At 39.7% G+C, this 128506-nt stretch overlaps 3 protein-coding genes, 3 long non-coding RNA genes and 1 other non-coding gene across 18 annotated transcripts in view; 4 read left to right on the top strand and 3 right to left on the bottom strand.

The window, feature by feature from the left end:
• Positions 1–7340: 7340 nt before the first annotated feature.
• On the bottom strand, positions 7341–15535 carry BFAR (bifunctional apoptosis regulator). 4 transcript variants are annotated; one of them, XM_027885468.1, is made up of 9 exons: positions 15280–15535; positions 14097–14164; positions 12776–13103; positions 11746–11947; positions 11238–11407; positions 10480–10624; positions 10059–10229; positions 9355–9557; positions 7341–8512 (listed from the first exon to the last, which is right to left on the bottom strand). In XM_027885468.1, the coding sequence occupies exons 3-9, from the start codon at positions 13051–13053 to the stop codon at positions 8320–8322; spliced, it is 1362 nt and encodes a 453-aa protein (XP_027741269.1). In that variant the 5' UTR covers positions 13054–13103; positions 14097–14164; positions 15280–15535; the 3' UTR covers positions 7341–8319. The 4 variants fall into 4 exon arrangements, with proteins under 4 accessions (XP_027741269.1, XP_027741268.1, XP_027741271.1 ...); XM_027885467.1 differs by having other exon boundaries at positions 12776–13118; positions 14105–14164; XM_027885470.1 differs by lacking the exon at positions 15280–15535 and having other exon boundaries at positions 7341–8351; positions 14097–14345.
• Positions 15536–15725: 190 nt separating this feature from the next.
• Positions 15726–66553, top strand: PARN (poly(A)-specific ribonuclease). 4 transcript variants are annotated; one of them, XR_003571398.1, is made up of 26 exons: positions 15726–15786; positions 16030–16107; positions 16984–17063; positions 17812–17879; positions 17974–18055; positions 18663–18723; positions 19074–19239; positions 19451–19516; positions 20284–20322; positions 22204–22246; positions 22819–22899; positions 24640–24696; positions 25542–25619; positions 26768–26811; positions 27272–27314; positions 28953–29028; positions 29392–29502; positions 29588–29657; positions 32437–32492; positions 35175–35261; positions 40504–40578; positions 48800–48989; positions 53634–53827; positions 54933–54981; positions 55954–56265; positions 66542–66553. XR_003571398.1 is itself a non-coding variant. In XM_027885425.1 (25 exons), coding segments are annotated over exons 1-25 (1914 nt in total). In that variant the 5' UTR covers positions 15726–15767; the 3' UTR covers positions 55955–57111. The 4 variants fall into 4 exon arrangements, 3 of the variants coding, with proteins under 3 accessions (XP_027741226.1, XP_027741224.1, XP_027741227.1); XM_027885425.1 differs by lacking the exon at positions 66542–66553 and having other exon boundaries at positions 55954–57111; XM_027885423.1 differs by lacking the exons at positions 55954–56265; positions 66542–66553 and having other exon boundaries at positions 54933–55883.
• A 12575-nt stretch (positions 66554–79128) lies between these two features.
• Positions 79129–99876, top strand: LOC114058281. 3 transcript variants are annotated; one of them, XR_003571407.1, is made up of 5 exons: positions 79129–79678; positions 81927–81992; positions 90455–90524; positions 93782–93907; positions 99375–99876. It is a non-coding gene; the product is annotated as an uncharacterized LOC114058281 (long non-coding RNA). The 3 variants fall into 3 exon arrangements; XR_003571408.1 differs by lacking the exon at positions 99375–99876 and adding an exon at positions 94503–95247; XR_003571409.1 differs by lacking the exons at positions 79129–79678; positions 81927–81992 and adding an exon at positions 89436–89589.
• A 9978-nt stretch (positions 99877–109854) lies between these two features.
• LOC114058283 lies at positions 109855–114824 on the top strand. The gene is made up of 3 exons (XR_003571410.1): positions 109855–109923; positions 112888–112952; positions 114380–114824. It is a non-coding gene; the product is annotated as an uncharacterized LOC114058283 (long non-coding RNA).
• Positions 114825–121035: 6211 nt separating this feature from the next.
• TRNAT-CGU lies at positions 121036–121107 on the bottom strand. Its single transcript has one exon. It is a non-coding gene; the product is annotated as a tRNA-Thr (tRNA).
• Positions 121108–121132: 25 nt separating this feature from the next.
• The window catches only part of LOC114058284, a 33849-nt gene continuing 26475 nt past the window's right edge, over positions 121133–128506 (top strand). Inside the window, exons 1-2 of the long non-coding RNA XR_003571411.1 lie at positions 121133–121555; positions 123606–123698. This is a non-coding gene — a long non-coding RNA (uncharacterized LOC114058284). The remainder of the gene's footprint in view (positions 121556–123605; positions 123699–128506) is intronic.
• Positions 127526–128506, bottom strand: part of MRTFB (myocardin related transcription factor B) — a 66439-nt gene continuing 65458 nt past the window's right edge. For all 4 annotated transcript variants that reach the window (XM_027885477.1, XM_027885478.1, XM_027885480.1 and 1 more), the window contains one exon: positions 127526–128506. This exon is cut by the window's right edge and continues 2143 nt beyond it. The gene's annotated coding sequence lies outside the window, so the exon portion shown is untranslated.

The following is a 128506-nucleotide window of genomic DNA, read 5'->3' as shown; positions in this document are numbered from 1 at the left end:
GCCACCCTAACTCTCCAGATCTGGATTAAATTACCAAGGAAGTGCTGTAATTCAAAAAGAAAACATAGCTACCGAAGCAGGAGGGTCCTGGAGGAGCGGAGTCCCCTCCTCAGAGACTCCAGGGCTCCTTCCCGCTGTGCCCGCACCGCGCTCCGCTGCCGAGTGACAGGTCCCATCTCTCCCCGGCTCTTCCAGCGGCAGCTCCTCCCTTCTGGCCAGATGGACAGCACGGCTTGGTCCGGGGCTCGGGGGGACCTGGCTCGGGGCAGAAAGCAGCCTCTTATAGCCGGCCCGCCGCCGCTCCGCTCACACCTGCCCGCTCCGCTCCCGAGCGCGCCGTCACCGCCGGACCCGCAGCCCTCAGCCCATGGCACCGCTGCCCCCGCTCCTGCTGCTGCTGCTGCTGCCGCCGGCCCGTGAGTACAGCCCGACACCGTCCCCACCGCCGGGGAAGCGGCCCCGGTCCCGCCGCTCCCCGGCCCGGGCGCTCCGCACCGCAGGGAGGGGGCTCGGCCGCGTCGGGGGGCAGGTGGGAGAAGGGGGAGAGGAAGGAGCGCCGGGAGAAGCGATCACGGGACGTGCCTGTCTTCCCACGCGGGACGGCGCAGTCCCCGTGACAGGTGTCCCCGCGCTCGGGCACGGCGGGGTGGGACTCGCCCAAAGGCAGAGCCCGCTGACAGCGGCGCTGCCCCGGCGCTCTCAGCCCAGCCGGGCTGGGCTCTCGCAGCGCTGCTGGAAGCTCCTCAGCGATGCGAGCTGTGCCAGCAAAGGTCGGGTATTGAAACCAGACTGCAGCTCGCACGTGCAGGAACTATCTTTCTACAAAGCCAATACCTTCACCCCTGCTCCTCTGCGGGTGCTGGAGCGAGCTATCCCAGAGCACTCGAGTTCCAGAGCCGCTCAGGGGCAGGAACTGGGAGAACTGGGATTGCCTACAAAACTGAGTTCTCCTGAAAAAATGAGTCAGTCTTTATAAATTATGATGTGAGAAGTAATTAAAGGACCCCTGCCTCATACCTGAGCACAGCCAATTACTCACTTTGCAAATATTTAATTATTTTTTTTTGTCTCCTATGTCCTATTTATAAAGCAGCATTAAAGACCAGTTGTAGTAATTTACAGTCCATTTCCTCATAGGTTTTCTGGGGTGTTCATCACTGCTGTATCTGAATGTACTTATTTCGTTCCCATAGTGACATGGTAGATCCCAGTTTTAACTGCCTAAAATTATGTGGAACTTCAACTACTCAAAGCCTGGCTCTCAACTGAGTATTGCAGCAGCTTGGTACTCAAAGTTCAGGACATCCAGCAGGCAGGGAGCAAACTATTAGTAAACATCAACAGGCATTGTTTTAAAGTGATTAAATTAACCTCATGCTGAACCTTTGTGACAGCTGGAAGGACAAAATCCACTTTTCCAGAATAGCATTCTGCTGCCTTAATTAAGAGATTCTCTTTTGTCTTCTTGCACTTCTCTTTTTATATATTCCTACACACCTAGAAAATTCAGCACACCAAATCTTGCAAATACCAGCATGACAAGGACAAGGGCCCCAGTTCATTCCTAGAGCAGATTCTGGGCATGGAATGAAGCAGGGGCTGGGGGAAGGCACTGGCACGATTACAGCCCAGAAGGTGAGGTGCTTGCATAATGGGGCTAACTTAAGGCTCCACCAAGCTCCCCGTCCCAGTTCTAATTCCTGACCTTAGCACAGCCCTGTGATTCCTCCAGCATTTTGATCACCCTGCAGACCTCATCCTTTGCACGGCACGAACCTGAGCGAGAGCAGTAAGAGAAGCCATGGAAGCACTGCCGTGCCAGCTCAGGGCGAGCCTGAGCTGCGCTCCGAGGGCTCTGAGTCAGGCCTGCAGTCACCACTCCGTGGGCAGTGGGCAGGATGGGAGATGCAACTCACCTGTTTCCCAATGCTTGGGCCACGGGAGCAAAACAGGCAAATTTATCCTTTCAAAAAATTCCCATGTGACCCCAGTTTGTGGAGATAGCACATGAGCAGTCTGGGCAATGAGGTGAGGGGAAAAAAGCCACTCCTGATGGCTTATGAAACAAGAGGTAAAAATCTAAACAAACACCAAGAAGCCTGGCTGTTCTTTCTCAAAGGGTTTTTTACCATTCTCACACACAAATCAATTGTATTTCTTAATGAGATTTCATGAGGTGTTTAAATTCCATTGTTTTCATGACATTACACGTGCTGGAGGCCACGAGCATCCCACACATTTCAAGTTACTCAAATGTGTTTTTTCTGGCAGATTTTCCAATAACTGATTATAGATAATCATATAATCTATTATAATATAACCTATTATAGTAGATTACTCTATTATAATAGATTATGTGTTATACAGATTATATAAGAACTGCATAATCATCATAGTTATTTTGTAAGAAAATAAATATCAAAGCCTTCAGCAAGAAAGTCTAAATATTTTTTCTGCTGTCTGTCTCCCTCACAGGTATTATCAGTTATTAATTCTTTATGTCTTTTGCAATCTGTATCCAGTTTAGTTTTAGAAACTGTTCTCCTCATATCAAAATAAATAATTAGTTTAATTACTAAGAAACTCTAATCAGAAACCTCCCACTAATTTGTTTTGTACTCATTCACCTTCTTAAAGCTATAAATAGCTTGGAGCCAGCACTGCAAGGAGATGCTGCCCATTACCATTAAGGATCTTTGATGCATTAGCTCAACCTGCAGGAGGACACAAGGCCCCAAAAAATGTTACCCAGTGTCTCAACATTGTTCTGTTGCTCAGGATCTATTGCTTTAGTATTGACATGGGACAGTTAAAATATAATTCCTAAATACAGTTTGTTCTGGGGAAATACTGGTGAGAAACCCTTTAACAACAACAAAACCCAACAAAATGAAAAAGAAAAAACCCCTCCCAACCCCACCTTTCTAATTTCCATGGAGATGACTCCAAGCACCCACCTATTTCCCTGCTCTACATCTACCACACCATCCCCACCAGTTATTTGTCTGCTTTGTCTAAAAATGAGGAAAACCAGAACCCTATCATAGAAGACACATTTGTTCCAATGTAAAGCTTACATTCTACAAAATAACCATGTGGGCAAAATTGCATGTTATAAGGAGAAAACACTGCAACCCTTGGGGCAGCCAGTCCCAAAAACCTGTGGCCTGGGCCATGGAACAGATGATGCCCTTACCAGTTTTCAGACTGAAGTCTGCCACTGTTTGCTGCCTGGAAGGGAGGAATCCCCTGCAGCTCTTCTGACTGGACTGGGGTAAATGAGAGGGGGTCAAGCAGTGTGGCCTCCAAGTGTCAAAAACCAAAACTGCATTATTTCCAAATACTGCCATTTATTACCAATGCTTAAACACCTCCCCCAGCAACCCCCCAAACACTTTATATTCTCCCGTTTGATTCACTAAAAACTCGTGTTTTGTTTTTTCTCCCCAGTTTCCAGCGGTACTGTCGGGGCCGGCCGGTCCAGGCGGCCCCGGGGGATCCTGGAGCTGGCCGGGGCCATCCGCTGCACCACCGGCCGCTCGCCCTTCGCCTACCTGCGCTACGGCTGCTACTGCGGGCTGGGCGGCAGAGGATGGCCCAAGGACAGGGTGGACTGGTGAGAGCAACTCCCTAAAGTGCAGAGGAAAAGGACTGAAATATCAGTCAGGCCTATCTCACAGCACAGGGGCTGAGTTCAAACACACCTCAGGAGCGCTGTGTTTCTGCAGATCTGCACCAGCCCTGCTTGCCTTCAGCTCACACTTCCCTTGCGTGAATGTTGGATTCACAGGGCAACTGAGTTTCTTTGCTGGTGCTGTTTGACTAAGAGATGAATAACTGAGGTCTTGTTGGAGACAGTTTAAAGTTCAAACATCCAAAAAAATCTATAGAAGTAAAAATTAAAAAGGCAATTGAAAAATCTTGTGATTTTACTACCATATCCTTTTATTAGTATTCAAAAAATACATAAAAACTATGCAAAATCCAACCTGTTGAAAAATAAAAATAATTCTAAAATCAAACCTTTCTAGTTACTATGAAATCTCAGCCTAGTGACTATCATCAATTTAATTTGTAATTGAACATTAGCTGACAAGAAGATGATTTTCTGTTTTTTTTCAGAGCTTTTTTGCCTTTTTTAAAGTTTCTATGCATGAACTGGAGTTATTGATCTACTTCCTGGGCATGTGCTGTTCAACTGTTACGTTCCACAGGATCTTTACAGAGCTATTCATATGGAATTACCAAGTAATTACTTAATAAGCATAGGAAAAAAGAGTAATTGCAAAGTGAGAGCTCACAGCATTAACTTTTCCTGTTGCAGACACAAATTCCTCAGGCAACCTAAACACCATGTGCTTACTGTAATATGATGGTTTTAGGCTCCCAGGAGGAAGCAGAATGAATGCAGAGGTTGTGGATACACCCTGTTCTTCCACAAGTCAAAAAAGAAAGAGTGTCATTAGTTTGCAGCAAAAACTTACAAGCTCCCTAATTGCAGGTCCTTGTTACCTCCCCTGCTTGCTCTTCTGGGCTTCCAATAACTACACCAGACTCTGCACCAGCAGATTTTAATGTTTTAGGCATTAAAATATGTCATTAATGCTCATCTATACTGCTCAGTTTCACAATGTCATAGAGTCTATGAATTCATTGTGCGAGTTCTGACAAGAACTTTGGAATCATAATTTTGAGCAATTTTCTGTATTTTTTCATGATACTGAGCTAACACCTCAGGTAACACTTCAGGTGCACGTTCTGTTATTTCCCATCTGTAGTAACATGCTGCTAAAACCCACTGACTGTGTGACCATAAATCACCAGTTCTGTCCCTCTCAGGTGCTGCTTTAACCATGACTGCTGCTATGGCAAGGCAGAACAGGCAGGTTGTCAGCCAAAGACTGAGAGTTATCACTGGGAATGCAGAGACAACTCTGCTGTGTGTGGTGAGTGAGCCCTTGAGGGGTTTTGGTGTTAGTTGTTTGGTTTTTTTTTCGGTGGGGGGGGTGTTATTGGTTTGGGTGCTACTGATTATCTCATTGACTTCACAGAATAAAGGCATTTTCTCAATTAACTGTGAAATTCTGACTTTACCATCCTTCCTTTCGTGACCTTTTTGGCAGGATGCACTGTGCCTGCAGAGAGCACAGCTGTGCCACCCAACTGAACACAGCTTCTTATTCTCAGTCCCCACCTACTGACACACATGAGCAAACAAAATCCTGATCTACAAGCTCCTATTACCCTTTCAGAAAACATGGCCAAAACCCTCCTCCTTTTCCTCAGCATTGCTATTTGTTGAGGTCAGTTACTCTACGTGTAATTTTATGCTTCTACCCAGAGGGAGTTGCAGCATCGACATATATACACGAAGAACACTTCCATTTCGTGGCAGAAATTGAGTTCAAACACAAAACTGAACACTTGTTCTGCTCCTGGACAAATCTCAGGCAGAGATTTGGCTAAACTTTTAAAATGTTAAATACTCAGACAAAATGTAATCAAGGATTCCTCAGTTTACAGACAGTTACAGAGAGAAAAAACACACATTTCTGGCTTGGCACACTAAACCCAAAATACAGTGCTGTAGAAGAAAGTGTTCATGCCAAGAAAAAAATCCCATGCCAAGAAACCTGTTAAGCTGCAACACTACAATTATTAAACAAATATGACAAGACATGGATTTGATCACACTTAAACACACTTTACCTAACTTCTTACTGAATGCCTTGATAAAAAAGAGGTGGGCAATTGAAGCTGGACATGGAACATCTTTGCACCATGTATCTATTTTTAGTGCTATATCCTTGAGTAGATTAAAGGATGTGATGGAAACTGTCTTCCCAACCTCAAGCTTCACTAGAGCAGGAGGGCAAGCAGGGAAGGCCACACACCACTTTCTAAAGAGGAATCAGAGTTGCTTTATTGAAGAACATGAAGAATATTTAAGTCTTTATGTGACTGTTGTATTTTCACCTGCCCAGATCAGTGATCACTGGTTGATCCATGGATCAATTGTTGCTAAACCAAACCATGCCTGTACATTCTCTGTTGGCCTTCCATTTGTTATATTTTATTACTTCAGACTAACATCAAACTTCCTGTGTTTTCTTTCAGATTCACTAGAAGACAAATGTCAAAAAATGGCCTGTGAGTGTGACCGTGAAGCTGCCAAATGTTTTTCTAAAGCTCCATATCACAGGAGATACCTTTTGTGGCCAGACTTCATGTGTGGGGAGATCCAGCCTCTGTGCAGAAATTAGACACCCACCATCAGTCTTCATGGAACCTCTGTATGTATTTAAATCTGAAATGACTTTTTTGTGTCACAGTAATAACAACAAGTGATGTTCCTCTTTGTTGATGCTCCTTCTTGCCACCTCAGCCTCTCTACCCAAGAATGGCCAAAGTAAACATTTATCCTCTAATTTACCTTGTGCAGCGCCCTTTTCTTGACTAAACAGGAATCTGAGTTTATCACATTAAGACCTGACAACATTAATTTTGTTTATATTGAGATGCACAGATTTTTCAGATTCATAATAGCACCTGTATGAACTTTTCATCCTCCCTCCACTGGCTATAAGATACAAATCAAACTCCTCAACTAATATTTATCTTAACATCTGTTAACTCTGAACTGACTGGAAAAAATGCATGAAGTGACAGTGTCAGCACAACTGCATTGAACACAACTACATTAAACACTTACTATAAAAGCCCAGTGTAACTGTTGCATCTCATTCACCTTAAGCAATCCTACCTGTATTAAAGAAGGCCTAATTAATTCTATTTTTCTAGGTTTTAAATACAGTTTTCCAAAAAGCTGCTATTTGGTACGGCTCAAGCTCATTACTCTATGTACACCTTGAACTTCCTGTGAGCACATGGAGAAATTCCGCCCTTAAAACTTCAGAGCCACATTTAAAAGTGCAAATGCAAACCATCAGCAAAACAGAGACATGAAAATGCAGCAGTTGTTGGGACCAACTTCCTTTTCCACAAGGGTTTGATCTTGGACAGCAGGAGTTTACCAAGTTGAGAATTGTACACACCTCACCGGGATGGAAAGATGGTTCTAACTGGGGTCACTTCATAGGCTTTTCTAACTTTTTAGGAAGAGAAATCAATACCAAGAACTGCTGAATAATACACTTCTTCCTAACTGCTAATTTTAACAGTCATAGAATGAGGAGTGTTTTATGTCCAGCTTTCACCCACCTCAACTTACTCAGACACAGGGCTACAGAACAGTCTGCACAGGGCAAAACTTTATTACAAGTACTTTAATATAAAAAAAGCCAAACCCAAACAAAATAACCCACTCCTGTAATAGTGAAGATTTCAAAAGAGATCTTTAATCTTTCAAAATATTCACAGGCAAATTTAAAGTTCATATCAATGATACAAATGAAAAAACCAAAACAAACCAGTGTAGAATGCAAGGGGACAAAGCTCTTGAAAAATCTGACTTTTTCTTCAGTCAAAAAAAACATACATTAACAAATGTCCATCCTGTTTACACAAAATAACTTTTCAGTCAATATTTGCTCACAGATGTAGACACACATTATATTGCAGTAAGATGTAATTACAGTGTCAGGTCACTTTCCCAAAATAATAATTTTTAAGAGATAACCCTGAATTTAAGAATTAGCAACAGAATTCGAGAGGAAAGCATTAAAGGAGCTTTACTGATGAAGTGTGGCTGGTCTAAATAAAAGATTTTCTATGGCAATCACCACATTTTCTGAAAGATGAGAAAACTCAAGTCTTTGCCCTCAAGAGCAGGAATTTTAGAGCAAACTCTGCTGTGAGACTGTGCAGAGACAGTCACAGCCTCACATGGAGAGAAGACTGAAATAACTGATGGACTTTCAATATCAAGCCTACCCAGGAAGGGCATTCCTTTGGAAAATTGAAGTTGAGGAACACATCACTGGGATGAAAGGCTAAGTTTAAAAGAAAAAGGAAGAATTCTCTAGAGCAGCTCCAAAGACTTTAAGGCAGGCTGGAAAATACACAGAATGCTCAGAACAGAATAGAGAAGTTTGATCTGATCAAAGATAGGGCAAAATGACTGTATGAGTCTTACATGGCTAAAACAGGAATGTCTATTTTTTTTCCCAATGGAAAATTCCTTTTGGATACCAGAGCCCATCCTCATCAGCTGGTTTAAGAGTAACTTACCTTAAGGCTTTTTTGGATGCTTAAATTAACACAATCCACCACTTCTGCTGCCACATACATACAGAAAAGCAAAGCTTATTTCAAATGTCCATTTTTGGAAGCTAAACAGCCCCAAAGTTCCCAAGCCAATCACTGCACTTGTGTGTCCAGACGCCTCAGCTCTGTAACCACGAGATCAATGTTTATGATGGGGTTAAAATACAAGGCCCAGTAAAACAAACAATTGCAGACAAACTGAGGAATAAAAGGCCAAAAAATGGCAACGAAAAGACCCTGGGATGAGACTTTCCAAAAATGTCTCCACATTCTGTGAGGAATAGTCCTGTGGAAAAGGAAAGGGAGAGGCTTAGAGGGACTTCCTGGTTTGTTTTTACCCACTCTAAGAAAAGCTAAGAGGTGTTGCAGCCTTCAATTATTCAGCCCTTACGTGGGCTTACCCTTTACCTGTAAAACATTATCTTGCACTCCAGGAGAAGCGTTTTTAAAGGGGAAGCATTAAGTCAGTGTACTTAGACCCCAAAGCCCAGCAGGCTCCAGGGTCACATTCCAGCCCTGCCACGGGTTATTCCATTGCTGTGCTCCTCTGTCCCCTGGCGGCTGGCAAAGGGAAAACTCACTACACCCCACAACAGGAAGGGCTAAGACTGGAAATGAGACCACAGCAACTACGAAGTAGTATCAATATGCTTGAATTAGGATTAAAGTAAGAACAGAAATTCTGGTAACTGATCAGAAATAATACCAGCATACCTGAACTTATTGCTGCTTCTGAGGACTCATCCTTTAATAACTACACTAGAAGCCTATCATGACAAAATTGTGATGCATTTAGGCTCAGCTGGCAACTAACAGCAGTTACCACAAAAGGCAGTTCTCACAGTAAGGGTTAGTGTTTCCCAGTGGTTAAGGACATAGTTATTGCTGTTTCTGCATTTGCTACATCTGGTAAGTTAAAACCAGCTGTAAGAAACCCTATCAAATATTCACAGAAATAAAGACATTCAGAAGTAGCGGCATATGCAGGAATTCAGATTCACATGTTCTTATTAACCTCACTATGGTCAGACACTGTCATTTCAGTGAGCAACTGTGAAATCATAAGACTGTTACTATTTATAAGGCCATGTACTTCCTACCCTCTTCAAAAAGCTCAATAAGACTTACTTCAATTCTCTCCTTGACCAGAGCCTCCAAAGGGAGAATAATTCCAGAACAGAGAGCAACATGGCATTCACAATTATAAATCTTGATGTCCAGTAGTGCACATCCAGCCAATCCCAAGCAAATTCAGCTATCAACTGGTATGGCAAAAATAAATATTTTACAATGAATTCTCTCCATTGTTTCCAAGAAGGATCTTTAAAGTCCTGTAAATCAGGATAAAAAGACTGTTAAACAATTTTCTATTAAATAAATACAATACTGGCTTATTTCCACTGGTCTTTTGTTAAAAAGCTGTTTTTTCATCCATTGAAAGCAGCAATTTGTCTTTACTATAGTTGCTGATAGATAATACTACAACACAGTAATTTGCATTAGATTAGAACATCACAGACTGCCAGACCTTACAATACCCTTTCTTAAAATACAGGTAATTTGAGTGAAGAGCTTTTCTGTAGTCTTGTGAACTTCAGAAGGACGACAGTCACACATCCAAAGTCTTAAAAGCCTTAAATCAATCTTATTAAAGGTAATGGTTCCAACTCTGGTGATCACATAAAATCAAGGAACTCTGTAGGTTTGTTGTTTTTAAAGTCACAGTGTAAAGAGATGAAACAGGAAATAATTACTTTATGTCTTTTTATGCTGCTAGTCTTAAAATGCTTGTAACTAAAGCAAGTAGCCCAGTTAATGGTTTGAACACTTACCAGCAGCTTTGTGAAAACATCTTCATGCTTGTCTTCTTGCATAGGACAGATTGTGTGGATGAAAGGCAGGAAAGCTTCTGCATAATCAAACAAATACAGGTACAACATACTGAGTCTTGGAGAGCTCTTCAGTGCATACAGAAGAAAGAGGGATTTTCCTGGATTTACAGCCTGAAAGAGATCAAATTACCAAGTTCCAATCAGTGAAAAAATAAAATGAAAGGATACTCCAGTTCTTAGATTTTCTGACAAGTATTTTTCAAAGCATCATTTTTCAAACACAGCACTTTAATTGAGCAGTTTTTACAAGTGCAATTCCACTACCTTAACACTCCTCCTGCCTTTAAAAAAAAAAATCTTCTTTTAAAGATACTATTTTAAAAATACTGAATATTCGTGACACACTTAATATAAAATTTACCTTATATTCCCAAAGGTTCTGTGGTGGTTTAACACCTAAAGCTTTCACATATTCCAGTTCTGCCATGATGGCTTTCCTGTGGTTGCTGTTCTCTATACTGTAAGGCTCTTTGGTGAAATCCTCCTCTGTCAGTGTGAGCAGCAGCCTACAAAAGCAGAGTTCAGAAGGTAAACAGTGTCTCTTCACCAAAAAGAGATGACTCATAAATAAGCAACCAAACACTGAAACAATAAGGTACTGATAGAAGGCAACACCTTTTGGATTACAGGATGAATCCCAGCATGCTTTGGGTTGGAAGACCTTAAAGATCATTGTTAAATTACATTCCACAGCAAGTGTTCACACCAACTGCATCTCAGAGCCTGGGTTTTAAAAACCCTTCTTTTCCAGTTTCCTCTTGCCTGCTTTCAGCAGAGCTCTCAGGTGGAATGCAACAATGCACGTGGCACATGCATACTTCCAAAACAAAGGGAAGGTGGGAGGGGTGGGTAACACACAAGTAGAATTTTACTCTCAGTATCATTTCAGTCTGCATGGTCAGCAGTTTAAAAAGTTCTCGGAACATTTTCAAGGAGCTTGCTTAGTACCTGCTACTCATGTTTTCACCGACAATTGTTGTAACTCCCCCTGCAATTCATTCTGGTACATTACAGAACATTCCCACAATCCACGGAACACATTTCACAACAATCCATCCCTAATGAATGTGTCAATAATCCCATCACACAACAGTTGTTCTCGGCCATCAGGCCCCTCACCTTCCATTCACTTTCTCCAGTAAAAACCTTTCCTTGTAATGTGAAGCCCAGGGGCCCAGCTGCTCTAGCCAGAGGATCACCTCCTCAGCACTCCATTTAGAAACAGGCTTGTGGACAAGATGATCTTCCTCAAATTCTCTGCTACTCCAGTGATAGCCAAGTAGAACTACCTATGGGTGGATTAAAAAGATAAACTCCCCTATATTCTACCTGCAAAGCAAATACATTAATGATAAACACACAACAAGAGTTTTGGCACTTGGAATTTTCCAGTTCATGGGCCATAGAATATTCAGGTTACAAGAAAGTATCTTGAGGTTTTCCCCACTTTGTGTAACTTTCATCTAAACTGCACTGCAGTTGCAGTTCCTGACAGACCCCTGCAGGCCACTCTGCTCAGCTGAAGGCTCTTCTGTGCTGACAATCCTTTTCATGTGCACGTGTTTTAAGCATATTTGATTGCATGCTAAAGGAAGTAAATACAGAAAACCAAGCAGATGAAACTTACTGCTACACAAGTTAAAGCTGTCAGAACGCCTGAGAAAAACCCTCCTCCTCGAGGATTAAATCTTGCTGTGTTCGGGACTGCAGGGATCTGGTCATTCCCATATTTTTGGAAGGTTGCTAAGCTGCGTGCTACATCACTGTTTTGTTGAATATCTTCTTTTCTTTGTTCAATGGCATCAGAAAAAAGCTTTTCAATGACATCCCTAATGGGAAAAATATTTGTCATCGTACCAAAACCATTCAGGCTTCATATTCAGAAAAGGGACTAATTTTGGGATTTTTGTTTTCCAGTCTAAACTGAAGATTATCATCTTTGAAAGCAAGAAAAAATTAGTTATTAATACTCAGTAAATTTATCAATTACTTGCAAACAACATTTTCCTTAGCTTCTAAAATTACAATACCACACAACTCCCCCCATATATATATACATATATATATAAAATTAGAATTCTGTGTGCTACTGGCAAGTCTTGATTATTAAAAAATAGTAAAAGACAACATAAGAGCCTACCCCCAATCCTACCATCTAATTATTAAAATATTATTAACCCAGGATAGAATATTATTAACAAAAGAAGTTGTGGGTAATTCAAAACATCAAACGTATTTCTAGCTTTGTTCTGCAATACAATCACATTTCTTCCTATAAATAATTCCTATTACAGAAATAAGTACACAGCTATCAAAGAACAATCTAACTTACAATTATTAGAAAACAACCAGCTCTATTAAAAGATTCAAGGCTCTTAATACCAAAAATGGATCCCTCCTCTCTGTCTCCCAAAAAAATTCAGGAGAAATTTTTCCCACCCAGCTCCCCCCCAAAAAACCAATCAACCCACCCCTCAGTTCTCTGCAGAAAAATGTGCTTGAACAGTTCAGCGCAGGACATGAAAGCCTTTGGGGATTTAAATGTGACACTTCAGATTACCAAGAAGCTAAAAAAATCTGAGAAACTCAAGAAACCAGACAGCTAATTTCAGTGTCTGATTTATCCAAAAACAGCCTTCCCAGAAGAGTCCACTCACCTGAGCAGGATGTTGACCTTGGGGAACCCTTCCCACTTTTCTCTGCACTCGGGGCACTCGTTCTTCTTGGATGACACCCACCACAAGGCCAGGCAGTGCCTGCAGAAGCTGTGTCCACAGTTCAGGGTGGTGGGATTGACCAGGATGTCGTAACAACAGTGGCACAGGAACTCACTGACTGAGATCTGCCGCCCCACGGCAGCAGCAGCAGCACCACCACCACCTGTTTCAACTTCTGCCCTCTCCCTTTCCCCTCGTAAAGTCTCATCCTCTTCCATTTTCTTTTATGCCTCAGGCAAACAGAAGGCCCTCTCAGATCTTCAAACCAGGCAAGGCATCGCTTCTGCAAAGCAACAAAATAAACCTCATCAAGAAAAATGTTCTGACAGAAGTTTAGCATGGTAAGCAGTGTAATTTATCATGGCTCTGCTTTTGCTGCTGGGATGGTTTTAAACCTTCCAAGCAACTCAGCCCGCCCCCAAAATGAAACATGATCTGCTCTTTCAATAACGTATTCACTGCAAACTACAATCAAACCCAGTTTGTGGATGTAAACAGATGAGATCACTCATCTCCCTCTACTCTCTTCTCCTGGGTTACGAAACACATGAAAGTGAAACAAAGTAACTCACTGACCCACATGACCTTTGACAGTATCTTTAATCAAGGTTTTAGTAAAAGACAGCAATCAAAAGGAATATTAGAACATACTGCCAGAGAACACAAAGGAAAAACACCAGTATAACATAATGCTCTAGCCCTCTTCTTTCCAAGCATACAGAATAAAACATTACTCACAAAGGTCAATATTAGGCATTGCTGGGCAATGTTAAAAAGCAAAGTGTGATCCACAAAGCCACACGCTTTGGAACTACAAGGGATAGACCTTCAGTGAAGGTCTGAGCCCTGCATTAACTTTACTGACAGTTACACTTTGTTAGTATTTCAAAAAACACACAGATGAGTCTAAGACTGTTCCAAGTTTACCAAAGATGTAAATCTATTTGTTTGATGTTCCTACTCCATTCTCTTAGATGGTAGTATCTAGTTTCTTAAGAAAAACAGTGATCCAGATCACTCACTCATCACTTGTGATATGTCAGAAGACACCAAAAATGGCACAATTTTTTCCTCAGGCCCTACCAAAACAGAATATGACTACACTCTCCACCATGTGGCTCCTGCTTACTACCAAATTATCTATTTGCCATCCAGATCCAGCACAGAGGTAAGCACGCAAGCTGATAAAGAAATTAAAAAACCCAACAAAACAAAAACCAACTACAGGAACACAATAGTGAAACTAGAATCCTCAGACTGCTTACAAACCTGTATTTCCCGGCAAAGCACGGACCGCTGGCTTTCTAAAACACAAACCTGAAACAGCACCTACAAGGCGAGAAATAAACACAAGGTTTTTCACTTAAAAGCATTCTTCTAGTTTCCCCGGAAGGCAGAGCCAACAGGATTTCCGTGGGTGGAAAAATATTTCGCCGCCCGGCCTCCACCAAACGAAGAGCCGGCAGCAGGACGATTCCGGGCTCCTCTCCTGCCTCCCCTTCCCAGCTCCGCCTTCCTGCTGCCCGCGCCGCTTCCTCCCCGCCTTTCCTGCGCTGGGCAGGGCAGGGCCAGCCCGACCCCAGCCCCGGGGGCGGTGACAGCCCCGCCGGGACCCGTTCCCGGCCCCGGTACTTCCCCCCCTACCGAGCCGTCTGTGCCGGCACAGACACGTGAGAGTGTATCTACACTGACACACGTCCGCTATTATTTCTATATCAACCTCTGCTCCCTCACTGCAGTTCTTTTTGACTGAGTCCAAAGAAAACGGAGTGATTCATTCTCTACAAACACCTGAAAGGAGCTTGTAGTCCGATTGGACTCTGCGGTCAGTTCTACTCGCTGTTTATTTTATAGGTGAATGAAGCAGAGAATTCCTGGATCCGGGGGGAAATGTCAGGTTTATAAACAGCCATCAACCACTTTAAAGTGCCATGAGCGCTTCAACGAGAAACCGCAGGAACATATGTTAAAAAACTGAGAAGTAACATGAAAATTTTAGGCTTCGGCCAATTTACTGTGAAACAGAAACATCTCTATTATTATTTTAACTAATGCCTTACTGGGCACGATTTAATCATCCCGGATGATTTGCTGGGACCGCTTGTAGAATAAATTGCTTACACTGAAAAGGCAAAACTTGATCTTGAAGAATCTTTAAGAGCTCTCTCCACTAAGCCTGGTGTAATTCTTTATCTCCTTCTCTACACAGAAACTGCCTCTCAATTTATGGTGATTTTTCCATTAGTTTTCATTCAGTTGGGATTCTGGAAAAGATGCTTCCTGTGCTGTGTGAACTTTAACCCTGCAGCCCATTCACTGAGCTCTCACAGTGTCTGTGCCCACAGCTCCTGCCCTGGCCCCCGGGCAGCTCCTCCTCCCACAGCGCTGCTGCGGGGACACAAAGTTTGTTATTATACAATTAAATGTGAAAGTGCTGGTTTTACCAGGAAGGCGAACGCTTCTTCTGTAACACGCCAAGCCTTCCAGCTCCTCCGGACTTGTCATCGTTAAGGCACCACCACCAGCAGCTTTCCTGGTGTCTCCTCAGCAGATTCCCATCCCTTCTCCCTTGCTGGTGCTAGTCACGCATATCTGGGCTGTAAGGCGAGGGCTCTGCGGGCCGTGACATCTCACAGCGCCCCACGGGAGAGCGGCGGCGTGGGACTGCTCGCCTCCCCGGGCAGCGCCGCTACAGCGGCCCTCACTCGGCAGCTGAGGGCACCGAGCAGCGATGGCAGCACCCCGCGGGCAGCGCCGAGCTCTCCGTGCCCCGCAGAGCGCCCCGCGGGCAGCGCCGAGCTCTCCGTGCCCCGCGGGCGCCGCCCCGGCAGGAAATGGCGGCCGGGCGCGCTCACGTGCGCGCTCACGTGCGGCGCGCGGGGCGGCCCCGGAAGCGCGCGGCGGGGCCGGGCCGGGTTGCGGCGGGCGCGGGATGGAGGTGACCAGGAGCAGTGAGTGACCGCCCCGACCCGCGCCCCGCGGCACCCCGCCCCTGAGCCCGGCCCCGCCGGCTTCCCTGCCCCGCGCTCGGCCTCTCCTTCGCGGCGGAGGGGCGTCCCCGCACCTCCCCTGGCCCGTGCGGGGCGGCCCTGGGGCGGGAGGCGCGGCCCCGGGGCTGAGGGGGCCCGAGGGGCGCGAGGATGCCCCGCGGTGTGGGGCGTGACCTCAGGTGCGTTTTACCCCTTTCCCCGCAGATTTTAAGGATAACCTAAACAAAGTCTATGAAGCCATTGAAGAGTCGGACTTCCTGGCCATCGATGGGGAGTTTTCAGGTACGGCCGCTCTGGTTTTGTGATTTGGGGATGTTGGCAGTGTCGGGGGGGGTCCCCGTGTCCCAGTTCGCTGTCTCAGTGTTGGCTTGAAAAAGCTAAAGCTGAGGCTGAGAGTGATTAAACCACTCGTTATGTGTACGATAGCAAGGTTTGGGTCAAAGATACATGTCATGGTGATACTGCCTCTACTCCCTTCATGCAGTAATCTTTCAATGTGTTAATTGTTTTTCAGTTAAGGGGGGAAAAAAAGAAGGTATTATATGTGTCACGAAAGGGAGAGATTCAGATAAATGAGAAGCGCCCTGCAAGTATTTGGACAGGGAAGGGCAGCAATAAGAACTTGTATGTTTGTAAAATCCAGAGGGGGGGTGTGTCACAGAGATGCTTTAATAGGTACTTGGCTTTGGGATATAGAGTTCAGTCATCCATCAAACATGATCCTTATGGATCTTGAGCCATAAATGTGATCAAGACCAGGTTTTGTTAGATGTGGTGCTTATGGAAATAGTTTTTGTTATGTATTGCTTAAAGTGACTAAGTCATTCAGTAAATCCCTAGGCAGCACTCTTCTCATTTTTTGCTTGGTTTGATCCTGCACTGTGCTCTAAAGCCCATCTACATTATGTTGTGGAAAGTCTTTGCATGTTACTGGCACATTGAATAGGAACTAGAATGGCAGAACTTGTGCAGAAGAGCTTTGCTGCTGGAACACTACTGTTAAAATGGGGGGCTTTTATGCGGTAGAAAATCTTTCTCAACTGGAATAATTGTAGCATTAAGTGAAAACATTTTTCTTAAATTATCAGTTGTTGTGTTTCTTTATTGTGGCCAATTTTGAAAAGCTCACCCGAAGCAAAATATGTTCTACTTTTTCAGGGATCAGTGATGGACCTTCTGTTAGTGCATTAACAAATGGCTTTGACACCCCAGAAGAAAGGTATCAGAAACTTAAAAAGGTAAAGTGTTTACACTGACTGAAAGGAAGATTCTGGAAAAAGGGTAGAATGCCTTAATTCACAGTGGGAACAACACAGGGAGGGAAATGCGTCACAGGTCTAAAACTGAGTTGCAGCAGACGGGGTTTTGTTTTCTGCTAACACGAGAATTCAATGTTGCATTAAACCTGCAGAAGTCACGGTCAGAACAGACAGAGACCCAAAATCTTTGTTGTCACCTTCGTAAAACTTTACTTTCAACATCTAATGACTCGATTAATTGATAGTTTTGATCTTTATACTCAAGAGGACTAATTTTGAATGCCTTGTACCCAGTGTAACTCACATGGATTAGAAGAATATTAAATGTATTATTACATGTATCTGAAAGCTGTGTACACCACTGTCCCTCACAGCCTCCTCTCACACTGGGGAGAATGTGAATGAACACTGAGAAGCTGCTTTAGCTGCAGCATCTCCTGTGTGTGAGCAACAGGTGGAGAGAGAAGATGGGACTTCCCTCTGTTTATGGAGTAGAAGTGCATACTACAAATCACCTTTTGGCAATAGTAAGATGATTAAATGCAGATGAGAACCAGTTGGTAAACTCTGGTGTGCTTACTTAAGAATTACCAGCAAAACAAATGTTGGTTAAGAAGATTCAGTTTACCTAATTTTGAAACGGAGAGAAATCATATGTGGATGCACCCTGGTAATCTTTAAATGTGTACATGTTTTATTCTCATGCAAGTTTTCCTTTCCTTTCCAGCATTCCATGGATTTTTTGCTCTTTCAGTTTGGCCTTTGCACTTTTAAATATGATGACACAGAAGAAAAGTATGTCATTCTCTTATTTCTTGTTTTCTTAATTGAGGATTTTCTAAAGTGGTACTGATAAGCTCTATTGACATGCAACTCATCTTCTCCACAGGTATATAATGAAGTCATTTAATTTCTATATTTTTCCAAAACCCTTTAACAGAAATTCACCAGATGTCAAGTTTGTCTGTCAGGTTAGTAGAAAAACAAGTTTGTTTTGTTTGATTAAGGTATACCTGCAGCAAACTTCAGCTTTTCAGTAGAAAAATAGAAGTCTCTGGGGTTTGGTTTTTTTTTAATAAGAGAAATAAACATCAGTTAAGAGCAATCTTGACTTCAGTTTTTAAATCTTGTTATGTATTACATTGTGTGGTTTCTGGAGTTGGAGATAATGTTCCAAACCTGGCAAGATGATTCTATTTTTTCCCTTTTCTCATTGGACTTCATGTTTCCTTTTCCTGTTTTATCCCATATTCTCATCTGCTTGTCTTACTTTTACTTCTTCCCAGGCTATTACCAGCATTTTTCCAGTCTCAGATTTGTTCTCCTGAACATTCTTTGGTTTCCTGTCTCCACATAGCTCATTCTTTCATCTCTATCCCTTAGGATATTTATTGTTCTGTGGAAGTTCGAAGTAAATAACAAAAGTAGCATTGCCTAAATTCTTGTTTAGGGTCACAGATGTTGTTGCTCTTGACTTTGGACTTTGTGTAATTTCTTAAAAAATGTGAAAATAACTGAATGGATCTTTTATGCCACAGCTTCTTTTGCCAAATGTAAAGTCCTTTTCTTTTGTTGCAGAGTTCAAGCATAGATTTTTTAGCAAACCAAGGATTTGATTTTAATAAAGTTTTTCGCAACGGTGAGTTTTGGTTGGTTTTTTATTATTATTATTTCTTTCGATGTCTGCAATATTTATGATGACATCTTTTATTGTTTTCTGCAAGAAGAAAAAAGCTGCTATTCCTGATACTCCCTTAACACACAATGAAGTTCTTGAATTATTGTTTTCTGATTTCCTGTTGTGCTGGTAGTAACTCCCTTTTCAAGAATTCATTGTGTAGGTTCAACAGAATGGAGTTCCTGCTTGCAGGAGCGTTTGGTTGTTTATTGTTGCCCAGTGGCAAAGCATTGGTTAGTAATACATCTTTGCTGACACATCCTTACGGTGTCTGTAATTGTGATGAGCTTTTATGTTTTTCTTTCTGTTAGGAATTCCATATTTAAATCAGGAAGAAGAAAGACAGCTAAGGGAACAGTATGATGAGAAGCGTTCTCAAGCCAATGGGGCAGGATCTCTGTCATACATTTCTCCTAATTCCACAAAGTGTCCTGTAACAGTTCCTGAAGATCAGAAAAAATTCGTCGAGAAAGTTGTGTAAGTGAAATAGTTTCGTATCCTCTGATGCTGTTGGAGCTAAAGAGCGAACAATAGTGATATTTTTGTATGTTGAAGCCATTTTTATTAGTTCACTGCTTTTAAAATGCTGCTCTTTTTGTTATGAAGTGATTTCTTGTCTTATGGGGAGATCTGCAAACTTCCAAAAACTGAAATAGTAGATATAGAAGCAAATAATTATTTCTTCCAGGGAACAGATAGAAGACTTACTAAAGAATGAAGAAAGTGAAAGTTTGGAACTGGAGCCATGTACAGGGTGAGTTTCTGAAATTGCATATCTCCTAAAAGTATTTTTTGTTTGGGTCCTACAGAATTAGGGGAGTGGCAAGGAAGACTGTCTTTATTTGGGTTGACTGTAGCAAAATTTACATTTGACTGATGTTTGTATGTTGAGGAAATGTGCTTCTGTACATGGGTGTCGTGGTTTGCTCTATGAGCTGTAACTTCTGCATGTAGTGGCAACATATTTAAATACGGCCAAAAAATGTCTTGTAAATATGAGTCTCCTCTTGCTGTTGCTTAAGTTTTCCATAAGCCTTGGTTATGCATTTTGAAAACAAACTTTTCAAATCTATTGGGCTGTTGGTTAGTTGTAGTTGGGAGTGTGTGACTGTTTTTATTAGGTCTCCTTCCCAAAAATCTATTTACCTTTGGGGGTTGGATGTTTGGAGGGTATGGTTGTTTAAAACATTTTTTAAAAATTGAATTTAGAAATAGCAGAACTCTGTGAGATAAGGCTAAGGTGTCATCACTGTGTCTGTTTTGAGTAATCATGACTACAGGATATTTTCCTATGAGAAGATCTGTGGGTAACTGTACAAAATGGTATAAATGCCCTTGCAGCGTGGGGCCTGAAGATCAGAATTCAGTAAAACCCAAGTGAGCCTCTAGGTTCTGGTAGCAGGGACTTTTGCTTTAAAAATCTTTCTGCAAATGAATGTGGAGTCAGCTTTAACTGAACATCATTACTTGGAAACACTCTGTAAGAGGATTATTAGTAACAAAATTGTCTTTTGGTTTTAGATTTCAAAGGAAATTAATTTATCAGACCTTGAGCTGGAAGTAAGTTGCTGGTAATACTGCCTTGCTGTATATTTTTAGTATTTTTGATAAGAAATCTGGGTAAGATCCAATCTACTTAATCTTGGGGTGATTCATTTAGACACTTTTTTGTCCTTTAAAAGAACGCTTTTATAATGTTCTGAAGAACTTATTTGTGATGATTCACTTGAATATTTTAAGCTTAGTATTTATTTTATTATTCCTATCCAAAATGTCTGAATAGAACAGCACATAGAATTATGTAACAAATGCAACTTGCCAGGTTTTTAGTGAACAGAAAGTGCATGTGCTTATACAGATTGTGAGCTGTACCTGAAAAACTAGGAGTTCTACAGGAGGTACTGGTGTGGGTATAGTTTTCTGTTAGATGCCAAACATAAATATTTGTGATAACTTATTATATTGCTTAAAAATATCCCTTAAGGCCTTGGGAGAAGCACTATGGCTGTAGAGTAAGATTGTCATTTTTCTGACTGCACTGGTAAAATGTGGGAAATACAGTAGAAGTCATTTTTTGTACATTTACCTAATTCCGTGTTGCAGCACTGAATCTGATCCTCTGGAATCAGAGTTTACGCTGGAAGTGGATAAAATAAAGCTCCTATCTATAAAATGGGTTCTCAAGAAGTGATACTGAGAACTAATCTGAGAGGTGCTTTCCTGAACTTTTCAGTGTGAGTGTTTTAATCCGTGGATAGAATATGTGTAGCTTCCAGCAGCACAGTGTTATGTTTGTGTGACGCTGAGCTTTGCATCTCCTCTCCGTGGATGGAAGGGTGGGTTCTCAGGTGGTAGTTTGGATCATGCAGCAGTTGTTGCTTTCCATGAACACAGCTGTGCTCCTGTGTGTCCTGGCGAGACAAGGCCAAGCTGGGAAGTGCACATGGAGATAATTAAAGCAGCAGACACTGAGGTTATCGACTGCTCTTGTCCCCTGAACTCTTCACAGGTCATTTTCTCTGCTAAGTGTTCTCTTGTGCATCAGTGTTGTGATGCATCCAGGTTTGTGATGTGAGGCAGCTTGGGAGTGAGGTGTGGGCTCCAAACTGTGTGAGCAGCCAGGGGGGAGAGGACACAGCAGTGCTTGGGTGTGTGTTCTCCAGGATTTCAGAAGGGCCAATTTTAGGAGTAGCCAGAGGACAAGGAAACATGCAGGTTCTGCAGTGGTTGTACAGTTGTGGTTAGTTTATTGTGATGGGAAAATGAGAGTAATTGCTGGTTAAGCAGTAAAATGATTGGTTAAGAGGTAAAAGATGTTATTCTCTTACTTTGCTATCAGCTGGATTCTGTGGCTCTGGGTATGGGAGTACTTTAGAAATGAAATGTGATTGTGGTGGAGTGATGCAACCCAGTAGCAGAGGTAGTGACATCTGAGTTAATAATTCCCATTGAAGTCTGCTGTTAGCAGAAAGTTCAGGGTTGTTTATAAATCCTAAAATGAGTGACATATTAAAGGCAGTGCAGTCTCCAGAGAAGCTGTCCTGTGTGACTGTAAATAAATGACAGCATTCTCACCAGTATTTTTGGTTTGGATTTCTTGAAAGCAGACATTGTAGATTGTGATGAGATATCTACACAACGTTTACTTAATATTACTGAAGTAAGAACGTAGAGGTCCCACAGCAGTAGGATGGGAAATTGCATAAGATAATATATTCTAGTGCTGGTTACTGTTAGGTAATGTAAGGAGGCCAATCAAACTAGCTCGTTGCTTCAATTTTTCCACTATTTTAAATTAAAAAGAAACTTTTAGTACTCCCTTTTGTTTTAAGACTTATAGTAGTAATGAAACATGAAATTAGGAATCACTGTTGTGGTTTCAGTTTGCTAAATGCCAAATTAATAGCTACTTATATTTACTTTTCATTTCTTTTGATGTAGATATCCAAAAGGTATCCATGTTGAAACTCTGGAGTCAGATAAGGTAACCAGGCCTCTAACATTTGTTCTCTTTGAAGGAAGTTGTATTTCTCAATTTTACCAAATCTCCTCACTTTTAGATATAACTTGAGCCTTGTTATACAAATGCAAAGGATTTTAAATGGAATACAGTGAACTAGTTTCTAAACATTAACTCTGACCAACATATGGAGTATCAGCATGTATTTGTGGGGCTTAATATTATTCCTTTAAAAGGATACTGAAAGGTATTTTAAGATATAGTGATCTGATGCTCAGTGTTGCTGAAATGTAGATTGTGATCTTAGAGGAAAAACAATGGTATCACATACTGTGTCCTCACCTCCCAGCAAAAATCCCTGCTCCAAAAGATATTTGAAAGAAACTATTTACAAGGACATGCTGGTAACCTTTCCTGAGAATGAAAACATGGGGTTAGTGAAAGTTGGGTTTGGTGGATGAGTGCCTACAATGGAAACAGTTGTGTTGCCAAGTAACTGCTGCTGAGATGACAGTTTTCTTTACCATGTAAATTTACAGAAACTTAAATAAGAACTTCTCAGAGTCATTCCTCAAACTATACATTTTCTGTTTTAGAAGGAGAGATATATTGTTATTAGTAAGGTAGATGAAGAGGAACGAAAAAGAAGAGAACAGCAGAAACAAGCAAAAGAACAGGTAAATAAGTTCCATTTCATTAATTTACATGAAAGAGAGGAGGGAGAATCTCTGACTTCAGTCAGCAATGCAAAGTTGTGTGCTAGGATTTGGTAATGTTTCTGAAAGTCCTCTTCCAAATTCTGCCAGATAACTTAGGCTTTGCAACAGAGCACGAAGAGTTGCAAGGCACTCTGAAAAATGAAATGAGGAATTGTGGAATACTGAGCCAATATTTTGAAGCAGTGAATGCCTCCTTCTGTGAATCTGCTCTGTCACAGAAGAATGGCCTAGGAACAGGAAACATCAGTTCCTTGCAGAATTCTTGAGCAGGTTGTCACATTGTTTGGATTCCCTGTCTGTCCTAGGAGCGGTCACAAAGCTTGACTGCTCTTGGTTGTCAGTACAATGTCAGTACAATTCTTGTGTCATTTCTCCAGAGACACGTGTGCTGCAGGCACTGCTGTGCTAACAAGCTGACCACAAGGTCATACCTAGTGGATTCAGCCCTCTCATTGTTTATGGGACTTTGTATTTTGCTTACTGGGCCTGATGCAGGTTTCAGGAGGTCACAGGACTTGAACTGGGGGAATTCTTGATCAAACTCCTGTGATTTGTCCTTATATATTTCAAGATACATAAGTTTGGGTGGAGAAAGCAATATTTGCATGCAGAAGGCCTTTTAGGAGAGAAGAAGATATCCAACGGAGACATTAACTAATGTGACTTCTGTTTTTCCAGAAGGCAAGTTAGGGACAATTTACTACCAGAGTAGGTTTTTCTGAGGCATTCTTAATGGGGGTATTACTCTGACCAGAGGCACTCAGAGCTGAACTGAAATAACAGTGAATGTTTTTATTACATTCCCTTCTGGTTGGATAAAAATGGATAAAGCAATGGTCTACTTCTCTAGACCTGAAAAAGAAAAATCTGTTTTAAAGAAATTCCTTAAGTGAAACTAAAATAGGTGCTGCAGTCAGATTTCCCCCAAAACCAGTTTAAAATGTGTAATTCACATTATGTAATAGTGTGTTTGTATAATCTTGTATAATGTTTCTTCTTGGTTTTGTTTATGTAAATAGTGAAGAATGTTTCTTCCCCAACCTCAGTGTGGGCATAAAAGTACAATCTGATTGAATGGAAATAACAATCAGGATCCAAGCTGTTGCAAACATATCTATATCTGTTAAAAATGTGGCTGAAGACCTACAGCTTAATTTTCATATCTTGTTGAGCTGTTTGCAGTCTCGGAGCAGTTGAGCACTGCTGGAGATCTGCACTGACAGTAAGCTGACTGCAGCTGTTCCTGCTCTGGGGAGGATGAAGTTACCCTTTGCAGCAGCTGGATCTTGCTGTGCTCTGCACTTGTGGCTAAAACAGCAGTGATACCACACTCATGTTTTGTCTGTGCTGGGCACAGACTTTCTTCCACTCTCCCCCAAAAGCAAGGAGGCTGGGGCGGGGGGGTGGGCTCTCATTGTCTTTATCCTCAAGTCTTAAAGCCTGTCTTGGAATTCTGAGTGAGGGGAGGGAGCAAAAGGCAGAGTGGCTTTTGCCCCTGGCCAGGGGCAACCACTGCAACAGCTTGTGAGTTGTCCTACCCACCAGTGAACTGGAGCTGCACATCAGCTGTCAGCAGCATCCTGCTTGTGGTGTTTCCTCTCTGGTCTCTCCTTGGTTATGTCTGAGAAACAGTTTGCAGGTACAGTTTTGGCAATACTTGTATTTATGTTTCATTAATGTCAGACTCTTTGCTTACAGGAAGAATTGAATGATGCAGTAGGATTTTCCAGAGTTGTTCATGCCATTGCTAATTCTGTGAGTTAACATGATTTTTAATGTATCTTTGTTTGCAAGAAAAAATAAATAATTTAAAGAGAGAATTCTTTTACTGTTACATTTTGGGAGATAAGGTGAAATACAAGTTAAAGGGACTTAGTAAGTTGATGTTGCTTCATGTTTTATAATGATTGAGTGTGATAGGTGAAGTAAGCTTTTAAAATAATAAATGACATGAACAATCTCATTACCTGTCAGAGTCAACAGTACCAACTTCTTAGGGCTCTTCAGTAAATTGGCTTTGAGAGCTTTTATTCTCTGTTCTGAAAAGATTGTTGGGAGATGTTTTTCCTTGTCTTTTTTTTCTGGCAGTTAAAGGCTAATCAGAGGAGGACGGTTGTGTCAAAGGTATCAAAGTTAACATTAAAAAAACTTCTTGTACTTCTTTAAGAAGGAGCTTGCTTGTACAGCATCTGGCATGAAAGGTTCTGCACTGTGAGAAGCCCCTAATAACTCTCAGATATTATAACCATAAGGAATATACTGTGAGTTGTTGTAAATAAAAAGGTAATGGTCTGAGAAATTACTTGACTTCAACCTTAAATAGATTACATTTGGAAACCAAATTGTAAGTATCTGTTCTAGTGCATCTTCTCAACCTTTGGAGCTGCTGCTGAGGGCTGTGATAAATGGTTGGGAGAAGAGGAAGAAAGGAGTGGCTGCTCTGAGAGAATGTGTGGGGCAGGCAGAGAGCAAATGGGAGGTTTGATTTGTGTTTGTTCCCAGCTGCCCTGGGCAAACACCTGGGATAGGTGCTTGTCACAGATTGCCTTTGCCATGGCCATGGCTGGAAGTGCAACCAACATTTAATGTTCTTTTCACAGGGCAAGCTGGTTATTGGGCACAATATGCTGCTGGATGTCATGCATACCATACATCAGTTCTATTGTCCCCTGCCTGATGTAAGTTATCTTTTGAGTGTGCAGATGATGAAACAGGTCCCTTAATGTATTTTAGTCTTATCTCCGCACTTTCTTGTGAGTGGAAGCATTAATCAGTCTGTTAAGAAGTACAGGAAAGTATTTTTAAAAAGCCCATTTGTTACTTCTCTGCCTTATTTTCTTAAATCTTTATACAGAAAGCTTAGTTGGGTTGAATTCTTCTCCTTTACATTTTTAAAAGGTTCAAATTAAACATTGAAATTGTGGTTTTTGCTTGCATCTGTTAGTCCTTCACAAAACTGCTTGGATAGTGGCAGGTGTGTTCAATTGGCAGACACGTTAAAGAACTGGTTTGGAGCTTCAGCATAACCATGGGGCATTTCCCCTGTGGTTCAATAAATTGGAATTTCCATACAGGAGAACTTAAGAGAGTGATAAGAAACCCTGCAGCAGAGTGACTTCACTGGGGTGAGGAGGTGCAGTGTCAGAATAACTGGAGGGAACACACTTTGCTGACTGAGTAGGGGCAGTCTGACAGTCCCTCACTGCAATAGTCCAACAGTGAAGGTAAACTAAGCAGTTTATTGGCACCAGGGACATTCAAGAAGCCAAAGGTCTCGTTGGAAGGATGGCCCACGGGATTTACATTACTTGCTATCTTCAAGGGCTTGTGGGTGTTTTGGGAAAGACTTGATCATGAGATGGGAGAAGGAAATCTGGGACCTGTTTGGATGTTGTTGGAACATCAGCAACTGTCAGTTGTTCCTGTACTTTTTACATCTGGCAGATCTAAACCTGTAGGCATCAACTGTGTACCTGGAGTGACTGCTTATATTCCATTGAAATCCTAAATGCTGGGAACATTTGAAGTAGAGCTGTTAACAGAGCTGGAATTAGAGGTACTCTAGGTTTACAATAGGATAGGGTGCTGGCAATGATAGAACATTTTATTGCTAATCACAGACAGATCAGAAATAATGAGTCTGTAGCTCTGTGTAATTGCAGGTGGTATCTGTGGTAATGCAAATACATCTCTGAGGTGGTGAGAATTCATTTACTGTATCTCACTGTTAGAAGCTGTTTGGATAATTGTAGCTACTGCTGTCATTCCAAGACTGATAACCAGTTAACTGACTTGGATTTTATCTTCCAATTTAATGTTAAATTAGGACCTAAGTGAGTTCAAGGAAGTAACATCATGTGTCTTTCCCCGGTAAGTTCTTAGTTCAAACTTTCAAGTGTTTTAGTCCAGTTCTAGCAGGCTGATCCTGTTTGTCCTAGCCCTGTAAACTGCCTGTTACTGCAAATGTAATGGGGATCAAGTTAGATGCGTATTTATTTTTTTTTTTAGGAATACAGTACTGTTGGTTTACTTTTTGGCAGAGATGCACCTTTGCTGTTCCTTTGGTTCTGGCATGATGATTGTGTTTTGAATCTCCATTTGGAACAAGATTTATTTGCTGTTAGTTGTTTGCAACTCTTGCTGTTGCTTAGTTGCTGTCATTTTTCATGCTGAACAAAGCCAAGGAATGTTTGGGCTGTTCTTACATCCAAGAGTAGTTTCCAGGAGGTGTATCTGCTGTTTCCCACCTAATATGCTGAAACACTCTTGAGGATTTGGCAAAATGGGCATTCTTCCATTTCAACTTATTTAGCTCTTACTTTGTTTGTAGGTTATTGGATACTAAACTGATGGCAAGCACACAACCTTTCAAGGTAAAATAATAATATATTGAATTATTTGAAGATACAAACTTGCATTAATTCATTTGTATTGAAAAAATTTTTATTTCTTTTTAGAGAAAAAGGTCTAATAATGTTTTCTGTGGTGCTCCTTTTGTTGTAGAAGAAGGATTTTCCTTTACACCTTATTTAAACTTAAAAATTTTTTAGAATTTATATTTTTGCTTCCCTACCATTGTCTTTTGTATTTAAAGTTTTAAAGTAACTTGGCAGCTTTAAATTCCAAAATATGTAGAGTTTTTGTAAGTTAAAATGTGACCAGAAGATGATTTTCTTCTTGTAAAATAGCAGTGACCTTAGGAGAAAAAAAAATTACTATTCATGGAAAAAAAAGAATCTGGAAGCTTGTTTGTATACTCGAAGATTTAGAATACTGTGAATGCTGACTTAGATTTGTTTAGAAAAATGCTTGATCATCATTAGGTTCTTTTGTGGCCCTGATGTTCAGTGGGTAATCAGCAGGAGGAAAAAAATTACAGGTTTCTCTTAAAACCTCTTGCAGATGAGTTTTGTTCTAAGTATTGAGCTGAATGTTCATCCTCTCTTGCCTTCTCTCGTGCCTTTGAATTAAACCCACGCTGCTGAGGCAGCTTCTGCCTGTGCAAACCTCTGTGACTGCAGCATTGCAGAACAGAAACTATCATTAAAATGTCAAAAATTGTCAGGTTTGTGTTGTATCGTGCTGTAGTGAGAACAGAGCCTTTGGTATTCTGAAAGCTAAGAGTCCTCCACAAGATCAGTGTTTGGTACAGTGATGTTGTTATTTGTGTTTCTGCAGTAGATGCTCAGTTTTTAGGATATGGTTATCAAATGCTGCTTCCAGATGCCAAATTAATGCACCATTTGAGCTTTAGTTCTTGATAACTTTTCACACTGCAGACTTGATAAGTGTAAACAGCTGTCTTGAGTTAGAACCAGAGGAAATTTGGTCCGCAGAGATTTCAGACAACTGGAGGAAAGATTGTGACATGTTCTGTTTCCTCTTGCTGTTGATCCATATGTTTCCACTGGACTGATTGCCAACATAGATTTGATTAGGAACTTCAGTAAGGAATTAATCTGTAATATATTTTTGTGACTTTTATGCATATTTAGATTCACTAATGCAGCTCAGCTAAGCTGAAGTGTAAGAGCAGCTCTCTGATTGTCAGGCTGTCGTTGTATTACTTTAAATCAGCAGTACTTACACTTACAAAACTATTCAAGAATGTCCAGTCATCAGGCACGTTTCAATACTCACCTTGAATGCCTTCAACCATTATGATCAATATTTAGGATATTTTTCCCTGCTGTTTGTACTGCCTTTTCCCTTGCCACATGTACCCTGCATGAAACCAGACTGAAATAGAAATGTAACTTCTGCATAATTCATTGTCAGTAGTTCTGAAAAGTCTTAATAAATGCTTATGACTCATTATGTTGTAGGTGGGGCAAGTTAACTTTAGAACTTGTCTTGACAGACTTTCTGGTGCATTGGTTTGAAGTGGGGCTGTGTAGAAATCCTTACAGAACACAAGGTGGCAGCAGGAAATACCCAGTTGATCCTGTTTGATTTCAGTTTCCAGGGAAAATGTGCTTGGCACTGGCAGTTAATGATGTGTTTTCTTGCAGGAGATCATTAATAATACATCACTTGCAGAACTGGAAAAACGTTTAAAAGAGGTTCCATTCAGCCCTCCTAAAGTTGGTAAGGATATATCAAACTGCTCTTATTTCTGAAATGTTCTCCTCTTGCTCTTACAAATGCAAGTCAGAAAAAAACCACTTTGTGGGGAATCCTGCTGTCATTGTCTCAGAATTAATACTCCCATTTTGGCTGAGTAGGTGTGGGAATTCATAGCTCTTTTTTAATAGGAAGGTCTTTCTGTCGTAGGTATTCTTACCTAAAAATGCAAAACAAAACTGCTTTTTTCAAGAACTTCTGAAATTTCAGAACTTGTGAAAATTGTGTAACTTTCCCTAGATGATGGTATGTCTGACGTGGATAAGCATACAGGGCTGCCTTTATCCTGTTTGCTAACGTGTTTATAAATGATTTTTTTGCCCTCAGAAAGTGCAGAAGGATTTCCAAGTTATGATACAGCATCTGAGCAACTCCACGAGGCAGGATATGATGCCTACATCACTGGACTGTGCTTCATTTCCATGGCTAATTTCCTAGGTACCTATCTGGGCTTTTCCAAACCCTCTCCTCCGTGCTTCCTGGAGCTGCTTATGACATTCTGAATTTATTCTTCATTCACCAGGTTCCTTCCTCACTCCTCCAAAAAACCATGTGTCTGCCAGATCCAAACTCATTGAACCTTTTTTTAACAAGTAAGTACCTGTTGTATTAAAATGTCTAACACAGGGCCATGGAACACTGTCCTTAGCCTGCCTATCTCCAGCCTTGGAATCAATGGCTAAACTGCATTTTGCTTTAAACTTCAGTTTTATTGGCTTTTTGGCTCATGCTGGTTATGCTGCAGTTTGAACATTCATCAGGATAGTCTTGAAAAGGTTCTTCAAAGCAGACCACTCCATAAATCTTTGGGTTGAATACAAGGTGTTAATTTTCAATGCAGTTTAGTGAGTTTGTGCTGTATTTGTGGAAAATGTCTCACCAGGGAGTTGGGTTGTTTGACACGTATTGCAAATAAGTTCATTTCTCCCTTCACTTCCCTATGTTAATTTAATTTTCTTTGCCAGATCATTGCAAAAGAACATCAGTCTGCTTCTCTGCAGTTTGACCAATAACTTTCCAGTTGCAGTGTAGGAGTAAACAATTGCTGTTCTTCTGCTTTGAGTCACGTGTGGCTGTAGCAGTTTACTGGTAAACTGGTGTGGGTTTAGAAAGACGCCTTTTCTTCTTTCTGCTGAATCAGTTTCTCTACACAGCTCATCACACACTTTATCCTGCTAGTGCAGAGGAACAGTGTTGACTCCTTGAGACTCTTTATGCCTCGCTGTGAAGTGGCAGGTGATAGCCTTCCTCTCCTCATTTCACCTGACTTGCCATAGAAACAATTGTCTCCCAAGTAGCTTCCTCAAAATATCTCAGAGTTCCTGCTGACAAACAGGTCTATCCCCTGACCATGGGATCTGGCTACAGCCCCTCAGCACTGTAGGGAATAACATTGTCTTTTTAGCTTGGTCTGTGTATCTTTTAAATAAGTGGGAGTTAATGTAGTGAAAATCAATGTCAGCTACAACTTGATGAATCAAGCTAATTTAATATGGAGTTCACATTGTCATACAGAACAATCTTATTAATGTTCTGCAGATAGATAACAAATCTTAGAACAGTAGTTAGAGATACTGAATTATGCATTATGTGCAATCCATGTGGTTTAAGTTACTGCTGTCACTTATGTAACATACTTGAAGTGCACTCAATACTACAATCAGTATTTATACTATAGAGAGTGTGTGTTTGTGTTTATGTGCTGTTTAGCCACATAGTTGTTTGATCAAAGAAATAAATGTAGGATTTGTCTCTGAGGATAAAAACCTGATCTTAATTAATTTCAATTATATATATCTTTTTGGCATAAGCCTGTTCTTGCTGTTGGCCACTGAATTGCTTTCCTCAATATACTAAAAGCTGGGGGAGGGCAGTTTAACTAGTGTTCTCCCTAGGAGATTTTGTTGTGTTTTTAGTAGGCTTCATCTTTATTTTTCTGAAAGCTGCTCCCTACCTGTCAGTGTTTCCAGGATCTCTCTGGATATGTCATAGGGTATCTTCCTTTGTTTGTGGAGTCTGTGTTTTGAAGCTGGCTCTGCTCTCAGTGTGTCACTCCTGCTCAGTTTACAGACAGCTGTGATGGGGCCAGGCCTACAGGAGTGTGGCACCAAAGGCTAAACATAAGAAAAGACTCTGGCTTCTTCTGTAAAATGTTTTCATTGCTCCGAGCTGTGCTGGAATTGGTGAAGTTTCTGAAGTAATTGAGGCAGATGTTTCTAATTTTTATTGATAAAGTTCCTTTCAGGTTCTGCAATGCTCAGAGGGACACAGTGCACGTTGTGCTGTGTCTTCCTTGAGACTCGGGAAGAGCAATTAGATGGGACAGGGTGTGGTAACCGGGGCCAGTTCTCTGAAGAGCCTCTGGCTCACATGTGAACCTCTCAGAGAGTCCATTTTTTCCCCAGGGTTAGAATTTTTTTCTTTCTCCTGAATACTTAGAGCAAAAACAAGTTACCAGCTGCATTCCAGTAGACTTTTCAGTGATACAGGGAACCATGAGGACATAGGATTCAAACCCTTAGAAACTCCCAGTGAGTGTGGTGTGATACAGAGAACCTGTAGGGCATTACAGATCAGTCTGTACACTTAAAATGTTTTTGTCAGCTGTTTACATCAGTTATTACTTAGTTGAAAACTGTAACTGTAATCTGATAAGCATTTTAGAAGCTTTTTAAAGTTACAAGGGAAAAGTTACTTATTTTAGCCCTGCAGTGAACACTGTGCATAGCAAATGTTTTGTAACAATGTGGCATCTGTACCTATGACAGGATTTTAGGCTGTTAATCTTATTTTGGAGGGAAATAGTTTTCAGAGCTGAATAAGAGCTTTTATTGAAAACATGTCTTGAATGTTTTGAGAAACTCTGCAGTTACACGTTCAAGGGCAAAAGCCTCATCCTGGTATTCTCCAAAGAAGTCGTGATGGCTTGTACAGTTTTAGGGGTTTAGGATCCTTTCTGTCTAAAGCCTGATGCAGTGCTCACAAATTGGGGAAGTTTAGGTGTGTTTAGAGTGATGACAGCTTTTGCACTGCCCACTGTGCAATGGCTCTCACTGCACGGGGCTGCTGCTTGCTCAGTGTTCGTTGCCCCACTTGTCTCCATTATTTTCAGCAGTAACACTTTGGGGCTTCTTTGTCCTTGTTGTTTTGAATAAGTAACATTACTGGCATGGTGCCAAGTAGTGCTTGGAATATGGATTGTTAGGTAATAGGTTTGACTTAATTTAAGGCTCTGTTTGTTTTAATATAGTTGAAGATACGTTTGGGATGATTAATTCCAGAACAGACACGTGAAAAACTATAAAAAGGAAAAGCTTATTGAAAGGTCTTCAAGCAGAAATTTGCTAATAGTTGTTTTCCATTTTGCTTCAGGCTGTTTCTTATGAGAGTAATGGACATACCATATCTCAATTTGGAAGGACCAGACTGTAAGTAGCTTCTGTCACTGTAAGCTTTGTACCATTCTGACAAATTTCCTGGAGGAGGAAGTGTAAAGATTAATTTTCGTGTATGTGAAGAGTGGGACATCAGCTGTGTTTAGATTACTGGCCACGTAGCAAATTATTTATCAAATGTGTCCGCCACTTTTTCCTTTAACAAAATAGTAAATCTGTAAATTCTTCAACCTTGACCAGAGAATTTGCATTATAAAGGGGATTAATGAGAACAGATGAAGTTACTGTTGCTAAATGTAATAGTTTGAAATTAACGGCTTTATGGGTGTTTTGGGTCGTCATTCTTACATCCCATACAACATATGAAGGGAGATCTTGACACTGTCCCCCTCTCTCCTCACCCCAACAGTAAATACAGGATGCAAACTAGAGAAGAGCAAATGGTTCTGAAAACCTTGTGGCCACTTTGCTGTGTAATTGTGTGCAGCAGTACCTTTACTTCAACCCAAACATCAGAATTCTTTTGCCACATGAGAGGATGATAAATGGAAAAATATTACTTGAAGTATTTTTACATTTCAGGATATTCCAAGTTACAGACTTGGGGCTATAATGAGTTGAAAATACTTTCATTTGAAAGCAGATTTTACTGATGTAAATGTCCTTATTGTTATGGGATGTTACACTATGAGGGAGAAAGCTTTGGATGAGTGTTTCCACTTATGCCTTAAGAAAATGTGAAGTCCTGGAGGTCAGTCTAGTCCTTGATTAAATGAAAGCTTAATTTTATACTGTGAAATCAAATACACAGATATGTTAGAAATGATACCCATCTGAAGCAACACTGATGTGAAGATGTTTTCCACTCTGTGCATCGGAAAGCTCAGACTGGAGTGTGACTCTTTATTAGATGCCAGTTTAATAGTAACAGAATGCAGTTCTAGAGAGATGCAAGTAACTACTGGAGAGGAAAATACATGCTGTGAGGGCATACATTTAATTTTTAATTCGGTTAGGTGGTCAGATCACTGAGCTCTGGCTCAGTGCATCTGTTGGAATGGTTATCTAATTATGTTGCATACTTCCTTCCCCAACTGTTGGAGATTGAGTGGAAGAATGGATAAATACTTTGGGTCATTGAGAGAATGCCAAAGCTACTAATTTGTAAAGATGCTACTTCCCCTTGCTAGCCAACTTACAGGATTGTTTTGATACTGTGCCAAGAAGAGTTGCCAAAATAGAGTCTGCCTCTGCAAGTGTGTCTCTTTTATCTGAAAGGCACTCCTGTAGAACAGACTGATGCACGTGTTGGAGGAGAACCTGAGCCAGGGGGGCTTTCTGAGCTCCAGGGCAGAAAGCACATCTAGGGGTGGCATGTTGGGCTGGCTGTTTTAGAGATTTTTTTTTTTTTGCTATTTTGAGATGTAAACACTGCTGTGGGTCGAGGGAGCTGTGGGGTTGTTGTCTGTAGGGGACATAGATAAGTAAAGCCATGCAAAGAACACAGTGGTAGGTGCACTTGGAGACTGTATTTTTAAACAACAGACTAGCACAGCTCACTAGGTGACTGTCATAAATTTTGATGTGTTTGTCAGTTTGTTTGTCCTGGAGTGTAATAGCAAGTTTGTGCAATTTTCCCAGAAATAATGGTTTTAAATAACACATGCCAGATTTAATAGTATTGAAAATGTGAAAATTATCTTAATCATCTTCTTTTGTTACTTTGCATTAGAAACTCTTTTAAAAAGAATGAAGTTGCTGCACAAAGCGACTTCAAGGCAGAATAAGAATCAAATATTTCTCACCTGAGTAGGTAGAAGTTATAGAGGTTTTAACAGCAGATGCACAGTGATTTAAGAATAAACTGATACTGGAAGATTAGGAATAGTTTCTTCTGCTAATCAACAGAAAAAGGCTGTAGTAACATCTGAAACTGGGGTTATTCAGGTTATAATTTCCTGCTACTGGATTACAAATAGTTAAACTTTGAGCTGCTGGCTGTTCAGTAGGCTCTACAGCAGTGAATTGATCTGCAGTCGCTTGATAAGACAACTTATGCTTAACTTAAAAAATTTTTGTGTCCTTTTTGCTTTTTCAAGTAGCCAATTCAGTTTACAGGACTTGTCTTGTGTCTCTGTCCAATCTGAGCTTGCTCTCAGGTGCTCATGTAGAGCTGGAATTTATTAGCAGGGGGGTTCTGGTAAACTCAGGCTACCCCAGGCTTGTTTTGAGTGAAGCAGCTTAAAGCACTTAGCATTAACGAGTGGTTGATGGTCTGATTTTGGACACTTGCTCCTTGAACAAGATATACCTTGAAAAACTCTCCTATTTTAGTGCTGAAAGCTAAGGAGATCAGAAAGGGGAAAAGTTTGTATTACAGAAGAATTCTGGAGTTTAATTCACTAAGATGCAAGTCAGTCCCTATGTCTGTGTGCCAAAAGAAGGGAGAGGCTTTTCCTGAAAGTGTTACCAGGTGGTCAAGTTAAAATCTGATCACATCGAGCTGGGTGTATATCTGTTGAGTTACCTTTAACAAACTGGGGCAGTATATTGTGAAGGGGAGCATTGGTGCCTGATGTTGTTTCTTGCCCTGTTTTCTTATTTTAAAAGAAAGAAAGGCAAAAAAGCTACCTTACCACATTGGGTGACTTTTTGGGATATTCTAAAGGTACTAGTTGTGACTGTGACTTTAACAAATGCTTGTTTGTTTCACAGTGCAGCCGAAACGAGATCATGTTCTTCATGTTACTTTTCCCAAAGAGTGGAAGACTAGTGACCTTTACCAGCTTTTCAGTGCCTTTGGTGAGTGATATAATCTATATTTCCTCACATTTTTTTTTTTCATTAGCAAGTACTTCTGGTTTGTTTTGTTATTTTTAGTCTGTGGATGCAGACTTACTTCTTGTACAGGTAATAATGAATCACCTTTTGTAATTTTTGAATGGTTTCCTGTGAACTTTCTAGGGATGCATTGAAAAATGTCTGCCCTGATAACTGCCCTTCAGAAATCTTTATATGTGGTCATTGCTGAATGTTGTGGATCTTTGATCCTTTTGTTTACAGCTTCTCCTGGGAGGGTTTGTATAGGTGGATAAAGGGAATGGGGATTGGTGTGAAAGGCAGATTGAGGATTTAGGACTGAGGTTCGTCCTGCAGTCTGCACAAAGCCAGACTCCAGCTTAGGTGAGTGTAGACAAACAAGCAAGCTTGAAAATAGCCAATTGGATTTCAACATCGTGAACAACATCTAAGACAGAAGACACAACAAAAAAGTGGTTTAATAACTAGGGACGAGTAGTCCTGTTGTTTCTTTACTAAGCAGAAGTATGCACTGTAGGGACATGGAGATCTGAACTGGCTGACAGTGGTCCCTGATGATGTCCCCTCTTGGGGCTTGGTGCTCTGTGTGGGTCTCTGGACCTGCAGTGTGAGGCCAGTCTGACGGATAGAGTTGAGTAGTCCCTATTGGAGATGCAGGATGTGAGAAGGCAGAAGGCGGCAGAGGTTGTGGAGTTGCCGCTGGGGGTGAGGAGGCCGTTCAGACGGTGTTCCCATGGTTTTTGCTCTCCCAGCCCCACCGTTCCAATGGCGCTCCCTCAGCTCGCCGTGCCGGGGCAGGCTGCGCCGCCAGGGGGCGCGCTCACACCTGCAGAGCGCTCCGCGGGCATTCCCGATTCCCGGGCTTTGGGAGCTCGCAGTGCCAGACTCCTGCTTTTGGGGACTACTTAATCTCTATTTTGGTTTAGGTCTTGTCGCCGTGTTATCTCAAAACAAGCTGCACATTATTCCTTCCAAAATCCTGGGAATACCCATGCTTTTCCAGTGCTTTCCCCCCTTTGTAGGGGGACAGAGAGGCAGATTAGTGCAGTGTGAGGTCAAGGGATTTGCCAAAAGCCAAAAAAAATATGGCAGCAACAGACATGAATTATCTCAGTTCGTTACATCTGCTACAGGAAAATGTTTTGAAATGAATCTTTTACCTTGATTAAAAATCCATTGTTAAATTGAATATCAGTGTTAATTGGAATCTGTAAAAAAAAATTTTGAATTTGTTCTAGTCTAGAATGAACTGAAGCAGAGCTCTGATCTTCCATGAAGCTTCTAATGAAAGCAGTGAAACAGCTGAAGGGGCTGCAGTGTCAGCCTTGGAACTGGTTTAGGTTTGCTGCTCTAGAGGGGTGTTCATGATCCCGAAACCCTTCAGGACTCTGTGCATTCCAAGGGGACACCTGTTCCTGCAGGATGTTTTTATAGTCTCATGGGTGAATGCAGTTTCACTGCAGCAGTACTTGCAGTACTGGCAGTCTCTCTGCTCAGTCTCTGTTTCTTTAGATTCTTAAATTTGTGTAGTTTATTTGGTCATGCTGATGTGAAATATGAGGGTATTAGAATCGGATTTGCTGCAATACAGCTTTAGTATGCAGCCTTCACTTTACATAAATGACTGTTTGATGGAATGTACTATAATGTACTGTAAAAACTACTACTAAAAACTTTTCCAAGTGGAGTCAAACCTGACTGCATGCAAATGCAGTGCAAAGACTGTTTGTATTGTGGGAGAGCATCAGAGTTGTCCTTAAGAGGGAGCTGAATGCTGATGTAGCCAGTCCTTTGTGTGTTTAAGCCATGTTCTGATAGTCCAAGCTACTGCATGGGTGACTGTTAAGTTTAACATCTAAGTACATTTTTGAGACATATTTTCTTGTTTTATACACTGTGGCCTGTGTTCCTGCTAACCACTGAACTGCAAACTCGCAGTTTAACTTTTCTTAAAGAAAAAAGTGGAGCTTGAAAAATGTCCCTTTCAAAGGTGACTGTCTGGTTTAATTAAAACCTACAGCACACTACATGTATAAAAATATTCTTCCAGGCTCACTTTCATATGGATATCTGAGCTTTGAGTGTGGTTTTTTTGGTTTGTTGAGGTCTTTTTCATTGTGAGGTGTTTTTGTTTGGGTTTTGTTGTTTCTGTTGTTTTGAGATTTTTTTTTTAATAGGATTTTAAAAATTTTACTTCTGTTTTTTCTCTGTGCATTTCTGGCCTTTCCTCCTTTTTGTCATGCCAAGATTTCCTTCAACTGTTCTTGCTTTCTTTGTACCATGTCTTCCTGCCAGAAAGGTGGAAGCTCTGTTAACCCTTTCAGTTATTCACCAGGAATAATTTGTGTTTAATAGAATGCTTCAACCCTTGCTCATAGAATAAAACTTTGATATTGTCTGATGCAGTCAGGGTCCAGGAACTGTTAGCCATTCTGTCATGGTGTCAATGGGGGCAAATTTTTTTGTGTGTGTGTGGTAAGAAAATGGAATATATTCATAAACATCTCTGGTTAAATGAAAGCCCATATAGTCCTAATATCTATACTGAGTGGTTAATTGCCAGTAACAGTCACGTAGGGAATGTGTAGAAACAGAGTATAAAAAGGAAAATTTTGTTCTGTGGATTTTAATGTTGTTTGCATGTTTGAGTTTATGCATAGAGAATTTTCAGATGTATTTATAGAAAAGATGCATATTACTTTGTGCCTTCATCTCAGAAGACCAAAAAATCAGATTTTCATCTCCTACTTGAGCAAAGGTGTTTTATTTCACTTGATAATTCTTTACCTGACTTACCCTTTCTCTAGCAAAGGCCCTGGTTTGATGTTGTGTGCAGCAGTGAGCACACAAGGGTCACCCAGGCCAATGTCTTCAAAGTGTTGAAGCCATTTGATCCGTTCTGGAATTGTGGAGAGGGAAGTTTCCTGCTTTATTTCTTCACTTCCATTGCAGTGTGTGGCTCATCCGCACTGGCCTTGCAGTCAGTGGCACGTGGCTCTGTTGGTGGCTAAGTATTGTACTGCAGGTGCAGATACATTTGCTTTTCAGGGCTTTATTCCCATTTCACCATACTTTTGAAATGCACAATATTTCCTGAGTGCTTAGCAGTATTGCTGAATGATCTAATTTATTAATCGTATCTCTCTTAATAATAATGAAATGTGCCACAGTGTGAAAGGAGCATCTCTTGAGCATGGAGAATTGCGTAAGGGCATTTGCTGTGGTTCTCTTCAGATTGCAACTCAGCACCCACTGTTTAATGTTGGACTGTTCCTTTAAATTATATATTTAAAATGTATAAATCCGAGTATAAAGGCAGCGTGAGTTGGCAGGCATTGAAACCCTTAATTAGCTAAAAATACAAAGTCAGAAGTCATTTAGAGTGCAGCAGCCTTTCTGAAACAATAGCTAAAACGATGTGCCATCAGTAGGTTGGATTTTTGTAAACTTATTAAAATAAGTACTTAGTAAAAATAAGGGCACTGAAGTCCGTTTGAGTAGCTGAACTTCAGGAGGTTTTTTGTCTGTCATTGATCATCTTTACTGTTTTACACCACGGGCACAATTGCAAGATGTTCAGGAGAATTCTTCTTTCTCATCTTTCTTTTGGTCTGTTCAGGGTAGATTGGAGTGAATTAACTGTAGAGGCAGGAAAGGGACACAGGGCAGCAGTGCCACCTTGAAGGGTTACGAGAAAGTGTGGTCTCAGATGTCTCCAATGATTTCTAGAAAATTTTGTAATTAGTAATGCAGAAAAGGAGAACTTGATACACGAAGAAATTCAGAGCACTGACTTGTCAGTGCCTGTGGAACAATGTTTAATTGTGCAGTAATTTGTGTCATTTAAGGGAAGCTCAGTGTTGGGTCCTACCAAATGCACTGGTTTGAGTTGTAATTGTAAATCAGGTCAGGCTTTTCCTGGGATGGGAAGTATCAGTGTCCTGCCAAAAGGTGTTCTCTCTGCAGTAAAGACCCTTACCCCCAGGCAACAAAGACCTGTGTTCTTCAAAGACTGAATTATGAGAAATTGAATTCATTTACCCTAAAAAGTGTTTAAAGAAATTCTAACATCTGACTCCTCAGTGTAGGCTCTCCTTAATAGCAGCCTTAGCCTTTTAGTACAGGGAAATGTCAGAAACCATACTGAATTAATTATGGTTTTGGCAATGATCAAAATGATTATAACTTAAACTCCTAAATAGCTGGCTACTCAAATACATAGCATGCAAATGAAATCTATCTAGGCTTTTATTTTTTTATAATTAGAAAATCTGTTTATAATCTGGCTGGATTTCAGAAGAGACTGCTATAACCTTGTAACCTGTAGGCTAAATTAGATTTAAATAGATTAAACAACTGAGAATAAATGTCTTTTAAGCCTTTTTGCATCATTGTTTTTAACCTTGTAATGTCTGAAGGTTAAATGGTGGTGTAACATTATGTATAACTGGATTTCCTAGTCTACCTGAAAAAAAATGGTACCAGTTTTCAGTATCTGAACTGTACTAACAGTAGTGCACTTAGATGCAGACAGGAGATGTAAATGGATTTCAGACTATAATAAGACCTCGTGTCTGGAGTAGGAATCCTTTCCTCTGTTTTTGCTTGATCATGAGCTCTTTCAGTGCTAATGTGACATTTTGAGCCGCTCACACAGAAAATGCACCAACTGCTTGATGAACAGAGGAACTTCCTTCCAGTCACTGATCCATTGGAACAGCTTCCAAATGAGCTCCATGATCTTGTGCATTTGTTCTTATATTGACCCAAATTAAGATTTTATTGCACATGCAGGAAGTGATGGATAGTGGGATCCAAAGAAACCAGAGTTGGAAGATTTAGTATCACAATAACTGGAGTTCTCCATTCATGTGATCAATCTTCTGCTGCCCCGCTCTGCTGGAGTTTATCATCACCCAAAGAGCTGTTTTTATCTGAGTCAAGGGCTGAAATTCCCAGAAAATTGCTTCAATTTATTTAGTAGAATTCTACAGAACCCATGAAGGGAGTACATGAGGGCCTGAGGGTGTTCAGGGTGCACATGCAGCCCGAAATTTCGGAGTTCCAGGCCCATGTGTGTGCACTGCTCACCTTTACAGTGGGCAGAAGCCTTGTCAGGTGCAGTTACTCTTAATGGACTCTCTTATGTCATGTCACATCAGATAAAATCTGTGACTTAACCTAAGATAAAAACAGTCATAATAATTTCTTTTGCCTTTTCTAGGTAACATTCAGGTGTCATGGATTGATGATACATCAGCATTTGTGTCACTGAGCCAGCCAGAGCAAGTACAAATAGGTGAGTGTCGCTGGATTTACTTTGGCATTAAGACTTTAACTGGCTCCTGTAAAATGCCCTGAGCCAACAGGGTCTGTGATTCCCATGGCAGAACCACTGATGGTTCAGATGCTCAGAGGAACCAGACTTTTATAGTACCAGCACCAGCAAAGACAAGCCCAGACTGAGGTAACTTCTAGTGAGAAGTTCCAGATAGAGAATTATGTCAGATAAAGCTTTCCTAGATGCTGCTGCAGTAAATCCCCTGCTGCCATCACCTCAGTGACTTACCCATTGTCAAAATATTGGGGTGGTTTTTTTGTTGTTTTGTTTTTGTTATAGCAACTCTATTGTGGAAAGAACTGTATGTGTGCAGAATATGTGAACTGAATCTCTCTGGCACTGCTCTGTGTGTGTGTGCTCTGACAAACGGAGGCATTTTCTGTGGCCTACGTGCTAGAAAACATGTTATTTGTTTGAAAGCTCAGGTGATTATAGTCTTCCATAGGTTTTATGAAATCAGGTCAGTAGGGTCTCATATACTGAAAGCAGTGAGCCAACCAAGCTGATAAACTGCAGCAACCTCAGTTACCAAAAATCCCTGTGATTTTTACTGTAAAATTGCTTAAAACTCTTGGTGTTTTTTTTTTTTTCTTTTTTCCCCCCCCTGTAATAAACACATCATAAAATCAATTCTTTTATTCTATTGCCTGGTCTTAAATTCTTTAATGAACTGCCCTGGCAATAAAAGTCACTGTTTGTACTTGTGATTTAGTGAGATGTGCTTATGTGAAGAACGTAGGAAAAACTAACAATGTGGCCTGGTTTTTAACCTGTTTATTTAAATGTCTGTGTCTTCTGGGCTGCATGGAAAACCTTGGAGAACTGTCAGACAGTGGGATACAGTGCAGGATGTTGTTGCAGACCTACTTCTATGCTTACCTCTAGAAGATATTTCTGACTGAGCTGGTATTAATACCTATAGTTAAGAAAGCACTTGTGCAACAAAAGCATTTACTGGAACATAAATGGATTGAGAACATGAAGAGTGTTTGAAGTTTTGATAAAGTGTTCAGATTTGCATTATATATGAGTCTAAGCACTGCAAAACCCCCACACTTATGTTGCACCTTTTTAATAAGAGACTTGTGTGTGAAGAAGCTGTGGAAATAGGATTGGTTTTGTAATAACCTGCATGAAGTGTTACCTGATTCCATGTCTACCAGATTTTTTTTAACTCGGTTTATATCTGGAAGGTGCCTTTATTTTTTAGTTGCAGCAGTGATCCAAATACTGAATATTTGGCTGAGCTAATGTAAAGTTACAGACTTGAACAGCAGATGATTTACAGATTGTTCTGCCATCCTCCCGTGATGTGCATGCCCAGGATAACCAACTGGTGAATCTGCTGGTTCCTTAAAAACTTCTCTCCAATGCCTTTTAATTTTGTTGAGATTTGTAGGTGTTACAAGACAATTTGAAATATGATTTGTTTTGTGTAACTGTATCTAAGAGTTGTATTGAAAATTCTGATAGTTGTCTTCCACATTTCAAATAATTAATTATAATGCTTAACCTCGACAACAACAGACCTCTTAAAATGTCACACTTTGTATGAGCTGTTTCTGCTGTGCTGAGCTTTGCTGTTCCTGTTGCTTCTGACTCTCCTGGCTTCAGGTTATTTTAAATGGACTAAAGCTGGTTCATCAGCACCCTGGGTATATGTTGGATTTCTCATGATAATATGCACAGAAATCCATTTTGAATGCGTGGGTAATAAAATGTGTCTGTTCATCCCCCAGTGCTCTTTAAAACAATGTTCCTGAGTTAGGTAATGTTGTGGATGGTAACCATTAAGCCCTGGTCCAAAAGTGATTGATAAAACATTGGTCCATATGCTTTTCTGCTGGAAAAGGATACATTTGATTAGCTGAATTAAATTAATGAGCAGCTCTTCAGATTTCTCGTGGTAATCAGTAGTGTGGATGTTGCCAGGGAGAATGCACATCCCAGTTTTCTGATTATTAAAATGTTACCCTGAAGGACCTGTGAATCTTTGCAGAGCTTAAAAAGACTTGTCTCCTCTTTTCCCTCTGAAAAATAAGTAGGAGAAAGGGCAGTGTTTTTATAGGCAGTTTTGGAGCTGCTCCTGACTTTCAGACTGAGTATGGCATGTTTGAAACACACAAACCAGAAACCTTGGAAAACAAGAGTCAAAACTTTAACTTTTCATTTTACTGCCTACAATAATGTCCAAGAATCTTCCCTTTATTTGGTTATTCGTGCGACTCACATATTGGCAACCTCTCTAATTTATTAGGAGCAGAAAAGGCTTGTTCTTGTATCAAATCAGGTTACCCTTTTACAGTTAGAACATAAACTTCAGCACCTGAAAACAATAATGGACAGTAAACGCAGTCTGTTTTCTGTTGGAATTTGCTGTTCAAAGTAGGTAATTAATAAGAATTTGTTAAATGGTTGATACTCCTTTAGTTGGACGCTTGGGAGACAGAACTTTCTGTTGCCAAGTTGTGCTTGGTGTGGGCTTAGCATTTCTGTCAAACATGAAGCACACCCTTGTGAGATGTGTGGCAGCAGCTAAAGCAGTGTGTGCACTGCTCCAACAAACCTCAGAACCAACTTCTGGCATACAATTCTGGCTCTAAAGTTGTGCATTTGACATGGTTATAAGTTAATGAAAATAATGGACAGGTTTATCAGTCGTCCTCAAACACATAACGTGATTTATTTTCCCTTGGCAGTCAACACTTGCACTTTATTCTTTTCACCTAAGGCTTAGGTGCAGTTTAATAACATCTGTGTTCTGATTATGAATAACTTCTGCAATATTTTAACTGGTTCCATTTTAGAATAATTTAACCTGAGAATCTTCCTGGGAATGTTTTTCTTGCTGTTTTAAAATGCAATAAATACACTTAACCTGAAATTTTGAATACATGTGAAAAGCAACTGCTTGTCATAAATGGCAAGCATTGAAATAATGTTAAGTTATTCCATGTGTTGGTGCCCTGATACATGAGCTCCTACAGAATTTAGTGTGTGCAGGGTATCCTCTTCCTCGAGGCACTGAGCAGGCCAATGTGTTTAGACAGCAGGGGAGCAATGGACTAAAGCAGGTGCAGCAGCTGAAATTGTGACAGCCTTTCGATGATTTGTGTTTAAATCATTAATCTTTCTGAACTTGTGAGTCTCTCAGACAGGACTGGACTTTATGGCTTATTAGTGTTTTATGAGGTTTACTGTAGAACTCTCTACTTAGCATCAGTGCTTAGTACCACCAGTTTAAAATTTATACTTTAAAATATAAAAGCATTTTGAGATCGTGCGTGTATTAGTGTCTTCTCACTGAATTTGAGGAAGGGGCAGGTACCATGTACTGTATTACCCAGGGCCTTTGTAAAATTACATTACAGAAGTTCCCATGACTGTGTTCTCACCAGGAAGTTCGTGTGAAGTTTATGGCAGGAGGTTGGGGCGAGGTGGGAGTCGGTCTCTTCTCCCACGTTAACAAAACAAGAGGACAAGAAGAAATGGCCTCCACTTGCACTGGGGAAAGTTCAGACTGGATGTTAGGGAGGTTCCTTCACTGGAATGGTTGTCAGGAATGGGACCAGGCTGCCTCAGGGAAGCAGTGGAGTCACCGTCCCTGGAGGTGTTTAAAAGGCATGAGACCAGGTGGTTTGGAGCAGGGGCCAAGGAGCAACGTGGGATTCTCCATCTTCAGCTCCTACCAAGCTGAAATCAGTCTGTGTGTTCCATTTCTGCCTGAAAAGTCCTGCAGGTCTGAGCTCTCTGTGCTTTGTGTAATAAAAGAAACAGAGACTTTCTGACTAGATCAGAAACGTTCTGGACACTTTACGCTTTTAGTTTGTACATTCACAGATCTGAACACTTCACTGGTCATCCTGAAAGTTAAAAATCTCCAGTGTTTATTTGAAACCATTCCTGTACTAGTAAATGCAGGGATTGAGATGTGAATTTCTGCTTCTCTTCAGGAATCTTGACTGCAACAGGAAAATGAATTACTGGTTTTACAGTGGAACCAGTGGTATAAATCATATAGAGAGATAGCTATTGTACAACTTCCAGCAGTACTGATGTGGAATTACGAAGGAAGATTATAGACTTGCCTTCAAGGCACCTGCAGCCATACTTTTTTCTCATCAATTAAGAAAGAAACAAAAAACCCCCAAATCCAAAATGCCCTTTGTACTCTGTAAGTTTGAATATATTCGGTTTTTTTCTTAATGTAACGTTGGAAGCATTGTGACCACCTTTTCATTTGATTTGGGGTTCTTGAAATGAGTTGAAACAAAAGCTGCAAAATGTATTACTGAGGTATTTAAACAGGGTGCAAAGGTTAAGTAGCTTGAATTCTTTCAGTATTTAAATTACTTCATCTTTAAGGGAGTTAAAATCCTTTATAAGAATCGACTTACATGTGCATAGCATGAGATGTCTCACTGGACTATACTGTCATCTGTATTCTTCATCAGGAGAAATATTTTAAGTTTAAACATTGCCTGAGGATCTTTTCCCTTTCTTTGCCATGCTTTGTACTTGGCATTTTTTCTTTCTTTTGTTTTCCTTCACATCACTTATTAATTTTTCTATTTTCCCCAACTGGAAGATTCAAAGATTTTATTTTGGTTTGCTCTGTAAGTTGCCATCTTCTCTGCAAAGTGAACAACTGCTTTGTCATCACAGAGATACTCCCTGTTCTGGATTCAGATACCGAGAGAGATGACACCCTTTGGAAAACACTCTTATTTTAAGTCTATTTTAGCAGAATGTGCCTATGCAGATTCTATCTTAAGCTAATACAGGAGAGGTAGCAAAGGGATGGGTAGCACCATGTGCAACCTGATGTTTTCAGCTTTGATACAGCCTGCAGATTGTTGCTGTTACCAAATAGAAACTCTGGATCCTTCAAATTGTTAAATTACTTTTCTCCATCAGTCTCTAATACATTGATTCCTTGGAGTGAGAAAGTGCATCTTTACCAGCCTTAATTTCTTTTCTGTTCAGCCAGTGGTTTTTACAAAGTTGAGATTTTCTTCATGGATACTGAAGATTAAGGTAGTATTTTACCTCCCTTCGCTTGTGGGTTGTTTGTTGTTGTTGTTTGTTTGGTTTTTTTTAGTTCCTAAACAAATTCTTTTTTTTGCAATTTTTGTAACCAACCTGGAGAAAATGGTCTAATCCCCTACACTTACTTGTTTTTTGGAACTAACCTTTTGTCAGGGCTAAGAAAACATACCCCATAGGAAATAACTACTATATAGTCACTCCCAGGATTGCTTCTTTCCTGCTTAGGAAACATAATTGTTTAGGTGCAGCAAGAACAGCCCTAGAAGTCAATAAATAAGGCTGTGGAACCAAACAGTGAGTAATGAGAGTAAAAGAAAATACTGCCTTAGGTCCTGACTAATTGACAGTGTGAGGCAGCAGCCCCTGTTTGAAGCAGAACATGATCAGATAGGATTGAGGCAGCATCGATACAAAGGAACCTTTAAGGCTTCACAGGTGAAATTTTACTTCAGTGTTTCACAAGCCTGAGTGTTCAGTATTGCAGCCTTAATCTGGACAGCTCTGTGTATTTGCTTTATTTGTATATTGTTGTTTTTCCTTTACCTACACAATTCTCTAACATCTTTGTCTATTTATTAAGAGGCTTAATATTGGCAGTGGCCATCTGTCACGATTTTGCTCTGCATAAAAGCAAGGAGTTGGCAAAAGAGTATCTTTGTACACATTCCTATTGGATCACTCAACAACTGTCAGCCTGTTCAATATCTTACCTGATAAGTAGAGAAGATGTGTCCTCCAGAAATGCTTTTCCTCAAATGATTTGCAATTACTATTATTCTACTCTAGGGCTGCAGTTACTGTGTGGTGAAATGCAGCCATGCAGAGCTGGTTACTAGGTCAGGTTTCTCACAGGAAGAGTTGTCTCCTCGCTTTCAATTTAAATAAAGGAGTAAATAACCCCCCTAAGTTCTCTTGAGTTTGTTAGAATTCACAAAGCATTCCAGCAATGAATGCATTTCTTCTGCTGGCAGTGCAGAAGGATGTAACTGTATTTGCTTTGCTTGGCAAAATGGACAGCATTCATCAGAAAACCATCAGAGAAAATGTATTTTAAACTCTTTCAGGGAGCTGCTCTTCAGCTCAAGACCATGCAAGATTGATTTGTGTGTGTGACTCCTTAGACTTCTCCATATGCCTTCATTTCGGTTGGTCAATGATGAAGCAATATATTCAGCACATAACATCTTATATTAAATATATATGCAATATATTTATATGCATATATTTGTATGTGTGTCATATAAATGGGTTGCTGTAAAATACATGTCTTAAGAAAGCAGAGCTGTCTTTGTTCAAAAATACTGACTCTTTCACAGATTTATTTCAAAATTATTTTTAGCCTGCATATATTTTTATTTTGTTTTCCTTAAAAAAGGGCTAAGTTTATCAGGGAATTAAATGGCAGACCCTTAACGTTGGTTCGTAGTTTGTAGCAAAACAAATAATGTGAGACGGTTATTGTGTTTTAACAAATGACTGTGTAACAGATGATCCATGGTAACGTTGTGCTTGATTTTAGCAAGTAAAAACATACTTGAGTTGAACTAAACAAATGTTACCCTGAGGAATGTGGGCTGGCATGCAGCAAACTGCAGCCAGCATTACTCATTCATTCATGGTGCCTGCACCAGAACTCCACGGGCAATAAATACGCTCCTAATTCCTGTAAACACATCCTGTAACTTCCCAGTTCCCAACAAACACCCTGGGGGGGTTGGCCTGCCTCCTCTTGGTTAGTGCACCCATCTCAGGAGCTGTAAATCAGATCTGCTGCTATTTCTGTTTGTATTAAAATTAAATATACAACACTCTTGGCCCAGCTTTATGGGCGTTACAAAGACTTTGCAGCAGCAGCATCTCTATGCCGTGGCACATATTATGGGTAATTCATTTCACTGTGACATAGCAAATATGCAGAGTAGATGATCTGTCCTGCAAGAGGAGGAAAACCAAATCCACCCCTCTACCCATGTTCCTCAGCTTTCTGAAATGCACTGTTGGGAGATTGCCATTTCTAATCCTTGGACCAGAGGTAGCACAGAATACCTGCTTTGGAGATGACACTGCAGCTAGAAAAGAGTTGGCCGTGCATCTGCAATGGCTACACAAAAATTGGAAATCCATAACAAAATCAGGGGTTTGTCTCCACTCCAGTTATGGTATTTTAAAATGTGCGGCCCGATTATATGAGGAACAAGCTGGGGGTTGCTGGTTTGGTTTTGGTTTATATTTAAGCTGGTTTACTGGTTGGTTTACAATACTTTCTTTCAGAGAGTTAGACTGGAAACAGCAGAAGACACCAGTTGACAGTCAGTTTAATTTGCTGATTCATCTGTTACAGCGATGGCATCAGGCCAGAGCTTGGCTCGCTCACTGAAGGCTGAGAGCTGTGAAGATGCTGGGACTCGAAGGAATGTTGTTAAATTGTTGCTGAGTGGAGGCAGTGAAAGTTTTTTTTTCTTCATTTTTAAGGCGATTCTAATTTTGCATTGACAGAAATCCTTCTACCTTGGACTGGTAGTCTTTTTTTTTTTTTTTTTTTTTTAGTTAAATTGGGACCAAACATTAGAAAGGTACAAGTTTGGAACAGCTGGATATTAGTTAAGTGCCTCTTCCATGGATATCTTGTGCAACCAAAAATGCAGCTCAAATAAGCTTATGTTTCACAGCAATCAAACAGAGTTTTGGCAAAGGCTTTGCAAATGTCGTCTTTTCCTGGCAGACTTGCAAAATAAACCTGCTGGGTTAAGTAATGAGACTAAAAGGGAAAAAATCCAGGAAATCTTTTCTTGCCAACAAGCAATCTGGAAGAGGGTTGTGACTGAAGAATTGATCGTTTCTAATTTAAAAGAAATGTCTTAAGTAAATTTAACTCTCTTTGCGTGAAGTCTGACCCTCAGAAGAGTTCTGAGCATCTAATCCAGACACTGAGATTTTGGGAGAGTGGGACATTTGGGGTTGGTTTGATTTTGTTTTTTTTTGTTTTAGTTGCTAACAATGGAACTAGAAGTGGTGTATATGAACAGAACAAACAACTTGCTGCCTCCTGCTTTTCCAAATAAGTTATTTCCAGGGAGGGCATGTTGCCATTGAAGAGGTCTGTGTATAACATCACTCTTCTGCTCCACAGCTGTAAACACCAGCAGGTATGCTGAGAGTTACAGGATCCAGACATATGCAGAGTATGTTGAGAACAAACATGAAGACAAACAGACGAAGAGAAAATGCACAGAAGACAGTTGGAAGGAGATGGAGAGGAAACGGTTAAAAACTCAGTGCACACCCTACATCTCCCAGAGTCGCTACTACTGTGTTAACAGGTGAGGTGACCTCTGCTTTGCCAACTCTAATGTTTTTACTGCATTTTTATTAGAAGTCTGGCAATTTTCAGGTAGTTCTTAACTAATAAATGGCTTTTTTTCCTGCATTTATTTCTTTGCATCTAAATCAGTAGTGGTACATCAGCTGTCACAAGATGGTAAGTGAAAGAGCAGAGAGAATTTCATCACCAGTGTGATTAGACAGATTTTTAAATTCTGAGATCTTGAGGGCAGGTCAAATCACAGCTTCTGAGCTTCCTGTGGCAGCTTCAGTCCTTATAACCAAAATAAAAAAAATTTTTCTCTATTCATTTGATACTTGTGAATGACTTGTGTCTTCTGATGCTTGGCTGTCATAACCTTTTAAAGGCCAGGCTGGTTTTTGGATGACTTTGGAGGGCATGAATTACCTCCTTGAGCAGTCCTGAGGAAGTTGTGCTTATGCTGCCCGAACAGGATGGCAAATAATGATACTTGCCTGGCGTCAAGCTTTTGGTATAAAACTTGAGCAGGGTTTTAGTTCATTATTGAAGGACAAACTGAAGTCAGGACATGCTGCTTTTGATTCTGACGCCATCTGTTGCTGAGTGCATTTCTTGTTCCATTTTTACCCTCGTATTAATGACAGGTTTTGGATATGAGGGTAACAGGCAGCTTCTTTCTCAGTCATCTGTGTAACTGTGTGTGAGAAGAGTCTTCTAGTGTTAATATAATAGTATAATTAACCTATCAAGTTATTGCCATTCTTTTTATCAATTCTATCTGAAAATATATGAAAGGAAGTTTAAGTGGAATGTACAAGCTCCATTTCTCTAAGGTGGTGTTTTGGTTTGGTTTCTGAGGGGGGGTTCTCTCTGCTTTCCTTCCCCACCCTGTGGTCAGACAGACCAAATATAGTGGTCACAAAAGCAGTGCTGTCCTTCTGCTGGAGCTTTCCTGGGAATGCTATGACAAGTCCTAGCCCATTGTATCTTCCTGTAAATGTGATCTGTCACATAACAAATATGCTCGACTCGTTCTGTTCTTGCCTCTGACACAACCTCGTGATTTTGCAGGTGTGTATTTTGGCCAGCTCTCAGATGTTCATGGCTTTTGTCATGGTGGGAATTCTAAATGTGTTATAGACGTGTTTGATGCAAAAAACCATATGGAGGAACCTGGTGATAAAATCCCTATCAAATGAAGTCAGTTTAATTGCACTGTTGCACTTAGGAAAAGTTGGGAGTGGGTGCTGTGGAGAGCTGGGGAGCTCTGAAGGTTGGCCTGGCCCCAGCTGGCACGAGCCTGAGGTTTAGGGCTGTCATTAATGGGTGCCACAGGTTCTAGACAGAGAGTGAGGGTGACAGCTTATGGAAAACAGTTAATGCAGAAAGCTGATCTGCTGTTGTCTCGTAAATAACTTTGAGAATTGCCACATATGTATAATTTGGAAAATTGCTGAATAAAATTTTCAGTGAATTCTTTCCACTGCAGTTTGACGTACCCCAATGAGTTGTTTGCCTGAGCACTTGATCTTGGCAGTTTTTAATAAATTCTTTCTGTCTAGTGTTGTATAATTCCACAAGAGGCACCTTTTTGGTTTTAGATGATCAACACTGATAGCTTGGAGACAAGGCTTTTTGTTGTTGACACACCTTCTTTTGTTATTGATGTTACGTGGATTTTTGTTCTCATGTTACTCCGTTAATAAAGTGGTGTTTTTCTGTTCCAAATTCCTTTTCCTGTAAGTCTTTTGGCATGAATTTTATTTTTATTTGTTACTAGTTAGATTGTATTCTTTTGTCAACTAATCTTTTGTAAATGCTTCCTCTGAAGTGTAATCTGGTTAGAGATAACATGGAACTGCAAACCACGTGGTCTTTCATTTCACTCAAGAGGAATATTTTCTTTCTGTTTCCAGACAAAATACTTTTATTTTTATATATTATATATAACCATTTTAATATAAAATATAATAACTATAACAAAATATTTATATAAACAACCAGGACAAATATATATATGTGCATTTATATGTGTGTCTGTTTGTCCAGATTAATTTAAGTCCTCTCTAGCTGAGCACTCAGTACTGTGATGTATCCAGCAGCTGATCTCTTTTAATAGCTTCATGTTACTACATCCTTTATTTATTTATTATCTAATAAGCTTGCTGAATCAGCTCTGCCAAGGAGCACAGCTGCAGAGGAGCTGTTCCCCTCCACGATGTGTCCTGCCTCCTTTTTCATTCACTCATGGAATTGTCGGGTATTTCTTGTAAGGAACTTTTGTCTTAAATTGACAGATTGATAAGTATGTCACAAAGGTTCTTTAATCCCTGTCTTGCTGGAAAAATTATTTGAAGGTCTGCATATATCCAGGCCAATGCAAGATGTTCTGTTGTGATGAAGTGTTTCTTTTGAAACTCAGACATGCTTTTCCAAAACAGAAAACGTTAAATGCTGCATTATCATAATCATTTTCCCACCCTTTGTCCCCCCTCCGCTTACTGATTCTTTCAAATTAATTATCAGAGCACTATTTGGATTGCTGATATTTAGTGTTTGAGATGACATTACAAAGTCCACGGACAGTTTAATCAGGTGGAGTGTGTGCCCTTTGTGGCAGTGCAAGACCCGCTCATCCTGTTGATAAATAAATTTAAAAAAAAAGAAGAACAACACACACCAAAATCAACCCCTAGCCATACAGTCAATGAATGAAGGTAAAATAAAATTAATATGTTGGGAGAAAGTAAGATGTCAGTAGTTCTTGATTATAAAATATGTTTATTTTGTATTTTGTGCTTCCACTTTTTTATGGGGTTTCCCCTCCCAAAGTATCTGCAGGAGGAATGTAAGGCCTAAAATAATTTTTATTTTGTACTTTGGTACACAGGTAAATGTGCACTGAAAGGAAGAACTTGTTTCTCCTTATTCACAATAACTTCACAAGTCTTAAGTTGGAAAAAAATTAAATTCAGCCATAAGACCATTCAAAAAGGGAGTTTCTTCCTACAGTGAGTGCAAGTTCCCTGCTGAGACCCATGCTCATGTCTTAGGAAATCCTGGAATCATAATTTATAGCTCCCGAGTTTTTCTTCCTGATGTGTTTTTCAGAACGTCTTTCCCAAAAGTAGAATTCTTACAAGCTTTTCTAAACAATTTTTTTAAAAAATAAAAGTTTTGAATTCCCTAAATGCTCTTTCCTCACTAGGTTTTTGTTCTTTCAAGCCCAGTTTTCGCCTGTTTTGCAATGTTGAGTTGTGTGTGTAGGATAAACAGTTCTGTCCAGCCTTTTGGCTTCCATCTTTTTAGTGATGGTAGTTGTGGTGTGACTCGAAAAGATGATTTGTAAGAAATCATGCAAGAAGGCCTTCTGTGTGTGAATGTTTGGAGGAAAAAACAACTATTCATCAAAGTAAATGGTGTTTTTGCTCCTGAAGTGGAAGTAAGAGCATGAGACGTAATCATATGTTTCATGTTTGTTTATTGCCTTTGGACATCCCAGAAAGAGTCTGTTTTAAATTGCAAAATGTTCAGCTGAAAAAATGCCATTTCAAAGCCAAAACTGTACTGCCAAATTTAGCAGTCCTTCCTTTAGCTGAAACCTTATTGAAACACCATAATTCCCTGCTATTGATTAAAAAGAAGAAAAATACCTTGTAAAGCTTTGTTTTATAACTCAGTATTAATATTTAAATCACAGAGTGGAACAGGGCTTAGATGCATACAGCCATGTTGTGTGGTTCTTAATGGAAAACTAGAAGTTCATAAGTCTAAAACGACCTTTTTTTAATTGATAGTTCTAAAAGAACATTAAATTAGACATTTAAGTAGCTGGTGTTCACATATCTAGAAGTTCACGGTGGGAACTTTTTTTTTAGTTTAATCCCTTTGCTACTGCATTCTTTCTTGTACTCATGCTAATTTGATTTTAATATCTTTTTATTATTGTCTTTGAAGGGATCTTAACAATAGCATTGCAGTGGAACACAAACCTGCACAGTGTTATTTCAGTGTGTGCTGAATGAGGTGGAGCTCTGAGTTCATCTTCATGTACCCTGTTAGTCAGGCTTTATTAGATACTACCAATGAAATGAGTGTGCAATTTTTTTGGCTTTTTATTTTATCAGCTCCTTGGATAATAGGACTCTTCACTTTAAAGTCAGATTTAAAGTTTATTATATGGAGCTTGATGGTTTTCTCTGCCTTTATATAACAGAAATGCTTTTAAAAGCCTCTGTAGATCCAGGAGAGGGTGAAGTGAACATGTGGAATCCTTCAGTATGGAGATGTGTGTCTGAGGCTCAGTTGTGTATCACTTGGTGTCCAGTGACAGTGCTTCAACTATAGAATAAAAGTTCAAACTAAGCAGGGATAGAGAACAGCTTTAATTGCATTTCAGTGCAGTGATCTCATCAGAGCAGCAGCCAAGCCTTAGACATCTGCAGTGCAAAGGATGAATACCTTGATCTCCATAAGATTGGGTTAGATAGCCAATATATAGAATTTTGTACTTAAGTCAGATCTTCCAGATAATGTCACTCCATGGTACACCACTTACTACAGTTTATTCTGCTACCTTGATAAGGTATTTATTATTACATACTACCTATGTAATAGTAATCCTTGACCTCTTCCTAATCATCTCCCTTCTGTGTGCCAGTTTTACAGGTGCCAGTACAGTGGGCAAGAGAAGCATGAGTCCTATTGAGGAGGAAACTGGTTCTGATGAGATGGAAGAGGAAGAAGGCCAAGGGCCAGAATGTGAGCAGACAGACCCCTGTGCAGAGTCCCTTCCAGATGGCAAGAAGAGAGCCAAAAAATTGAAAAAGATGAAGACAGATCAAGTTCCAGCAGGTAAGTGCACTGTTGGTACATGTGGTTTTGTTCTGTTTGAAAGTGCCCTGGGCCGAACAGAATCAAAGTTGTTTTCTTGATGTCTTGGGTTGTAGCAGTGAGTTAGTCCATTACATTCAGAGTTCTGGAAAGTGGGGAATTTTGCATCAAGCAAAAATTGGAAAAAAACAAACAACAAAACCAAAACGAAATCGAAAACCAACAAAACCAAAACAAAACCAGAGAACCCACAAACAACCAAAACCCCACCCAAGACCAACAAATAAAGCAGGATGTAGTTGATTTATTACTTGCTTACTTTCTTTCTTAAGATAAAACTCTCTGAGTATTTTTTTAGGTATTCTTAATATTTTTTTAATGTGACTTTCTATTCAAGGTTACTCAATTTTTTAGTCATCTGGAGCACTCCCTGTATTGAAATATATTCAAATATTCGTAGTTAAAACTTCATTTCAATATCTGCACGAGCAACTTTTATCCAGAAAGTGGTATTATATACCAAGCATCCTTTCTCCTGGTTTGGCAGAGTAAAATCTTTCTTAGCTGATTCAAAAGCTGTGCTTGGAAATTGCTTTCTTCTTGCAGTTTAGGAGGGCATTTGGGCCATGTAAACATATGCAAAATGACAGGAGTGTCTAGTGTAATTCCAAGTATAAAATTCAGGCTCTCTATTTGGCATTATGGAAATATGCATTATTGGTATTAGTATGATTCATCTTTATTCTCCAGTTAATTTGGGCTGGAAATATTCTTCACTGTCTTAACTACCTTAAACAAAAATAACTACAAGTACACTTAGGAAAATAGTGTTATTTAACTTCATCATCATAGTTATTGCAAAACCAGAATTACTTAATTACTTGGATTAAAAAATGTAGTATTTACTGTTTGGGTAAGAAACCTGGTATTAACCTTCATTCTCCCCAGCCCCATTTGGTTTTTTTAGGTGCCTATTCATAAACACTGTCTTAGTTTCTCTTTGTAAATACTGACTTGCCAGTCATGTATCTAGAACCTCACCCTACAGGAGAAAAGATGTCTTAATGTACTCTGAAAGAACCAAAAAAATTCTTGATTTAATTTTTGTCCCATGACTGTCTTTTAGGAAGCCTCACCACTAGTTCCACTGGAATTTTTGAAGTCCCTGAAACATGGTAGGAAACAACTGCCTTAACGAGTGGAATTGATTGAAAGCAGTTGAGAGAATACACCTCTTGGAAGCCATACTTTATTTAAATAAAGTGGTGTTAACAAAGCAGTCTGTGTCCTGAAAATCAGTTTAATTATTTTAAACTGTTTATTGAACAATCACTGTCGGTTTTGCTTGTGTGTATATTAACCAGTACCTGACTCGTTGTTGATCCTGTGAAATCCTTGCTGTCATAACCGATGTTAGATTTAAGAAGCAAGACTAAATGTGTTTTGGTCACCTCCTTTGGCATGCTGGCTCTGAGCTGTCCAAAAACAACTGGCACTCCATCATTTTGTGCTGGGCTGTTGGCTGCGCTTGGGGGGAACTGCCATGAATCTCCTCATATTTCGCTGTTTTTTCAGGCAGTATCAGTTTGCTGTCAGCATTCTGGAAACAGGTAGAACTGCAGTTTCACATATTGCTTTCTACCACTTCCTTTATCTGGAAATATCTTTTGAATTTCTGTTCTCTACCCCCACCCCCTGTGCAGATGGTTTGCATCTAAATACCAGCTTTACACATACCTTACCCTTTCAAAAAACTGTAACTTAAAAGTTTCTCAGACATTAATTTCCTGGTGGGAGGTAATTTTTCTTTGTTTTCACATCTGTTGCTGTTTTCACCCTTAAATTCTGATTTGTTTGTTCCCTCCCTTCTTCTTCCCCAGCTTGTGGGGCTTTTGTAAAAATGTTTTTTTGGTACCTGTGATAAACCTGCTAACTGCACCAGCCCTTTATTTGTTTAAAAAAAGACCTGCATTGGTAGATTTCAGAAAATGTTTGATATTTAACTTTTTTGTATCATGGAAATAAAAACAAAGTATGTATTTCCATAAAATGAAAATTAAAGACATTTTCTTAGGAACTCGTTTGTTTTTATTTATTAGCTTCTGAAATGTTTTTAGTGAAATCTTTTTTTTTTTTTTATTCTCCATAATATAAAATTTTTTTGACAGCCTGTGATTAGCAGACCCTCTTGGTCCATGGACTACTTTCAAGATATTTGTGAAATGTAACCAAGAAAAGCAAGCATAATGTCATAAATTTTACATTGCTCTGTGTTTCCCTTGGAGAGGTGAAAACAAAAGAAGAGAGTTCTACAAATCATCAACCAATCAAAACCACTGCTGTGGAAGAGTGGAATATCAAGAAGGCTTCATGAGATTATATTTACATTAAAGTGGGAGCCGCTGTCATTTAAACAATGCAGTAACCTGTTTAAAGGTATGCCAAATTTCGTGGGGTTTGTGGATTGTGAACTTGCATTGCAAAGGGAAAAATAATTTAAAGATGTTAAATGTGAGATGTTGTATTTCTAACCTTGGAATACTCCCAGAAGTAGTATAATTAATTTGGTTTTTTTATAGCAACCATATCATCACATTCTCACAGTAAAATGTGGGAAAGAAGACTGTATTAGTGATGCAAGGGAAAATTAGTAGCTGAACTTGTGCTCTCAAGGATCCAGAGACTTTTCTTCCCCAAGACTCATGACCTTAGAACTAAATACTGAAATCGCTTTCATCTTGAGTATCCAAACCTCTTGCAAATTTTGTTCTCATAATATATGGAACACTTAATAGAAGTTGTGTAAAGTACTCGTGGGGATGATCCAGGCCATTTATATGGTGTTCTGTGCAAATGTTGGGGGGTGTTACTAACTATATATCCAAAAGACCTGGCATCACATGATTTGGAATGGAGCTTAGAGCCATGATGACAAAAGGATGCAAAAGCATTTAAAGAGGTTGTCAGAAGTACAGGTTAAGAGGCAAGGGAGTCTCTGCTCAAGAGATGGAGGCCCACGCTGTCACAGAGAATCCATCTGGAGTCTTTACCCCAAGGCCATTGGGATCTTGGTTCTTGAAAAGCAGCACTTGGATACCTGCAGGGAAAATACAAGTCTTAATTGTATTACAATACAGTCCCTTAAAAACTTGTTTCTTCAAATTAGACCGTGCACATGCTTTTGTAAACTACAAAGGTTAATAGATATACCCTCTACTTCTACCCTCCTTAGCTGTCATTTTGTGGAGCTGGGTGTTATTTATCTGTAATTAAATCCTCTGAAGAAAATAGTGCTCTTCCCTTTCCTAGTCCTTACATGTGCTTGATTTTACCAGTCAGCACCTGGGTAAGCTACTAAAATGTGCTGGCTGCGGGGCTATGCTATTTTGAGTACTAAGTTTGGGTTGACAAGTGTCAGTGTATCAGAGGTGGTGTCCTAAGCAGGGACTGGCCCTGCTGATACCACATCAAACCTCCTCGTTCTGGGGGGTTTGGTTCCCTTCCCTGTGCTTGAAGTGAAATCATTAATTCTAGAAGGGAAAGAATGTAGCTTCTTAAATTAGATCCACATTTGTTTCATAATATGTGTTTAAAATATGTGCCTAGAATTTGTTTCTGAAAAGCGGAGCTGTCATCGCTAGTTGTGATGGCTCTGGGGATTCCTGGGTTCCTGCTCCCTGGCGGTTTGTGTGCTCTTACTGACTCCAGAGGTCATTATATCGTAGAATATCCTGAGCTGGAGCCACAAGGACCATCGAATAGAACTCTAGGACGCCCCAGGAATCCCACCGTGTCCCTGAGGGCTTTGTCCCAGCGCCTCTCGCCCTCCGGTGCTGCCTCACCCCGCTCCCCTCAGGGCCGGGCGGTGGCGCCGCCCGTCCCCTCCTGCCGTCGCTGCGAGCCGTGAGGGGCCGGGCGCTTCACCGCCCGGAGGGTTCTTGCTCGTGCCTCCCGATGGGGCAAAGCAGCCTTTAAAAAACACTGCATTGCCGTCAAGTCGCGCTGTGGAACATTTACCTGAGCAGCCCAACCAGGGGCTTTGCTGTGGCGGGCAGTGCCCAGCGCGGGCTGTCCTTGCTCGGGGTGAGGCCACCGCAGGCTCTGAGGGGACGGAGCTGAGGGAGTGGAACGCTGAGGAGGGTGTAGGAACCAACAAGCAACAATATATAGAAGCGCTGGAAGTAGGGGTTGAAGGAAGTGAGGAATTTGCTTGAGAAAGTGCGAGAATTTTGTCGTTGGTATTGAGAAAAGGAGTGTGGGCCTGAACATGCGAGTATCTGAAGAAATGGTGTGGAGAAACATGAGGGAGGTCTGGCTCAGCAGCAACTGAGGTAGGTGAGCTGGCACCCTGCCCTGGCAGAGGAATGAGAATGGGCTTATTTGGCTGGAACTTACACTTGACAGTGCTAATTTATCTGTGGTGACGGAGAGCTTCGTTGCTCGCATCAGAAAACACGTTAAAACTGTACTTGAAGTTATCATTTTCAAATTCATCTCAAGCATTTATGGGTGAGAAGTGTTAACTCGTGTCAGAATGCACAGGATTGCAGCACAGGGTATTGGAAGTTGCTGGTAGACAAATAGATAAAGGTAATTGTGTAGTGTAGGCTAAGGGGGGAGTGTGAATGTCCCTAAAGCATGGATTTGAATGGACACAGGTAAGAGAGAATGAATTAACACCATGTAAAATTGAGGTTGCTGGGGGTGCAACAGCCTGTCTTGGTCTCAAGTTTGAGCTTGTGATTTGAAGCTAAAAGCTTCAGATGATTTAAATTTAACTGTTGATCCAGGGATAAAACCAAGAGAGAGAGAGAAAGCTAAAACTTTTGGTGACTGTGGGAAAAAGTAAATGTAACTCCTTCTTTCTTTAGACCTTTGAGTTCTGTCATGGTGCCCAAAAAGTGTCTGGTACTCTGGATGTGTTCTCTCTCTTAAAATCCTGGTAAACGTAATGCAGACAAAAATGTCCTCTGCAATTCAGTGTCGGAGCTTACACAAGAAGGCTCCTGATAATCAAAAGTTCTTGGCTTCTGAAGTGTTTAGACTATTGCCAGCTGAGCAGATGTGTACATTGAAGAAGATTTCTCAAGTTACTCCACAGTACATTTAGTAAATGAATAAACATTTACTTGTCTGTATTGCACTGTTGCAGCGTTAAACTTACTCTAAAGTAACGCTCCATGTGTGCTTTACAGAAATACTGCCACATACTCTCCTTGCATGGGGAGCAATGGATGGCGGGTTAGACTGAGGTTTATAGGGGCAATATATTCGTAATTAGGATGTCCTATTTGCTTTAATAGTCACACAGGAAGCTCTTTTTAAAAAATATTTCTTTCCCAGCAGAATAATTTTTGGCAACCATGTGCTTCCATGAGCACTACAGCAGATCACAAGTCAGTCCGAGCTCAACACGAACTCGTATGGAACACATTATTCATAAATGCCAAATTGAAAACATTCAGCCAAAGTGTGAAAAATTAGATTTCCCTGGGCTTATATTGATTTCTTCAAATGGCTGATAGTTGTATTTCTGCATGAACAGTCTATAGTCTGCAAATTTTGCAAACAATGTCCTGGCTTATTCCCAGAGTGACCCTGTAGGATGGGGTTGATATTAGTGTGTGGGTGAATGTGAGAATCTGAAGGTTGTGGCTGTGCCAAGCCAGTTGTGTCCTAATCTATGATCTGTTTTCAACCCATCAAATGACTGAAAATGCAATTTTATTAAAGCTAATTACTTCAAAACCAGCTTTTAAAGTTACCAATTCCTTATATAAGCCTCAAAAAACTTTTCACTGTTATTAAGGTAAGAACGGCTCTTTTGTTTGATTCTGAATACTTATTTTAACTTCTACCTTGAATATATTTTTCAAATGGGATTTTAAATTTAGAATGCTCAGAGATGACTGAACATGTTTGGTTCATATATATACTCAGGGATGTTTTTTCATTTCTTTGTTAATTCTTTTGTGTTTGGTTTTTTTTTAAATTAGAAGTTAGATGACTTCATTGTAGGATGCTCCTGACTTCAAAAATAAGTTTGCTCCAAGTATCTGTGTCTCTACCATCTAAAATTTTTACATTTGAGGAAGTTGATTCCTTCATTTGCAATAAATAACTGATACATATTTGCCAACAATTCCACAGTAATTCAGAATTGACGCTCTGTTTTCTTTGTCAAAGGTCTACATTTCAGCCTCTCCTTTCAATTCTCTCGTATGCTCAATTTAATGTCAGTTATTGTATTTTGAATGTGTTGTCCAGAAGCTGCCAGTTATCATTAGAAACTTCTTTACTACGATGCTGAAAGTAGATACAGTATTTCAGTTGTCTGGTCCTGTGCTGAGCATGCTGTTATCAGTGAATAATTGTTGCAAAGACATAATTTCACGTGGGTATTACTGGACTCTCCCTCATGTAGACTAATAACCCTTTCTGCTGGGTTGTACCACACTCCCCTGGGGCTTGGAAGGAATTGTTACTAAAACAGATTAAAGAATGGTGGTACTAAATGATCAGTCTGGGAAGAACTTAAGGGGAAGTGTTTATACTGGCAAATTTTAGGAGGTAAATAGGGGGTGATGCTTGAAATATTTAATATTCCATTCTCATAGAACATCACTGTATTTTTAGTACTTCAGTCAGGTTTCTTAATTGATGTAAATTCTTCTGTGCAGCTCCAAGGTGTTCTAAAGCACTTATAACATCTTCATGATAATTTTTAATGGATGTTTGCAATTAATGCACAGGGGAGTTTCGAGACTCACAGCTTTGGTGTGAATTATGTCCAAGAACAGGAATTTAACATCTAATTGTTCATCTGATTCACATCTGACATGAAATTTGGGCTCAGGATGTGTTTAACGTAAAATGGAGATTCAGTGGCAGAATCACTTGTTTAATACTCTTTAGTCTTTTTATGCCCTTTTTTTTTGATGAAAGAGCTGGAATAATTAGACTAAATAAAAACTGAATATGAAACTCTATTTTAGACTGACAGTTTTAACAAATGCATCTTACAACTCCTCTGAAAGACATTTTTAAACACTTGTGATGACAGCAGTAATGTGCTGATTCAGTATGAGTACTAGCTGGTACTAAAACCTAAATTTAATGTAGTTTATCTTAAAAAAAAATGATGGTAGCAGCTATACAAACTCTAAGAAACTGCTGAGTTTATAAAAAGACTAAAGAATAGAATGCTGCTCAATTTAATATATTTCCATATTAGTGGCACTCAAATGTTAAGGTAGAGCTGTTTTTTCACCATGGGAGCAATCTGTAAAAGACTTGCCTTTGAAATTACTACTCCAACATGGAAGTCTAATGAGCAACAGTAAAAAGTAGCATTTTCTGAGGAAAGTGCACTATTTTTCATGGCAAAGAGAGGCTTCCCAGTTATAGTCTGACAATTTTCAAAGACTTGCTGAATGCACAAACTCAGGTCTGTGATTTTTGAGGAGACCTTGTTTGGTTTCTCTTTGTGTATGTGATGTGCAATCTCAGGGTATGTGTGTTATGAGCTGGAAGCTTTTCTGCCCGTCTTCCAGTGTGTTAAAAAGCAGCTTTTCTTACTCTGCTTTGCCAAAACATGAACTCAGGCCAGTGTATTTTAGTGAAACACAAGATTTTCTGTCAGTAGATGCTTTTCAATCTAGTGTAGACGTTTTCTCAGTTTAAATAAGAAAGTTGGAAACTTCTGTTTTGCTGCTACAGGAGTTCAGATGAGACAGAGTTGGGAAATGTTCTGAATTCCAGTTTCTTAAAGAAAGGTAGTTCCCCACGTTCCCTCCCGAACATGTATCAACACTTTGAAGTAATGCACAACCAATTTAACAGTGGCTACCACATTCTCATCCATTTCTGCTTACAAAGTGCTCACCAGTGTTAAACAAACCAAACACTTTCTTGTTCCTTGAATACTTTCCTGAAAAACAAGCACACACATAAACACAGCTGTAACTGCTGCAGTAGAAGTGCAGCAAAAAAAACTTAGAAAAAAGTCAAATGTTTACTCTACATATAGTTTTACTTGTGTGTATTTTACCTTTGTGTTTAGTAATAAATTATTGGGATAAAAATACTGCTGTGAATTGAACACAGGGTACAATTTCAAGTGCAATCATACAATGTAAGGTAGATTTGTGAACTGTAATCAGTATTTAGAGCTCCATTACTCATTTTGGCAAAGAGATTTCACGTTGTTTGCCTCGGCGAGGCCTGAAATTATCGCTGTGTCTGAAATTGCAGCCTTTGCCCCTCGCAGGCTGTTGGATGACTCAGGCACTCTGTGCAGTCTCAGTGTGCCCACGGCTGGAGCACTCACTCCACTTCCACAGGCGGGATATTTATGTGGAATGCAACAGAAAGTGACGAGTCTGTTGTGATGAGGGTTTAACATCCTGCAAGGCTGGTGGAACCCGCTGTGTGGCTGCTCAGCCCTGGTGCCACCAGTGCAGAGCAATTCCTGGGGGAGACACCCACAAACAGCTCATGGAGCAGCCTGAGAGCAGGACAGCGTCAAACGTGATAAAAGCTACAGAAAACTGGAAGAGTTTTTCCCTTGCTGGTTGAAGAACTAACTCAAACCCTAAAAAATCTTAAAATTGGTGAAAGAAAATGGACAAAGGTTTTCACTACAGATGAGAAGTTAATTAGTTGTTAAACTCTGGAGTATGTCTTCACATTTCATAGAATTGAAAGTCTTGTGCAGGTAAGGCCTCGTGCAGGGATGCCCTTTGCCAGATGTGACACCAGACTGGGAGAAGATAAAGCTCTTTTCCTGTGTTATTGAATAACATGCAAGTGTATTAATAGTACCTGGAAGTGTTGAGCACTCAGCTGGACCACAGAATATGGGTGTTCCGCCCTGCAGCACGTTTTATGTGTCTTGTCCTTGGTTAGGGGCAATTAATTCACAGTCACTGACATGTTCTCTAACTTTACATGCCTGTAAAAGTGTAACAAGCTCAGAGGTTACTATTTATTTCCCACAGCTCTTCTGTTAAATGCCAATACTGTGGTATTTATATCTTTGCAAAGTATCTACTGGTTTTTATCCCAGCAAACAGTATGCAAACATTTAGTCAAATAGAAGCTGGAAGATGAAAGAACCAAATGGTTTGTATTATACAAATTCCTTTCCTTGCTTCTTTGTACATTCTTAATAAGAACCTTGGCTCCTCATTTAATCATTTAATTTCAATTTGTAAAAGTGAGAAATGTTTTCTTATTGAGCATTCCTAATAAGTTTACTATCTGTGTTGCTTTGAGGCAGCTGGAAGATTCTATATATACTCCAAATTTTTCAGTTTTCTGCTTAATTTTTCAGTTTATAGATAATTACTGAGGGCGTTAGCAGATTTTGCAGAGAGAGACATCACGACAACAAGACATGCTTGTCTTAGCAGTCTCTTTTGAAGAGAATATTCAGTTTTATTCCTTTATGGTCTGGGGAGGGCCTGGTTGTGTTGCAAGGCACATTCTAAAAATAAACCATGAAAATGTGTTGTCTAGCTGTAAGTGTAAGTGTGTGATGGCTGCAGATGTGGATATGATATGCTCAGGAAGAACAAGGCCAAGCACTGGCATCCCAATACTGTGGGAAACAGAACAGGGTAAGTGATCTTTTTTGGCCCCTAAACCTGACTGAAGTTATGTTTGCAAACAGTCCAACCGTGGAAACTTCTGGGAAAAAGCAGCAGGAAGCTGACACTCGTCTGGGGTTGTGTGTAACAGCAGTGCAAGCAAACTCATGCTCAGGAGCCTTGGGGGTTGTCTTTTTTCCCTAACGCTGAAGTGAATTTGCATTTCAGAGAGCTTTAGGGTTGTGTCTGCCAGAAAGGTCACATGAATTTCAGGTTTCCTCTAAGGAGAGGTGAGTTGCTCACCAAGTTTAACGTAGTGCAACCTAGAAAAATAAAAAACTGAAAATGTTTGCTGTAGTGAGATGTAAATATGGGGACTTGTAGTAGATGAGAAGAATTTGCAGGACTCCTGTGTTACCTTTTACATATTTTCCATTGCTGCTCTTGCTCTGTGTATTGTGAACCTACCAGACATGGATGTTTAATGCAGATCAGCACAGCCTAAGATCTACCCATATTGAAACTGAAAAACAAAAAAATCATCACACTGAATTTTCAAAGCTTGCAGTGCAAGCAGCACAGAGTTCTTACTGTAGATAACAAACAAAGAGTGCTGCCATGTTCCAGATGTTTTTTTCTGTGGAATGGAAATCACTGTGAATGATCCTAAGAGAAAATAAGGACTATGCCACTGATCCCTCTGGATGGGTGGATCCATTTCAGCACGGCTGGCTTTTAGGTAACTGAATTAGTCCTGGAAACTGGAATGGAAAAAACGGGTAATATAAATAAGTTAAAGCATCCATAATGATAGATACACAGTATCTGCTTAATAATAAAACCAAGGCAGGGACTTAACAACCCTTATAAAATTCCAAATATCTAAACAGAATAGCTGGAGAATTGACATAGTTGACTTGAAAATTTGGAGTGCTTTACTTACATTTCATTAGAAGAAGGCAATGGCTTAGTGATTGAATAATATTATGCCACATTCAGAAGCACAGTCTCCCACTCCCCCTTCATTTCCTGAAGTTTGAGCTGTTTTTAAATCACTGTAGAGCTGCTTGGCACTCGGTCCTATTCAGACATGCCAGTTCATGCACTGCTCTGATCCAGCTCCCGCTCACGTGGCTGCGACTGTCTCGCACCTTTCATGCTCTGAAAGGCTTTTGCTCCCTTTAGCTCTGGGCTGAGGGGGAGCTGCAAAGCCCAGAGTCTGAGCAGCTGCAGGAGTTCCCTTGCACAACGCCCAGCTCTCATGCCTTTCGTGCTACTGAGCATCACATCCGACACCATCCCCGACTTGGAAGCTGGAAAGCTGCTGGAAGTCACTGGTCTGAAACTAAAGCAATTCTTCATGGAGTGATCTGTCTGTATTCCACCCCAGGATGTTTATCAAAACTGGAACACTGAAATTCATGGTTGGTGGGAATCTGCAAACTATTTGATCCGTGTTTTTATATGTACATCAGATTTTGTAACAAATATGAATAATGACTTTTTCTTCTCCTTTAGTTCATTTGTATTTCCACTCCTCTGGTGAGGATTGTACAGCAGCATACAACTTAACCAGGACAGTTCACAAATGAATTTTCAAACCCAGTGTGGAATAAGAGACAATTTAAGGGATTCCTTGCTTGTCTCCACAGTGCTTTTAATTCTTGCACCACAATCTTATTCTCAAAATACAGAAATCTTTGATTATTGGAACTATATGTAAATAGCTGTGGCTGGGCACTCAGCGTTGATTTATGTGGGGTTGGACAGTACACAGAGTGAAACTGAGCCACTTAAACCTGCAGAGCTTTAAAGTTTTTTTGTAAATGTGAATTTAATATCGTATTTAGCTAAAGTTTCTGGTTGAGGATGGTTCTTTGGGGAACCTGTGAAGATTTACAGCATTATAAGGGGAAGTGGTACAGTATCTCCTATTTTTCCTAGCTCTATATGGAGTAATTGCTTTGGCAATTTTACTGGCATTTCTTTCAGTTTACTATAAAATCATAAGAACTTCACGAAGAACTTCACATTTTTCCAACAAAATAAACCCCAAAATGTTAATATTTCAATAGATCTGAGGGCTAGAATGACTCCAGCACTGAATCTGGTGGTTACTGTAGAGCTATTTCAATGCTCCAAAGCTACTGGAGGATGCTCTACTTCACTGATGTTTCATTAGTGTGATATAAGTGTCCTTTTGTCTGGGTTTGTTCTGTTATTCTTCCCTTTAATAGGCACCTAAAAGGAACAGCCACTGAAATGTTAAAAATGAGGATGAATGACACATTGTAAGGAAAGAGGCTCCATGCCAAATTCCACACATTTACACTGCCAACATTTACCCACAATGTTGGCAAAGTGGAGAAACACTTCTGAGCTGCTCTGTTATTTATGAAACAGATAATTTTTTTTTTTCTGGTAGGACAGTGCTGGATAATCTGATTTTTGTCACTGTCATCTTAGCCACCAGTTTTAGGGTGACATTGGGCAACCCACTTTAACCCATCTGTGTCTCTAGTTTCTCCCTCTGTAATATGGAGGTAAGAGTTACATGTCCCATATTACTCTGGGCCTGAATTCAGTTAAGCTCCAGGAGTATATTTTATTTTTATGTGAGGTATTATTGCATATGAAAAGAATAATTTCTTATATGAATTTAATACTTATTTATGATGTGAAATTTGTCCATAAAAGCAATACATGGTAAATTAACTGGTTTTACATCTCTTTTACAGAGTTTGACAGAATCAGGTATGATGGTTTTCTTCAATTCCATTTGACAAATATGACCACACACCCTTAAAGATATTCTGGCTCATCTCATGATCTGCAGTCATTGCAGGATCTGTCTGCACTGTGACACGCCATGGGTTTGTGTCCTGTCCTTTCCTTCCCCTCTGTCTCCCCATGTTTTAACTAAACTGCATTGTCCTGTGTGCTAATTAAATGTAAGGGGATGGGGTTGAGTTAGACAATCTTAGTTTGTGCAGGGATCTCCCCCTGCCCCTCCTTCCTTCTTGTCCTGAAAAGACCTGTGACGCAGCTTTTCCTGGGATTGTAAACTCCCAGCAGAGAGCTTGAAGTTAGAAATGTGTGTTCATTGGTTTGAACAACGTGTCCTGAGTGTGTGTGCCTTTGGAAGTGAATTACTGTGTCAGAGATTTCGTGCAGAAGTTCCCTCTCAGCAGTTGCCTCAGGCCAAAAAGGCAAACCCTTATTTTTTTGAGATGTCTTCCCAACAATAGGCAAGGAAAGTGGGGCTGAGGTCAAGCAGGTAAATATTGACTGCAAGCCCAACCTGGGGAGTTACACTGCTACACAGGGGCTGCTTTTCTGTGCATCTGGAATACTACACAGGAATAATCCAGCTGGGAGGGGACAGGGCAGATGGAATAAAAGAACAATTGCAATAGCTGTTCTTGGAAATCCTAGTGCAGGTTCTCTTGGTTAACACTAAGCGTGTGTTTGTGCAGGACTGGAGGTCCCTGGGGCCACATAGCCTTTTCATCTAGATATTTGTAGGAAATGGCATTAAGTTTTTTAAATTCCTTGAATAAATATGCAAAAATACTTTCCAGTGACATTTTGACATTTTGTGTCTGCTACAGTTCTCTTCCAGTATTTTCCTGGTGTACTCTAAGCATCATGTAAGCACAAAGAGAAAGGTTTCTGCCGTTCCACATGGTCAGTTCTTCTGGGCAGACTAATTTCAGCTCATATCTAGTGCCCTCAGCCTTCCCTAACACACAGAGCAGGACTCCAAGGTCCAGGCCACTCATTTGTAATGCTCTGACTGCATTAAAAATGGGAGTAAGTTGTATTTGGTTTTTGGTTTGTTTGTCACAATAATCTAATTTGTCCTCCTATTTTTGCATTTATGATTGTGTGGAACAGAGAGCATACCAAAGAAGAAACAGTGCTTCAATTTATATTTTATTTCAGCTTCCTCTTACACTCTATTTTTATTCTTATTGTTTTATTTTTTGAATGAAAATTTTAACAATTATTTCACTTTCAACATTTTTTAACAAAGTTTCAACAAAGTCTTTGTTTTGTTTTATTCCAATACAGTGTTTTCTCTTGTGCTTTGTTTGGGCTCATTATAACTTCTAAGCAAAAAGTTTTCTTTTTTAAAGGTCACATACATTCTGCCAACTCCACATACTGTTGGTGAGCCAGATATCTCCAAGAGAAGGCTTAGAAAGGTGGCTTGAAAGTGTCTGGGGTTTACCAACTGCACAGAGTAGAAACTCATAAAATACATTATTTTGACAGAGAGAATCCTTTTGAGTCTAAAAAATCTCAAGGGCTCAGAAAGAAAGGTAACAAACTCTAAAAAAAATATTTTTAAATTGCTCAGGGTACAATTCTTTGTGTATTGTTTGCATTGCTTGCAAAGTGCAGTATTTGATTTTATAATAGAAGCACCTCAAGTAAGTCATTACTTGTACTTAATTTGGTCCTAATTAATTTAGGCAAGTTGAACCGCACATAAGTTACACTTTTTTTTTTTTTTTAATTTACAGTGCAAAGTTTAAAAATACTTTGCTGTGATGGCAGTGTAGAATGTGTACAGTAAGGGATTCATTTTAGCATTTATAGTCTCCTGACTTTCAACTGACTTTATTTTTTTCCAAATTGCAGTCTTAGATTGCTGCAACAGAACATCACCTTTATAAACTGAAATACTGTAATTAAAGCTTCTGATTAAAAGCTTGTGGCATCCTTGCATTCACAATGCTCTCAGTTTGAAAGCTGAACATCACATTAATATAAAGTAAAAATACAAATAGCCTTCTTTTAAATTTTTTTAAAAGTAATTTTTTAGATAGTTTCTTTAGTGTAGATTTCCAAGATCAGGGGATATAAAGATGCTACCAACTGTATTGTAGGAATTATGTGATCTATGAGCATTACAGTAAAAACTCTCAGACTAACCTTTAACCCATGCTAACACTACATTATTGTGATTTTGGGAGTGACCATTTGCAAATGAGTTGGACTTTGTGATTGATAACTCAGTGCTTGACATTACTGACAGTAATGACAAGTCCCTCCTGATGAAGGTGCACATCAAAATGTGAGTGTGGCTAAAACATCAGAGTTGTTTCAAGTAGCAAACTTTCCCTTTGGTGTGAGGTTCCAGGCAAGAAAAGTATATTTAAACCAACTATTTTAAGTTATTTTTAAGTACAAAGCAAATTTTCCTTTACAGTCTGGTGCTTAACAATTATTAAAGTAATAAATAAATGGGAATTAAGAAAATATCATCCTTATTTGCAGAAGACCCCAACGATTTAACAAATTACAGGATGGGCCACATTAGGGCCAGGATTTCCAAAGATTCATTGGTTTGACCTTCCTGAAAACTTCTGCTACAAGCACATGGATATTTAAAATATTTCTTTCCCAAAAGCATACTGTAATTTCTTTGACCTCAATTTAAAAATACTCTGGTGCATCTTTGGGGACTTTGTGTAGAGTAAGTAAATAACTGCTTTTTATTAAATGCATTTTAATAAAAAGACCAAATTAATAAACAGGACACCCAAACCAAATACATTCAGGGCTGAGCTTAATTTTGCTTTTGCACAGGCCTCTGCAAACCAATTGATTTTCAAAATGACTGGGTCAATAAATAGCAGTATTTAATGAGATTCTGGAAACTAAATCAACTTCAGCCAAGTCAGAGTTCCAGTCTTGTGCAAACAGGTGCAATTGAAGTGTCTGCAGTGGATTTGATTTCTGACATTTCTTGGGAGGCTGAAAGAGGCTGAGATAAATCTTTTTGAAAGGCTGCACACAAGGGGTAGTCGACAGTGTGTTCCTCCCCAGAATTTTAAGACATCAGTTTTAACTCCTGGGGGAATTTTCTATTTGAAATGTTATAAATTTGCCATTGTTGCACTTGCCAATATTGTGTCACATTTGCAGCATGAAATCTCCTAACTTACCGTGCATTAGCTTGAACTGTTTTGCACATACACAATTGGAAATGATTAAATAGGGCTTCAGTTAAACAATCTTGCCCTGACAAGCTTAAGCAGAGTTTTACTTCAGCAAACAAAGCCATTAGGAAGCCATCTGTTTGAAAATGATCTAGGATGTGGAATTTAATATTTGTGTCTGCATTACCTGTTATTGAATTGGTGGCTCTTGTATTCCCAGTTACGTAAAACCCGCAAGCAGGGATATAAAAATATTGGGCATTTTTATAGCAACCACAATAAATTGTTGTGATTACTTGTTTGCTGCTATAAATTGTCAAAACAAGAATCAGTTGGTCTCCTAACTCACATTTCCCTGAGGAGCTGTAATGTCCACAGGCTCCATTGCTTTCCTAACCCATAAGAATTTTCTTTTCCCTAAGCTGAGTGGAGAAATAATGTCATACACACAGCAGAGTGTTATAAACCTCCTGCTTTGTTACCTTTTGCAGTTTCCCAGTTGGTACTTTACTTTGGATGGTATATAAAGTCAATAAGCAGGTGGAAACTGGGTCATAGGAATCTTTCTGATGCCAAAACCCAACTTAATGGAAACTGTTAAACATAGCTGTTATTTTGTAAAGGAGCTTTGCTGTTCTCATCTGACTTTGGCATAATATTCTGTATTATGTATGTTTGAAACAATTGTAAATTAATGCCGAATCCATTTGGCTCTCATCAGCTCCTGTCAGCAGCAAACACATTTCATACAGATTTATGCTCCCTGGAAATAGGAGGTCTTTTCTTTGAAATGTTACAGCTTTACCTTTACATTTTTATGATCTTTAAATTTCAATGTTCTTAATCTAGACAAGAGCTGAAGCTGTAAAATTTGTCTACGAAGGCTGTTTATTAGGTTAATGCTTGCTTCAAAAATTTTTAAGGTTTTTAAGTAGGACTGACAGTTGAATGGGTGATATCTAATGCTGCAGAGAAGTCTTAAATTTCCTGGTATTTTCATACCTGACTATCTGTCCTTTAAGACAGATTTTTTGAAAGTTAGTACACAGCAACTAAGATTTGCTAGAGCATATCTTATCCTATACTTAATATAAGTATATACTTAAATAAGTGCATTCCTTTATATAGTTGAAATAAAAATTGGGTAAACATAAAAGAAGTGAAATGATGTAGAGAAAATGTTTCAGGAGAAATATTGTACAAAATAAGATTTTGCAAGATTTTCCATACAGTTTGAAGAATGGTTTGCTTTGAAAAATTTGGACAGATGAGCAATTTTGTTTGAGGACATAAATATTTTCTCATTTTGTATGAAACTGGTGACAGTCCTTGAAATGCCTTTCCAAAGAAAAGACAAAGATTTCATAATCACAAATCAGAATTTGTGATAATGCAAATTCATGATATATGTTAATACTTCTTTAGCTTTGATGTCTAATTTTACTAAACATTACATTTTCTGAGAGCTGTGACATGAATTTTGCCTTGTTTAATTTTTTTTTCTGAGTAATAAGTCCGAAAGAAGGTGGAGTGCTCTGAGTGAGTTACCCCAAACTGTCAGATCTGACGGTATAAAATGTTTCAGGGTTTGTTTGTCAGAGTCAGGGGTGAGTTAAAGCTGTATCTGGAATTTTAGCCAGTGAGTCACAGTGAGGTCTTCACTAACAAATGTTTTGACTGGGTGTCCCAGGTGGAGAAAAACTGGCCACTTAGATCTCACTGCAGAACAGTCCTATAGTTCTCTCTTGACCTTACTTTTTTATTACTGTTTTATTGTTTCCTGTGTGGAGAGGGAAAAAAAAACCCAACCAGCATTCACACAGCTTCTTTTATGGTCGTGATTCACCACTGTGGCAATCAAGCAGACCTTGGAAGGACACTGAGGGAGGCCTTGCCAGTGCTTTGAAGTGCAGGGCAGGCAGAGCTGTTTGGACGTGGTTTGACTCCAATGTTCTGCTAATGTGTGATTTCCAAAGTTCCTGCTTGTGGTTCTCCACCCAGAGAAAAAGGAGGCAGTGACAATGCACCCCCCTGCTTTTTCTCTGAGAACATGTAAGAAGTACATGATAATGAAGAGGAGCTAAAAGTATTAAAAATGCAAATGATTATCTTGAAAAGTTGTAGTCAAATGATTTGTATGAGTAAAGAAGTCAAGGACAAAATTAGTTACTTATAACGTTAAGAAAGCAATGCTGAATGTTGCCCTGGTCCTCTTTTTGGTATATCTACCAATGGTTTGAAATTCCAGTTTAGTAGTTTGGGTGTAATTTTACAATATGTGGAAGAATATAGATTTCATTAGGAAGAAGTACTTGTCTCAGGCAGGAAATCTTCCTCTGGTATTTGGCTAAAAAAAAAAAGAGAAAAATAGATAAGTAACAGCTCAAATTTTGTTAAATTACTCAATGAAGAGCACTTCTGTAATGAAGAGCCATTTTTAAGTATGACTGCATGGAAGGTTTCCTAAAATAATCATAATTATGTTAACTTTTATTAAAAGTGAAAATTTAACAACTGACCTGCAATTTTCAACTGATGCAGCAGTGAGACGAAACACAGGCTCGTCCCAGGCTTTGTAATGTCCAGTCTGCTGGAAATGGACTGGATTGCTTTGTTTCCATTCTGTCTGAGCCCATACACCGTTCAGCTTTGTGACCTGTGTTGGAAGCAGGTTCCTCCCTAGTTCACTTTCCAGTCAGGGTTGTTTGTCTTCTCTTCCTTGGTAAATGTGAGACTTTCCTGGCTGCTTGCACGTGTCCCCCCAGCCCAAGGACGGGCACTGACCGCTGTGTCCCCGTGTTCTCTGAAAGATTGAACACATCTTTTCCTTTGGGCCCTCTTTTTACCCACTCAGGGTCTATAGTCCACCTCTTAGAAAGATGTGATAACTGAAGCAGACAAACACAGGTGTGCTTGGTTTCATAAAATCAGTGGTTCTTTCTTTTAGCTGGTGTGTATCATGGAGATGAGAAAACACTGACACTTCCCTTCCTTAGTTTTGAATGTTGTTTTGGGCACAGTATGTGCACTCTGTGCCACCCAGCTCTGTACAGAACTTTTCTAGATCTCTGGGCACAAGTTTTCTGTCTCTCTGGGATTCATGGCGTGTCTCAAATGCTTTAGTTTTTGAGGTCCAGCTGTAGCAGTTGATCTTTCTTTCATTTTTGGGGGGAAATTCTGTAGCTTCAAACTCTGGCTTGCAGGAAGAGTTTGGATGACTCCATTGCTGTCTGGCTCAGACCCCCCATTGTCCTTTTATTCTCCCTGTGAAGTGGGAGCACCAGGGTGGGCTGTTACCCCAGCCCCATGTCTGAGGCACATGTGACTCAGCCCTGACAGCACATGGATGATTTCACATGCCCCGAGGTATTTAATGATACAGCACTTTCATAACCACAGCCAGGAGTCCTGCTTTGTACACAGATGGATTTCCCACATCATCACAGATGCTTTTCCAAAGGTATTTTCTCAACAGTTTTCAATGTTTTACCTGCAAGCTGTCCTGGTGGCATTCTGCATTTCACACAATAGTTATTCACCTGTCTGCTTCTTATGTGTAGATTATGTAAGAGGTGTTAGAGTGGAATAAAATAGGAAAAGTGAGAATTATCACACCCCATAACTTCTGGGTATAAAGGTTAGTTATGAAGCCAGCAGCTGCTTTATCTAAATCTTAAGATATAGAATCAGAGAAACACAGAAAGAAGAATCTCACACTGATTATTAATCAGAAACATGAGAAAACCCAATAGACACATGGAAGGCTTGAGGCTTGCAAGCATAATTGTGGCGTTTGTCATCCCTGAAGCCACAACTTTTTTTTCCCTGTCTAGTTTCGAAGAGAATAATGGCATCATCTGGTGGTTTGGACTTGCACACAGTAAACTTCCTGCAAAGGCACTGGAGCAGTGTCAGTTCTGCTGGTTCTGTGCTGCCTTTAGGGTGCAGCTGGTGTGTCTAATGTGGGATTCCAGACAGGAATGGTCATCTTGATCCTGGCTTCAGATCCCTACCTGTGTTATACCAATTCAGGCAGGCATCTGGCAGAAGGTGACTGCCTTTTTTGCGAGGACATTTTCCTTATTTCGCTCCCTGAGCTCACTGAGAAAGGTGAGGAGGGTCCTTCTGACCAGGATCTTGTCAGGAGATGCAGGTTCAAGGGGAGGGAATGGGGTTGTGTGACTGGAGTCAAGGGAAGCCCTTTATGTCAGCACCTGAGTCACTGTATCCCATTACCTCCATCATCCCCTCCTCTCTGGCATGGTGAGCATTTTCAAATTCAATTGCTTTCCTGACATACATACAAACTTATTTGCTAAAACTCAGTGTCAGAACCTCTTTAGAAATTGAATGAGCTTTGAGAAGGAAGAGTCTCTAAGAGGCAATTTGAAGTGTTACAATTTTATATCAGTGTACATTTTATTGTATCTCCTTGGTATCTCAAAACATTAAATATAATTCTTGCATATGAAGAATATAACTGAGAGTGAGAGAAATTTTAAGCTTCAGATTGTGCCGGATGAATGTTCTGGCACTCGGTCCGGCTGTCTACAAATTCCAAACAAATATTCCTAGAAGTTATGTTGCTGTACCCAATATCCACATGTGATATGTTGGGATTTAGCCTGGCTAATTCTGACTACCCTAGCAATCCTTAAAAACAAACAACCAAACCAAACCAACAAAACCCCAAACTCCAAATTAATAACAGCTTAACAAAGATGAAGTTTATTTTCTTGTAGAAGGATTTATGATACTATTACAGCAACTATTAAGAAGAAGATACTATAGAGCAGATATCTTTTGTAAATCCAGTGTAAACATGGTAATTTTTTTTAATATAATTTCTTTTTAAATTAAGCTAGAGATGAGTGTTCTGTATTGTCCTCACTGGAAAAAAAGAAAGCTCTGGCAACTTTATTCTTTGAAACGCTGGAATGACCCAAAGGCTTGGAGTTGAGATTTGATGTTGGCAGGAAAGTGGCCTGCTTGTTGAGCATGTGCTTTTTGTTATTTCTGTGCAAAATCTACATATTTAACCAAGTTTTAACTTTAACTCCTAGTATGATCTCTGCTTGCTAGATTTAAACAGTAAAGTCTTCCATAAGTGCATTCCCTGCTGATTTCCATAACCCCTGTCCAGGTGGATGTGCTGGGAGCTCACTGAGTTGCTGGCTGTGCTCTGGCCCCTCGGAAGTGTCAGCGGGACTGCCCTGCAGGCACCTTTCAGTGCAGATCCAGTGACACAATGGATCTGGGAGCCTTCCCCTGCTGTGGACAGGGATCCAGCTGAACCCAGCTGGCTCAGGAAGGCAATCCCATTTACTGGGGCTTGAGGATGGTAACAAATTAGTAAGAGAAGTGACATCCTAAAGCTCTCACAGCTGTTTCTGAAGTGTTTCAGCACAGCTGGGGAGCCCAGGTAGGGCATTTCTTGGCACGTTGGTCAAAGCCTTCCCTGCCTGTGTCTGTGCTGCAGCTGCCCTGGCAGAGCCTGTCCCAGAGCAGAAAGGAATGTGGGCTCTGTGGTCAGTGCAGGTCATGGCTCTGGGTGTTAAAATTTAACAAACAGCAGCTTCGTTACACATGCTCAGCAGGGAACTGTAGGAGTTTCCCCCTTCCACTTTTTATTCTGAGGAATTATGATAAGAAAGTTATGAACCCAAATTGTAGATGTGGCTAGCATGGAAAAAGTAGTGTGGAAAAGGGTGGCACTATTTGGTGGTACCAGTAATTTCCAGTCACTCAGCCTTAACCTGCTGTTAAGAGGGACAGGACAGTTGTGTCTGGTTATGATGGTTTAAAGAAAGGATTCTGTCCAAAGGACTCTGCAAAACTGCTGCATTCCAAACATCCTGAACTGGCTTTGTCTCTGTAAATTTGAGATTTTTCTTTACAGTATCAGCTTCATGTGTGAACCACCTAATATGAATAACTGGTAGCTGTATAAATGAATTATTTTCAAGGATTTAGCATTAATTCTGCTCTCTGTAATTCCTGTCACTCCTTGTAGTAGTTATGAAATAAGTAGGAAGTGTAATGATTTTGTCATTTACAATTTCTGTAAGAATCCAGATGTTTGAAGAAAAATATTTTGTTAAGAAGTAATTCACTGGGAACATCAGTTTAATGTTGACCTTTCTCAGGCCTTAATCATCTTTAATAATTAAGATTTTTGGTGATGACTAATTTTAATGATTGCTCTGTTCAAACATCAGGTTCCTGACTGTCCTCTGACTAAGCAGCCTGGGTGCACAAAGAGTTGAGTATTCGTACAAAACTATGCTGGGGATGAAATCTTGAGCAGCACAACTTCCTCAGTATTGTGGTTATCTGCTAAAAACTCTCCCCAGTTGAGCTAAAAAGTTTCTCAGTTCTTATCAGTCCAAGGTAAATACCATTTTTCTAGTCATTCAAAATACTTTGGATAACTGACTTTCTGATAAACCAGGGCCATAACTGAACTCCAGTGAGTTTGCTGCATCCTTTGCATCTTGCAGCTTCCAATGCCTGTTGGATCCACTCTTTTTTTAAAAACATCTTTTCAGGAACACTTCCTGAAAGCACAGGGTGATTTATAAGTTAAAAATATGAAATCACTAATACATAGCATGTTATGTAAGCTTACAGTTTGTAATTTATATCAGCTGATCTGTCTGGGCAATCTATTAGAAAATTGTAACTAAAGAGACAGAAAAGAAAGGGTGGAGGGGTTTCTGTGCTTTTGATTTTTTATTTTCTTTTTAAATGTTTCCCTTAGTGAGTAATTATTCCATGGCTTCCCTAGTCCACAACATAAATATTCTAACAGCTTGATATAAACTCCACTAAGAACCTAAGCAGGTTTTTTGGATGTTGCTGGTAGTTTATGGTAGTGAGGAACACAGTTGTATTTTGAATACACAGAGAATATAAAGCAGAATGTCTCAGTTTAGTGGAAAAAGAAATACAAAGATAATCTTATGCATTGCTGCCATAAAGCATGACTTATAAGTGAATAAAAATAGTGTAAATGTTGAATTCCATTCCTTAAGTTTTCCCTTGCAGAGTGGGATGTTTTCTTTTTTTGCATGAGTGGGAATAAAAGTGCATGAATTTAGAAAAAAAAGAAAAAAAAATATAGTTATTACATAGAGCAACTTGTGATTCCTGGAGACCACAGTCCAAGCAGGTCTAGATTTTAGCCAGCTGAATTTCGCTGAGAACTTGGAGAATGAGAGAAATGGCAGTTACAACATAATTTATCTTGATAACCAGAGAGAGACTCTCTTACCACATTCCCATAGTGCAAATATTTGTGTGACTGTGTTTTCTGGGCTCTTTCTTTGCCAAGACAAAATCTTTGACAGCTTTTCTCTGTGCCTTTCTGACGTGGATTTCTTCTGGGCTTTTCCTAGATGGGTATTGAGGAACATGAAAGAGGCACAAAGGTTTTATTTCTCATGTTTTATTACCAGGGCTCCTCCTTGCCTTTACCTGCTGGCTTAGAAATGCACACACTGTGAGATAACACAAATAAAGTCACGGCATGTACAAAGCGTTTCAGAGAGCAGAGCTCCTGACAGAGGGGCATTATTTTGTACAAGTGATTTGGGAATATGGAAAAGGAATGAAAAGTCTTGTTGAAAACTTCTGAAGTTACTCAGGATTTTGTGGAGGGTTTAAATCAAATGTTTTGATATTAAATTGTTCAAATCTAAAAGCTATTTAAGGGACTTTGCAAAGATGTGTCATTTTGTCAGTTATCAAATGTATAGAAGAATCTATCTGATGTAAAATGATGAAAATTCATAATGGATATATTTTAGTTTCGTAGGGCTTTCAAGAAGTGAGCAACATCAAAAAACCGGGTGAGTATGTGTGGGGTTGAATTTAACTTAAAATATGAAAATAATTTCAAGATTACAAAAGAATCTTTAAACAGCTGTGGTGTGTCAAGGGCTTGAGTGGATAAAGGGGAAATAAGCCAACAGCAACTGAATATTTGTAGGGATTTAAAATATTGTATAAATAAGGGTGCCGTGTCCCAGAGCACAGCAGGGTATGAGGGGCAGGTTTGGTCTCTGGGGGGGTTGCCGGTGGCGCTCTGTCCCACAGTGCCGTGGCCGTGCCCAGGGGAGCTGTGCTGAGTCACCCGGTGAGGCTCAGCTGTGCTCTGGGACACCCTGAGCACCGTGTGAGCCATCCAAATGCACCGTGTTCTCCACAGACAAAATACCACTAGCAGTTCTCACTAGTGGAGAAGAAGGGCTGTGCTGGAGGCTTTTCCTCAAGCCTCTCAGGAAATCCTTGGTACTTATTTTAGCACTGAGAGACCAACAATCATAAACCTGTGTTTCACCAAGAGGCCAGGCAGGGAAGGTGGTCACTGTCACAAATGATCTTCTTATCAGGTTCAGGTTTGCTATCCACAGAGTTTTTCCAAACTCCACATTGGCAAATTCCATTTTAGCAATCAAAAAATCCATTTTAGCAGTCTGGAATTTGTCCCCTGCTCTTGTGAAGCTGAATGAGAGGGAATTGTTATTATATTTCCAGTTACCAGAGACATTTTTGTTTTACAGGAGTCTTCAGAATTCTTTTAGAATTTCCTTTCTTTTGAATAATTTTTTTTAGGAAATTTAACGAACTTGTCTTTTGGGGAGGGGGGATCTTTCTTTAATTCCTGCTAATGTAATTGTATCAAATATAATATACTTTCATCATAATAATGAAATGTTAGAATGGAGTAGAGAAATAGTGACAATAACAGAAAAACTGTAACACTGAAATTGTGAAAGAGGCCCACTCGTTATTTACAGTCAGCTTGATGTTATCAGAGATTCTCAATACAGAAACTGTAGCAGGAAACCCAGAGTTGATTTTCACAGAGCACACGCGGTATTTACCATCTTATATATTCCTTACTATGCCATCCCCAGATACTATGAAGAAACAAAAGGGAAAAAAGGAAAAAAGAAAAATGTGCTGCTGTTTGGTGTTCCTTTTTGTTCCTTTTTTGGTTTGTTTTGTTTGGGTTTTTTTTATTAATTGGGGGGGGGTGTGTTTTTGTTTTTATTTTTGTTTTAATGAAAGGGTTGAACTTTCCTTTTAAAAAGATGAAAAGTATAATAATAATAAAATAGCAGACTTGTTGAGGCAAACACATTGAAGTCATTCAGAAAAATAACTGCATGACATCATGGGAGAAAGATAGAACCAAAAAAGGACAAGTTTTGTAGGCCAAATAGCTTCTATTCATTCCCAAAGAATTTGCCCTACTCGCACAAGAATTGGGAGAAAGAAAGAAAGAAATAAAACCTTCATCCTTGGAAGCTCACAAAACACAAGTATGTTGTCCCAGATAGAAAAGGTCAAGAAAGCAAAAAAATAAAATGAAGACATGACTCTAATCAGGAACGCTTACTGAGAAATACTGACTTGCCACTTCAAAAAGCAGAGCTGAAAGTTCCTCCGGTAACCCAAAGAACTCCTGGAGCCATTGTGAGTCACTCTCTGTATGCTCCTGTTATCTTACATTTTCAGCAAACTAGTATTTGCATATAAAGGATGATTTTTGACACATTTGTCTATCTTGATCGGAGCAGCAGGAAGAGCTTTCCACCTTTCTGAATTCAGCGAGGTGATTCCCAGGCGCTTGCTTGGCACTGGGAAATTTGAGAGACATGAGCTGCTCCCCACGCTGGTCTGTGCCCTGTCATAGCTTACCCTGCTCTGAGGCAGATGGTGGTGTTTGTGTGAACCAACCCACTAGGTCAGGAAATGCAGCATTTGGGTTCAGAGGGTTTCCAGGACTGAGGCACTATGTAATCTCAGCTCTTACACCCCTTGACATATCCAGGCTGTGAAATAAATGCTCTCTGAATACAGTGAGGGAAATCTTGCTCTTCTCCACAGCCCTCTTTACCTGCCCTGTTTCTTTACCTGTCCTATTATTATTTTGTGGCTTTCTGTATTCCAAAGGTATCTGTCTCTGGACAGAGACCTGCTGCCTGCCCCTCTGTTGCCTCTACAGCGTCTAACCATGGCCAGTTGTCATTCCTGCCCCTTCCCCACTGTTGATTGCAATTTTCACATCATGTAGTTCGATCCCCTATCTTTGTCAGAAATCTTATTTGTCCTTGAACGTGTGCAATATGCATAAAAATGAATTTATTATCAAAGTAACATATAAAAGTCCTTGAAATTGTTATTTTTGAAGATGTTGTTAAACTTACACACTGTGTTAGTTACAGCATTCTCCTTTTATTAAACAGAATGAAGGAGCTACTCTTGTTGAGAAGAAAAGAGAACGGCAAAGAAAAGTGTCAGAAGTTTACAAGAGCAGGAAGGTAATATCAATAGGGAACTGGCTGTGTTATCTGAGGGCTGAAAAGGAGCTGGTTTAAATGGATACACTGGACAACATTAGGACAGTTTGGTACCTTTTAGTGCACATATATAAGGAATTAGATTTATTTTCTTGAATCAGTCCAGTGGTACCTTCAGGAGATGGTGCATGTTAAAATAGCATTATGGTCACACAGGAATGTAATTTCCAGAATAACACCTGAGGCTGCACACCTATACTGTGGTTAAGAGCAGATTTGCTGACTTCCTGGCATATAGACTTTGATAAGTTTTATTAATAAAATAATGACATAGAGTCATTGAGACACTTTTAGCTTTGTGATTTAAAACCGAACAACAGTAGTCCTAAGGCTCTAAAACACTAGAAAAGAAGTGCCATTCTTAAAGAAACTCAACTTACGAAATCTGCTCTTTGAGACCATGCAGAGTTGTAAGGCAGCAGACCAAGTGAGACTGAAAAGGTGGCTGTAATGATGAGCAGTGCCATTTGAATGTTTTACAGTCCCAATATGAGGAGTAATGTGAGATTTCTAAACTTCTGGGCACAAGCTTTGCACTGTGGAAACGTGGTAGGATAGATACCAATACTTTTGGCTCCTTTTGTTTATATGCATCTGTGCATTTCAAATCCCATAGTGTAGGCACTTCATGTGTGTACTCCTAAGGAAAAGGCTTAAATGTTAAAGTTAAGGAGCATTTCTTACTTGGGAAGACTGTGAGTCGAACCTTTCCAGCAATTTTTTTGGTAAGACAAAGTGCATCCTTCATGTGACTGTTGGAGGGAGGTGAAGTGAGATTACTTGACACACATTCAGGTGAAAGCTACATTTAGCTGCAAACTTGAAGAATAAATGTTAGTGTAAAATAATTTTTTTTGGCTACCATTAGGCTTGCAAAACATTTCTGTAGTAGCAATGTTGTTGCCATGCTAGTCTTCAGGGCTGCATATGTGCTACACAATACAGATTGGCCTGGTGCCTGTAGGCTTACATTTGGTATGCAGCTGTCTGTAGTTCTGAAGGATTAGTTTTAGGGAATTTCCAATTAAAAAAAAAACAAACCCACATTAATTTCAGAGCTATGAGTTGTGTGCGTTCAAATATCCACCTCTGATGGACCAGTTCCCTGGTAATTTCTGTGACCACAGCCTGTTCTTCTGATCCTTGCTCAACTCAGAGGTTTTATCTCTTCTCTAACAATGTTCTCATCCCACCTTTTTAAAAATGGCTGTTTAATCTCAGTTACTCAAGAGGCCCTCAAGGGTCAGTCTCCACCCAGCAAATGGGCACCTTTTTTTCCCCTCAAATAATCACTTGCAGGAGGCAGCTTTTCTGCCTTCCATCTCTTTCCCCAGACTGCACAGGCAGTGCAGAGTTAGATAAACAATATTTTTTGCATATCTACAGAAAATTGACCCTCTGAATCATGATAGAAATGCTTCTTCTTCTTGTTTCCTTACCCTGATAGAAAGCACTGAGAAAGTCTGCCAGTGAGTATTTTCTGAAGGCAGAGTCCTCATTAGAAAGCCCACATGAAATAGGCTTATGTGATAGCAACTAAAAAAAGAAAGACCTTTTCTTTTGCACTGTCCAGAAAGAATTCCATCCACATCCTTGTTTCTGTAATTCACTCTAAAAATGTAATTGAATGACCCAGCAGAATTACTTAGTAAATTGTCATCTAAATCCATTGAGCAAAGAAGTGTTTACTGTAACAGCCCAGAAATCTTTATAAATGTAATAGTTAATCCCTTACAATTCAGATCCAAAAAAAAATGTGTGCCAATATGCTCATAACTGAAGCATATTCATCTTTCTACACAGATGAAATACATTTGTCATATTTAGCAGGAGATCTAGGGAGAAAAACACTGTTTTCCATCTCAATTTTTAGTAAGAAAAAGGCAGTTGAAGTGGGGCATTAAAAAAAAAAGGGGGCATGACAATTTTTTTTTCATTTAGAAACAAAGAAAACCCCCCACCACAAAGGTGTTCAAGGTCTGTATTAAAGAATAACTTTCAATAACTTATGTTTTGGATTCTTTCAATTGCCATCCGTTTAGAGCATGATTACCAAAATGAGAAAATGATACATGGAGAATAAATAGAGGAACATTCAGTGTTTCATTTTTTTGGCATTATTAGTACATTTTAGATGGCATGTACTTGTAAAAATCAGAGCAGACCGTTGGAATTTGGATTAAATTATATGTTTTATTTCTTCCAACAGAGATAAATTAAACCAAATCCTGTGTAAGCTGGTTTGAGTTCAGCATTTCGCAATGGATGTGGTTAAGTAAGTACTGAACTAACCTATACACTACGTGTCAAATCTCTGCTTATAAACTAATGCTTCTGAGGATAGAGAAAGCCCTTCTTACTGTTATATTCCAAATGGCTCATGTGGTAATACATAAAATAAACATCCATAGAGAAAAACTGCTTTTAGTTTCAATAGCTTGTAGATTGAAGTTAAAAAGAAATCCAAAACTCCCTGCAACAAGCAATTAATTTTAACCCATAAGGCTAATAAAACAATGGCAAATATGCAACCTGCCTCACAGAAAGATGATTTAATGTCACTACTGTTCTAAAAAAGACAGTTTCACGTGTTGCAAGGCTTGTCTGAAATCCAGTTTTGAATTATCAAAATAGGCCTTGGTATAAAAAGCTCAAGGGTTTGTTTCTTTTTTGTTTTTTAAAGTCATGTGCAGCTGTAAAGATTTTGCTTCTATCCACTGGAATAGAAAGAACATTTTTTATAAACCATGTGACAGTGTTATTCTAATGGATTTTAGGCAGGAACTGATTGTGGGGGTTTTTTTAAACATTTTGAGGATTAGCAATAGGAACAGCAAATTTTTAATAACAGTGCCATTAATAACACATTTGTTCATAACATGGAAGATTTTAAAGTGGTTAGTAGAAGGATAATAAGAACTTGAATTTTGTGGACGATGGTCAAAAAGGAAGGAGACAGTGGAACTCAAAGCTGCTACAGAAATGAATCTGATGGAGCTGTAAAGGGTAGTCATGCATGGTAAAGACAATATAAGGTCAGGAAGAAAAATGGAGAAACAAATCCATTTTAAAAGCACTTAATCAAATTAAATGTCTTTTACCTTTACAAACTGCAAAGGACAGGTGAACTTTCCTGTGACTGTACTGCAAATATTACTTTTAATCAGGAATCCAACTCACTTCTCTTTCACTAAGTATAAAAATAAAAAATTGGAGAATAAACTAAGAAAAATAATTTGCAGTCATCCAGAAGATAAGCAGGAGGTGAGTAACAGGGTGGATTTGTGAACAGCAAACCATGGTAAGCAAGTCTGATTTCCCTCTCCAACAGGGGAGCAGCTCTTCTGAATGAGGGGTAGGCACTTGTATATTTTAATTTTAATAAGGCTTTTGAAAAAGGTCTCAACATTCTTATAAACTATCTAGGGAAATGCAATGTAGGTCATACATTAGGGCTGTGTGCCAGATTCAATTTCCCCCTCCAAATTATGCGATTGAGAACCTTGTGCAAGTTGGGAGATGTCTCATCTCACACGAGCTGCTTCTTCCTGGTAACATCACCTCCGAGGGAGACAGTGGCGTCTCATACACATCCCTGCCAGTGTGCTGGGATTCCTGTGGCCAGGGAGAGCGCGAGGAAAGAGGCAGAAATGTAGGATGAGAGTGCTGTAACAAGCTCAAAGAGGCTGAGCTATGCCTCCTAGCCAGCTTTATTAGCTCTCCTGGTGACAACTGCAAGGGCTACTGAAAACGCAGTATTTTTGGAATGGGGTCTCCTTTGAACAGGTGCAGTACAACTCTGCACCTGCCTTCTGGCCTTCCTTGCAGGAAGTCAAAATTTATGCATAGTTTTTTGTGTTGCTGTAGATTTAGTGGTGGTTGAAAAGTGCTCAAAAATTATCATGGACTTGGTGGAACTTTACAGAGGGGTCTTGTACATGTTTTTCTTCTATTTTGGTGTCTTGAAAGCTAGAATTGAACGTTAGAATGTAGTTACTCAAGAATCATAAGATAGAGAGGAGCTCCCAGTTTGTACAAACCAGTTGTTGATCAGGTAATGAGACACAGCACTATGGAAACCTTTTGCCACTTGGTCCACAGAAAGGGGAAATGCTTAGCAGGGAAAATGTAAAGAGCTGCATATGGAGTCACTGCTGACAGCTTGAGAAACAACAGGTGATAATGAATCAGCACCAACAGCTAACTGCTCATTCTCTGCTCAACTGTCAGAACAGCAAAGCTTGGCTTAGAAGTACAAGAATTAATTAGTTGAAGTCAGGAATAGAAGCAATGATCGTTAATGTGCCACCTGGGCATACTCATGTCCACCGAAGTCAGTGGATGGTGCTGATACCATCATCAATAGAGAGCAGGACAGAACCAAGCAGCAAACTAAGAGTGGCCTGGCTCTGCTTCTGAGTTTGTTTTGGAGGTAGATCAGGAACAGAGTTCTCTGTCTGCTGAACAACTCTGATCTGTTACTCATCAACTAAACAAGCCAAAACAGAATTAAAACAAAGCAACTCACCACCTCCAAATGGAGTGTGGGTGCCAGGTCTGCTCAGCTCTTCTCTCCAGAGTGAACCTGTCAGCCTGCACGTCCTGACAGTCCCATCGCCGCATGGGGGAAGGGGATCAAAGGAAAACATACTGAGAACAACACGTGAAGTCTTCTGGAGCCCTCAACTCTGAGCATTTCTTGCATGTGAGAACAAGAAAAGAATCTTTATATAAGGTTGAAAAATGCTTCCATAGCACTAAGGAGGAAATGTTCTTCTGTTAACACACCTCCACTCAGTGACTCATGGGCTGCGTCTCGAAAGCATAGCTTTAGGTGCTGCTTTGTAAATTTGGGGTGCAGTCATCTTAAGGTCCTGCGTCATCATCAGAAAGTTACTTTCAGAGTGAGTAACTTTTCAGGGCTCAGCCTTCCTGAAGTCTGAGTTGCCTCTGGAAGTAGCTCTTTCTAGCTTGGAGTCACTCCCCGGCTGGAGCTGACGTGGTCTCAGTGAGAGATGCTCTGGACAGGTACAGGATACCTCTGGCACAAAAGGCTTCTCAGCTTGTCTCCACACAAATGCAATCAGCTGCCTTTCCCCTCAGGTGCCTCCTGTCCCAGAGCTATAGCAATGAACAGGTGTGAAGGGATGGTGACTAAAATGCATCACGAGTGGAATGCTCTCAGCTCTGGCTATTCTGTGCCAGTAGATGCACTTCTGTCCAGCACAAGAATGAAGAACTGTTTTTGGTCAGATATGCAGCAGAGACCCTTGGTCCATGGGATCAGTTTTGGGTGTGATTGGAAGTGTGGTGCTTAGCAGAGTACGTTTTGCCTCACTGACCTGAACAGAGCCAGTGAAGGACTGACAGGAGCACTGGTCATGAACAACAGACCGGCCCCAAATGTCTCCCAGCACATGGGAGACATGCTGACTGGGCATCTTTGGGGACTATTTGTAACATTTTTTTTGTTGTTTTTTACTGGGTTTTTTGGTTGGTTGGTTGGTTTTTTGGTTTTTTTTTGACATTTTGGCTACCAAGCATACACACACTCTCCTCAATCAGCTTTCTGAGGTCTTCCTTCCTAATGATCATTTTCCAGTCACTGTTGAGATAAATAACAACACATAACAGTAAAACTGGAAATAGTGGAGCTTGATAATCATTAATATTATTACTCTGAACTCTGTTTATTTTTTCCCCTGAATTCTTTGTAGAATTAGTCTAAGTGGTGGCATACAAGAGATAATTTTGGTAAATTACAGCAAAGCAATTAGAGAATGAGTTTAATTTACAAGCAGACATTTTTACTGCTATTTTCTGGGCTGCTTCATACCAAATAAAATGCTTGGTTTCTTAATTATAGGTAATAAGAAAAAGACTGAAGAAACTAATGACCAAACCAAAACATTTCATATTTGATCATTTAGATACAGAGACAAATTAAATTCCCTCTCATATTACAAAAATTGCATTAAAACTGCTCTTACTTAGGATAGCTCTTAGTTCCGTAAACGTGGTATGTTTAAAAAAGAAAGTTCAGTAAAGTGGCTTAAAGTTCCATGAGGTGGTTTAAACAGCAGAGCTCCCTCTGAGTGTGGCAAAGTGTCCAGGGATGTGAAGGACTTCAGAGGAAGTTGGACTGCATTGACTTGTTGGGCTCTGAATCTCAGGATGAGCTGAATGCAGTTCAGAGAAGCAGGAAGACTTTACAGGGATGATTTTACAGGAATGGTTCAGTAGGGGTGTACTTAGGATCATAGAGGAAGAGTAAGGGAGCTGTGGAGTTAAGGGCACACTCAGGTGTCTTCTGTTGGGATTCCAAATTTCCTCTGTGGAACATTGGGAACTGTGTTGGAAGCAAGGGCTTTCTCACACTTTTAATGGGTGATCCAGACATTTCCTGATGCAGTAAAGCTGCAATCCTGTGCAATCTGCTCCGGGTGGACCTGCTTCAGCAGGGGGGTTGGGCTACATGATCTCCAGGGGGCCCTTCCGAGCCCAGTTGCTCTGGGATTCCTCGTGACTGATGGCTGAGAGGGCCTGTCCTGCCCAGCACAGCCAACCACAGAGCAAGGGAGGATTCAGCCAAGAAAAGCCAACATTTCTGTAACACATCAGATGTAAAAGCAGGAGGAATGGAGAAAAGCTGTGCAAAGTAAAATAAACCTTAGGCAGAGGACCCCAGAGGACTATGGTGGAGGTGAAGAGAACATAATCAGCCTTCACGAAATCTTGATTAAACAACACTGGGCTGAACGAGACAAACTGTGGCAGAAGTGTACCGGTGTAATCTGCTTTATTGTCAGACTTATCTACAAATATCTTGCCTAACACGGGTAATTGTAATGACTTAAATATTAAAAATCCTAGCTAGGAATTACTACAAGGCACTACAATTAATAACTCACCTTTTAAAAATGTTGATAAAAGGAGGCAGCAAGACTGCTGTCTTTAAAGGATATTAAAGGATGACTATTAAAACTTTTTGCCATTCACATTAGTATTTTGAATTATGCAAATTATAGTTCTGTGCTTCCCTCCAAAGGTCTGTAGGCAATAAGATTTCTCCTTCCAAATGTTAATTTTTTTTTCTTTAAAGAATGTGTGTACATGATTAAACCAAGCTTGCCCTTCTACCTAGTTTTTAGAGAAGAAGCATCTTTCTATTGGTGTATTATAGGAATGAAGCTCCCTCCCCCTTCACAGAAGATGGCACAATTCAGAAGTTGTTTCAGAACATACTCAGTTTAATTACAGGATCAGTGAACACAGCAACGTTTTCTTGGCAACAGGTAGAAAAGCTGGCAGTTAATCAGTTTCTCTGGAGCTGTTTCTTGGCATTACATCGCTGCATTAGAAACTTGGATTTCATTTCTTACTTTGTTTTTCTGTTCCCCTGCTTCATTTCCTCTTTATCAGGTTTTTTTCTGGTGGTACATAAAAATAACATGCTGCATTCTTTGTTCTGAAGAAAGAATTAACTCGGTTGCTTTTGGAATCCATAACCAGTGGTGGGATGTGGTGAGAATCCTGTGCATATACATATGCATTATCTGATAATAAAGGAGGGAGCTAAATGAAGATCATGCACAGCTTGGAGAAGTGGAGAATGTTAAACTGAGATAATTACCATTGCTGAACTTATATATTAAAATGTAGTACATGCATAAGGAAAAAAATCAGTTGGGTTTCTCATGTCAAACTGCTGGTACATCAGGCAGGAGACAACCCCCAGGGCAGAAAGGGAGAGAACAGCCAACAGTACCTGTGACGTTTGTTGGTGTTTGATCACTGCAGCCTTGCTGCCTTGCTGAGTGCCCCATGCAGTTCATTTCTACTGACCACTGCATGCACTAAGTTGAATTTAATACTTGGAAGCAGATATGATATATTAAGAGCAGTATTTTCAGAGAAAATATATTGTTCTCCTTCCCTTGTCCCTTTGAGAGGCTAAACAAAACAAACAACAGAGGTAACTGCTGACTGAGGAGAGTGATGATGTAAGTCCTGTGTATCTGCACTTGACAGAACAGCGTAATTTTCCAAATTTTGCAATTCAGATTGCTAGGTTTTTAATACTTTTATGTAGTCATACGTAGAGAATATGAAGAATTAATTAATAATCTGCACTGGATCCCTGATGGAGCTCTCTGGGTAAAGATGAGCCATAAAGAATGATGTGCTTAATAATAACTGATAGAACTTTTAGAAAATTATTTGTATAGTTGTCTAGCACTCAAAATCATCTCACTTTTGCTGTATTCTTACCTTTATTTTTATCATCACTCCCTTTAATGCAATTTGAGAAGAGTTTTAATAATAATTTGCTTTTCAGAAATAAAAAGTTGTATTTTTGCTCAGATACCTCATTATTTTTGTGTTTGTACACCATATGGAAGACATGAACAGGCAGATTCTCCTTAGGAGCCTGTACTCAGGCCTTAAAATTTGAGTTCATTTCTGGAACTCTGTGCAAACTCAGTTCATCCAAAAGGAGAAACAGCATTGGAAAGAGTTTCTTTTCTGTCATCTTTTCTGCTTATTTATGTCTCTGTACAACAGTAACTGAACGTGGCTCCCACTAATTCCTGTCATGTCCATCGTCACTTCTGGTTACAGTTTCTTGTTCTGCAGTTTTTGGGGCAGGGTTGGAAGGAGTACCCAGATAAGGTAACTCTACTGAAGTTCTTTTGTCTTAGGACATAAATTTGCCACATTGCTGAAGTAAAATATTTAAATGTTGAGCTCTGCAAATCAGAATGTAGGGCAATGCTTTATTAAGTTAAGATGTTATGGGGTGTTTCGTTGAATGCAGAGCTTTAGAGCTGGGTTTTTTTTCTTATATGAATTGTGGAACAGACTGAAAAGCACATTTGTACCCTTCCATAAAAACAAAACAAAATGTTTTCAGAGGCAATGGGGAACAGGACAAAAAGAGTTAACAGTCAAACAGTACAACTTCTGGAGAACTTTATACTTCTCCTCTAAACATTCATCTCAGCAGTAGCCTAAAATTTTAGTTCAAATTTTCGCATGGTTTTATGAGGTGTTTATAAGACTTTTCAGTATTTTTCAGCAAGTCTGGAAAGAATACATTAATGTTTTTTCCAAAAGTGTTTCTTATCTATGCCTAGCTCTCACTTAAGTGGCTTGAGCTTATCTCTAACAAATAATGGGTTTTTAAGACTGGGATGGCACAGCTCTCTGCCCATACATGCTAGATTTTCTGCACAATTTCTGTAAACTGTACTGTCAGAAGAACAATGGAACTAGAGAATGTTTCTTTTTCTGCAGAGACACCTTCATTCCAGAGAAAGATTCTGTTTGTCTGATAAAGTACATAGGAAATATTAAATTCAGTGCTGAGCACCCTGTGTTCCAATAGCTTATTGACTCAGGTTGGTATTACTTAGAGTCACTTCCTGAACTTGGGGGCTAAATTATGCAAGTCCTTGGGAGCAAGACTCGTGTTCAGCTCAAGTGTGTCACTAAATCATGCCTCAAGAAAGGGCTGTACTGAACCTTTATGATATTATTGGGTATTTTAAAATTTGCAAAAATCTAAACACAGTGTCTGAATTTGATTTCAAAGGATTTGTTATTCCATTGGTTTTAGTTCTCTTAGAGAACTCATTCTTTGGAGCGCTCAAAGAGGAATTTCCTATTTAATGCTACTTTTAGGAGTGTTCTTCTCAAATTTGTCAGCTTTGGGAACAGTATGAAAGACATGCCTTGGATTTGCTCCTTTCATCTTGTTTCTTCTTTCCTCTTGACTGCGTTCTTATAGTGCAGTTTATTGATGATGAATGTGAGAGTAACGCCTGGTGATTTTGACTCACTTCAGATGAGAAATCTGAAAGTAACCACCAGTGAGTTTGACTCACTTTTCATTTCCTCTCAGGGCTTTCTGCTTTTATTTCTGGGCTTAATCACTATTATTGTAAAAATATTTGTTGTCTCCACAAAAGTTCCCAAATGATTTTGCCTGTGCCTTGGGTGTGCCGTGTAATGGACCCACACATACACATGGTTAATGAGCTGCCAGTTCAGTACAGAACTTATTTTTTCTGAATACAAAATATACTTTTATTCTGTCATGCTGTACCACACTTAAAATACTTTTTCAGGAATTTACTCAATCTTTATTTAGATGTGTTAATCCTGGTAAAAATGAGAAAATATTTTTGGTAGCTAAACTTAATGAGGTAATAATTACTCATTCTTGTTTTACTTTTGCTAGATTTAGTATCTAAATTTGGGGCATGAATATAAAATCTTTCCTGTGCCCACATTTCCAGATTTAAAGTACTTAGAAGAATCCACACTTATTCCAGCAATTTTCTGTACTCTGAATCCAGAATGAATATTCTGTTTCCACTTCAAAGTGTGAAAAAAATAATTCCTTTCTAAGGTCTTTATCTTATTTATTTCTAAGAGAATACTTATTAATTCACATGGCATTTACTGTGACTTCTTAGTAGTGTGTATGATTCTTCTGCAGAGGTTCTAAGTTTGCAGAGTAGACTCTTACTATTAGTCTGGTTCTCTTACAGTTTTCCTCATAGTAAAAGTGAGTAAAAAGCTTTTTCTGAACTGAAATCGTGGGCATTTATAGCTTACTTTAGATCCATGTAATGTAGAAAGCAAGCAAATTTGTATCCAGTTTTTCACCTGGATAATTTTCAGTCTGATTTTATATTTTTCGTGATCTTTTAATATGTTGTTTTCTATTAGCTGAGCTGTATTATTGCCATGCACAACATCGAGCCACATGAGAGTGAGAAATAGAGGACGGAAAGGAAAAGTAAGAATAAACAACTTATAGTCTTAATAATTCTTAATCAGCTACTGCTTTTGATACTTTAAACATGGTGATAATTAATGTGGAAAGCTCTGGAAGCCTTGGTAAGCTCGCTTGATCATCTGAAGAATGCCGGGACTTATTAGGGAAAGTTCATGATTCATACTCAAGGATTAAGCCAAGGGAATCTTGTGACCTAAGCAGCCTGGCTCTCCAGTGGTAAAAATGGGATTTTCTTATCTTACACAAAATAATAATTGAGACAGAGAGCAGGGATGGAAGCAGACAGGATGCATTGATTTAGGAGTCAGCAATACTTGGTGCTGTTTTGGCGAATTGTTGGCGTCGTGATGGAAATATAAAGTTAAATTATAGTACATGAAGTGTTCCATAGGGATGAATCAGAGCATTCCTGAGACACAGTAAAGATGAGAATTGTGACATGAAATGGGAGGGGTTTTTATGTTCAATGGCTGAGTTATCCTTAAAACATTTTTAGTCATTTGCCTGATTGGGGGAATTGCTCTTCCCAATCACTTCACAAACACAGTCACAGTACAGTGACACAGTCAGCACTCACAGCCACTGCAGGCAAGATTTGGAGTGATGACATGAAATCTACTCCTATTTCTAATAGTAAACATTGACTTGACAGAGTCAGTCAGCTTCAGTTTCCACAACTGAGTTAATAATTTGACTTTTGATTTGTGTGTTTGGAATCCTGAAAAAGGACCTTTGAAATATGAGCAAGGAAGGCTGTACTGGGTGAGGGAGCATTGCAGAGCAGCTCCACGAGACAGTCACATAAACACACGCTGGTCCCTTTGCCGAGCTCACCCACAGGAACAAGCTTGGTCATATTTAGATGCCTTGCCACCCTTATCCTCTCTTCTTCCTTCTTTTAGTGTTTTATCTTACTGTGTTTCACAGCTCGGAAGAGAAAATGAAAATACAAAAGCCAACCATCATTGCTCTTTGATTGTAATCTGATTCATGAGTATGAGAGAAGTAAATTGCATATAACTGATGATCCTGTTGGCTTCTTTAACAGTCATGCCATCAAATTCCTCAGCCTCCACAACGCAGAAATCCCTGGCAGGCCCTGAGGGAAGTTTCAGTTGTGGCCTTTGTGGGAACTGCATAGGTGGGGTCACAGCAAACTCCCTTCTCAGTACGGCACAAATCAGTGAAAGGGATGATGCTGCAAGGGCCACACTCCTTCGAATAACAGCAGGGCTTTGGATGGAGTTCTCTGGAGGAAATCATACATTTAAAGCTCTTTGCAAAGAGATCATTACAAAATGATTTCCCATCATTACACTCCCGTGCTCAGTTGCAACATCTGAAATTCATGTTTATTCAGACCTTCCTTTGCAACTTGAGTTGCAGTTGAAATAAAACAAATTATGCAGTGGGAAAGTATAATACACAGCAGTATATACAGTAAATTCCATTAGCACTATAAATTATATCTTTGCTATTATTAGCTAAAGATGCCTCATTTTTTAACATTTATTCCTGTAATCAGTGTATGTAAGAGAGGGTACCTGCTCCAGAGAAAAGTGGGCCCTAGAACACATTTGTGAGGATTATATAAATATCAAAAATCTATGTTTTGTATTGGAAAAATATTCTATGTTTTCTTCTCATATCAGAGTTAAACTTGGTGTGAATATTTAAAACTCATATACATAATCCTGACATTTGTATGGACATGAATTATCTCTGTTTTCAACACAGCTTTGAATATCAGAATAGAATATTTTACCCATAAGAACAGCAATAAGCAAAGCAAGGATTATGAAAAACTTTAGGTGTTTTAATTTTCCTGTAAACATTGCAAAACAATAGCCAAATATATTTATTTTCTGCTGAGTAAAAAGAATTAAAAATCTTCAGTTCTACATGGCATTGTATCCAGGCAGCCCCATTCCTCTGTGGAGTTCCACCAATTGAATTATCCAATTCTGATTACAGATCTGCTTGCAAAAGCACAGTTTGCAGAGGGAAGGATAATACATTTATATATCATAAATAAAAACTACTTCTGCAGTGTTATTTAGACTTAGGATTTAGATTTTGGAGCCAAAGCCACCTCTTTTCTCACGGCAAGACTTTGGCTCTGTGTAGTGGGTACCACCCATGGATATGGAAAGCAATGAACACTGGCTTACAAATTAGGAATAATGCCAGATAAGATGAAACTATTTTAAATATTAGATGTAAGGAACAGAATTATAAAAATAATCACAAAATTCTATCACCTGAGACAGGAAACAGTTTACTTGGCTTTATTTAAAGTAAATATAATTGAAATTCTTGCTGTGACATGGACTGTATGTTCTCTGACACAAAAGGTCTCACAGTAGATCAACCAAAAGACAAACTCTGGAATATTGACAAGAGCTCTATAGAAATGCAGTAAAAGTCAAGTTTATGACATTTTATATAGCTTCAAAGAGAAATTGTTTATCAATGCTGAAGTTCCACAAGCAAGTAAAATGGGTTTTCTTTCCAAAAATAAAGTAAAATGAAGGCATAATGTAACATTTAGGAATATTTACATACCCAAAAATACATAAATGTAATACCTTTCATTTATTTTCACATTCAGGTTCAATACTCAGGATATAATATCTGAAGATGGGGGGTTTAACAAATGTTACTGTAAGAATGTGTGTTTTCAATTATCTACGTACAGTCAGCATCTGAGATTATTTTACTATTGATTTTGCATGCCTCGATTTTGAAATGTATTTTTGAATATTTTGAACATTCCCAACTCCCTGATGAGAGCTGGACTGGATAATTCCCCAGGAACAGGGTCGTTTTTCACTCCAGGGTAAAAGAGGGTAAAGGCTTCAGTATGACTGGGGAAGGGGGAAGAGAGAAGTACAGAGGAAGATGATTTTGGCCAAATGTTTCTTTTACAAACATATTTTCCTTTAATATACTTTGTAAGTAGAACATGAAATCGATTGCTATAAACCCCTCAAAGTTATATATTGGAATAGTTACCTTAAGTCATTTTATTCTCTGCCTCTATATGAGTGATGCCACTATCCATAACTCAAAATTAGGAAGGATTTCTTCATCACAGGAAATGGGCTGAACAACTCAGCTTTAAAAATACCTGGAAAATAGAGATTACTGTAAAAATAATGCTGCACTGTGATGAGTTTTAACTTGCAGTGTTTATTTTGACCACCTTTAAAAATTTCATGGAAGTAACTGAAACTCAGTCTTTATCAACATTTTAGGAATGTGGTGTATGGGCTCTGTAAATTCCACCAGTGCCCTTAAATTTCACAAACAGAGTGAGGTTCCAGAGTGCCCTGCAGCAAACTTGGATGAGAGAACAGTTATTTGCTGAACCTTTTCTAAATGTAAGTAACTTGGGCATTTTGTCACAGAAAGTCTTTTGTTTGAACAGCCTCATTGTAATGGCTAATTAGGAGATACCTGTTTTGCCCAACTATCAGCCATTTGAAGATTGACCAGGTTTACAAAACTCTGTCATAGAGGCTGAAATGCATTTTTCCACCTGGAGCAAACTTCATTGCTAACTAAATCAAACCTGTCCCCAAACAGAACAGAGAGCAGATACAGTAATATCACATCCATAAGTATTTCACTAAAAGCTGTCAGAGAAATAACAATGATAATTAAAATCATATGACTATTTAAAAGACTTTTATTTTCAGAGTAGAAATATTTTTCCACGGTGAAATTATTGTGAAGTCTCTCCGAAAATTGTTATAATGCTGATTTTCTTTTAAAAGTGAGAGAGATTTCTGCAGTATTTATATACTCCTACACATGATTAATGGCGTCAGTGCTGTCTTTTTTATTAGCATGTCTTTCCGACAGTATTTATGACATTAGAGGATTAATAATCAAGTGAAGGCTGCAGTCAAATGAAGTGCAGAGAGCACCACAAAGGCTTCTCCTGTGTATTTTAACCAGACTATCACATTTTAGGGGAGACTCTTCACCTAAGGACAGAGTTTGCCTTTCAGGCAAAAGCCTCTGTAATTTGTAATTTGTCCATGCTGGTAAAGACTCGAGGAATTCTGGTGGAATTGTGTGTAAGTATTTGTTCTGGTGAATAAGTTATCTTCTTCACTTATTCAAGTGAAGCCAGTGAAGATTTTGCCAGAAAACTTCAATCCAAGCATTAAAATCCCTTTTTAATGCCAAAAGGTAGCAAACTAAAACCAAGTTGTTTTCTGTCTCTAGCCATTAGTGATTCCTTTAGGTCAGTGTTGAAGGTGGCTGGACTGAAAATGTGCTTTTCACATTATTCACTGCAGTCAAACAGTTGTTTTAAGGATAAACCTCATGCTACAGCTAAAAATCCCTGCTACAGCTGGGAGTGAGAGTTACATTATTAAAGGGCACATGTGAGGAGTGTAAATACATGGGGAAAATATGTACTCGTATCACTGAATCATGGAATCAAGTATTTGTCATGCACAGCTTGAAATAACAAAGAACCCAAAACTTCTGAAGGAAGAAGTGTAGTTTTGCTGGATGATTTCTGTATTATGCCAGTCATTTCACAGCATGCTGCAGCTCAAAGCTAGTGCCTGAAATGTGGCTCTGGGATAACACATCCCAACAGCTCTTTGGTCCAGCTACTGAAACAAGGGAAAAACAGTTTCCCAGTTATCAGGCGATGTGCTGCTCTATAACCAGGTCAGCAGGACATTCCCAGTCTCATTTCTGCCTCACGTCACAGCCCCAGCCCGGACACGGGTGGGAGTGAAGGGACACACAGATACACAGATTTACAGATAAAGAGCTGTGTGACACTTCCCCTCACGCAAAACATCCTCACTGGAGTGGCAACTCCTCCTGCAGCCAAGGGGCCTGATCAGATGTGGAATTAGGCATATGGCTCATGGTTAATTTGTTGTGCTCTCTCCTCCTAAACCAACAGAAGTATTGCAGAGGAATGAGTACAAAGCAATTGCCAGTAGTAATATCTAGAAGGTCATCATCTTTATTTATTCAGTGTGTTAATCCAGCTCTCAGAGTCTGTGCCAGAGAGAATCTCCTCTGGGAGTGGCACCAGCCATTTTTATCAAGCAGCATTTACAGTCTCCAATGTTTAATCACTCTGCATTTAATAAGAGAGGGAACTTCCCTTGGTGAGCACTGTTGTACAATTTGGGATTTGTGAATATAGCAAAAACTTTTCATTTTGGTAAATAATTTGGCAGGTAAATATCAGCATGGATAGTTCCTTAATTTCCCTACTAGTTTCTCACACTTTAGACTGACTAATGCTCCAGATTCCAAAATCTCTCAAGTTTCACGTTATTACCTGTCAATTGAACTATTTGCTGTGTTGAAATGAAACCAAAATCAGCTCAGGCATATTGAATGTGTTAAAGGGAATTTGGTCTGGTGATTTAAAAGCAAAACCTATTCAAATTAAGACTTTTCCTACGTAATACTCATAATTTATAAAAGCGATTTACAGGGATAAATACAGAAGTAGGCACTCAGAATAAAATGTTCTGTCAAAAAGAACATTTTGCTGTGTTCCATTAGAAACAAAATGGTCTCTTACAAGTGTATTTGTTTAAAGATATGCTAAACTTATGGCTGTGCAGATCAGTCTCTTCCAAATGGGTCTTTGCCTTTAGAAATGTCAGGTAATAAAGATACCTATTTCTGCAGTCTTTGATTTTCAGTAGAGCTTCTATAAATAAGGAAATTCAATAGTTTCATTATAACCTCATAGTACAGGGGTTTTTACAACACAGTGTTTAATGTACAGTCTTGTATCTCTGAAGTTTTATCAATATGATGGTAATGACAAAAATATTACTGCCAGAATTGTAAGCGGACAATTACTAAGTAAAACTGTTTTGTCATTTAGACTTTATCTTTGATCACGTTACTTCTTTTTGAGTCAAATGTCTAGCTGCTTAATTTTTTATGTGACATTAGCCTTGTCTAGTACAATTTAAAATGTGGTTACAGGTGGAAGTTATTACTGCGTGAGAAATACTCGACTTTTTCTATATTCATGCTTAATTTTATTTTGTCATTTAGAGTATCTGTAGTTTGCATGAATATACTTGGCAGTTTATAAAGTGGTGTCATAAACAGAATAGGCAGCTACAGTGAGACAGCATTAGAATAGTCCTGTTTTCCACTATTTCTTCTGAACTTGTATGTAAGAAAAATAATGTGCTGGCTTTTCATTTCTTAATCCTTTAAGGAACATAGTGAATTTAAGGATAATTAATCTCCCTTTACTTTGGGTGTCTAAAACTAAGTTACAGAGATGAACAAGATGACTGAGGAGTACCCTATTATCAGTGAAGAGAAATGGGTGCTGTCAAAGAGTTATTCACCCTCTCATATGATAAGGATCGAAGATAGTTACGACTCAAAGAGGAATTTGCTGAGTTTTGAAAGATTCTACTCTGAATCTGGACTTATTCTGCAAAACCAGACCATCATCTTTAGGGGGCTTACGCTGTTAAGTCACCCTACAGCCATTAAAAGTGGATTTTGTAGAAAAGGGGTATTTCCTTTACGTCTCCTAAAGCAAACCATATGTGTGTGTATCTGTCTAGCTAGAAATATACACAGGTAATGGTTGCATTTGCTCCTTAAATGATCATTTGGTGCAGTGAGGCAGTACCAGGTACAATACATTTCCTGTATTCTGAAATGTTTGGTCATTACTTTAATCACTCAAATTTAGGCCTTGGGTGAGAACAATCAATGTGACTGTAAATCTAAAAATTAGGTAGAAATAGATATTGCACCTATAGGAGTACAGATAACGTACTTTCCATATTATCAAAAACTTTAATCAAGATTTATTAAATTTGTAACATTTTCTACTTCAGTACTAACTAAATTAGCCATGTTTGATAGGAATTCTTTCTATTACTCTACTCAGTTTTTACTTTTCTGTGAAGAACTTATCATTCAGCTCTGTAGTACTTTTTTTTTCCATAGAGGAGGGCTCTATTCTTCAATTCCATTCATCTTTACATGCCATTTGCTGCTTTACTGGGATTAACAAAGCGTTCCAAGTATTTTAACAGGAAAGTAATACATTCACAAAAATTCTCATTAAAGTCTTTATCTTCAAGTTACAAGAGACTGCACTCTTTAATGATTAAAAACTGCATACTGAAGCAGCACAGACTTAGAGAATTATTCTGATAGTACTTTTGTTACATAGATTTGGGAAGATCCCTTTCTTTGCTCCCACATTCTTGTGTCTTGGAGCTCTTTTACTATGGTAATAAAGACTGAATTCTTACTCAGGGATATAATCTGTGGCTGTCAATGACTAACAAACACATCTCTTCTGTTATTAAAACAATTCCAATGTGGAAAAGTTCAGTTTTAAATGTAGAGGGTCAAATTATACTTGAGGTGAGTAAGGCTACAAGCACACCTAAATAGCACCTTTCCAACAAACGTTTATTGCCTTACAATTGTCTCTGTTTCATGAAAAGTTGTACGGATTCTTAATTCATACTTAATTCATATTTTTTAAAATTCAGAAGGGAGCTCTATGTGATTTCCTATCAGTACAGGAATACATTAGGTGAAGAGCAGAGATATTGATATCTGGGTGCAGAGATATTGATATTTGAGAAGAGATAAATACTTAGAGCTCATTGAGGTGAATTCCTGGTGCACCACGGCTGAGCCATTGCTTCACAACAGTTTCTCCACCTCCAAATAATCAGAATTCCCTACAAAACATTCTGAAAAGAGGTGTTTCAGAATCAGGGAGTGCTCCCAACATGCATCCTCCAACAGAAATACTGCTGGTCTGTGGTTTGAAATGAAGGGGTCCTAGAAATGCTTAAATCCTAAATCCTTCTGCAGCGATGTGTGAGTAGGAGGAGAGATGGCCTCTCAAAGGTGATCTGGACCACACTCAGATCTTCATTCTGATCCAGTCCCAACGCTGAAGCAAAGCTGCTGTGAACTGAATTGTGCAGTCAGGCCTGTGATGCTGCAGTTCCTAATCCATCTCGGGTTATCTCCGTATTGACTAAATACAGATACAGTTTGTTGCTCTGGGAGACAAACACACATTGCAAATTAAATCAACTGCTGGAACAACACGAATATTTTTTGTGCCTAAGGAATGCTGGATGTTCTCAGAGAACATAGACATTAAGAAATGCAGTTCCTAATTGCTGTTATTCTCCATGCACTTTACTTCTGCAGGAATTTGTGGTGAGTTATGGATGCATACATTTGTTTGCTTCCTATGCATATGTCTTCTTTTACTTCTCTCCCTCAGGTTGCCAATGCTTTGTTTCTCAAAAATAAGTTCTCAAAAAGTACTTTTGCAAAGTCCTGGGGTGGCAGGTGTGTGAAAAGTGACAAGAATTTGAGGCCAAAATTTGAAATGTTTGTCCATTGCAAAGGAAATAATTTCCATGGTAATGATAATGGATGGTATTCATGGTAATGATAATGGATAAATAGGAATCCTTTGGACACTGAATACATCTTGCAATATTCAATACAAGGCCCTGTGCTATGAAATTTTGCAAATTCTTTTGTACATTGAGAGGTGATATAACATGGTATTATGCAAATCCCTGCTGGTATCTTGCTATTGTTTTATGTCTTTTCCATTAATGTGAAAGAACACACAAAAAAAGGAAAAGTTGACTGTAGAAGAAGAATTATGCATTTGCCTGCATATAAAGTAATTCATGAAAACAATTTTATATGTATTTATACATTTACAGATAAAACAGTTCTGGTTTTTCCTTCATTCATGCATTTAATTTAATAACTTTGAAAGATTCAGATGGAATAGTAACAGTTATATAATTTTGCCAACAGGTTCCTTGCAAGAGTGTTCTGAAAAACACGGAGTCATTTCAGTCAATGAGTTGTTGTTCTCCCCCTCACCACATTTCTGTGGCCACTGTCACCAATGGAAATCACAAGCTTGTTTTTATTACTTGAACTGGTGGGTATTACAAAAATAGTAGATCCAACGAAAAATGAAAATGAGACAACAGCTTGTTGTCTTAAATGCATTAAAGTCAATACCTACAGAACCTTTCAGAATTACATCAAATATTAAATGGAGGCAAATAAACATTATTTTAGCTTTCTTTTTATTTTAAAGATCTATTTCTGAATATTTTCCTGTTCATTCTGTATCAGTAGTGAATTTACATTCCTGTGCAAAAAGACTTGGAGGTAACTGCACAATTTAGATTTTATAAGACCAGTGAACAGGTACTGGGGCTCAATGATTTTGTCTGAACTTTGTTGTAAAATAAAAACCAATAACTACAAACCATGTCAGCATTGGGAACAGGGTATAAATTCTTAGGTAAGAAAAAGATTTTAACACACATTCATTAACTACATTATTTTCAGGAAACATTAACTTAGTTTTAAATAAATCCTGCATTCAAACATTACATATTTGGCCAAATGCAAATATCTCTTAGATAAAAACAATAAAATATTTCCTATCTACATTCCTGCTGACTTATGTAAAGTTAATATGCAGATACAATTTTGTGTGACCATTTCTTTTATTTTTCTTTGAAAAACGTCCTAAGAGATTTAGATTTATCTCTCTCAGGCATTTTGGAACTGGCTTGATAATAATTCTTTGGAAGAGAGATTTTCCTTTAAGTGTGCTAAGGTATTTTCTGAGTTCCAGAACAATCTGAGCCAAGACTTCAGTTGATGGGAACTTCCATACTGCTACTTGACTTAATGTTGATGTGTTCCAGCTACCACGGGAGTCTGTTTTTTTCTCTGGACTTAAATCAGTGTAACAGAACAAATAGCAAATTCTCCATTGAGGTCTCCTGTCATTACTCTAAAATTGAACAAGGCTTTGTTGTCAAAATCAGGGTGTCAAAATCAGTGTTCCTTCTTGAAAGAGGATACTTGTTCCGGGAGACCTAACCTAACCTAGGAGAACTTGATTACAAAGAGTAAAAAAATCTCCTTTAGGCAGGATAATGAGTCTAAAGTGCTAGATCAGTGAGCTTTTATAATATATGAACTTTATTCTACCCTGAACATTAACTCCATCAGGCCCAGTGTAAGACAAATGTTATCAAACAATATTCTTTTCCATTTTATCTTGGTTTTATGAGCTTCCTATGGCACAAACTAAGGAAAAACATTCTTAGGCCTCAGAAGACAAATGCCATCTGTCTGCTGTGTCTGTGCCTGCCGTATGCGATCTCTTCAGCTTGTGAAATACCTGCAGCCAACTCGTTGTTGGTGTGAAGTTAAAAGACAGTTTATTCTTTAAGCAGTGTGATGCTCCTGTAGGCAGCCAGTCAGCTAATCTGGGACATACCTCCTCTGCTTCTGCATTCTCACAGCTTACTATTTATGTTCCAGGCCTGCACCAGTTCCCTTCATCCAGTGGAATGATGATCCATCAGCATCTTGCTTTCTTCCTGACCCAGTCAAGGTACAGTAGTTTCATAATGTGTTACCTGCTGATTATCACAATACAGATTATAAACACCCAGATTATCTGATGGTTATCACAATACAAAGGTCTGCTGCCATCAAATACCAGACATTCTGGAGGAATTTCTTTGCACTGCAAGAAGCTTTCGAGCTCACAAAAGACTTCAGTTGAAATGTTCACCTTATAGGCCCTCTTACCAGACTGCTGACATTCTGAATCCTTTAGAGCTGCTCTTGGCCTCAGCTGCTGAATAGTGGAACTGTCTCCTGTATCAACAGAGCTCTAATTTCACTCCTGAATTTACATGTACATGTCAGTGTCTGGTCTGTTGCTTAAGTTTTAATATTCTAGATTTGAGAATCAGAAGAAACCAGAATAAGCAATTAAATAAATGAATTTAATAAATAAATGATTGAAAAATAATTTATTAAATTAGTGAACTTATTTACTTAATTAATTGAAAATATCTAGCATGCCAATAGCAATACTTCTGTGCTATTAGCCTGAGAGCAGTTCAATTAAAAAAAAATAATAACTTTTAGTTGACTAATATTAATATGGTGAATAAATATGCTACCAAGAAAACTGTTTATATTTTCAAGGCAGCCAAGCATCTGCACACAAACAATTTCTGTCTCGCAGCAGAATTTTATTCAGTGACTGAAAATGCAGAGGAAAAAAAGCCTTTGCTCTTTCTCCTTCAAAACAGACAGGAGTGTGTTTACTTCCAGCAAATACCCCCAGATGTGGGACACTGTCAGGAGCATTCAGTTGCTGTAAGAGTAAAACTTTCTTATTCTTTCCCATAAACATCCTGCACATGCATCTCCTGTGTGTGCCCTCAGTGAAGGAGGAAGGAAGTCCTGCCAGACTGCCTGTGTACTCAGTTGGGAGCTCCTGCTGGGGAGCCAAGGCACAGGACACAATTCCTATACAACTGGGCAAAGGTATCCACATTCCACAGCGCCAAGCAACCATCAAATCCAGGAGAAATTCCTGGTCCTCCTCCTTGCCCTACTTCAGGCATCTGGGAATCATTGAAGTCTTGCAAATAAATGAAAATATTAGCTGTCTGGTCACTGATCACATCGTGCTAAAGTATACATTTCATCTACCCATCCTAATTTTCTTGTCCATTTTACCCCATATTGTGAGACAGGATATTAAAATAAGTTCTTCTTATTTCTTTGAGGGAGTGTAACAACATTTTCCAGACATAATGTGTCTCAATTTTCTCCTAAGTGTATTATTGTTATTTCTCTAGAGCCCTAAAAATTGGCATACCACAAACGTCAATGGTGCTTAAAAGCCTGTCTTAGTGGGGGAAAGGGACTATGAAATAGCATGGTTCCTTTTGTAAGAAAAAGCATGAAAACTTTTCTAAAATAATTGTTCAATAAAATAAATGATATCAAAAAGTCTCTACAGTGTAGGATATAACTCTTCTTCCTGAAACCTGCAACCTTTTTCCATATGTTTTTATCATCTGTGATTAATATACCCCCAACCAGGTTTTGCTGGTAAACCCTGATAATACATCACTGCCTTATCTCTTTGTTTCTCCTTGTTTATATGATGCTGCATAACCTTACAAAAGGGAAACTAAAAGTGACATTTGGGATGTATGGCAGGATTTTTTAATATTCACTTTGGCAGATCTTAGTACAGATACAGATTTGGTGACAATATCAAGAGTCAAACACTATTAATTTGTTGTAAGGCACATAGACCAACAGCAGAAAAATAATCAGGCAAAAATTTAATCAGGCAAGTGCTAAATACAGGTGTATAGCAGGGCCTATCACAGCACCTGTTTTGTACCATATCTACATACACCATGTTTAATTTTCCATAATACAAAAGGCAAAACCGTGGAAATAAGATCCCAACATCCACAGTTAATATGAAAAGACCCAGAGCAGAAAATGCTTATTTTTAATGTAACTTAAGTCACTCAAAAAATTCTGCCTGTTGTGCCACAACTTGAACCTAGTTGGTCATCAGTGCAGAATGTACACTGCTGTATCTGTCCTGCCTGGAATTACAGACCCACCACTCAGTGGTGCAAGGGGCACAGAGGAGGCAGACACATTGAGGAATTTACTACCAACAGAAAGCAAAATTGTCTATAGCAGGGAAAACTCCAGTTACTAAGAATAGAAAACCTCTTCTCAGCACAACAGTTTTGGGCCTTGACCAGTTATTTTTCTTTTCTCAGCGGCACATCAAAACTTTCCACCACTTTTTGTATCTGGTTCCAATGAACTAATAAACTCCCGATACAAACCTTGATAGCGCTTATCAACTTGTCACGCATGGCAGTGTTTGTTCACTTGCAACAAGAAAATGTTTATCTTTTTGCTACACTCAAAGCAAGCAGCAGAGCTGAAAGTTCCTGTAAGAAGAGCTGGCAAGTGGCCTGCAGTCTACAGGCTTTGGTTTACTCCGTTTTGTTGTTTGTTCCCAAAATTGTTTTTCTCAGCCCAAATTTTTCTATGCTCTGAGATTAGTAATAATTATCTACAGACTAAAAAAATGTTCCAAAATGAGGTGCAGCACCTTAAAGTTATTATTTGTTCTTTCCAACCTTTTAACGCCTGAGTGTTAAACACATAGATTAGGACTGGGAGATGCAGAATCACAGAAGAGAAACTAAGTCCCTATCTCCCAAATAGGTTCAAAACTCCGTGTTTCTGCTGTAACACAGTAGAGTTCTTGTGCATTAGTATAAAATACTGAGGTGTTTTTAAGATGTTCTGTAGGTAGAATGGGAAAACACATTTTTCTGTTGTCTGAAAAGGTGAGAATGTATCCTTGGAATATAAAATAATGTCAATACCTCCCAATAATTATGCTTCACTAGAAGTGTTAAAATTTTTTGCATTAAGATAAACTTGCTGTTACAGGTATTGTAACATACTCTGCAGATCTGCTGTTCAAGTGCACTGCTCTGCTCATCTTCATTCCTAGTGAAATCAGTTAAAATTGTGTCCCTAAAGTTTGTTTCATCTGTAACCGCAGTTGCAGGCAGTTGTTCAATCCCACTATTAGCAGCGACAAAGGAGATTCCTTAGGGAGTTAGTGGGATGAAACCCGCGCTGCATCAGTCACCCATGGGGTGACCCGTGGGGGTGACAGAGCCAGCGGAGCCCCCGAGCAGCAGCGGCAGGAGCGCGGTGCGCGCTGCTGGTGGGCAGTGCCGGTGCAGCACAAAGGACAGAGGCACGGGCGGCCCTGCCCGAGGGACCCGCTGGCCCCTCCGGGGGCTCCGGACCCCCCAGCCCGCCCCGCTGCCTCCTGTCCTGCTGCGGGGGCTGTGTGAGCCCTGGCCCAGGAGGGTTTGCGTGTGTTCAGGGTCCTGCTTCAGGGGGAAACCCAGAGCCCTGAGCTGCCCACCCGGTGTGCTTTCCCCCCTCGCTCCCCGGGGTGTTTGCAGGATGGGGTGGGTTATCAGGCACTGACACCTGGGCCTCGGGCTCTACTGCTGGCAGGAGGAGCTGCCTCCGGTGTGGGGTGGGGTTTTTTTTGACTTCTTGGAACTTTCTGTTTATTAACTGGATAATCTGGAGAGGAGAGGAGAGGAGAGGATACCAGTGGAGCTGGTGCAGAAAGATACTGTGTTGTAGGCCAGAGATGACTATTGCAGATTAAAATGCATCCGAAATGAGGTGGGAGCTGCTCTGCTCCCTCTGACAGGTGAAGTGCCTGCAGTACCTTACCTGGCTTAGGTTCTAGTCTGGGCGTTTTCCACCCTCCTGTGACTGGTCAGGGGGCAAAGCAGGGCCCAGACCCTGATTCCAGAACATCCTGATGTAACATTCATCTCCTAATGCTCAGACTGGAACAAGAACTCTATAATTTTCATTTCAGATATGTTCTAAGAAGGGGTTTGTTTCCTTTTTTGGTTTTAAATACACCCAGAGTTTTAAAAGAATAAAGTTGTGGTACAGGCTAAAATAAATTTCTAAGATGATTCTATATGAATTATCCAGGTACTGAATCTAGATTATTTGACTATGAACCCAGATTATATCACAAATTCTATGTTTGATTCAAACTTCAATCTGAGGATATTCTGGACTCACTCAGTGCCCCTTACTGCCAACTGCAGTCGTGGGATAGTTCTGTTAGGGATTAGTTCAGAACTCCAAAAATGACTAGCACAGATTCCCTGGCGTTGTATATGAATATCCTATTGCTTCCTCTGTTCAAAATTAACCTGCTGCTCTCACTATTGAGATTGCCAAAGGCCTCAGTCAGCAGTCACAACAAGGATGGACATTTAATTTTTAAAAGAATATGCAAAATACAATTTGTCATTGGAAAAGTAAGGAAAATTTTGAACTGGCTTTTTCTTTATAAAACCAAACCAATACCCAGTAATCAACCAAAAACCAATTTTGATTAAGAATTCACTTTCTCAGTAGATTATTTCTTGAGCAATATCACCTGTTAAGTCTAACTACTGAAGAAATTAATCATCTCCAAATATTTCAGCTTCTATTTTAATTGCTTAAGTGTAAAATAGGTCATATTACCTATCTTGATGAAAACCTGATGAGGAAATGTGTGATTTCTTTTACTGATCTTTATTAACTTACAATGATTCCTGTATGCCCTTCCAGCTCTAGCTGAGATTCTGTCAGCTCTGTACTTCCTAACTGATGTTTGCATTTGTTCAAAATACAAGCACTTCAGTCAGAGTCTTGGCACTGGTGATTTAAATATGGGAATAAAATTGTTTGCATGCATTCAAAAGTTAAGGAGAAGAAAGCAAAACCATTTATACTTCTTTAATCAGCCATCAATGGCAACAAATGAATTCTGTAGTCTAAATAACATTTAAATAGTGTAGATACAGTTGAGGCAATGTTCAAAACTTGAGATAATAATGGGTTTATTCAATATATAAATGAATTGGATTCTCTTATTCAGCCTATTTAATAACTGCATGCCTTTTCTGCTATTTTGATTTATCTGTTGGGAGACTGTTGGTAATCACAAGAATTTTATATATAATAAAAAATATAAAATAAATATATATAATAGAGATATATAATAAACTGAAATGCTGTTAATGTTCTTCCATTTTGTAAAAGAATCAAAGCATTCTCATATTACTCATTTCTTGGCACATAACAAATATATAATATCTTTTCCACTGTGGAAATTCTAGTTGAAAAATGTTACCTCCTTGCTACTGTTCTAACTTTTAGAGCAATTTGTCTCTTGGTTAATGTCTCTTGGTCCTGTAATTAAAAGAAATCAAAACCCCTAAGAAGAGGCTTAGAGAAGTCTTCACTTTGCTCATATTTAAAGAACAACCAGGGAAGAAAAAAAAAAATCTTTTACAAAATGTTTAATGCTGAAAGCTACTCCCAGCCTATTCCCAAAGTGCTTTCAGCTTCAGTGGACACTTTTACAGATGACTTTTGCAGGCCTCCCTCTGGGGCTCTCTCAGATCCAGAGGTTTTTGTGACGTACCATTTCAGACCAAAGTGATTTAAATACTTCAAAGAAACAACTTGAAGCAAGTATTTGAATTCAAAAGCTTAAGTATACATCTCAAACCATGTGCTAAAAATGTGTAAAAAAAAAAAAAAAAGACAATTGTGTGTCAGGTGATTCCTATTAGATATAAAAGGGACTGGAATTTAGTGTTACTTATTTTGATTCTTTTCCTTGAATTTAATCTCAGGATTGCTGGGTCTAACCACATATTTTTCTGGATAGTAATGCCGTATGATAAATATATTTTTGCCTATTTGCAGAGCACGTGTTCAGAAGGAATCTGACTTTGTGTGCAAGAATCAGCTGTTGAAGCCTACAAGTTATGCAGGCAAGAAATTTTATGAAAGACTGCTTACCTTAGGAAAAAAATTAATTCTGATATCCTTGAAAGATTACATTTAAGATAAGATGCTGACACAGGACAAATACAAAATTAGATGAGTTTTAATGCTCAAATCTATCATCACAGTATTCTTTACATCATGCTGTGACTAGCATAGCCCCCCAAAGACTTTTAAAAAGTAATTAAAACTCCAGTCTGTTCATATTAGGTCTTCTATATCAAGGTGATATGTTTTGTAGCTCTGGGAGTACTCCCTTCCCTGATCCTTAACACTGCAGAACTCCACAGAATATGTGCTGTCTCATGCCTTTTTTTTTAAACATTTCCAATTAGATGCAGAGTCTTTACCTAAGGAATGTGACTTGGAAGTAAAAAGTTTGCTGAACGTGCACTTTGGCATGGTTAGGAAAAAAACATGCCAAAACCTTTATAATTACAATTAATAGTTTGATTAATTTAACACCTTGTAAGTGACTTATAATTCCAAAGGCTGGATATGGCGCGAGCCAGTGTGTGTGACACATTCCCTTTATGTCAGAAGGTGCTAGGGATCACTTTGTGTCAGCAGTCCAAACAGAAACACTGAAATATGGATATGAAAACTTAGAATTAATACAATGGCAGTCTTTTTCTGCTGCTCTGTGTGTGCACATTGATCTGAAATGCTGTTGCATGGAGCAGTGTTGTGTGTCGGGGTGCACGTGCCGCTGTGTTTTGCCCTGGGAGTACAACATTGTTCAACACTGCTCCTTCAGTCCCCCCAGAAAAGAAGGTTCTTGCTGTTGTAGTGTTTATCTGGGCATCAAAAGGGCTGAGTTTCAGCTGTAACAGCAACTCCACTTTGTGACCTGCAGGACATGACTTGACCTGTAAGGTTTCCTTGCCTGAAAAGTGAGACACAGTCCTTTAGCAGAATGAAGAGCATTTGCTTGGAGATTAAACTTTAATATAAAAGGGGTGGGGTGAAGCTACCCAGTTCGTTTCTTCCCTGTGTCACCCAGCATTTTGAAGGCTATTTAAAGATATTAGTAGGCAGTGTCAGAGGGATGATGTGACACCATCTATTATTTCTTTTAAGCTCGTCAATGAAGTCAAGAGTCCGTTTAACACAAGGCAGTGACAGTGCTGTCCCACACACAGCTACTGAAATAAATGTTACCAGCACTGCACATGTCAAACCGATGATAAATTGGGCTGAAATTCCCAGGCACAAACAAACCGTGTTTACACGTGTATGTTGGGCCTCCTCCTTCAAGAACTGGAAAACTGCAGACTCCAGGGGAACCTGTTCCCCAGCAGGAATAAACTGTGCCCGGGAGATCCCTGGAGAGCTCTCACGCTCACCCAGAGGGGCAGAGAGAGCAGCCATGCAGCATTCCCAGTGGAATGGGGCATCCCACCTTCCTCTAAAGCCTCTTAGCAAGAGGAATGCCCACACAAAGACCTTTAGAGCTGAATAAGCACAGAACAGCTGAGAACCCACAACATCTTTTCTAGGTTTAATCAGAATTTTATTTTGAGACTGTATGAAAACTTGGGTATTTTGGTACATTTAACTGAAATAAAAGTACTGGACAGATCTATGCAGTTGATAAATGACCTGATGCATGTTTCTAAAGTCGACAGATATTCTAAGTGAGCTCCACCTGAGCAGTCATTCAAGTAGGCTGGCAAAATGTCTGATGTATTTTCAGAGACACATGCTAAATTCTTATGTTAAAAACAAGTCAATTGTACCAAAGAATGAAGCTCTCACTCTTAAGCCAAAATATATCCCTCTTCATAATACCATGCAGTTATCAGCATGTTCCTTGGATTTATGACTTATGACATTTGTTTACCAACAGGTGGTTGCGTATCTTGCCATTTATATTTTAAGCAGCAGTAAACACAACTAAAAATAATATAAGACAAACAAAATAAAACTCAGTGGTGTTTTTCAAGTGTTTTTTAGAGCAAAGCTGTATTTTTAAGCCAGGTCTTCGAGTAGTTCTCACCAGGCCCAGCAACACAGAAGAATACTGCAAGAGCAATAAGGATTTTTAGGGGCATTATGATAGTGTAAAGGAAACACATCTGCCCCCAAAAGTCCCTCATTTTCCCTGCGGTTCAGAGCCATGCAGGATGTGGTGAATGCTGTGGAACATCAAAAATGAAACTATAAAGAAAAGATTTTTAAGTTAGAACAACTTTCCAACAATACCTCAGGATTTCATCATTTGCTGTTAGTTCACTGCACAGGAAAATTGTAGTTTTTCAAAGAGCCTCTGAGTCATTGCTCTGAATGCATAAAATGGTCCTGTCCATTCAACAAGGTGAATTCTGAGGCAGCACTCTAAGAAATACTGTTGGTATTGGAAGTGCAAAACATTTTGCAGGAAGCCCAGACAATACAGGACAGTTTTTCTTCTTTCAGCTCTCCAAAAGCAAAAAATAAAACAGAATAATCATCATTAACCATGGATCTGCATTTCTCATTTTTAAGGATACTTCAATGACAGAGTGAACATTAGCTTATAGAAGAAAATTACACATAACAGAATCATATAACAACTTTCATTTTAAAGAACTTAAAGATATTTTCTAACTCTCTAGGGCAGTTTTCTATATATACAGAAAGACCATTCAGAGTAAATATACAAAGAAGAATCCCAGTTTAGGAAAGACTGAATACTCCATATTTATAAATATGCTTAGTAAACCAAGTAGCACATTTGAACTTCTGAATTATGGCTATTCAATTGACATGCCCAGTGATAAGTTACTATTTTAGAATAATCCACACTGAATAGCAGCTAACAGGCATAATCCTCACAGACTCTTGTAGCATAAGGTATAAAATATATCACTGAAAAAAAAAAAACAATGCCCAATTCCTCATATATTATTTAATATGATGGGCTGTGTAATACATTTGCTCTGTATTCGTGTTAAAATATAATAAAAAATTAACCCAATTCTTTCCTCAGGTTCCAGAAATTTTAATGTGATCTCACTTGCATTTTTTATGGATGTAGGTCCAGTGAACTCAGTGGAGATCCCTCCGACTGACAGCAGCATCCAGGCACCTACTGACAGAGGTGAGTGCAGTTGGTGTGATTTGAAATAGGCCTTTGATTACAAAAGAAAGCTTTGATACAAACAGCAGCAGCATCAAAGCAGAGATCTAGATTTTGCTGACCTTAATAGCCATTTTAACAGTAGCGATGTACAACAAACAGAAATGCCCCTTCAGTGCAATTACTGCATTCACTTATTTTTCTTGACACACGGGGACCAATCCTGAAACATCCTGAATGGATTTTTCTCACCCTTTCCTAAAGCCCTTTGTATGTGCCTTGTTGTAGGTGACAGAACACATTTTGTCCTGTGTGTGTATGTGTTTTGTTTTAATTCTTATCCTGACCTACAAACAAAAGAAAAGTTTTACTTAAAAAAAAAAAATCAGTTTTTAGAGACAATTTTATACTGGTTCCCATAGAAAGGCCATGGTTTTGGTAAAAGGATTTGGTCTGTCTGGCTGAAGCAAAATGCATCTGTACTACTTTACACCGGTGAATTGTAGTCTCCCTCATTAACAGCTAAATTAAAATATTACAGCGGTATTAATTGAAAAGGTCAAAATAGTTTTGTTTAAAGTTTTTCACGTGCATCCACAGTGTAAGGAATCAGTACATTAGGAAATCAGATAGAACTGATGTATGATTTTTAAGACTTTTGAGCTCAGCTAAGAGCAAGTATGCTCCAAACAGGAAAAGAGAAAAAAACTCTGGAGCCTGTCTGTAGAGAATTCTGATTCCAGTGTAAAAAAATAAAATGTTGGTAACTGAAGAGCTCTATATCCAACAGGCAGTGAGAGACCAGAGGTAACCTTCTGATACCAACTGCTGACATGTAGTCCTGTCAGCTGGCTCACAAAGCAAGTCACCTCAGTAATACATGTTAGCCTTGTTTTATTATCTTTATTTACTCTGTGGGTGTTATAGAAAGGTCCTGAAAAAAATCTACAAGCTGAATAAATCCATTCACACACCACCTACAGAAACCTCAGAAACAGGAATTATTTGGGCACTTTGACAACAGGTAAAACACCTGATTCTGTCTTTGTTTTTTCCATGTTTCTGTCCTTTACCAAATTTCCTCTACATCTGCATTGTTTGACTAAGAAAAGCATATGACACTACAGCAAGACATCAGTGCATTTATTAACTGCTGTGCTCTGAGAACTGGGCAAATGATGCTTTCAATTCATTAATTTCACCAGAAGCTTCATAGTCTCAAGGCACCTGATCTGAACTGGACTTGGCATTTCATGTCATACAACTACTTTTCTACCACTTCTTCCATTACAGGTGTAGCTTCCAGGTGATAGCAGTGCTTTTCCACAGACATTTTAAAGCCATAAAAAAAAAAAATCCAAATTTTTTTTTTTTTGCTTCATAAACTATGAAATATGATTTTTAAGGCAAATAAAAAAATGATACTTTGAGTGATGTCTTTAAAAATTATGCCTGAACACACCAGTGTGTGTTCACATTGATTTTCTTTGTGGTGTGAGGTGCAGGTTTTACCCAGGCAAGCAGTGCTGGTGGGTGACACTGCAGCAGGGAGACAAGGACAAGGCACAGTTTAAAAATCAGCCCTTGGGTTCCTGTGCTCTTGCTTGGAAAAAACCCTGGATGGCTTCCTAAGAAGGGATGACTGATTTTGTAGCCTTTGCTAAGGCAAAATTTTTAGTTGTTCCAGGTCAGGAGTTTCCAAACTCAGGGTCGTTACCTCTCCCTCTCTTTTTCTATGGCTGGATCAGAGGGGAGTCACAAAACTTTTCTGTTGCAACACGAGGTCAGGAGATGTCAAAGGTTGAGGCCCTGCTTCAGAAAATGCAGGCCACAAACCAATCCCCAGCCATGCCACTGGATTCTGGGGGAGATCCTGATCTTTTCACTGCTTTCAATAAAATTTCAAAAGTAAACAGATTAGGCCATTTGATAATCCTCTGCTGATTCAGTGTGTTTGTAAGCTGGGGTTTTTTTTAAAGGTTTGCTTAAAAATGCAGAAAAGTCATTCTAAAAATGTAGTTTTAAATGTCTTTTAAATAGAAAGATAGCTGGTAGGACTTTCAATTTTATAAATTATAAATGCAATAAATAATTGGCTTGATATTTCTAAACATTATTTTTTCAATAATTCATGACATTTTTTACCTCGACAAAAATTAATTTTTATTACAAACATACCATCTACTTTTTATCTTCTGTCAATTCCTTTTCTTTTTTTTTTTCCTCATAACAAATAGCAAGATAGACTGATCCCAGGTATTTAATTATTAATGCTCTGGATACACAGTGCACTTCAGGAGCCTCAGCTCTGAGGCCACCACCCCAAGCTGCACACAAACCTGGGGGGAAAAAACCAGTGTGAGGGAAAGAGATCAAATTTTTATAACACAGATGTTTAGGGCATCTATCACTGCTTTGTCTCATCATCATTAATTTAGATAACATGTAGAAAATAAACATACTTTAAAGTTTAAAATACATGCACGATATCCACAGTAGTGGAAAACTGTCTGTTTTACTGCACACCAGAGACAAACAGGAGCTCTTTCTGTAAGCTCAGTAAAGGGAATAAATGTGAATAAAAATGTTGGGTGAGGAAGGCCTAGAAAAGTGTAACTGTGTTCTTTAACACTGCTCATTAATCATTCAAACAGTGTATTAATTCTATAGCTGGGTTACTGGTGCTAGAAGGAATGCATGTTAATTTTAGAGATCATCAATAGAGAATCAAATAGAACCCGTTTTAAAAAATAATCTAAAAATAGCTGATCAGCACAGTGTGCTGCTTAAAGCACATCTTACTGAAAGTAACTGTGCAAAATTACATGTTTAAGAGCTTCAGAGTAACAGTTGGTAAGAAGCAACTGCTGTATTTCAGCTGATCTCTGCTGCTGTTCGGGTATGTAGGTTTGTCTCTCTTTTCCCTTACAGATCCTCACATTGATCCGCTTTCTAATCTCTGATTCTCTGCTCTTACATTCTCAGAATCCTCGGGAAGAGACCAGAGGGGTTAAACCAATACAGATCTGTCAACTTGTAAGACCTGCCAGGTCTGCAGTGTGTTCCCAAACTAACTACTGTAACTCAGAAATGAAAAATTTCTACAGTTAAGTTCGTAGCTTAATTGGCTCATGAAAATTTAACCTTTCATAAATATTGCCTTTGAACAGCATTATTTCATGCAGAACAGTAGCTAAAAGGCATATTAGCAACACAATTCTGACCTAAGCTCCTCCAAATCAGATTTCGGTCTTAAACAAGTGAGGAATTTGTTGCACTGAGTTTGGATATGTCCTATTTCACTTGTGTAGAGATTGTATTGCTATAAAATTTAAAATGTCAGAATTCTATAGAAAAATCTTGGTAATTCACCCTGATATCCATTTGCATAAATGTTCAGATCCTGCATATAGTCATGTAGAACAACTTCACTTTACCAGTGTCTCACTGGGTAACTTCAGCTGAATTTCCAGGCCTTTTTGAAATATTCGGATTGGTTCACTCTGAGTAGGTCAGCACTTAAAATTAATCTGACTGCAATGACAATGTGAGCACAATGTGAATGTCTAGATGTTTAATGTGTAACTTAAGGAGGTGATTAACTGGCATAAAATGTCAAAACTGTGACAGACACGTTTACACCAACTGAGAGGATGCTCCTGTGTGTATTTTGTGTGCACATGCTGCATACATGAGCCATTGTAGAAATTACGTTGTGTGAGTGTCATGTGTTTCACTGAGTGTTAAACATCTGTGCAGGCTATTTGGAACACAGAAAGTTCACTGTATCTACTGTCATTTTCAACACTTCCCAGAATCTCACGAGGAAAGCACAGCTATGTCATTTTTAAGTAAAAATTGTGCTTAAATTCTTTAGGACATTGATACCAAAATGTAAATAATAACATGAACTTAAACAGCTCTACCAAGCTCAGGTTTACAGTGCCTTACTCATAAATATATATTCTACGACTTTTAACAGGACAAAAATTAGTAGTCTTTAAATTGATCCAAAGGTACAGACCATGCACGTGGAGACACAAACACACACACAGAAAGAAACAGCTGGTTGAAGAGATACATTAAAACTCTGTGAGCAAAAAAAATGAGAAGGGGATTGACAGTACAAATGCTACCAGTGCTTATATGCTTTCCAGGTTTAAACTGCCTCTCTTTTTCAGGGACTTCCTTTTCTCCCAATTCACCTATACTGAGAGACCACTCAGAGAGAGAGAACTTTTTCTTCATCTTTTGCTGGCTTTTTAAGAGTAAAACACCACCAACAGCTAGAAAGCTTTTATGTTTACCTTTTGAAATGATAATATTTTCTATCCACTTTTTATCTCTAAAGACAACATTAAAGTTAGAACACGATTATTTATTTAAAGTGTAGCAGCCTTTTACTAAGTGCAGCAGTAGTTTACTATTAAGGTTAATGTCCAGTGTAAGAGCCATAATGTGCTGTTTTCTTTTGCAGAACAAAGTGACCACCAAAAGCGGGACTTTGTGGGCCAGTTGGATAAAACATAAGCTCATCTCGCCCCCAAAACCCCGACTCTGGAACCACAACCTTCCAAGATTCAATTTGTAAGTAAAGTATGTTTGTAAGATATGCCCAATCAACTGAGTCATCGCTTATAGAGTGGGTAATTTTCAGACTAATAAAAAGAGAATGTTGTAGCCAAGTCACAATACACACTCCTTCATTTTCTGGACAGCAGGAATTGCTAAGAGATATTATTTGTTTTTATTAATATTTTATGATTTATTTATCAGGCAGGTAAGAAGTACCTCCTTTAAGTGTCTATAAAATGACAGAACTCCTCAGAATAACAGTTATTTATTAGACCTAGGACTCAAACTATCTATTAAGACTTCTTCTCAAAGTGGGTAACAAATTATTGTGTATCTGTTCCACTGTATCAGACTAAAGTCGACACATTATAGAGAAATGTCTGTCAATATTCTAAATTTCTTATTTGTATGATAAACTAGGAAATATTTTCACTTTACTTGAAACAAGTCTCTTCCCATTAATGATAATTTCAAGTATTCAGCTGTGTGTCTAAATCTTACCACCCTCAGTATGATGTTTCCTAAGAACTTCTTTCAAAGGTGAAACAGAGATTCATGGACAAAAGGAACGCATTTTCTAAATCCTCACTTTATAATTCCAACAGAACTTTCATATAAAACCCAAGTTTAAAAGCATTATAGTTTACACTTGGATGGCTGAACTAGGTAAATGCTGTCAGTTACTTTAAAAGAAATTAATTCCTGTGCTTGAAAAGCCACTGTTACATTCATTCTGCTTTTGATAATCAAAATACAGAGCCGAAGAATGCTGTCCTAGCTGAGCCGCTGCATAATCAGCAAACACATCTTGACAGGAAAACACAGAGAACTTGATGGAAATTCTGGCTAAGCAGAAATGTTTAAATAATTCCCCTTTCTACAGGCCACCCATGGCTGTGCCGATTTAGGTGGCTGTGCTGGCCATGATTTCACACGAGCCGCTCAGACGGTTCGCATCGACACGGCGCGTTTGTAGTTGTTGGTGCGGGGCGAAAGTCGCCCCGGGAGCCGCCCGGAGGCGGCGGGACGGGGCCGGGGCCGGGCCCCGCGGGGAGCGAACACACCTGTGGCTCCCGAGGGTGCGGGGCACGGGCGACCCGCCCCTTCCCGCGGGGCGCGGTGGGCCCGGCCCCCTCCGCGGCCTGCGGCAGGTGGGACGCGGGGCCGCGCCGGGAGCCGCCCGGGGATGCGCTCCCGGGGCTTCGCTCCCGGGGGTTCGCTCCGGGGGATGCGCTCATGGGGATGCGCGGGGGATGCAGCGGGATGCGCGGCCCCCGCGCCGCCCCCGCCCCCCGGGGCGCCTTTCCGCGGCCGCGCTGGCTCGGCCGCGTCCGCCCCGGCGGAGCCGCCCCATGCCCGGCAGGGCGCGGCCCCGCTGCCCGCGGCGGGAGCGGGAGCGGGCGCGGGGCGGCGGCCGCACCTGCGGCCTCGGCGGGGCCGTGCGGGGGCCGCGCTGCTCCCGCGGGAGGGCGCGGGGCGGGGGCGCGGGGGGACAGCGCGACTCACCGCTTGTCAGTGCCCCCGGCGGGGCCCCCCCCGGCCGGGGATGGATCCGCGCCCCGCAGCGAGCGGGGATCCCGGGCGCAGCGAGACGCTCGCCGGGCAGGTCCGCGTTCTTGAAAGGAGACAGCCCCTCCGGTCCTCGCTCCGAGCCGGCTCCTTCCGTTGGCAAAATCCTGACTCATTACATAAAAAGATCACCCTGCCAGGCGCCCTGAAACATTTCTTCATCACGGTCACGCCACAAGCTAAACAAGAGGCCACATCGAGGGGAGGGGGGAGAGGGGGAAGCGGAGGGAGAAAAAAAAAATCCAGAGGTTTTTTTTTTTTTCCTTAGGATCCTCTTCCTTGAAAAAAGGAGAAAAAAAAATAAAGGAAAAAGCCTCAACAAAAAAAAAAACCCAACAAAGTGCAGGGAAAAAAAAAAAAAGAGCAGCCACCAGGAAAAAACTAGAGAAGATTCACTCATTGTTGCCACAAAGACACCTCTCCCCTTCCCACTCCCTCTCCATGCTCGTTCCTCCAACAGTGCTACAAAGACGTGCAGTCTGCGCCGGGAGTTGAGAGCCCGAGCCGTGAGCTCCTTAACTCCGCGGGGGCCGTGCCAGGAGCCCTGGGGCGCACAGTCCTCCGAGAGGAGGTGTGGTGAGTCCAACACCGTCCGAAAATTATTTTTTTTCCTAGAAACTACCACCAAATATAGTAACAGGGAAGGGGTATTCCTAGAAATTCGGGAGACGTCAGAAAGGGAAGATTTGTGAAATTCAGCTTCACTTCCTGCAGAGGGCTCCTAGCCCAGGGAAAAAAAAAAAAGGCAATAAAGTGCTTTTCATGCTTCTCTGATCAGATAATGGTTAAAAAAAAGAATGGTAAAACACTTAACTCGCATTTCTCCGATACGATCTAGGAGTTTCATATGGGAAGAAAGCTAATCAGTAACCCCCCTTTCCTCATTTTCCACTAATGTTTATAGATGCCTATCTCCTGTATTTTTTTTTCCCACATTCTCATATCAGACCTATGCACACAGCAAATAAAAGCAATATACATGTGAGTGAAAAATGGGCCAAACGATAACCCTCCCACAGATCACAGGAACACTAATGAGTGCTTGTGTGTTATTTTAAACAGGCTCTGCCGTTTGCATCTTTCATGCCACACTGATGTGAATAATTCATGTCCCCACTGTAGATGTGTGCAATATTGTTACTCGCTTGAATGGGAATTTGGAGGTTGCCCTTTATGGCAGGGCCCCAATACTGAGAACTGCTGAGCACTGTCAGTCCCCATGGACTTAATGGTATGTCAGGTTGTTAATTAATTCAGCTCAGCCGTTCCCAGGATCAGGCCCTGCCTGACAAACGCAGACCTGCACACTGTCAGGAGCTGCTGTTGTTCCTCGTGTCTCCTGAATCTGTGTGTTTGCTTTGTGCTTGTGTCTAACACCCAGCCCTTCTTGAGTCATGTCTTTTAAAAAACCACTATTTTGACACATTTCATAGGAAGCAGAACTGAATGTTTGCAAAGCAGAGGTGGATGAAGATGTTATTATATTCAATTAATTATATAAAGATGTCAATGCATTTGGAATAAGGGATTATTTATCCAGAAATAGCAAAGGTTGCTATAAAAAGCCTAAAGCCAGCTTTTGGGGGAAGATAATAGGTTTCAATGTTTGCCACTCTTGCAGGTTAATTGAATTTCTGTAATGAAATTCCCCTCAGCCACGTGAAATCCTTGGGTTTGTTCCTTGAATTTCATTATGACTTGCAGAGTCTTCTCTGCCCCCAAATCAAATGCAATAAAAACACCTGAGTCTGGCTTTACTTCAGTGTTTTATGAACACTCACATTTAATCAAAACTTAGTTACAGACACCTTGTCTGTCTGCAGTTTTGAAGGGGAATTAGCAGAGTTCACCTGACAATCCTGAGTGTGCTTTGACTCCTAAGTATGTTCTAACAGTTATTGCAGAGCTCGGTAAACAACTGCACCGAAATACAGACCCAGCTTTTGGAGAGGTGCACCCACAGTGTTCCGTTAGCAATAAAGCCTGGGTAGAAGTAGATTTACTTGGAGTAATCTCTTGGAATTCAAAACAGCTCTAGTTAATTGCAAAAAGGCCTTTTTAATCTGGCTGGCTTACTTATGGCACACTGCTCCACTCTGCCTGTCACTCTCATTTCCTGAGTGAAAAAGTGAATGGCAGCTTCAAGTTCAGGATCTTTTAATGATTAAAAGAAATGGATGTGCTGTCCTCTGTTGGTCATAGCGGTTGTCACATGTAAAATTCAATTAAAAAGGCAGCAAGAGGTTCTGTTACAACAACAGAAAATACAAAACTAAGTTCAATGTGCTCCATCTGCTGCTTTCACCGGTACGACTGCACAGTGTGAGGGATTTTTTTTTTTAATGATGCAGTGATAGAAGCTGGACTGTGGAGAGGACTCATTTCCCACGGCTCTGTGCTGCAGCCTGTGTTTGTCCTGCTGCTCTTGTCCCTGGGTGCTCACAGAGCCGTGGGCTCCCCTGGGTGCCAGGGCTGCAGGGGGACTGCAGAGCCGCCAAACACGTGGCCAGAGGAAGTTTCTAGTTTAGATTTCACATCACATGGCGCGGGGACAGGGCCGTGTGCCAGTTGGGATAGTTTGTGCTCATCACAGGTGGTGACTCCTGGCATGTGACGTGGGGGCAGCTGAGCAGGGCAGCCCAGCCATGGCAGCTTGGACTGTGCTGGCTGTGCCTAATGCAAATTCCCAGTTACTGCTCCTGGGGTCCTTCTGTGAGTCCTGATGTGCAGGAATGCTCTGCTCTGGGCACTGCAGGTGAGCAGTGGTGTGTCCTTCTGGGTCCTCAATGCCAGAAGAATATGTAGCAACTGCAGAGGATCTATGTGATGTATCAATTATTTCTACCTCTTAACTGCTACTGGAGTTACAGTTTCTGGGCTGCACTAGTTTCTCTTAAGATGTGACTTCACAGATAGTTTTCTAATTGCAAAATCAATTTCAAGTAAATAACCACAAGGCATGTCTTAAGATGTTACTTAGCAACATTGTTATCCTGCTAATAGTTTAGCTGTGTTATTCAACAAAATGCAAGTTCTGTCTGCAGACCATGAAAAAACAGGCTCTGTGTTACCTGATTTCTGTGTGTCATCTAACACAGACTCACAGGCCTCAAACTGGTAAGAGGGTGAGATACAACCATAGCTCTCCTACATACCTGACTTAGTCCTATAAATATATTTCTAAAAACCAAGCAAGAATGTATGAAAGCTTTACTCATCATGGACAGGGTGGCTCCTCTCCACCACCCTGCCTGTGAGGCTCCCTGAGGCTGAAGCCAGTGGAAAGCAGTATTATCAGATCTGGGTTTTGTCCTTGGGTCTGATTTTTGCATTTAAAAACCTCTTGTGAAAGCAGTTCCAGGGACATGGCTGTTCCTCACTGTCCTTTATATCCATAAGTAAAAACATGTAAGAAAACAGAAATCAACTTAGACCATCTTGGGTTGTAGTCTTGCATGTGCTCTGTGCTGGAACTGTCACTGTGCAAAATCAATAATTTACATCTTTCTTCTCTGTAGGGAGATCGGGCAGTGTTGTCATGGATTTCATACGAGAAACTTCAGGTTCAAAATGAGCTGGAAAGGTAAGCACTGTGATTTCCTCTCTGCTGATGCTTCATCAAAGTTATGTCAGATTTACTAAAGAGCAGTTCTGGAGACTTGTGGATACTGAAGGTAAGGTAAGTGCAAAAAATACAATTTTTAATCACACAATTAATACAGTCAGGTAATCTTTCATTAAATCTGGGGTGTGGGGGGGGAGGTGCTTTTTATAGCATAAGGCTTGCTGTGAGACAGCAGAACAGGTTGCCCAGAGGTGGCTGCCCCATCCCTGGAAGTGTTGAAGGCCCTGTTGGATGAGGCTCTGAGCAATCTGATTTAGTGGAAGGTGTCCCTGCCCATGGCAGGGTCTTGGAATGAGATTGTCTTTAAGGTCCCTTCCAACCCAAACCATTCTTTGATTATATAACTGGTTACAGCCCTTCTTTAAATCAAAATACAGCTAAATGATGATTTTGACTTGTCAACAGAATTTACAGGTTTGATTTTCAACAGATTTTACAAAATCCAATGTAAATAATTAATGACAGTTATTTCTGTTCATACAATTGTACAATTTTGATTCTTAACAATAGTGGTGCAGGATATGAGAGGAAGATTGGTCAGGCAGAAAAAAAGTGACTGTGTGGACACAGTGGTGAGTGAAATTTCAAATGGTAGGTATCAAACATGAATCAGTAAAGATTTTTTTTCAGTTAGTAATAATGTAATTATTTACACTGTTATAATGGGTTTAAGTGCTGTCAGCCCTTAACTGTGTGTGTGGGTTTGGTGTCTGGTCCCATCAGTGCCACTGAGTTGCACCTCCTGATCCTGCGGGATCAGCTGTGTCTGGAACACCCAGCGTTTGCTTCTGCTTGGAGAAGGTGACACTGCTCGACTCCTGGGAGTGGAACCAAGGTGCCCCTTCCCTTACCTGTTTTCAGCATCACAGGGAGTTTTTCTATTAAAAAGAATAGAAAATGTGAACACTAACCAGATTGCAAATAATCCTTCTAAGTGGTTAGTGACACGATGAAGACACCTCATGGCTTACTAATCAGAAGGCAGAACCAAATGAATAAATAATTAAATGAATTACATGGCTGCAGGAGGGGGGCGGGCCAATGAAAAGAACGTGGAATTACAGGGTGATCTCGGTCGCTGCATTTCAAACTGTGTTCTGCTTCTTCAGTCTGATCTGAGGGGAATCCTTGAAAAAACACGACTGGGCAGCAAGATGAAATTCAGACACACGTTCCTGTCGCTGCAGACGCCAGGAGCAAGGGAAGCACGAAGGGCGCGACAGTGCTCGGGTCCCTTTGTTGGGGCCGCAGCCGCCGGTGCCGCGGGGAGGGCACGGAACGGGCGCTTGGGGGGCGCTCCCGGCCCGGCCCCGCAGAGACCCCCTAAAAATGAGGGGGAACCTCCGGCCCGCGCGGACCCGCCGAGGCACGGACGGGGTTCGAACCCGTGATCTTCGGTTTACGAGACCGACGCCTTACCACTTGGCCACCGCGCCTGCGTTAAGGACCGTTCCCGACGCCCTTCTATCGCTGGCGCCACTCCCGCGCGCCCGCCCCCGCCCCGCCCCCCGCGCGGGCACCTGAGGCGCTGAGGGGGCGAAACGTGTGGGAGGGACCAGGAGCCGGAGGGTTGCGCTCCCCCTTGTTCTCCCTTTCTCTCTCCTTTTCCCCCTTTTTTCTCCTTTTTTTCCTCCCTTTTTCTCCCTGTGTCCTTGTCGCTGTCCCCGGGAGCTGCGGGGCCGTTCGTGAGGGTACCGCCCTCTGCCCGTCCCGCCCCCTCAGCGGCCCCGGGGCCGTGAGGGCGCCGTGCCCGGTGATGGCACCCGAGCGGTGCAGCCGCTTCGGACCGGGCAGGACAGCTCGGAGAGAGGGGACAAAGCCGGACTGAAACTTTCCTCCTCCGAGAAGAGAAGCAGAAATGCAAAACGTTGGGATAATTAAATGGTAAATGCTAAATTAAACGCACTCGCTGCTTGGTAGCTATTCCGTCCGAAAACTCACTGTGGCGAAACAGAAAAGCTACTAAAATACTTTTTTTTCCCCTCTAGATTGTGTCTCCTAGATTATTACAAGTGTGACCTGAAAGCAAAGCTTTTAGTTTTCATTCAGTGTTTGGGTTTGGATTTTGTTTGTTTTTGTTTGTTTTAAATGTTAATTCGATGGAGACCCCTTTAAATTCTCCATGAAACTTACGCTGAACACCCAAGTTTTATATCCCTTTTGGTTTTGGTTTGGGCTTTTTTTTGTGGAAGAAGCACATGAACATATTACAGAGGTACCTTTGTTGAAAGGTTGAGATCAGAGTTATAATTTGGTGGTGCTGTAAGGCAGGTGCATTAAAAAATTGATACAGAACCAGAAGAGTTTGGTTTGGAAGAGGCCTTCAAAGGTCATCTAGCTGAACCACCCTGTGATTAGCAGGGAAATACTTTTGTATCCTTTTGGGATGTCCTTTGAATTCTCATCAGGGAAGCTCATGCCTGATGGCTTGAGTGCATGAACAAACTTTCATGCTTTCCAAGTTATCGTTTGTCAGCTCGTCAGTGATAACTCTACGCTGCCTGTGTTTGAGCAAACAGAGCGATTTGAATTAGTTTCACCTGCAGTGAAAGGTGTCGCGTTACCCTACTGGGTAGTCAGCCCGTGTCAAGCGTGCTTGCTCCTACCATGGAATAGCTGTCCCCAAGGAGATGAGTCCTGATCTTCCAATCCCTGCGGACGAGACTGATGGCCTGGCCAAACCATGTGCTTGCTGGAATTTATTTATCTGCTAGTCTTGTTCAGTACTAGCTTCAAAGGACATGGACTGTGGAAAGCTGGGAAGTGGGAATAGTACCATTGTATTCTGCTCTTTGTTGTCACTGTGATCACTGCAGCACTTCCAAGTGTGCTGGTGTGGGGAGGTGGAAACTGCCTCGCTCAACTCTCACACCTGGAAAGGAGTGACCTCGGAGGGCCAAGTTATCTCTGCTGGCTGAAGAATTACTCTCAGTGTTACCAAGCTGGCAGCAAGGAGGAGTCCAGTTTTAATCAATGTTTGTTATCATTCCATTTCTGGCCCACTGGTTTATTACAAAATATGCTCTTTAATGTGCCATAGCTGCGAGTTGTAACCTCCCATCGCAGTTCCTGTGCAGCTCACATATATTTGATTTATTCGTGCTTTTGGATCTTTGTGAGGTGAGAGGGAATTTTTTGGTGGGAGAAACAAAGCGGGCTGTTTGAATTGTCTGTGGAATTCATATGAGTTTTATGTCTTCAAATACACTACATTTTTTAAACAATGTGGTTGGCATCAGAAATAGTATTTAATGGCAAATCAACTTCTATTGATCAAGTTCTTTTTTAACTGTATGAAGAGATGGAAACTTAAGTTTGAAATCACAAGGATCTTCTGTGTAGATTAGAGGAAGTACTTGCTTTGGTTTAAGAATTTTGTCTCTCTGAGCCTCAATTCTTCCGTGTCTGGAAAAATTGTTTCTATCTGTCTAAACGAAGTGCTGTTTAATGGTGAGCTGATTTATCACAACAATAGTTTTTATAACTAAAAATGCAAATTTGATTTATAAACATGTAATTGCCCTTTTCCTGTCTGGACACTTTTGTTTGGAAGTGTCTTTTTATGCTGGTCTTTATGTTGTGAAGGACTCCATTGCTGAAAAGATAACATCAGAGATTTTGTTGGAAGGAGAAAATAATCACCTGTTTTTTTTCCTTCCTTCCCGAAACCTCACTCATATGAGGTGGAGATGTTGCTTTAGGAGAGTCTTTGGTGTCTGTTTTCATGTACAAAATCCTTTTGACACATCCCCCAGCTCTTCTGAGGAGATCCTGGGGAATAATTGTATTTAGGTAGATTTGGTGCAGCTGAGTTTATAAAGATCTGTTATGGGATAGCTGGAATGCTCCTCAGTCAGCAATTACTTGAGCTTAGACTTTGTCCTGGCTTTATGAAAGAACATTTGTGTTCACTATCCTAATTTTTAATCCACAGCAGGTGTCTTGGAGGGGTTCAGGAATGATGCAGCGCTATGGTGGAGTGGTCCCACAGTCCTTCATCTGCAGGCAAGACTGGAGACTTCCTCAGGTAACTTTTTACATGAAGGGAAGCATTTCTTAGAGTTACTTATTACATTATTGGACAAACATGTAAAGGCAAAAAAACCAAACTTTAGCTGTTGTGTCTCAGATGCTCTAATTGGTTATTTTGATTTTGGGCAGGGAAGGTCTCAGTAGAAAGAAACATCTCGGACTTGAGACAGTACAAATATTCTAAGAATATGTCACTAGCAACATTTGTACAGTACACAACAAGCCTATAGGCAGCAGTAAAGAGCATTTAAGGTGGTACAGAGTAAAGACAACTGTGATGATGGCCATTTGTAGAACATGTTTTAATTGAGGATTTATTGAAAACCAGAGTTTAGCTTTGGGAGAAGTTCATTCAGACTAATCTCAAGTTTTATCAGACCTTGTTTTGTGTTTACATCGTAATACTAATATGAACACAGTTTGGGAGGGAGGGGTTTGTGTTGTATTTCTTTGTAAAACAATCAAACCCCAGATTGCCAGTTGGCACCAAAACAAGTGCTTTACCTGTTATACTCCAGCTGGAATTTCTGTAATGCACAAAGGCACAGTCTGAAAGTGCTGCACTTGCTTTGCAAGGTTTGTGCTTAGTGTGTGGTGGCTGAAGGTAAGTTAGTGGCATATGAAGCCCACAAAGTTTTACAATGGAGAAAAGGTATTCTATGAAATTTACAGAGTATATTAGTTTGAATTTGTGCAGTTTTACTGCTTTATGGGGTTTTTAATATTTGGCCAAGTTCTGATGTCATCAGTGTAGAACAGAGTAAGGAAAGGGTGGGTGATCAGCACAGGGACTGTCCTCACAAGGCAAAGTAAATACTGAAATGAAGCAGCTTCATCATGAAGTTTGTGCAAACAGCTCATAGCTGATTCTCCTGAGGAAATGCATTGGGGTGTTTTTGAACAAAGGCTGAGCAGAATGCAAATTGCAAATATGAAATCCCACAAACCAGCACATCTTGGAAATCTGGGAAGGATCCGGGAAAGTGGTGAATTGAAGTGCATTACAAGAGCACGTAGTGACAGGATGAAGGGGAATGGATTCAAACTGAGAGCAGCATTAGATCAGGTATTAGGAGGAAGTTCTTTACTGTGAGGGTGGTGAGATGCTGCAATGAGCTGCCCAGAGAGGTTGTGGATGCCTCATCCCTGGAAGTGTTCAGAGCCAGGTTGGATGGAGCTCTGAGCAACTTGATCTAGTGGAAGGTGTCCCTGCCCACTGCAGGGGGCTGGAACCACTTCAGCTTTAAGGTCCCTTCCAACCCAGGCCACTCTATGAGTCAATGATTCTGGAGGGTTTAAGCAATACTATTACATAAAGTCCAAACCCAAATTTTGAGAGTTCAGGAAATCTCTAGTCCTAAAGATTTTGGCTCTGATTTTGAAGACTAATATTTTTTTTTTTTTTTTTGAGTTTGCCTAAGTGCAGATTTCATTCTTGCTCCTTTTTGTGAGAAAGATATTTCCACATTTCAGACCTGCACAAGTCAGAATTTTTGTTGATTATTATTAATGGTATTTTTCATTTTAAGTGACCACAGACAAATGAGCACAGTTTTCCTTTTTTATTTGAGACACTTAGCAAAAATGCTGAAATATCAAACATTTCCTCAGTAGCTACAATATTGCCACTATGTACAAAATATTTGATAAATGTAGTACACATATAAAAATACAGTATGCATTACATATATACAGTACAATGTGCAAAACATATGGCATTCAAACGTATGGAATTGAGTTCAGGGGTGCAAACAGCAAATACAAAGGCATCATGGTTTCTTATAGAAAGGCAATACATAAACTGACGCCCTGATTGCCATAATTTGCATTTAGTAAAGTAGTGCTTAAATGAAGAGGGCCCCAGAGACAGGTGTCTGTCTTCTTCTTTTCACTAAATGAGATGCTAAGACATGATTATGACCGTGAAAATAAGAAGAGGAACAGCTCCTGGGGTTAGCGTTGTTCCTACTGCAAGCAGTTCTGTGAAGGGAATCCTAGCTGGAAAAAAGCCTGTGCTATTACTTACTACAAATTTCTCAAACAACAAAAACAAATCTGTACTGTTAAACATCAAAAACAGCTTTGAAAGTATCTACATCCTTGATTTTTATTTAAAAAAGTATGGGTAACACTTTGGGGGGTTTAATTTCCTACGCTTCAAAGTACAAAGTGCCTCCTTTGGCAATATAAATGGCAATGCTTTGGTTCCTATTTAAATTTTATATTATTATAATTTATTTTAGGCTGTCCTTTGAATATCTGAGCTGTATTTTTTACAAAAATAATGTGATTATATAGTTATTAACCATTCCCTGCTTTTATTTGAGAATTTGCTCTCATAGCTAGAATGGCTTTTTTTTTTTTTTTTTTTTTTTTTTTTTTTTTTTTTTTTTTTTTTTTTTTTTTTTTTTTTTTTTTTTTTTTTTTTTTTTTTTTTTTTTGGCTAGATTTCTACAAATACATTTATGCACTTTTAACTTAAAAAGTCTTTATATTCAGTGTTGGACACTACAGAATGATGTAGGTGTCTCTTTTTTGCACTTTACCTAGCAAACTGGTATAAAAGGAATATTTGAGATTACTTCAGGTTTTAATGGCTGCTCTTTATTGGCCATGTATGTACTACGTGCAACGCAATTCCACGTATCTCACATAAAACACCATCTGCACCAAGGTCTAGAAGTCATCCAAGGGCGATTTAATAGACCACAATACAAAGGCTTTCAACAGAGCATTTACTAGAGATAAGTGGAAGAGGTTTTTTTCCAGTTTTAATAGAGTTTAAGTTTATAATACACTGAAGATGCCATCCAAATAATAATAATTGTTTACATCGGTGAGCTTTCCTGTGTTTTGATTACATAATGCCCTTCCAGTTCAATGGATTCTGTGATTGCATTTTGTCTGTCTTGAAAATAGTTCAGCAGCTTGTGCTTGGGTTCCAATTGTGGTGCCGACACTTCTGAGGCGTCTGGATGTTCGAGTTTAATACTGACACCTCTGTTTTGAGGTGACTCCTGTGGGTGAATGTAGAAATGCCAGTATTTAGTGATTCTTTCTAAGAGCTGCGGCCTCAGCTTTTTAAAGGTCTGATTTTGCAAGCCCACATTGCTGGATTACACTCCAAATTTCTGCAGACAACAACTGCCATAAATTAATTTTATTCTCAGAGAGAACTGCTGTATTTATGACAATGCTTTTGGAACTATAATGTCAAACAGAATTTTGCTGTAAACTTCCTTGCTGTAACTGCTGCTGAATGGCACTAGAAGTGTGTAACAAACACCATTTCTACATCAAACACAGGATGTGACTCCTGATTAACATCAGCCTTTAAAACGTGGCTGAGCTCTCTCTGTCTAGAGGTGTAAACACCAGCTTTGGGTTTTCACACAGATACAATGGTGTGTCTGATTGCTCTGAAGGACCTACCAACACATTTGACAGAATGCACTGTTAGTACACTGCAGCCATTGCATGGCAAATGTAGTGCCAGTGCATTCCTCTGCAACTGTTCTCTTAATGAGAAATATTCAGTTCTGTGCAGTCAAACTGCACAGCCATGATTCAATTTTGAAGATGTATTGTATTTGTGCTACAAAAATTTCCATGTAAAAACATGCACACACAAAAGTCTAAGCAAAACCTATTTCTGCCATAAACAGGCATATACAACTATGGCAAACATATCACATTTCAGAACAAAGTCTAAAGCAAACCATTTTATATAAGGTTTAATACACAATTCTGAAATGTACAAAAAAGTAATCACACATTCCCTACACTAGAATAGTTGTACTTCAGAAACTAAAATGATCCCTTAATTTTTAAATTTTTTTGTCAAAGAGTAGAAAGCTACACTGTACTGCTAACAAGACAGCTCAACTGTTTGGGTTTATTTCTGCACATAGATTCCTATGGGTTAGTTAACATCCTACACTGCCAAGAACGATAGTTTGGTAGCAAGATGACTCTGCCAGTTTCAAGCTCTATTTACATGCACATCAAAAATGACAGTACAGTTGCTCTAGGTTAATTTGTCCTCTAAAAATTAATTTACTTGCCTCTTATTTAATCAGAAGGCAGGGTCAAAAAGGGATAATTCTAACCACACAAATGTGGTATGATGTCTGGTGTATCACACATAATGAACTGACAGTACTGCAGAACACTAAATTTCATTCAGAGTTGTTCCTACCAGACCAAGAGTCCTTAATTCTTACTCTCCTAACAGCTGAGGGCACTTAGTATCTCAGAGTATTAGCTCCCAAGAGAGCGTGCTAAAAAGGAATGCAAAAAGTTGAATGTGAGTGTTCAGTGTTCTTGAAGAGTCCTAAACCATCCAAGCTTAAGGCAGACAGTCCACGTGTAACACTGTACTCGATACTGCAGGCACAGCGAGAAAGAACAAGGAAATACGTCTTTCAACTTGGTGTAATTAAAATCTCCACTGATTGTTTTGCTGTACTTAGTTTCATATTGAAGCAAATCTTGGCCAGTAAAATTAGTGAAGAGATAGAAGGATTTAAAGTGCTGTAACTGATATGATGCAAACATATGATATGGGTTTAAACCCTGAATCGATGACATAATCCACTACTTTATCTGAAGCCAATGAATTCTGTAGTAGTTGTAAACCAGGCTGCATTGTATCTGGAGGTATAAATTTGCAGTTAATTCCACAAAACTTTTTGACAAAAGGATTTTGTTTGATGTTAACTGATTGTGGTTTTTAAGATGTGATAAAGGTTGCTATATAGGTTACAACTACTTTCTGGTTCCAGCATTTCTTTGATACGTGTC

Source organism: Empidonax traillii, unplaced genomic scaffold (genome assembly GCF_003031625.1).
Source record: "Empidonax traillii isolate 1590-97213 ecotype Southwest subspecies unplaced genomic scaffold, ASM303162v1 scaffold166:size2381449, whole genome shotgun sequence".
NCBI classification, from domain to species: domain Eukaryota; kingdom Metazoa; phylum Chordata; class Aves; order Passeriformes; family Tyrannidae; genus Empidonax; species Empidonax traillii.
This window is presented reverse-complemented; position numbering and strand designations above follow the sequence as displayed.

What these genes read in the sequence shown, in the direction of transcription:
- PARN (XM_027885423.1), top strand. An exon ending in GGTATCAGAAACTTAAAAAG is followed by an intron (nt 17,064 to 17,811) that starts GTAAAGTGTTTA and finishes TTTCCTTTCCAG; the next exon opens with CATTCCATGGATTTTTTGCT. An exon ending in AAACTCTGGAGTCAGATAAG is followed by an intron (nt 22,247 to 22,818) that starts GTAACCAGGCCT and finishes TTTCTGTTTTAG; the next exon opens with AAGGAGAGATATATTGTTAT.
- BFAR (XM_027885468.1), bottom strand. Translation starts at nt 13,053, where the DNA reads ATGGAAGAGGATGAGACTTTACGAGGGGAAAGGGAGAGGGCAGAAGTT. An exon ending in CAGCTTTAACTTGTGTAGCA is followed by an intron (nt 11,408 to 11,745) that starts GTAAGTTTCATC and finishes ATCCACCCATAG; the next exon opens with GTAGTTCTACTTGGCTATCA. An exon ending in TGGTCAAGGAGAGAATTGAA is followed by an intron (nt 8,513 to 9,354) that starts GTAAGTCTTATT and finishes CCTTTTCCACAG; the next exon opens with GACTATTCCTCACAGAATGT.